Source organism: Nerophis lumbriciformis, linkage group LG10 (genome assembly GCF_033978685.3).
Source record: "Nerophis lumbriciformis linkage group LG10, RoL_Nlum_v2.1, whole genome shotgun sequence".
In the NCBI taxonomy this organism is placed as follows: domain Eukaryota; kingdom Metazoa; phylum Chordata; class Actinopteri; order Syngnathiformes; family Syngnathidae; genus Nerophis; species Nerophis lumbriciformis.
Window position 1 is genome coordinate 31,707,976 of NC_084557.2, and position 121,896 is coordinate 31,829,871.

The 121,896-nt window shown below is 39.2% G+C and overlaps 1 protein-coding gene across 5 annotated transcripts; it reads right to left on the reverse strand.

Moving 5' to 3' along the window:
* Positions 1–40,500: 40,500 nt before the first annotated feature.
* Positions 40,501–121,166, reverse strand: wt1a (WT1 transcription factor a). Of its 5 annotated transcripts, none has more exons than XM_072913937.1 (9): positions 120,346–121,166; positions 115,908–116,030; positions 98,646–98,748; positions 91,676–91,759; positions 66,097–66,196; positions 60,116–60,260; positions 46,410–46,499; positions 46,071–46,154; positions 40,501–45,882 (listed from the first exon to the last, which is right to left on the reverse strand). In XM_072913937.1, the coding sequence occupies exons 1-9, from the start codon at positions 120,800–120,802 to the stop codon at positions 45,761–45,763; spliced, it is 1,308 nt and encodes a 435-aa protein (XP_072770038.1). In that variant the 5' UTR covers positions 120,803–121,166; the 3' UTR covers positions 40,501–45,760. The 5 variants fall into 5 exon arrangements, with proteins under 5 accessions (XP_072770038.1, XP_061825810.2, XP_061825807.2 ...); XM_061969826.2 differs by having other exon boundaries at positions 46,062–46,154; positions 120,346–121,164; XM_061969823.2 differs by lacking the exon at positions 91,676–91,759 and having other exon boundaries at positions 46,062–46,154; positions 120,346–120,807; positions 120,888–121,161.
* Between the last annotated feature and the right edge of the window lie 730 nt (positions 121,167–121,896).

Genomic DNA, 121,896 nt, shown 5'->3' on the forward strand with positions numbered 1-121,896 from the left:
GTCGTCACAAGAAGCTAATACTCAAGTATCAGCTCAGTCAACACCTTCCGGTACCACCTGCTCATCCATGCTGCACTGTACTTTTGTGGAACGTCTCCAGTAGATTGGAACGCTAGCGCAGGAAGTGGACCTGAAGCTTGAACCGATAGCGCCCCCGTTGGTGAAGAGGCAGCCAGCGACCTCAGTAGAAGGCGCTGTGTTACCCCAGATGCACCTCTACCAGCACTAACCCACCCACAAGAAGTGGATTCCGGGTGCTGTCAGTAGATGGTGGGAGGAGCATTTGACCCTAGACCTTAGCGTAAGCTGAGGACAAGGGTAGGCGGGCTTTGGGACGCCGGGCCGCTGAAAACAGGATGTGCCAGCGCTTGAGTCTCGACAAACAGGGTGGGTGAGGTGGGCGGAGCTTGAGCCGTAGGGGGCAGATCTTAAGCCTTAGGGGGCAGGGCTTGAGCCTTGGAGTGTGGAGTTGTTCTTTAACATCAGAAATGTCCAAATTGTCCGCAACTAGAGATAAATGCTTTAAAATGTAATATCGGAAATTATCGGTATGGTTTTTTTATTATCGGTATGGTTTTTTTTAAATTGTTTTTTTTGTTTTTTTTTTATTAAATCAACATAAAAAACACAATATACACTTACAATTAGTGCACCAACCCAAAAAACCTTCCTCCCCCATTCACTCATTCACACAAAAGGGTTGTTTCTTTCTGTTATTAATATTCTGGTTCCTACATTATATATCAATATATATCAATACAGTCTGCAGGGATACAGTCCGTAAGCACACATGATTGTACGTGCTGCTGGTCCACTAATAGTACTAGCCTTTAACAGTTCATTTTACTCATTTTCATTCATTACTAGTTTCTATGTAACTGTTTTTATATTGTTTTACTTTCTTTTTTATACAAGAAAATGTTTTTTAATTTATTTATCTTATTTTATTTTATTATTAAAAAAAAAAAGAAGGACCTTTTCTTCACCATACCTGGTTGTCCAAATTAGGCATAATAATGTGTTATTTCCACGACTGTATATATCGGTATCGGTTGGTATCGGTATCGGTAATTAAAGAGTTGGACAATATCGGAATATTGGATATCGGCAAAAAGCCATTATAGGACATCCCTATCCGCAACCTTTGATTAAGGCCAAATCCCAATAGAACCGCACCCACTACTTTTGTAGCCCTATCCCTACATTTTGCGCGTTCCCGTGAAAGAATTGGTGTCCCAATGACTCTTTGCATGTGGCGGTAATGGGCATAATGTGTAGTAGGGGCTATGAATCTAGCCCTTCAAATTGAGGCATTTCAGATGCTGACTCGCTCAGGTAGGGCCAGAGAAAAAAAGCACAATTTCTGCATAAGTTATAAAATATAAAGTTATATAATATATTACATGTTAGTTTGGAACGTTAGTTTGTAATGTTAGCTAGCTAGCCACGCTAGCTAACGTTAGGCTAAAATACTAAATAATAATGCTAAAATACTACAATTTCAAAGACTTAGACTTCATTTTTATTGTCATTCAAATCTGAATTTTACAGCACAGATAAGAACGAAATTTCGTTGCATTAGCTCATAGTAGTGCAGGATAAAAAAGCAATAAGGTGCAGATATAAATAAATAGATTACTGTACAGATAAATATATTGCACTTTTGCATATGCATCCACGTTTATGGATGTATGTTATATTGTCTTTATATTCCGGCAAGTTAATCCATTTTGGGGGGGAATTAAGGGGATTATTATGATGCGTTCAAGAGTCTTACGGCCTGAGGGAAGAAGCTGTTACAGAACCTGGAGGTTCTGCTTCGGAGGCTGCGGAACCTCTTTCTAGAGTCCAGCAGTGAAAACAGTCCTTGGTGGGGGTGGGAGGAGTCTCTGCAGATTTTCTGAGCCCTGGTCAGGCAGCGGCTTTTTGCGATCTCCTGGATAGGACGAAGAGGAGTCTTGATGATCTTTTCCGCCAATAAGCTTGCGAATGTGAAAACATGAATGTTACATACCTTAAAAAAATTCACAAGAGACAACAATCGTAGATAGTAGCTTCTTCTCCGTGTAATTCCGTTGTATATTCATCAACCGAACATGATGAATGTTAAAGTTAAAGTTAAAGTACCAAGGATAGTCACACACACACTAGGTGTGGTGAAATTAACCTCTGCTTTTGACCCATCCCCTTGTTCACCCCCTGGGAGGTGAGGGGAGAAGTGAGCACCAGCGGTGGCCGCGCCCGGGAATCCTTTTGGTGATATATAAAAAAAAAAAAAAGATCTCAGCTGTAAACTCCATGTATGTTGTGTAATGGTTCGACTATAGGGTTTTACAATGCACAGCTACTAATAAAGTACCGTGGTATTAATGAATTAAGAAAGTTACTACTGCCTTTGGAAAACACACGTGCCACATGTGCTGCCGTGCGGCGGTGACGTTGCTGAGCCGAGGCGCGGCACATTCCTGTGTCAAAACGCACGACCTGAGCACATACAATCATAATAATCGTTCAAAGGAATAATGACAAAATAACAGCAATTCTACCGATTAAAAAAAAGGGTGTGTGAAAGGCAATATGAAGGTATTTGGGCCTCAGAACTATCAATAGAGATGACGCTTTAAACACGGAGGTGCCGCTCTGCAAGCTCTGCTTTCAAACACGCCTCGCCAAATGTGTCAATACAGCTTGAAATTTAGGTAAACTTTTAAATAACAAACAGTTCTGTTAAAATGAAGCCAATAATTACATTTTTTGTGGTCCCCTTTATTTTGAATGGTATCAAAAAGTATTGAAATACATAACAATATACATGTTGGTACCAAAATGTATACCCCAAAAGGGACTAGCGGTAGAAAATGGATGGATGGATGGATGTTGGTGTCGGTACAACTACGTGGGACATATGCAACTATGTAGTCGCTTACGTGCCCAAACGTAAACTATGCAGTGAGTGACATAGCAAGTGGTGTCCCAATTCCTAGGGAAAATTACAAAGCTCTACCCATTTTTACTTGACTTAGAGGTGGTAGTGGTAATGAGTGGTGGGGTGGATTGGGATTGGGCCTTAATATCATTAAGTGAGGGGCGATTGGCAGAATATGCTGGGAACAAATACCTAGCCCACGCCTTAGCATGTGCGCCCTTGCACCAGATTCTCATACCATCGGTGGTACCCCTTTTCACCCATAAGAGAGTTTTATATATGATTTTGAAGAACATACTGTACTGTTTACATGTTGAAGTACCCTTTATTTATACTCATAAGAGAGTTACATACACTATATTGCCAAAAGTATTTGGCCACCTGCCTTAACTCACATATGAACTTGAAGTGCCATCCCATTCCTAACCCATAGGGTTCAATATGATGTCGGTCCACCTTTTGCAGCTATTACAGCTTCAGCTCTTCTGGGAAGGCTGTCCACAAGGTTGCGGAGTGTGTTTATTAGAATTTTCGACCATTCTTCCAAAAGCGCATTGGTGAGGTCACACACTGATGTTGGTGGAGAAGGCCTGGCTCTCAGTCTCCGTTCTAATTCATCCCAAAGGTGTTCTATCGGGTTCAGGTCAGGACTCTGTGCAGGCCAGTCAAGTTCATCCACACCAGACTCTGTCATCCATGTCTTTATGGACCTTGCTTTGTGCACTGGTGCACAGTCATGTTGGAAGAGGAAAGGGGCCCGCTCCAAACTGTTCCCACAAGGTTGGGAGCATGGACTTGTCCTATGTTTGTAGAAACAGTCTCTATGCCTAAGTGCTTGATTTTATACACCTGTGGCCGGGCCAAGTGATTAGGACACCTGATTCTGATCATTTGGATGGGTGGCCAAATACTTTTGGCAATATAGTGTATATGATAATAAAGTACATACAGTACTGATTATGTGTTAAAGTACCCTTTATAAAGCTGCAATCAACCCCAGACCACATCTTAATGAGTCAAAATAATATTTTGATATTGACACATGTCATCTGTATATCTCCTAAAGGTATTCTTGTAATGTATGCACAGATGAGATGTGTCAATATCTAAATATTACTTCGAATCCCTTTTTGGCAACCAGAAATATATTGATTTATAGAATACATCCAAACACTGTAATATATATTATATGCTTGAACAAATAACAGTTAATATTGAATGTAGCTTCTAAAGGAGAAACAGGTTTTAGCACATCAACATTGGGTCTCCAACAGAAATGGCCAACTCCTTAATTTTTTTTCGGCTGCGATAAAGACTTAAATAATTTCAAACACATACACTATATTGCTAAAAGTATTTGGCCACTGATCCAAATGATCAGAATCAGGTGTCCTAATCGAAGGTGTGCAAAATCAAGCACTTAGGCATGGAGACTGTTTCTACAAACATTTGTGAAAGAATGAGCCGCTCTCAGGAGCTCAGTGATTTCCAGCGTGGAACTGTCATAGGATGCCACCTGTGCAACAAATCCAGTCGTGAAATTTCCTCGCTCCTAAATATTCCAAAATCAACTGTCGGCTTTTTATAAGAAAATGGAAGAGTTTGGGAACAACAGCATCTCAGCCACCAAGTGGTAGGCCACGTAAACTGACACAGAGGGGTCAGCAGATGCTGAAGCGCATAGTGCAAAGACTTTCTGCACAGTCAGTTGCTACAGAGCTCCAAACTTCATGTGACCTTCCAATTAGCCCACATACAGTACGCAGAGAGCTTCATGGAATGGGTTTCCATGGCCGAGCAGCTGCATCTAAGCCATACATCACCAAGTCCAATGTAAAGCGTGGGATACAGTGGTGTAAAACACGTCGCCACTGGACTCTAGAGCAGTGGAGACCCGTTCTCTGGAGTGATGAATCATGCTTTTTCATCTGGAAATCTGATGGACGAGTCTGGCTTTGGAGGTTGCCAGGAGAACGCTACATTTCGGACTGCATTGTGCCGAGTGTGAAATTTGGTGGAGGAGGAATTACGGTGTGAGGTTGTTTTTCAGGAGTTGGGCTTGGCCCCTTAGTTCCAGTGAAAGGAACTTTGAATTCTCCAGGATACCAAAACATTTTCGACAATTCCATGTTCCCAACCTTGTGGGAACAGTTTGCAGCAGTTTCTTCCAACATGACTGTGCACCAGTGCACAAAGCAAGGTCCATACAAACATGGATGACAGAATCTGGTGTGGATGAACTTGACTGGCCTGCACAGAGTCCTGACCTGAACCCGGTAGAACACCTTTGGGATGAATTAGAACGGAGACTGAGAGCCAGACCTTCTCGACCAACATCAGTGTGTGACCTCACCAATGCACTTTTGGAAGAATGGTCGAAAATTCCTATAAACACACTCCGCAACCTTGTGGACAGCCTTCCCAGAAGAGTTGAAGCTGTAATAGCTGCAAAAGGTGGACCGACATCATATTGAACCCTATGGGTTAGGAATGGGATGGCACTTCAAGTTCATATGTGAGTCAAGGCAGGTGGCCAAATACTTTTGGCAATATAGTGTATCTTATACCAGATGGTGGGCATTGTTTTTGATTGTTGATGACGGATGATGAGCAGCCAGGTTCCCGATGTCCGTGGTCCATTCACTGAAAGTAATTTTCCATCCTTCCATCCATTTTCTACCGCTTGTCCCTTTTGGGGCGGCGGGGGGTGCTGGAGCCTATCTCAGCTGCATTCGAATTACAATATATTTTTTTACACAAGCATGTTTAAAGTCTGCTAACACAAGAACAAGGCACATTGATCTGTTTTGAACGTTATTTCAGTCCCACCATCTCTTGTTATTCCACCGTGATTCTAGTTCCAATCAGTGCAGGTAATATATTTGTTGTGCAAATACTCTTAAAGGCACACTGTGTAACATTTAAAATGGTTCTGTTGCCATTGTGTAAACATGGGACACATTTAATCGGATTAAAAGCTTAGCCAGAATAAAAATGTTTCATATAAACACAACATCCGGAATACTCTGACACACGTTCGGATCAAAACTTAATTCCAAAAAACAGGTGGGAACACTAATCACTAATTGGGGACGGGTGTGGGGAACAGTGCTCGGAAGTGATTATGTCACGGCAGGGTGACACATACACAAGGGAGTGAGAAACCAATGTCAGAGTGCAAGAATCTAACCTAACAACATAGAGAGACATGATGCAACAGGCTATGACTCCATGTTCTAAAAAACTCAACCATATTGTTGTTTCCGTGCAATTAAGGTGTGTTCACCTGACTTGAAAGTGTTCTTAAAGGGGTCCTTATCTTTATAACATTTCAAATGTATGTAGATGTTTCAAATGTTGTACTCTCGTTCTACACGATACGTAGGGTTGGGTACCTTTCACATTCAAACCAATACGGTACCGATTATGATGGTATTTGACATTCAATAGTACCGATTGTCAGACCTTTTGTGTGTGTGTGTGTTCATGTGGTGATAAATGTTCATTTGTTTATTGATACAATTAAATTTTCTTTTTTACATATAACACTGAGCTGATAATAACAGCTCTGTTGCCATAATGTCAGGAAGTAGTCTCTGGCATTAAGTTGAATGTGACAGTCTTGTCCTTTCTTTATCTCTACAAATTGTTTATACTGTAAGGTAGGGATGTTAAAGGCCTACTACTACCGACCACGCAGTCTGATAGTTTATATATCAATGATGAAATCTTAACATTGCAACACATGCCAATCCCACAGCCCAAAGTACTGTTCACCTCCCCAAAGTTCATACAGCACATATTTTTCCCCAAAGTCCCCAAAGTTACGTATGTGACATGCACATAGCGGCACGCACGTACGGGCAAGCGATCAAATGTTTGGAAGCCGCAGCTGCATGCGTACTCACGGTACCGCGTCTGCGCATCCAACTCAAAGTCCTCCTGGTAAGAGTCTCTGTTGTCCCAGTTCTCCACAGGCCAATGGTAAAGCTTGACTGTCATCTTCCGGGAATGTAAACAATGAAACACCAGCTGTGTTATCCGGCACACCAGTCAAGGGGTGCATTCTACGGCGGGGGTGCGTTATCCGGCACAACACCTGCCGCAATACACCGCTTCCCACCTACAGCTTTCTTCTTTGCTGTCTCCATTTTTCTTTGAACAAATTGCAAAAGATTCACCAACACAGATGTCCAGAATACACCATGCTGTCCCAAAATGTCCTCTACAATCCGTGACGCCACGCGCAGGCGTCATCATACCGAGACGTTTTCAGCAGGATATTTCGCGCGAAATTTAAAATCGCACTTTAGTAAGCTAAAGTGCGATTTTAAATTTCGCGCGAAATATCCTGCTGAAAACGTCTCGGTATGATGACGCCTGCGCGTGGCGTCACGGATTGTAGAGGACATTTTGGGACAGCATGGTGTATTCTGGACATCTGTGTTGGTGAATCTTTTGCAATTTGTTCAAAGAAAAATGGAGACAGCAAAGAAGAAAGCTGTAGGTGGGAAGCGGTGTATTGCGGCAGGTGTTGTGCCGGATAACGCACCCCCGCCGTAGAATGCACCCCTTGACTGGTGTGCCGGATAACACAGCTGGTGTTTCATTGTTTACATTCCCGGAAGATGACAGTCAAGCTTTACCATTGGCCTGTGGAGAACTGGGACAACAGAGACTCTTACCAGGAGGACTTTGAGTTGGATGCGCAGACGCGGTACCGTGAGTACGCATGCAGCTGCGGCTTCCAAACATTTGATCGCTTGCCCGTACGTGCGTGCCGCTATGTGCATGTCACATACGTAACTTTGGGGACTTTGGGGAAAAATATGTGCTGTATGAACTTTGGGGAGGTGAACAGTACTTTGGGCTGTGGGATTGAGTGTGTTGTCCCACACTAAACGGGGTTTATTGTACAAACCCCGTTTGAGTTGTATTGGCGGGTTATATGGACGAGAGAGGGAAGGTGTTTGTTATGCGGGATTAATTTGTGGCATATTAAATATAAGCCTGGTTGTGTTGCGGCTAATAGAGTATATATATGTCTTGTGTTTATTTACTGTTTTAGTCATTCCCAGCTGAATATCAGGTCCCACCCGCCTCTCACAGCATCTTCCCTATCTGAATCGCTCTCACTGCTCTCCAATCCTTCACTCTCACTTTCCTCATCCACGAATCTTTCATCCTCGCTCAAATTAATGGGGAAATCGTCGCTTTCTCGGTCCGAATCGCTCTCGCTGCTGGTGGCCATGATTGTAAACAATGTGCGGATGTGAGGAGCTCCACAACCTGTGACGTCACGCTACTCGTCTGCTACTTCCGGTACAGGCAAGGCTTTTTTATCAGCGACCAAAAGTTGCAAACTTTATCGTCGATGTTCTCTACTAAATCCTTTCAGCAAAAATATGGCAATATCGCGAAATGATCAAGTATGACACATAGAATGGACCTGTTATCCCCGTTTAACTAAGAAAATCGCATTTCAGCAGGCCTTTAAACTCGTTTTCCTTGAGGGCCACATCACAGTTATGACTGCCATCAGAGGGCCGCTTGTAACAGCGAATAATGTATGAATTTGCCTCTGGATTTCATTATTAATTATAGAAATTGTTTGAAGTAGATTTTACAGTAAAAACTTTACATTTACAAAATTTGACAGTAAAATATAGCGTTTTTTAGGGTAAATGGAAAAACAGTACCAATGTTTTTTGGGGGAGGTTTTACGGAAAAAGCTGGCAGCTAAGTTGCCAGAATTTTTGTGTTAAATTTATATTGGTTTTTACAACATTATATTGTTGATGGAAAAATAGTACAAGTTCTTTTTTTATATTCTGGCAACTGAGCTGTGTCCTTGAGCAAGACACTTCACCTTTGCTCCTGATGGGTCGTAATTAGGACCTTGCATGGCAGCTCCCACATCAGTGTGTGAATGTGGAAATAGTGTCAAAGCGCTTTGAGTACCTTGAAGGTAGAAAAGCACTATACAAGTACACTATATTGCCAGTATTCCCATCCAAATGATCAGAATCAGGTGTCCTAATCCCTTGGCCCGGCCACAGGTGTATAAAATCGAGCACTTAGGCATGGAGACTGTTTCTACAAACATTTAAGTTAAGTTAATGTTAATGTTAAAGTACCAATGATTGTCACACACACACTAGGTGTGGTGAAATTTGTCCTCTGCATTTGACCCATCACCTTGATCACCCCCTGTGAGGTGAGGGGAGCAGTGGGCAGTAGCGGTGCTGCGCCCGGGAATCATTTCTGGTGATTTAACCCCCAATTCCAACCCTTGATGCTGAGTGCCAAGCAGGGAGGTAATGGGTCCCATTTGTATAGTCTTTGGTGTGACTCGGCCAGGGTTTGGCCAGGGTTTGAACTCACAACCAACCGATCTCGGGGTGGACACTCTAACCACTAGGCCACCGAGTAGGTGGCCTAGTTTGTGAAAGAATGGGCCGTGCTCATGGGCTCAGTGATTTCCAACGTGGAACTGTCATAGGATGCCACCTGTGAAACAAATCCAGTCGGGAAATTTCCTCTCTCCTAAATATTCCAAAGTCAACTGTCGGCTTTATTGTACAAACCCCGTTTCCATATGAGTTGGGAAATTGTGTTAGATGTAAATATAAACGGAATGCAAATCATTTTCAACTCATATTCAATTGAATGCACTACAAAGACAAGATATTTGATGTTCAAACTCATAAACTTTATTTATTTTTTTGCAAATAATAATTAACTTAGAATTTCATGGCAGCAACACGTGCCAAAGTAGTTGGGAAAGGGCATGTTCACCACTGTGTTACATGGCCTTTCCTTTTAACAACACTCAGTAACCGTTTGGGAACTGAGGAGACACATTTTTTAAGCTTCTCAGGTGGAATTCTTTCCCATTCTTGCTTGATGTACAGCTTAAGTTGTTCAACAGTCCGGGGGTCTCCGTTGTGGTATTTTAGGCTTCATAATGCGCCACACATTTTCAATGGGAGACAGGTCTGGACTACAGGCAGGCCAGTCTAGTACCCGCACTCTTTTACTATGAAGCCACGTTGATGTAACACGTGGCTTGGCATTGTCTTGCTGAAATAAGCAGGGGCGTCCATGGTAACGTTGCTTGGATAGCAACATAAGTTGCTCTAAAACCTGTATGTACCTTTCAGCATAATGGCGCCTTCACAGATGTGTAAGTTACCCATGTCTTGGGCACTAATACACCCCCATACCATCACAGATGCTGGCTTTTCAACTTTGCGCCTATAACAATCCGGATGGTTCTTTTCCTCTTTGGTCCGGAGGACACGACGTCCACAGTTTCCAAAAACTATTTGAAATGTGGACTCGTCAGACCACAGAACACTTTTCCACTTTGTATCAGTCCATCTCAGATGAGCTCAGGCCCAGCGAAGCCGACGGCGTTTCTGGGTGTTGTTGATAAACGGTTTTCACCTTGCATAGGAGAGTTTTAACTTGCACTTACAGATGTAGTGACCAACTGTAGTTACTGACAGTGGGTTTCTGAAGTGTTTCTGAGCCCATGTGGTGACATCCTTTACACACTGATGTCGCTTGTTGATGCAGTACAGCCTGAGGGATCGAAGGTCACGGGCTTAGCTGCTTATGTGCAGTGATTTCGCCAGATTCTCTGAACACTTTGATGATATTACGGACCGTAGATGGTGAAATCCCTAAATTCTTTGCAATAGCTGGTTGAGAAAGGTTTTTCTTAAACTGTTCAACAATTTGCTCACGCATTTGTTGACAAAGTGGTGACCCTCGCCCCATCCTTGTTTGTGAATGACTGAGCATTTCATGGAATCTACTTGTATACCCAATCATGGCACCCACCTGTTCCCAATTTGCCTGTTCACCTGTGGGATGTTCCAAATAAGTGTTTGATGAGCATTCCTCAACTTTATCAGTATTTATTGCCACCTTTCCCAACTTCTTTGTCACGTGTTGCTGGCATCAAATTCTGAAGTTAATGATTATTTGCAAAAAAAACAAAACGTTTATCAGTTTGAACATCAAATATCTTGTCTTTGTAGCATATTCAATTGAATGTGGGTTGAAAATGATTTGCAAATCATTGTATTCCGTTTATATTTACATCTAACACAATTTCCCAACTCATATGGAAACGAGGTTTGTAATTGTTCACTTTCACAAACAAGAAAACACTGTATGACTCATCTAACAACATCTTGTTTTGTGTGGCTAAAGATGTATTTATTGTGAAGGCTACACATTGTATTTATGACATTTAGTATAAAATGGATGGATGATTTGTCATGATTATGTAATATGTTATTTATTTATTTATGTTCAATATTTTAAATTAGTAGCAACAAAAAAAAGGATGGTAAAACATGGATGTCCACAAGATGGCAGTAGAGACTTAAATGGCTGACCTGCCTTCACATGGAACAAAATGTGAGGTATTAGACTGAAACATTTTGAGGACATTGGAATGCTTAAAAAAAACAAAAACCCTTAAAGGTCAAAAAGACCACATCATGGTTCCTTTAAACTAACACTGACACTCAAACTCCTTCAAGTGAATTCAGTGGATAGTATTTAACAAAGCAAATTAAATGAAACACAATTTGATTGGCAACACTAAATTGGCCCTAGTGTGTGAATGTGAGTGTGAATGTTGTCTGTCTATCTGTGTTGGCCCTGTGATGAGGTGGCGACTTGTCCAGGGTGTACCCCGCCTTCCGCCCGATTGTAGCTGAGATAGGATCCAGCGCCCCCCGCGACCCCGAAGGGATTAAGCGGTAGGAAATGGATGGATGGATGGATGGACAATTCATCATGTAAGTGAATCCACAAAAAAGGTAACTGAAGACAACATGTTGGAAATAAAATGACAGACTGATTCAGCATAGCTACATTTCACTTTAAATGGATATTATTACTATTTTTTTTTAATAGAGCTTTTCCTATTTGTGTGCCACAGTAATTACTGCTGTTGAAACACTACTTGAACATTGTAAAAATTTTAGGCTTCCCATTGCAATTCTAAGGCTAAAAGACAGATATCAATATTTTATTAGCTTTCTTTGATATGCATTAATTATGAAAATACATTAAGACAGGGGTCGACAACCTTCAGCATACAAAGAGCCATTTGAGCCCATTTCCCCCCCAAATAAAACCCAAATAGAGCCGCAAACTCTGTTCGATTCCTAAAATGACGATAACACCACTTATAGTTTCGTTACACGTATGCTGTAGAATTTATGAAATCAAACACTTGACAACGATTCACATTTTATTTCTGGGTATAAGCAAATCACCAAATTATTTTGAACATTAGAAAAAAAAATACACTGGTCCTTCCCTTATTAATGAATTTGAAAAAAATCAAGTCGCGCCAATATTCTGAAGGCATACAACTACGGCATATTTCATTTGACTATAAAGGGAAAAGAACAACCTCGTCATCAATGAAAGCAAATTAATATGTCCATGAAGCATTAAATGTTTTATATTCATCAGAAATGTTTCTCTTTTTTGATCCGTCCATTGACCGCTAAAAACAATACAATTGCTTGGCAGCAAGAGATGATGCACAGGTGCTGTGACATACGCAAATCCCTTAGTGGTGATGGACAACTGGGCAGCGCCAGAGGAGCTGCAGCCCGCCACCGTAGCCCCCACTACCTCCCCTCTGTTGCAAGTCTCGAGATGTATGTTGTAATATGTATATGTGCTTTGCGATGGAGGTTTTTTCCCACTCCAGACTGGGCCCTCTTAGGAGCCCAGTCTAGATTGTATTTTTTTACTCATCCTCCCCATACTTGCCAACCCTCCCGTATTTTCCGGGAGACTCCCGAAATTCAGCGCCTCGCCCGAAAACCTCCCGGGACAAATATTCTCCCGAAAATCTCCCGATTTTCAGCCGGAGCTGGAGACCACGCCCTCTCCAGCTCCATGCGGACCTGAGTGAGGACAGCCTTTTTTCACGACGGGAGGACAACAGGGTGACAAGAACTAAATCGTCCAGACTAGAGATAAATTGTATTATTATGTTTATCTTACCTAAAAATAAATATATTTATTAATTAAAAAAAACAAAAAACTAAAAAACTAAATACATTTTTACTATATTTTGCTAAAAACATCAAAATTAATTGTATTTTTTTATTTTTTCTGACTCCTTATTACATCCAGCCATAGAATTATACCGGTACATTAAAATAAACATATTTGAAATAATACATTTTAAATTATCATAATAATACATTTAAAATGACCGTATTTCATTATTTAAAAAATTGCTTGTTTATCAACAACTTTAGCATTTTATTCATTACATTTTGAAGCTCTCAGAAGCCAATTTATGTTATATTCATGTTATATTTATGCAAGTTTGAAGTATCAATTATCAATTATCTAAACACAGTTTTGTTTGCATATTTTCAGGATGTAGATATATACATATATATATACATATATATATATATATATATATACATATATATATATATATATATATATATATATATATATATATGAAATACTTGACTTGGTGAATTCTAGCTGTCAATATACTCCTCCCCTCTTAACCACGCCCCCAACCACGCCCCCCCCCACCACCTCCCGAAATCGGAGGTCTCAAGGTTGGCAAGTATGATCCTCCCCCCACGTTGACCTTTTTCCCATCTTTTACGTGGCGCCTTGTGGCGACCCATCAGCGTTCCTGTTCTGTCACCCTGTACACTGTTTGTTTGTCTAATCTTGAACCAGTTTGTGCTGAAAACAACGTTTCATTATACTTGTGCAATGACTATAAAGACATAACTACCTACCAACTACCTACCTTCGATCGACAATACATCAAAATGTTTTATCATCATATGATAAGATAACAGAACTCTCCAAAATAACAACAGTTAGATTAAAAATAACTAAATAAATGTAATTAATGAAGTAACCATTATTTGTTGACATTTTGTTTCAAAGCCAAAGGGAGCCACGGCGGTGGCATGAAAGAGGCGCATGTGGCTCCAGAGCCGCGGGTTGCAGACCCCTGCACTAAGACAATTGAATTGTAGTGTTTGACGCCCTGATATAGAATTGGAAACACGCCTTTGAAAGTTAACTAGCTTCTTCACATTTCTTTATATGTTTTTTCTGACCCACTGCCACTTTGGGGAAGCCATATCCTAGGGTAGTCACATGACCGTCACATGACCGTCACCTTAGGCCATAAAACTCTTGAACGCATCATAATAATGCCCTCAATTCCCCCCAAAAACGGATGAACTCGCTGGATTATAAAGACAATATATAACATACATCCATAAACGTGGATGCATATGCAAAAGTGAAATATATTTATCTGTACAGTAATCTATTTATTTATATCTGCACCTTATTGCTCTTTTATCCTGCACTACTATGAGCTAATGCAACAACATGTTGTTCTTATCTGTACTGTAAAGCTCAAATTTGAATGTCTAAGTAGGAACTTCATGAGCCAAAGTTGTGTAAGGTTCATTTTAGAACATTTTAATGTGTTGTTTAGTTTAGTTCAGTGGTTCTTAACCTTGTTGGACGCACCGAACCCCACCAGTTTCATATGCGCATTCACCGAACCCTTCTTTAGTGAAAAATAAAATGTTATTTTTTTTCAAATTCAAGACAAAGTTATATGTTTTTGGTAACACTTTAGTATGGGGAACATATTCTAAGTAACAAAGACTTAATTTAGAGTTATTTGGTTAGGGTTAGGGTTAAGGTTAGGGTCAGGGTTAGAGGGTTAGGGTTATATTAAGGCCATGCCGAATTAATAAGTACTTAATAATGACTCGTTAAGAGCCAATATGTTACTAATTTGCATGTTAATAAGCAACTAATTAATGGTGAATATGTTCCCCATACTAAAGTGTTACCATATTTTATTACTGGTGCACACAATGAACCGTGCATGAACATCACCTTGTTCAAACAACAAAACCAACACAATGCATAAACTCACAACAAATTACACACCTGCAAATCAGTGTGACTTTTGCTGTTGCCGTATCCGTAATACGCCGATAGGGAGAAGTTTTTATTTACACGATGAGTCGGGTGTGTCTTGACCTCTGCCGAACCCCTGAGGCCGACTCACCAAACCCCTAGGGTTCGATCGAACCCAGGTTAAGAACCACTGGTTTAGTTTATTAAGGATTTCCATTAGTCTACACCGGGGGTGTCAATTTCGATTTCAAGTTAATTTTGATACTTAGCAAACTCATCCCGCGGGCCGGATAAAACCTGTTCGCGGGCCTGATATATATATATATATATATATATATATATATATATATATATATATATATATATATATATACAAACACTGTTCCATTGGGCCTGTTTTGCTGCCAATGGAACTGGTGCTTTACAGAGAGTAAATGGGACAATGAAAAAGGAGGATTACCTCCAAATTCTTCAGGACAACCTAAAATCATCAGCCCGGAGGTTGGGTCTTGGGCGCAGTTGGGTGTTCCAACAGGACAATGACCCCAAACACACGTCAAAAGTGGTAAAGACATGGCTAAATCAGGATAAAATTAAGGTTTTAGACTGTCCTTCCCAAAGTCCTGACTTAAACGTGTGGACAATGCTGAAGAAACAAGTCCATGTCAGAAAACCAACAAATTTAGCTGAAGTGCACCAATTTTGTCAAGAGGAGTGGTCAAAAATTCAACCAGAAGCTTGCCAGAAGCTTGTGGATGGCTACCAAAAGTGCCTTATTGCAGTGAAACTTGCCAAGGGACATGTAAGCAAATATTAACATTGCTGTATGTATACTTTTGACCCAGCAGATTTGCTCACATTTTCAGTAGACCCATAATAAATTCATAAAGGAACCAAACTTCATGAATTTTTTTTCGTGACCAACAAGTATGTGCTCCAATCACTCTATCACAAAAAAACAAGAGTTGTGGAAATGATTGGAAACTCAAGACAGCCATGACATTATGTTCTTTACAAGTGTATATAAACTTTTGACCACAACTGTATAAATATTCCTACCAATCACTTTTAATTTAGACAAGCTCTCAATGATTGAGTTACTTTACACTGTGTTCCTGTTAATGATATACATTGTCTCAAATAACTAAAGTATCAAAAGTATCAATTGTTTGATTTGAGATATTAGAGCATGGCGATTTGGTATCGGCGGTATCGATGGTTCAGTATCGATCCGCTTATGACTAGTAAAAATGCACAATTCTATTATTTAAGGATTTCAACCATTTCAGTTGGAGACACCGGAAGGGAACGCGGTGGAAGTCACAGTTACACTGAGCAGCTACCTTACTTCAAAGGGCCTGAGCAGGAGGCGGCTGGGCCGAGATGAAACAGCGAAGCGCAAGTAAACAAGCAGAAAGCAGAGCGAGATGGGAGATATAGGCCTGCTCCGACAGCTGAGATTTAGCACAAGGGCCTTGGGGAGTTTCAGGGGAATTCCACTGAGGGAACTGGACATGTCTGATTTACACTAACACTTTGGCTAAACTTGCGATAGAAGTTCACAAAAGAAACATGGCCGAATGTGTCTTTATCCATCTCATCCTCCATCGCTCTCTGTCGCCTTCTCTCTCTCTCGCTCTTTCTCTTCTTTCGTCTTTATGCGCCATAAAGCGAAGGCGCGCGAGTTAAAAAGAATGTCACCTTACGTCGCTATTGTGAAGCAGGGGGTCGTAAATCTAACACTAGGAAATGAAAATAAAAACATGGAGTGGGAGCTTTGCGGACGAGCAAGGACAAAGAGGGGAGAAGAGAGGAAGGAACACGAGGGGAGTGGAAAGAGTTGAGAGGCGCTGAAAGAAAACATGTTCATTTTTTATCAGCCTTTTTCACCCAATGGGGAGCCAAGGAATGCCGCGAAGAATCTGGCCACAGATAAAAAGAGAAAAGTGGTTGGTACTGTAATGTACTGTGTGTGTGTGTGTGTGTGTGTGTGTGTGTGTGTGTGTGTGTGTGTGTGTGTGTGTGTTGTATTTCTACCCTTCTTGAGACATCAACAAGGAAAAGTACCTTCCATATGAGGATCGGTGAAAAAGTTAGGACATGAATCATGGTCCCAATACTGAAAACCATTGCATCTAATCGAGAATGTCTCATTTGCACCCCTGGTGGTGAATTTGATCAAAATCAGGGTGGTCCTAAAAAGGAGAGATTTTGTCAAATTGACTGTGTGTCGCTTTTAAAAGTGCTCGCCCTCTGGCCAACATGTGAAATAACAAGTGTGTGTAAGAAATTGAAAGTGCTCCCCCTCTGGTCAACATGTGAAATAAAAAGTGTGTGCAAGAAATTGAAAGTGCTCCCCCTCCGGCCAACGTATGTAATAACAAGTGTGTGTAAGAAATTGAAAGTGCTCCCCCTCTGGTCAACATGTGAAATAACAAGTGTGTGTCAGAAATTTAAAGTGCTCCCCCTCTGGCCAACGTATGTAATAACAAGTGTGTGTAAGAAATTTAAAGTGCTCCCCCTCTGGCCAACATATGTAATAACAAGTGTGTGTAAGAAATTTAAATGCCAAATTGATTGGCTGGTGCTGGCTGTCTGGGGTTATTGCGGCTGCTGTTTCTGCTGCCGTTTGTTTGTGGTGTGGGCGCCCGTGGCTGCTGGGTCTGGTGCAAGGGTGTGGCTGATGTTGTGACTGGTGGCAGCGCGCGCGTGATGGCTGTCGGGGCTGACGAACTGTGTATATGTATGTATATGTGTGTGTATGTATGTATGTATATATATGTGTATGTGTACATATGTGTATGTATATGTATATATGTGTATGTGTGGGTATGTATACATGTATGTGTGTATGTGTATGTATATATGTATGTATGTATGTATATTTCTGGGGGTACGCTCTGGGCCTGCCTGTCAGACGGGGGTCGACGCCTCAGGCTACTGCATCCGAACTGCGTGTCTGGAGCTCCTGGGTCCCGCTGTCCATCCCTTCCGGGTGCCCGTCTTGGTTGGGGCCTGTTGGGCCTAGTCCCTGCGTCTATTGTGGTAGCTTGGTGCTGCAAGGTATTCCGAGGTGCTGCGAGTCGGCCAGTTGCTGGGGTAGTGACCTTGTTTGTCAGCATGTCTGTGATCTTCTTTCAATTCTTTTTTTTTTAATTTTTTTTAATTTTTTTTAATTTTTTTATTTTTAATATATTTTATTAATATTATTTTTTTAATTTTTCCCCTCCCTCAGAGAGGGGGCTCGGCAGGGCGGTTGCTGGTTGTTCCATCTCCATCGTTGGGGTCCCTGCGGGTGGGGTGGGTGGTTCCCGTGGCCCTGTGCCTGGGTGGCCCTGCGGCGGCCGATTTGGGTGGGGGCTGGCCTCGCCGCGCTCTCTGGGGGTAGGGGGTGGGCTCGTGGGGGCCCGGTTGCCGGTGGGGCGGGGGTGGTCTTCCCGTCCGGTTGCGGGGAGTCTCTGGGTCCCTCGGGCGGGGCGTCTCGCCTTTCTGCCCGTGTGGGGTGTGGTCTCTCGCTGGCTTGGGGTCTGGCTGTCCCCTGCTTTTCTCGTGCCCTGTCCTCTGCCGGGTGCGTCTGTCTGCGGCCTGCTGCTGGCCCTTGTGGGCGGTACGGTGGGTCGGGCTCTGGGGTTCCTGTCGCTGGCCGGCTTGGCTGCGTGGGGGCGGTGGTCCCTGGTTCCCTGGGCACCACGCCTCCTGTTTGTGGGTTGGGCTCTCGGGGGTGATGGGGCCGTGCTCTGGCTCCCACGCACTCTGGGAGTCGAATGTATTGTACATGCAAATTCACATATGCTCACATACGTACATAGGTACCTACGCTCCCACATACATACACAAATACAGTACATATTTACCTACCTAATGTTCGTACATCCACACGCACATTCAATATACAAACATACACATACACATACTGTACATATACATTCACTGTACAAACACATATACACATTCTGTACATATACATTCATTGTACAAACACATATACACATTCTGTACATATACAAGTACATATGCATACTTACACTCATGCACATAATCACGTTTCATCAAACATATATTAACGTTGTTGCCCTAGGGTAAACTGGGTGTAACACATGGCACACTGACAAAGCTTAACCTATTGTGACTATAACAATCTACAAGGTTAATGTAGGTTGCTTCTCTTTCTCCCCCTCCACTTTTCTGCATCCTTTCGTATCTCAAGTTATCATTACGTATATGTATTGTTGCATTTAAACAACTGTATTGTTGATAATAAAGGTAAATTATTGGTATTGTTCATTATCAATAGCGCTATTTCTATTGGTATTTGTATTGATCCATTTGTAGTGTAATAATGCTCATTGTCATTTCTGTATTATTTTTTATTTTTCGCTAACTGCTTATTTGCTATTACTTTTACCATCATATTTGTACATGTCATATTTGCTGATGTTGCTCTATTGTTGTTGTTGTTGTTGTTTGCTGTTGTTGTTTTTGTCTCTCTGTCTAATCCCCCTCTTGTCCCCACAATTTCCCCCTCTGTCTTCTTTTTTTTTTCTCTTTCTATCCCCTCCTGCTCCGGCCCGGCTGCACTAAATGATAATATAAATACATTTAATAAAGTCAAATACAATTAATAAATATAATGTACAAGTTACACCTTTTGAATGCAATTACTGAAATAAATCAAGTTTTTCAAAATATTCTAATTAACTGGCTTTTACCTGTATATTGATATATAATGTAGGAACCAGAATATTGATAACAGAAAGAAACAACCCTTTTGTGTGAATGAGTGTAAATGAGGGAGGGAGGTTTTTTGGGTTGGTGCACTAATTGTAAGTGTATCTTGTGTTTTTTATGTTGATTTAATAAAAAAACAAACAAAAACAAAAAAAACGATACCGATAATAAAAAAAATCGATACCGATAATTTCCGATATTACATTTTAATGCATTTATCGGCAGGCCGATATTATAGGACATCTCTAGATGATTGTTATCATAATATTGCCAAAATGTGTAAGTTTTCTTATAAAATTGTGACTTTTGTCGAGTAAAATTACGACTCTTTTCATAAAATTGCCAAATGTTTAAGCTTTTCTTGTAAAATTGCGACTGTTATTGAGTAAAATTCCAACTTCAATCATAACATTGCACACATGTTCAGTTTTTCTTGTAACATTCTGACTTGCGTTGAGTAAAACTACAACTTTTTTTTTAATACTGCCAAAATTCAAAGTTTTTCTTGTGAAATTCCAACTCATTTTTTCACAACACACTTTTTTATATTGCCATAATATGTATGTATTATTAATGTTGTAAATACAAATCTTTATATATCTAGAAAGGGTGGTTCAAAAGAGGTAGGCATTTTTCGGTGGTCTCAAGAAGGTAACGCATACAAGAGTGTGTGTGTGTGTGTGTGTGTGTGTGTGTGTGTGTGTGTGAGTGTGTGTGTGTGTGTGTGTGTGTGTGATAATGACAGTGTTTTAAACAGATTTTAAGATGGGCAAGTCATAGACATTAACATACTTCATGAGATACATCAGCACAATTTAATGAGAAAAAAAGTTATCTGAACTCATTTTTGTAAGCTCCAGCACCCCCCGCAACCCCAAAAGGGACAAGCGGTAGGAAATGGATGGATGGATTTTTGTAAGAATGACATATACGATGCGCGGGTTTAATGTACTACATTTATTCAACCATATTTATTTTTATTGTGATTGTAGCTCTGCATCTTACTGAGAGCCAAGGCCGCCCCTTCTGTAAACGCAGGTTACGGGCTGTGCGTTGGGCCCCGAAATCCATGGGGGCCCCCTGTTTTACGTGAAGAAGCGCATGTAAAATATCAATTAATGAATGACAGGGCAGTTCTCATGAAATGTTTACCAAACGTACTCCTAGAACAGGCCTGGGCAATTATTTTGACTTGGGGGGGCCAAATTTAGAGAAAAAAATGTGTCTGGGGGCCGGTATATCTATTTTTAGGAATACTAGTACAAAACCTCACAATAATGTCTGATTGAATGCTAAAAACATTCAAACTGAATGGAATTTTTTATTTCTTTACTGAATGAGACACCCAGAATGTACATGAAAATAAAGAATGTGGGATTTACAATATTAACTATGAACGATAAAACACTGAATATTGACAACATATGAACGTCACACCCTCTCCTGGTCGACATATTTTACAATCAAGCGAAACGCAACAAAAAAGCAACAAACACAGCGAAATATGAACGCAAAGGGTAAAAAAACCCCACCTGCAATCTGATATATGTGATATATCACCAGAGGTGGGTAGTAACGCGTTACATTTACTCCGTTACATCTACTTGAGTAACTTTTGGGATAAATTGTACTTCTAAGAGTAGTTTTAATGCAACTTACTTTTACTTTTACTTGAGTATATTTATAGAGAAGAAACGCTACTTTTACTCCGCTACTTTTATCTACATTCAGCTCGCTACTCGCTACTAATTTTTATCGATCTGTTAATGCACGCTTTGTTTGTTTTGGTCTGTCAGACAGACCTTCAAAGTGCCTGCGTTACTGGTGACGTTTCACTCCGTTCCACCAATAAAATGCAGTCACTAGTGACGTTTGACTCCGTTCCACCAATCAGATGCAGTCACTGGTGACGTTGGACCAATCAAACAGAGCCAGGAGGTCACATGACCTGACTTAAACAAGTTGAAAAACTTATTGGGGTGTTACCATTTAGTGGTCAATTGTACGGAATATGTACTGTACTGTGCAATCTACTAATACAAGTTTCAATCAATCAATCAAAAGTGTCAAGGAAAAAAGACACTTTTTTATTTCAAACGTACATCCCGTCACAAGCTTAAAGACTGACTGCACAGTTCCTGTCTTCACAATAAAAGTGCCGCTCCATCGCGCCTGCGCTTTCAAAATAAGAGTCTCCGAAAGCCAGCGCAAACAAGCTAGCAAGCTACGGAATTTGCCGCCAATGTATTTCTTATAAAGTGTGTGAAAACGAATATGGAAGCTGGACAAATAAGATACCAAAAACCAAACACTTTCATGTGGTATTAGACAGAAAGGAGGAACTTTTTTTTCTCCTCCATTTGAAAACGTGGACGTTAAGCACTGCTGTCTGATTACAATCAATGCAAGTCATCATAATCAGGTAATACACCAACTTATATTCTTGTCAACATGAAAGAAAGGAATCTATATGTGTTAAACATGCATGTATATTCATTAAAACACCTTTAACATGTAAACAAAAACGGCAAAATAAATAAATATAAATGATATACTGTATATATCAATGTATGTGTATATATGTATATATATATATATATATATATATATATATATATATATATATATATATATATATATATATATATATATATATATATATATATGATATGTGTGTGTATGTTACTCATCAGTTACTCAGTACTTGAGTAGTTTTTTCACAACATACTTGTTACTTTTACTCAAGTAAATATTTGGGTGACTACTCCTTACTTTTACTTGAGTAATAAATCTCTAAAGTAACAGTACTCTTACTTGAGTACAATTTCTGGCTACTCTACCCACCTCTGTATATCACTAAGCTTTAGAACTTTTGTTGTAAAAATCTTCTTCCGCGTCTGTCCTTGACACCCGCATTTCAGGCTGGCCGCTCTGGAAACACTCTGTGGAAAAGCTCCCCACCCACACTACTTGGTGCCTCGTCTGAGCTGCTGTGACGTAGATTACCATAGTAACTACCGTATTTTTCGGAGTATAAGTCGCACCGGAGTATAAGTCGCACCTGCCGAAAATGCATAATAAAGAAGGAAAAAAACATATATAAGTTGCACTGGAGCCCGGCCAAACTATGAAAAAAACTGCGACTTATAATCCGAAAAATACGGTAATTAGATTATCATAGTAACTAGTATATCATGCAAAAGTGCAGCTACAGTTTTCATCTTAAAGATCTAAAAACATTTTTCGGGAATGTCCGGCGGGCCAGATTGAAAAGCTTATCGGGCCTTAATTTGCCCAGGTCTTTCCTAGACCCTTCCTGCTCCATCACTGATAAAAATATAATTGAAAATGTCACCATGTGGCATGAACCGCTGCCTGATGTCTCAATGATGCTAAAATTGCTGTTTTACACTGAAAAATTATTTATCTCCCATTAATTTGTTTTAGTACAAAATATGAAAAATACCTGAGGGTTCCTGGTTCAATCCCCACCTTCTACCAACCTCGTCACGTCCGTCGTGTCCTTCAGCAAGACACTTCACCCTTGCTCCTGATGAGTCGTGGTTAGGGTCTTTCATGGCAGCTCCCGCCAATCAGTGTGTGAATGTGTGTGTGAATGGGTGAATGTGGAAATAGTGTCAAATCACTTTGAGCACCTTGAAGGTAGAAAAGCGCTATACAAGTATAACCCATTTACCATTTGCATTCAAGTTTGATTAAAAAAGTATAAAAATGGTTTTAAAAATTTGAAAAATATTTGTAATAAGGGGCCAAACTCTGCTTGGGATCCCAATTTACAGTAGTCTAGAGCGACCCTTATTGGAGTACACTGCAAGCAAAAAGAAAATATTGTTTAAATTTACAGCTGTCAAGAGTTTTGCATGGAAAGAATCACAAAAAATATTGCATTATTCATGCAGTTTAATCATGTGATGTGTTTTGAGCGCACATGCTGCTTTACTGGCCCTGTGATGAGGTGGCGACTTGTCCAGGGTGTACCCCGCCTTCCGCCCGATTGTAGCTGAGATAGGCTCCAGCGCCCCCCGCGACCCAAAGGGAATAAGCGGTAGAAAATGGATGGATGGATGCTGCTTTACTTTAACCGCGGATGGCTACCTGAAAGGGGTGAGGGTTGGTATACGGTCAGTGATCAGGTCAATGCATATGCAAAGATGAGTGAGGAGATGCCGACTGTTGGAATAATTGTTTGTAAGTTATCACAAAAGAAATGTTGTATTATGAATGCTGTATTTCAAATGTTGTACCGTATTTTCCGCACTATAAGGCGCACCGGATTATTAGCCGCACCTTCTATGAATTACATATTTCATAATTTTGTCCACCAATAAGCCGCCCCGGACTATAAGCCGCGCCTACGCTGCGCTAAAGTGAATGTCAAAAAAACGCTGCGCTAAAGTGAATGTCAAAAAAACAGTCAGATAGTTCAGTCAAACTTTAATAATATATTGAAAACCAGCGTTCTAACAACTCTGTCCCAAAATGTACAAATGTGCAATCACAAACATAGTAAAATTCAAAATGGTGTAGAGCAATAGCAACATACCGGTAATGTTGCTCGAACGTTAATGTCACAACACACAACACACAAAATAAACATAGCGCTCACTTTCTGAAGTTATTCTTCATTCGTACCGGTAAATCCTTCGAATTCTTCGTCTTCGGTGTCCGAATTGAAAAGTTGCGCTAGTGTGGCTTCCAAAATGGCGGGCTCCGTCTCTTCGAAATCATCGGATTCAGTGTCGCTGTTGTTGTGCAGCAGTTCTGTGAATCCTGCCTTCCGGAAAGCTCGGACCACAGTTGTGACAGAAATATCTGCCCAGGCATTTACAATCCACTGGCAGATGTTGGCGTATGTTGTCCGGCGTTGTCTGCCCGTCTTAGTGAAGGTGTGTTCACCTTCGGTCATCCATTTTTCCCACGCAGTTCGCAGTCGTGATTTGAATGCCCTGTTGACACCAATATCCAGCGGTTGGAGTTCTTTGGTTAATCCACCCGGAATGACGGCGAGTGTTGTATTTGTGTGCTTCACTTGTTTTTTGACACCATCTGTGATGTGGGCGCGCATAGAGTCATATATCAACATTGACGGAGCAGCGTGAAAAAAGCCACCCGGCCGCTTCGCGTAAACTTCCCTTAACCACTCGCTCATCTTTTCTTCATCCATCCATCCCTTCGAGTTAGCTTTTATGATGACGCCGGCTGGAAAGGTCTCTTTTGGCAAGGTCTTCCTTTTGAATATCACCATGGGAGGAAGTTTCTGGCCATTAGCATGGCAAGCTAGAACCACCGTGAAGGACGACTTTTCATTCCCAGTGGTGCGAATATTCACCGTACGTGCTCCCGTTGTATCAACAGTGCGGTTCACAGGAATATCAAAAGTCAGTGGAACCTCGTCCATGTTGATAATGTTCTCTGGCCGGATCTTTTTTTCCGCTATCTTCTTTTTACAATATGCACGGAAAGTAGCCAGCTTTTCTTTAAAGTCGTTAGGCAGTTGCTGTGAAACAGTGGTCCGTGTGCGGATGGAGAGATTGCGTCTTTTCATAAACCGAAAACACCAAGAAGCACCACCTTTAAAATCATCCAGGTGAAGTTCGCTTGCTAGCGTTGTTGCCTTCATTCGAATAGTGATGGTGCTGACACTTCTGCTTGCTGCTCTCTGCTCAACAACCCACTGTTCGAGTTCGTCCTCCAACTGTTGCCATCGTGCTTTGTTCCCTCGGAAGCTCTGTTTTGTCTTCTTTACCTGGCGCAGGTCATCTTCTTGCTTCCTCCACCTACGCACCATTGATTCATTGATGTTATATTCTCTTGCTGCTGCTCTATTTCCGTGTTCTTCGGCATGACTTATTGCCTTAAGTTTAAATTCTGCGTTATAAGCGTGTCGCTTAGTAGGAGCCATTTTGTAGTCTGGTCTTTACAGATGTAGACAAACAAAGGAAATGAAACGAAATATCCGCGCGCTTCTTTTTCTTCCGGGGGCGGGCGGTAGGTAGCGCTTCCTGTTCTATGGGGGCGGGTGCTTACCTTGGCGGTTGCTTGCGTAGAAGAAGAAGCACTTCCTGTTCTACCGGGAAAAAAGATGGCGGCTGTTTACCGAAGTTGCGAGATCGAAACTTTATGAAAATTAATCGTAATAAAGCGCACCGGGTTATAAGGCGCACTGTCATCTTTTGAGAAAAATTGTGGTTTTTAGGTGCGCCTTATAGTGCGGAAAATACGGTATTATGAATGCTGTATTTCGAGGCCTAACAAAAGGATGAAGGCTCGAGAAACGCCACTGTGATTTCAGCACGGACAGATGGCAGGATGTGCTCAACTCCTGGAGGAACGCTCTTTGAAGTGTTAAACGAACTCTCTTTGAAGTAATTCACAAACTCTCTTCCAACTATTTGGTCAACGCTATTTACGACACACTGCCCTCTTGAAGTCACTGTGGACAGGAGATGGGAGGGGTTGTCCATTGTCCTCCAACTCTCTTCCAACTATTTGGTCAACGCTATTTACGACACGCGGCCCTCTTGAAGTCACTGTGGACAGGAGACGGGAGGGGTTGTCCATTGTCCTCCAACACCTGCCCCAGCTGGATCCAGGAAGAGCCAAGCCCGAGAAGTCCTCTTCTTGGACTTCAAAGCGACTGAAAACAATGACTGTTTTACATACCTCCCCATTCCTATTGTGACATATGTTGGTGCGTGAACATGGAAGATCTGAATTAAAAGAGGAGACGAGAACCTTCTTGGTCAGAGCGTGCTAAGACACTGTAAGAGGTTACAGGTTGAAGCCGTCTCTCCTCAATTGAGTCCAAATTGAATTCTGTCTCTGTTTGATTCCTTGCCTTTTGTCTTGTGTAACAGATGTCCTGTATTTGAACCTGACATCTAATTGGTCCTTCGAGCCGGATTCCAACACGTCTGACGATTCCAGCATGAGTGAGTGAAACCAGAGGACCATGGCAACCAAATCCTGATTGAGGAACTGCTTTTTCTTCATTTCGGGCTGGAATTGAAAGACTGACGGAAATCCAAGGACAAGAGGAAGGAACGCAGAGAGCAGTGAGTACGTTTTAAATTGACGAAGAAAGAAACGACTGAGAGAAAGCGTGTGACTGAGGGTTACGACGCATAGACAAACCCTGTAAATCCTAGGCTCTAACAGGTAAAAAGGCCAAATTAGAGGGACGTCGGAGTCCAACGTCCGTGAGTATTAAAATTTTAAATAAAAACTGAATTAAGATAAAAACTGAAGAGGCCAAAAGACTGCAGGTAAACGGAACCGCGAAAACTGGAATCCGTAATATCCATAAACAAACATACTAGGGGGTGTCGGAGCCCACAATAATTTGAAATATCCGTGAACCATTATCCTGGGGACGTCGGAGTCCAACAGACCTAAAATGGTCTATTCAGAATAAAAAACTGAATTTTGTCCGTGAAAAAACAATAACCTGGAGGGCGACGGAGTCCGCATGTAATATACATTGAAATTTCCGTAGATCAATATACTGAAAGGTGTGAATGTGAGAGTGTGTGGGAGTAATCGCCATTAGGCTATCACTCCATATTAAAGTTGTGAGAAGTAAATAGTGGGTTATTGTGGATGCTCTAGGCAAGACACCTCCACTGGGGAACCATCTCCAGTAGAAGCGACGTGTACCACAATAATAAATTAAACCACTATCTTACAACAAAGACAAAAGTAATCCTTATAAGTTTCGGCTCTGTAGGAGGCGACGGATTACTCCAAATTCTCAAAATGGAAAGAGGGACACAAAGAAACGCAGATCTAATATGGTCTATTACAATCTATTTAAACCAAAATAGAAGACAACAACCACAACGTCAGCGGTTACACCCGACTGCATGTTGGAGTTGAAGCAGAGAAGGACATTTTGCAAGAAACTGTCCTGGGAAAAAAAAATAAAAAAATCTAAGTAACTCAGCATGACTGTTAAAAGACGACACCAATTAGTCATGTTGTCAGCGTATGCCATTGGTGGTAAGATCGCTGCAAATGTGTTTGTTTGTTTGTTAGTGTGTGTTTAAGTGTGTATCTTTCCAGGTACAAATTGTGTAAAAACCCTGGAGGTTCAAATAAAAATAAAAATAGGTTAAAAGAAAAAGCAAATAGGAGAATAATCTCAAAGTGCTAACGTGAGAGAAAAGTAAAAAGAAATGAAGAAATGGGGAAAAATCAATAATAAGAATTAATGCAAAATGAAATAAACTAATGCGAGAGAGAGATAATGGGGGTATTGAAATAAGAGATGAAGAAAAGGTAGACTGAAGATATACATGTATGTTTGGATATATAAAGAGCGCTTTTATATATACAAATATATATATGTATAATTAAATAATGGAACAAATAAAAACCTAGATTAATAACTATAATAAGAGTTGAGAGGTATAGTATGATAAAATGATAAAGTGGGTTACATGTTTATTAGCTGAGGGAAGAAAAAAAAAAAAGGAGAGAAGCTCAAGTGTTGCTGACCTTTGCCCTAAGAAATGCACTCACGCCCTCACACACCACCTTGTGTGTGTGTGTGTGTGTGTGTGTGTGCGTGGCGCAGTGGGGGAGGTGTGAAAGTGAATTTATTACATGTAAATTTAAAGTAGGTTTAACTTTGAAGTGTAGTATAACATTCTTAAGTTAGATTATGGGAAGAATGTAAATTCAGAGTTTAAAAGTATAGATTAAGTAGCATATAGACAGTTAAGTGAGTTTAAAACATTACTTAAAAAATGCATAAAGTAATATGTATAACAAGCATTGTCCTGAGGTTCCATGCAGATCTAAACAAAGGCAAAATAATGCACCTTGGATGATAAACAGTTTGAAAAATGCATGTAAAAAGAAAAATAGACTTTGTAAGGCGTTTATCAAATCAAGAACAGAGAATGCTGAAAAACGCTGTAAGAACTACAAAAACAAGTTGACCAATATATTGAGACAAGCAATGAAAGGAATACAAAGAAATTATGAGGATGATGTTGAACAAAAAAGACATCTATGTATGTCCAGACAATAAACCAATCTTACAAAGAAAAATCGGTATAAGTGAGCAGCAATATTGAGCCAAGGTTGAACTCATGGCTCAACAGGAGGGATATGAATGCCCTTATACAGAAGTACTATACTTCCTATAGTTTAATTCTTATAAAAAAAATTGTATAAAACATCTATGCAATTAACTAAATAAGAGTGAAGGAAAACATTATTGTCTGGTCATAGTAGATGCATTTTCAAAGTAGTTAGAAATATTTCCTAAAGGAAAAGCAGATGTGCTGACAGTAGCAAAAGCATTATGCAAATATTTAGTAAAAATGTACATTAACATTACAAGTACAACAGGACTAACACCATTTGAAAGATAGTGGAAAGACCAACCTGGGTACACTTAGTACATTGTAAAAAGGTCATTTCTGTTGAATCATCCAATAAGGAAAGGGAAGCAAAGTCTGGTAATAGTGTGGACGCACACGATGACTAGAGTTGAGCCAAACCACTGACCTTGGTAGAGGAGTGAATCAGCAGAAATGACACCCCAATGGCTCAGACGATCCATAAACATATGGGTTAACGATATTGGTACTGGTCGGCCCTGCCCCCCTAATATGGTTCACTTGGGAATCTGAGTAAAATGTAGAACTCAGGAAACAAAATGATACTGCACCCATAGTAAACCCAAACCACTGGCAGAATCAAGAAGTAAAATACACTCACAGGGGAGGTCGTATTAGAAGACGGGCAATGGGAGGATTCGGAGTAACCCCATTAGTGGAAAAAATGCCAGAAAACCCATGCCAGAAAAACAGTAATGGGAAAAAGTATTTGGGATTGTATTTAAAAAGGTCATATAATGGAAAAAAAGTATTTGGAATTGTATTTGTGTTATCAAAGGGACATGTTAACTAGCACACTACAAATTCCACTGTGACAAAGTTGTAAGCATACCATTTGATGGTGTGTCAAAGTTTGATAATAATTGGTTCCTGTTTTGGTAATTAATTTGTTCCTTATGGCGGAGCAAGTGGGAAAGGCTACAAAAACTGATTGTGTTGTATGTATAAGCCCAGACAATTACTCAAGATGAGTCAAAAAAAGTTGAATTGAAGTAATGAGCAAAACAAAATTGACCCTGTAGCTAAAGAGACAAAACAGAAACCAATATTTGATAAATATGTGAAAAAAGCTAATTATACCTGCATTAACATGCAAGACTCTGTACAACAGTTAGGAAACGTATCATCAGATAACTGCATACACATAGTAAAAGTATCAATATTTGTACAAGAATTGTTAACATGCCTGAACAGTTTGATATCTGAACATTGGAAAATAATTAGACATGATGTAAACTGACAAAGTGTTGGAGATCCAACTTATATCGATGCAATAGGTGTCCCAAGAGGTGTACCTGACGACTATAAATTGGTAAATCAAGTTGCAGCTGAATTTGAATCATCCGTCTACTAGTGGTGTACGATTAACAAGAATGTTGACAGAATAAACTATGTCCACTACAACGTACAGAGATTGGGAAATTGGACACAGGCCGGACTTGAAGCAGTCGCTGATCAACTCGCCGCCACCTCCCTTATGGCCTTTCAAAACCGTATGGTGCTGGACATGTTGTTAGCGGAAAGAGGGGGTGTGTGCGCAATATTTGGTGAACAGTGTTGCACGTTCATACCAAACAACACTGATGCAGAAGGTAGCCTGACCAAAGCACTGGAAGGCCTTCGCACCCTCAACGGTAAAATGAAAGAGCACTCAGGCATAGATACATCTATGTGGGATGGGTGGATGGACGGTTTCGGCAAATACAAGTCTTTGGTATCATCAATTCTAGTATCTATGGCCGTGTTTGTAGCAATACTGACGTTGTGTGGATGTTGTTGTATTCCCTGTCTGCGTTCTCTGCTTAACCGTCTGATTACCACAGCGATTAGCCCAGCAGATGATAAAGCTGTTCAGATGCACCTCCTGGCGGACGATAAGGAAGATGAATCTGATGATGGGGATACCTACCTGGATGGTGTTCCTGATCTGTTTCCAGACCCGAGTAACAATGAGAAAAATTGATGTTGAACTCTGAGTGTAAACATAACTTTGTCGTAAGGAAATTAACCATTAACTGAAAATAGCAAGAAGAAGTTATTAGGGATAAGGAGATTATGGGAGGTTTTTGCGATAAACAGGGGGGAAATGTTGGAATAATTGTTTGTAAGTTATCACAAAAGAAATGTTGTATTATGAATGCTGTATTTCAAATGTTGTATTATGAATGCTGTATTTCGAGGCCTAACAAAAGGATGAAGGCTCGAGAAACGCCACTGTGATTTCAGCACGGACAGATGGCAGGATGTGCTCAACTCCTGGAGGAACGCTCTTTGAAGTGTTAAACGAACTCTCTTTGAAGTAATTCACAAACTCTCTTCCAACTATTTGGTCAACGCTATTTACGACACACTGCCCTCTTGAAGTCACTGTGGACAGGAGACGGGAGGGGTTGTCCATTGTCCTCCAACTCTCTTCCAACTATTTGGTCAACGCTATTTACGACACGCGGCCCTCTTGAAGTCACTGTGGACAGGAGACGGGAGGGGTTGTCCATTGTCCTCCAACACCTGCCCCAGCTGGATCCAGGAAGAGCCAAGCCCGAGAAGTCCTCTTCTTGGACTTCAAAGCGACTGAAAACAATGACTGTTTTACATACCTCCCCATTCCTATTGTGACATATGTTGGTGCGTGAACATGGAAGATCTGAATTAAAAGAGGAGACGAGAACCTTCTTGGTCAGAGCGTGCTAAGACACTGTAAGAGGTTACAGGTTGAAGCCGTCTCTCCTCAATTGAGTCCAAATTGAATTCTGTCTCTGTTTGATTCCTTGCCTTTTGTCTTGTGTAACAGATGTCCTGTATTTGAACCTGACACCGACTGCTGTGCTGTCTGGCAAATTTCACTTCAAAATATACCCTGACTGGACTATCAAGTTTTGAACAAATAAATCAAGTAGCGTATTTTCCGGGCCATAGGGCGCACTGCCGATGAATGGTCTATTTTTGAAATTTGTTCATATATTAGGCGCACTGGATTGTAGGGCACATTTAAAGGAGTCATATAAATATTTTTTTTTCCTAAATGTAAAACACTTCCTTGTGGTCTACATAACATGTAATGGTGGTTCTTTGGTCAAAATGTTGCATAGTTAATGTTTTACAGATCCTCTTCAAGCTGCTTCAGGATGTGCCGTTTTGTGGGCGGTCTTATTTACTGGCTCACCTTCGGCAGCATCTTTTCCCCGTCATCTTTGTTGTAGCGGTGTAGCGTGCAAGGACTGGAGTGGAAGAAGTCGTCAAAAGGTGGCGCTAACTGTTTTAATGACATTCAGACTTTACTTAAATCAATAACGAAGCAGCATCTCCTCATCCGGAAACAACCACACCGGAAATGTGTCCCGTGAAAAACCGTCCAACCGGAATTTCAATAACTAAAGTTCCTTGGGTGAATAATGTAAACTCACTACACCGGTATGTTTTAGCGCTTTCATGGCGTGTTTACTGACAGATATAAGTAAGAACTTTACACTACTTTATGTTAGAAATGGCAATAGCGGAGGATGAATGTCACATAACAAGAAGATAAAGAAAAAGAAAAGGCTTATCAGACTACAAAGGCGGATGCGCGCAATTTTTCCAGATTTATGCAGATCCCAAATACAGATTAGCAGTAGAGATTGATTGATTTTTTACACCTGTGGCCAGGCCAAGTGATTAAAACTATAGAGGTCCGATAATATCGGCCTGCCGATATTATCGGCCAATAAATGCGTTAAAATGTAATATCGGAAATTATCGGGAACAGTTTTTTTTATTATCGGTATTGTTTTTTTTATTTGTTTTGTCTTTTTTATTGAATCAACATAATAAACACAAGATATACTTAGTGCACCAACCCAAAAAACCTCCCTCCCCCATTTACACTCATTCACACAAAAGGGTTGTTTCTATCTGTTATTAATATTCTGGTTCCTACATTATATGTCAATATATATCAATACAGTCTGCAGGGATACAGTCCTTAAGCACACATGATTGTGCGTGCTGCTGGTCCACTAATAGTACTAACCTTTAACAGTTAATTTTATTCATTTTCATTAATTACTAGTTTCTATGTGACTGTTTTTATTTTGTTTTACATTCTTTTTTATTCAAGAAAATGTTTTTAATTTATTTATCTTATTTTATTATTATTTTTAAAAAGTACCTTATCTTCACCATACCTGGTTGTCCAAATTAGGCATAATAATGTGTTAATTCCATAACTGCATGTATCGGTTGATATCGGTATCGGTTGATATCGGTATCGGTAATTAAAGAGTTGGACAATATCGGAATATCGGATATCGGCAAAAAGCCATTATCGGACATCCCTAATTAGCAGGTACCAGAAGGTAAGAAAAGTTGCTTTTGCATAATATAATAATATGTCTTACCTTATACACACACCATAATAATACTCATATGTTTAATGAGCTGACAATCCATTAAGCGGTGCGGCTTCATAGCTTACCAAAGTCGTACTAAAACATTTTGATAGATTTTTGAGCGCCGTGTGTAATGTTCTATATTTTCAATGGAACATTTAAAATGTTAGTGTTGTTTACTTGAGACATATTGCCATCATAGTGGCAATATACACTTAGCTCTTATGTTTGACTGCCATCTACTGGTCACAATTATCATTACAACATGTACCAAATAAAATAGTTTTGAGGTGGGTAAGCTCAACCAAATGTGTTCCTTACATTAGGCGCACTGTCGAATTTTGAGAGAAAAAAAAGGATTTTAATTGTGCTTTATAGGCCGGAAAAAGCGGTAAATCATAAGAATTTTTTTCCCAAGTGCCATTCGGACAATAAAATTGCATTTTGTGTCTAAATATCGGAATCTTTTTTTAAGTTAATTGAAATGCATGCAAGTAATTTACTGCGATTCCTCGAGATTAATCAAATGTGATTCAACAATACATTCCAAATACCGTATTTCCGGGCGGTAATTAATTTAAAACCTCTTTTCACTCCGGCGCTTACCAAAGGCATGCGGTAAATTTAGGCCTGCGCTTATAAATTTGAGTGTGATGCAAGGATACCATCATGAAAAGCACATTTAATAAAAAAAACGTTATTATGGTCTTACCTTTATTTATAAATGAAGTCCATGCGCAGCTCCTTCTGAACAAAAGCATCGATAACTTGTTTATAGAAGTCTTCCTTATCTTTCTTCCGTTTTAAAAGTCTCTATGTCTCGATGGAGATCTTCCTTTAATTATTACCTCCTGCTTCGATTGAAAGTCCAGTTTAGAAAACTGTTTTATTTTAGATATGTAATCCTCCATTTAATGACTCATATTTGACACAGGCCGCTACGGTATATTAATAAAACATAGCTGCTTACTGTTCTTTTTAGCATATTCAATAACTTGGACCTTAAATCCTACTGAATAGCTCTTTATCTTCTTCCCTTTATGCGATTTTAAATTATTGAAATCAGCCTCCTCCATTTTGAAAATGATGACAGGTGAAGTGTCACTTGTGACGTGGCGAGTTTGACCCGGCGGAAATTCTAGGCATATGCTAATTATTTTGCGAAACTAGTTTGACCCGGCGGTAATTCTAGACATGCGCTAATAAAAATAATATTTTGCGAAACGGGTTTGACCCGGTGGTAAGTCTGACCCGGCGGTAATGCTAAGCATGCGCTAATTATTTTGTAAAACGAGTTTGACCCGGCGGTAATTATAGGCAGGCGCATACTATATACCCGGCGGCAATTCAAGAAAATACGGTATATCAAAACACAACCACATGAATACAAATATCGGGATTGTCAAAATTAATGGGTTAAACCGAATTAGTTTTCATAGTGCAGTTGATCTGGCTGCAGAAGTAAACAAGTCAGTACGGAAGACGCTAAACACCACGCTGGCCCTCTCTATCGGACGTATGAGAACAAAGAAACATGATGGAACAGTCGAACGACATAAAGTATTCTGCATTTAATTTTCTTGTCACCGAAGCTTCTATCTGAAAATAGCACATTAGTACCAGTTGCAGCTCCACATTAATGCTGTTGGTTAGAAAACAAATGTTTTTTTGGTACAACATAAGCATGTTAAAGTTGTTAAGTGAATACCGTATTTTTCAGAGTATAAGTCGCACCGGAGTATAAATCGCACCGGCCGAAAATGCACAATAAAGAAGGAATAAAACATACCGTATTTTTTGGACTATAAGTCGCAGTTTTTTTACATAGTTTGGCCGGGCTCCAGTGCGACTTATATATGTTTTTTCCCTTCTTTATTATGCATTTTCGGCAGGTGCGACTTATACTCCGGTGCGACTTATACTCCGAAAAATACGGTATAAGTCTCACTGGAGTATAAGTTGGATTTTTGGGGGAAATTTATTTGATAAAACCCAACACCAAGAATAGACATTTGAAAGGCAATTTAAAATAAATAAAGAATAGTGAACAACAGGCTGAATAAGTGTACGTTATATGACGCATAAATAACCAACTGAGAACGTGCCTGGTATGTTAACGTAACATATTATGGTAAGAGTCATTCAAATAACTATAACATATAGAACATGCTATACGTTTACCAAACAATCTGTCACTCCTAATCGCTAAATCCCATGAAATCTAATACGTCTAGTCTCTTACGTGAATGAGCTAAATCATATTATTTGATATTTTACGCTAATGTGTTAATAATTTCACACATAAGTCGCTCCTGAGTATAAGTCACACCCCTGGCCAAACTATGAAAAAAACTGCGACTTATAGTCCGAAAAATACGGTATACATTCCCTTTTTTCTTAACTTTGTAATGCAAAATGACACTTGATTACCGTATTTTTCGGAGTATAAGTCGCACTGGAGTATAAGTCGCACCTGCCAAAAATGCATAATAAAAAAGGAAACAAACATACAGTATATAAGTCGCACTGTAGCCCGGCCAAACTATTAAAAAAACTGCGACATATAGTCTGAAAAATACGGTACTTTAAAAACAAATGATATTTCATTGTGATTAATTGAAATAAATCCCCAGCAACTCGGTAATTAATCTGATTAGCAAACATGAGTCTGCGTAAATATTACTACAGTGTCAATGAGAAGTAAAAGTTATTGAGCCATCTTTTAGGAGGCGTACTTTTTGTCGCGTGGGTGTTCCTAATGTTGTGGTACGGGATTGTGTATTCCACTGGAAAGGACAATCTTCATAGGGCAGGGATGGCCACACTTTTTACACAAAAAAACCTCAAATGAAAGATCTTTGACACATTTTGTACATTAGCCATGAAAGGCAATGTCCTCTGCAGTGGACATTTGTGGGTTTTTTCCTTCGAAATCTGCAATAAATTGTCCAAAAAACTAAAGTCCACTGCAGAAACTAATCCAATGTAGGTCAATATATGCTGAAATATTTAAAGAAAAACATATACATTTTTGCATAATAGACAACAAAGCAACATTAATGTGTGAAAGATCTAATAACATCCGATTAATAATCAATTCATTGCATTTTCAACATTTGTTTCAATACAAAGCTGAAAGTGGGTAAATGTAGAAGCAGGAGTCTGTAAGTGCATGTGACTTTATGACCATGATTTTATTTACTGCTTATAAGGAATGACTTATAAAAACAACCAATAATAACAATAATAAATAAGAGACCCCAGAGACGAGTGTATAAGAAAACAAACAAATGAGAAAAAATATTTCCATCGCTTCGTACAAAATAATGTTTCACTGGCGTTTTGCTATTTACAGCTAAATTGTTATTACATGTCATGAAATAAAAACAGCATTTAAAGATAGTCAGAAACATCAGAGTCAAGTCACATGTTCTCCCCTCACGGACAACGCTGTGTTCCCATGGCGAAGCAGGAATATTTACATCTCCGCCATGTCGTGGTCACAGAGCCAGTGTGACCTCGCAGACATTTTTGAGAACATGCAGGGGGCGTAAAACAGAGCCAAGATGTCAATGAACATTTACAGCACGTGCACAACACACACACAGAGTGCTGAATAACAACTGATATTACAGGGAACGTCACAAAAACCGACACCTAAAGGCATTTTTTCTTCTTTCTACAGCAAATTATAGATCTCAGTTTAAAAAGTCAACTTTTACAGTATTGTAAAAAATGTTTAAAAAAAAAAAACACAGATAAAAGGAAAGTGTGTATCATTGTTTCTCTCTATAGAACTCATTCCAGTGAGGCAATATCTTTCTGCGTAAAATGAAAATAAATAAGTGGTTTAACAGGAGATATTTACAACAATTTTGATGGAACTGAATATCTGATCAAGGCCTACAACCTCCCTCTAAACCGGGGGTCAGCAACCCGCGGCTCTTGAGCCGCATGTGGCTATTTAGTGACGCCCTAGTGGCTCTCTGGAGCATTTTCTAAAAAGGATTGAAAATGGGAAAAGACAGGGGGGGAAATACAAACTACCGCAACAGTTTGTTTTCATGTAAAATCTTCCACTCCTTCTTTGTCTCATTTTGTCCACCAAACATTTTATGCTGTGCATGAATGCACAAAGGTGCGCTTTGTTGATGTTATTGTTATTGGACAATTTCCCTTGTGGATCAATAAAGTTTGTGTAAGTTATTGATTTGTGTGGAGTGCTAATCAGGCATATTTGGTCAGTGCATGACCGCTAGCTAATCAATGCTAACATGCTATTTAGGCTAGCTATATGTACATATTGCATCATTATGCCTCATTTGTAGGTATATTTGAGCTCATTTAATATCCTTTACTTTTATCCTCTTTGTATATAGTTTAGTTTTTGCATGTCTCATGACACATTATCTGTATGTAATATTGGCTGCATTTCAGTTGTTTGTGCGCCATGTTGTTCCAGACCACAGCAAACTTTACCTAGCTTGCCAAAGATTCGTATAAATCCGTTAAAAGAAGACAGCATGCCTTTTCCTTTAACTTGGACACACCTTTGGCCATTGAAAGCCAGTAATTTCCAGGAGTTATCTCATCTTCTGAGTAGCCTCGGATTTACTAATGGTTTCTAATGTTGTAAAAATGCGTAGAATAAATATTAACTTTCAACATTTCTGTCAACGAAGATTTGCGTCAGCCTGCGACACATATATATAATATAGACACTTACATCATGTGTTGCATTCATTATAACACTTATATACGGCTTTTCATTTTTCGCGGCTCCAGACAGATCTGTTTTTTGTATTTTTTGGTCCAATTTGGCTCTTTCAACGTTTTGGGTTGCCGACCCCTGCTCTAAACATAACAGTTGTGCTTGATGGCCTGAGAAAAGACTCACATTCATCTTCTCTTCTGGTAACCACGGTATCAAATATATTTGACCCTATTGACGCCCAAAGATACATATTATACACTTTCTTAAAGGAGTCATATTATGATTTAAATCACTTCCTTGTGGTCTACATCAGTGGTCCCCAACCTTTTTGTAACTGCGGACCGGTCAATGCTTTTTTGGCATAAAAAATACAATCATGTTGCTTACGGACTGTATCCCTGCAGACTTTATTGATCTATATTGATATATAATGTAGGAACCAGAATATTAATAACAGAAAGAAACAACCCTTTTGTGTGAATGAGTGGAAATGAGTGGAAATGGGGAGTGAGGTTTTTTGGGTTGGTGCACTAATTGTAAGTGTATCTTGTGTTTTTTATGTTGATTTAATAAAAAATAAAAAATACGTTTTTTATTTTTTATTTTTTTTTATTTCTTGTGCGGCCCGGTACCAATCGATCCACGGCGGTGGTTGGGGACCACTGGTCTACATAACATGTCATGGTAGTTGCATTGGTCCACATTTTGCATACATTTTGCTCTACAGACCATCTTAAAGGGGAACTGCACTTTTTGGGGGGAATTTTGCCATTATCAAAGACAAGAACACACATTTTGTTTCAGGATTCTAAGATGCAGCTAAAAATTGCATCAATAGTCACCTATGTTGCCTTCAAAGCTTTCTAAAAAAAAACTTCAAAACCCTCCATCAACATGTTGTATACACACTTTAAGTATACATACACATTTATAACAATATGTGATATGTACAATATTTACGGTATTTTGGTCATTTTAAGCAATTTCCTGGGCGCAATGATTTCAGTGCTCTTAGCAACTTCCAACTTTCGTCAACAAATGTGTGTTCCTAACGTGTGTGTGTGTTCTAATCATGGCAGATTTGGTGATAGACAACAAAAATGACTATTTTTGGACAAATGAGGATTCACAAGCTTATCTTTTTGAACCTGAATATACGGAGGATGAACTGATGCTTATGAAAGGGGGGGGGCCGAGAGAGTCACGATTGGCATGATTTGGTGAGCTCGCCAAGCTATGCCAACAGAAATAGAGTGCTTCTGCTGCATGGAGTGGTGCACAATGGTATTATCGATGAAAAGCCTTTTTTGTATCTGGACACTGCTCAAAGTAACTGCATCACGAGGAAATTAACTGTTTCCCTGCAGTGATAGAAACGTTAGCCCGACTACCCAAAACCAAAATCAACCGTCCATCTTGTTAGTTACTATAATACTGATCATGATACACGCAACGACAAGCACTGTAAAGCTTGCTGTGTACAAACAAAACATGAAATGTGGGCTAATACTTCAATACGATTGTTCATGTTGTTCAGTCAGTACAGATTGTTGTCTTATTGCAGTGTTGTGCATTACAAAGTCAAAAGCCATTCAGCTGCTGACTCAGACGCTAACTTAAGGCTCGGGTGTTCTTAGTTGGTTTACAATTCTGTAACCCCTGAACGAGTCAAGACACAAGACAGGTGAATTTGCAATGCTATTCAGCCGTTCGTTACGTGGGGGAATAGAGCGCTACTTATGTAATTGAATACAAACAAAACTGTTAAATAACTCTTGGAACAACTTGCTGGTGTTAATGTTAATGTTCATGGGTTTATGATGTCTAAAGTTCTCATGTTCGTGGACATACCGTGCCTGAAAGATGAATGATGTGGAATAGCTCTATTCAACTGGCGGCCCGAGGGCCACATTCGGCCCGCCAAAGCTTTTCATTTGGCCCGCCGAACATCACCCAAATAGGCTTGATGAAACGATTTTAAAACTAGGCTTGCTCATGTTTGCATTACTTCCGCCACCTCGCAGGGGGCAACATGTGACACAATGACGCGGCAGTAAGGTGAGTAGAATAAGATTACTCATTCAACCCTGAAAGAAATTCCGAAAAAAATTGCAAAAATCGGATTTTTAACAATGACTGGACGACAAAGTATGAATGTTCATTGTTTCCTGTAGGGCCTTTTAAGCGATGGACACATTGTTTCAGACGAGCCACAACAATTAGAGATGTCCCATAATGGCTTTTTTGCCGGTATCCGATATTTGTCCAACTTTTAATGACCGATTCCGATATCAACCGATACTGATGTATACAGTCGTGGAATTAACACATTATTATGCCTAATTTTGTTGTGATGCCCCGCTGAATGTATTAAACAATGTAACAAAGTTTTCCAAAATAAATCAACTCAAGTTATGGAAAAAAATGCCAACATGGCACTGCCATATTTATTATTGAAGTCACAAAGTGCATTATTTTTTTTAACATGCCTCAAAACAGCAGTTTGGAATTTGGGACATGCTCTCCCTGAGAGACCATGAGGAGGTTGAGGTGGGGGGAGGGGATGTATATTGAAGCGTCCCGGAAGAGTTAGTGCTGCAAGGGGTTCTTGGTATTTGTTCTGTTGTGTTTATGTTGTGTTACGGTGCGGATGTTCTCCCGATATGTGTTTGTCATTCTTGTTTGGTGTGGGTTCAAAGTGTGGCGCATATTTGTAACAGTGATAAAGTTGTTTATACGGCCACCCTCAGTGTGACCTGTATGGCTGTTGAGCAAGTATGCTTGCATTCACTTGTGTGTGTGAAAAGCCGTAGATATTATGTGATTGGGCCGGCACGCAAAGGCAGTGCCTTTAAGGTTTATTGGCGCTCTGTACTTCTCCCTACGTCCGTGTACACAGCGGCGTTTTAAAAAGTCATACATTTTACTTTTTGAAACCGATACTGATAATTTCCGATATTACATTTTAAAGCATTTATCGGCCGATAATATCGGCAGTTCGATATTATAGGACATCTCTCGCAACAATGGTAGAAATTCCAGCATGTAAGCTTCATCACCAAACTTGGTCAAATCTTTGTAAGTAGATATAATTTGTGCATAAAGACATTTAGTTTGTTTTGTATGGAAATTGCTAACTTCATGATGTATTTTGTGTTCGCGGTCATGTTGTTTTTTTGTTTGGGAGTAATTCTGCCAATCAAAGCTTGAGTAATACATGTAGTGCAAAATTTGACCGGTAGAGGGCGATAACGCTACATTTTAGGCTTAATTGTGATAAGTCACATACATTGTGTGCAATGTTTGATGTATGAATGATGTTTAATTCCTGTATGGGTAAAAATTTGTAGTTTATTGTGTGAATGTATTAACACTAAACTTTCTATTTTTTTTATGTGAAATATACAATGGACATTATTTATGTGAAATACACAGCAGATGTTATACTTTTGTTAATTGTATGTTTATATGCAAATGGATGGATGGATGGATGGATGTTCAGTCTTACAAACCTAAATGAAGCAAGACATGTCAAGAAATAAAACTGAGGAAGGAACATATTTCAAAAGAAGGAACATCAATCCTCGACAAAACTTCTGGAGCTTCTGTTTATTCATACTTTTAACTATCAGTTTAGCTGCACATGCTGGAAACGAGTAGCGAGCGCAGAATAATGAAATTATCGACAGTGCATGTGTTTACTTTGCAATTAGGTAAACACGGTTTCAAAAGAATATAACCTGTCTGTCAAAACATCTACATTTCGATGTCCGGCCCCTAAGCCTTTGGGCTCTTGAAATGGCGGCCCACTTCATTATGTAGTCGAATAGCCCTGATGTAGAATGACAAGGGTTGTGTGTGAGATAAAAAGACGTGTTTGCACGAGAAAGGATATGTGTTGGGTTTGAACTTGTTGTTCGCACAAGATTGGCAATAAAAGTTCAAAAGAGTGTCGTGCTTTGTGACTTTTTCTCGACGCAACAACACAACGATACATTCAATAATTATGGTAAGAGCGCACCGAGATATTAAGTACACAATGTCAAATAAATAAATAAAGTATTTTCTGTGTTTTTTGGATGCATTTTTAGAGTGATTTAGAGGCAGAAAGAATTGCTCCTATTTGAAGCATTGCTAGCCACCTAGAACAAATTATTACAAATTAGAATGCAAAAAAAAAAAAAAAACACATAATTCTGTCTCTCATAAGGATTGTGAATGATAGACAAAATTGCAAAAAAGTGCAGTTTTCTTTCAAGCCACTTCTTTCAGTGTATCTTAAAAAAACAACATGTTGATGTGGGCGCTCTTATTTATATGAACATGACCTCAAAGCCCAGCCCCCTCCAGCTGGCTGCAACTGCATCAGCCATGTTTGTAGTTTCAGCAGTCCGCTTCTGTACCGACACAAGGTAGAAGTATGCGCTACTTTTTATTACAAATGGGAACATCGGCCAATTTTAGCATGAACGGGCCAGAGGTGAGAGGAAAGCGAAAAATAAACTTAATAACTGAGGAAATGAAATCATCTAAAAGTTTAGTTTTATTAGCTCTCTGTTTTAACACCTTTCAGTCAATAAAGCTATTAGTATACATGCTATGTTTTATTATAATGTCTGTCTCTCTATTTCAAACAACTATGTACATTCATGCAAAACCACAGCATTATTGCATAGCCTAGCTGTTTATCTCATCTACATGTAGTCTGGTTAAGGCAGATAATGCTACATAACTAACGTATCATTACATTTGTAAATTGAGTAATCTGGTAATAGTTATGTAGTGAAGTGCAGACACAAAATGTAATGAAAAATACTAACAACTTGTTAATTTCGATGGTCAGGAAGATGCTACATTCTAACGTATTATTACAGATATATATCAGGGGTGTCAAACCCATTTTAGATGGGGGGCCACATGGAGAAAAATATACTCCCAAGTGGGCCGGACTGGTAAAATCACGGCACGATAATTTAAAAATAAAGACAACTTCAGATTGTTTTGTTTGTTTAAAAATAGAAGGAGCACATTATGAAATTAGACAAATCATAATGTTGTTGTTTTGTTTTTTTTACACTTATGTGTTGCGGTTAGTAGTATACATATTTTATTTGTCATTAAATTTTCTGAATAAATCATGTGATAATCTTCATTAGTCAACTCTATGGTGTTAATTTTCAATCTATCAAGATAAAAAAAATTATATCAAAATCAAATTACAGGATGTTATTTATGATCATTTTCCTCGCCTGATATACTAACATCATGTGGTTTATTTTGTACATATGTAGCATCATCTACAAAGATACAAATAATTGCTATTGCGACATCCAGTGGACACATTTAGAACAGCTGTTTCTTTCATTAGAAAATTTCATTTTAATTTTTATTCTTAGCAAACTCACCCTGCGGGCCGGATAAAGCCTGATCCGGCCCTCGGGCCTTATGTTTGACACCCCTGTCATATATCCTACTGTTATTGGACTTATTGCTTCATTGTATCAACTGTTGCCATAAATTGTAGAAACTGTGTCCTCGATTAAATGTTTTAAGTGGATCCTTCTGTAAGTACATTTCCCATGTGACCGAGGGAAGATTCCGAACCAGGTTACGTGTTTCCATGTCCGGCTGCAATTCTCGCTGGGCCCCTGCGTCTAATACTCAGAGCCGGTCCATTATCACGAAACCCAAAAGTTAAGGAGGCACTTACGTCTTCATATTAAACTGGAGGTTGGTGTAGTGACCTTTGCTGGTAAATGGAGTCAATAACAGAGCAATTTAGTTTATGGATCTCACCGTAAACATATTTTGTTTGCAGTATAAACATGCTGAAAAAATAAGAATGGTGGATTCCCACAAGCGTTAATCGGAAAATATTTACCATTTATGGAAATATTTGCCGGCAAAATTGTTTTATGAATATCTGCTGAGTGCGTGGTTTTAATCAACATTTTTGGCACTTATTGGGACTCCAAATACACAAAAACAGGTACCAACAGGCAAAAAAGTGGGTTTTGCATAATATGACTCCTTTAAAACAAATGTCATTTAAATGGGCACTTTTATGATAGACACTTGTTGGTACTAATGTGAGTACAACTTTGGAGCATGGGAGGGAACATTGGGACTACAGCTAAATGATCTCTTGGAGGACAACTTTTTTTTGCAGTCCACATTAAATCATGTTTATAAGTCTTTGGGAGTGTGTGTGTGTGTGTGTGTGTGTGTGTGTGTGTGTGTGTGTGTGTGTGTGTGTGTGTGTGAAATCTGATGAATTGCTTAGGGCAGGGGTGTCCAAAGTTTTTCCACTGTATGTAAAAGTGGAAGAATGCGGGGGTCCACTATAATACATTCTGTGCATTAAAGAGGCTAAAACCAATCCAATGTGCAGTGTAGGTCAATTTATGCTTAGCTATCAGAGCAAACATCTATAGCTTAACTTTGTGTTATGGGTGAGAAAGCAAATTGGTGTAATGTCTAATAATATATCTCATTAATAATATATATATATTTTTATAGAATATTGTATGCCGAGATTACGTTTGTGATACAATTTCAGTTTTTAATATTACTCGTAAGGGGTTATAGGGCTGACTGGAGCCTAGTGAGTATTGTAATACAGTCATCCTCACCACATCGCGCTCGAAGTATGCAGCTTCGTCCTACGTATGCTCGTCAACATGTATGGATTGTCAAAAATAAAAAATATTACACATATCGTCAATTCAGCAATATCATTTTATAATTTTATAGGTGCTGGATGACTTAAGGGGCTCATTAAAACAAATTAAATGGATGTGTTTTAGTCTCTGCCGGTGTTTTTCTTTAATGGCATTTGTTTTTTCATTTAGTAAATATAATATTTCCTTTTTTGAAAAAAATGTCTTGCAATATGCATTTTCTCGCATTTGGATCATTTCGGACGCATTAATTTGCTGCGGTGTTGTGATGTAATGGAACAACTGGAAATATGTGATGCATTACATTGTATCGAATGCATGTTCGAAATAAACTATAACTGAACTGAACAGTGGTACAGTTTTTCAATTTGCAGTAAATTTGTGTAAAAAAACACCTTAAAAAAGTATGGTAAAATTCTGGTGACTTAGCTACCAGTTTTTTGTATCGTAAAATCTATAGATCTTTTTTTTCCTTTTTTTTTTTTTTACAGGCTACCTATTTTGTTTTTGTATTATTTAAGAACCCCTGCTCTGCGGTAAAGTTGTGACTTTTTGACACTCTGTGGAAAACGCCCACATAATTTAATGAAAAACGTAACGCTTCAAAATTTAGCATCGTCCATATGTCTAATGTGTCTGGGCAAAATTTGAAATCGATCAGATGAAAAATATAGGAGTAGCTGGTTACAGAACAACACCTGGAAATGGCGAATATCTGCAGAAAATGACCTTTTGGAATGTTTCGAGGTTAAAATTGTACATAAAAGATGTAGAGTTGCATGTTAACTGAATTTGGCACACAGCTGTGTGACAATCTTTACTACCTTATATTTATGTATGGCGGTATGAGGCTAAATTACTCACTCGTGGTGCTGTTGCATGGTAACAAAAAATGCTGCTTGGCCCGCAAACCATTGGCACATTTACACTTTGGCCCTTGGAGGGAAAACGTTTGGGCACCCCTGGCAAAGAACGTTTATGCCAGGGAGCCAATACAAAACTTTGGACACCCCTTGCCTTAGAGTAGGACGTGTTTCAAAATAACTAAATATTTAATAAAATAAACCTACAAAAATGCAGTACTCCTAAGGCCGAAACAATGCAATTACATGTCATCTGTGTAATGGTTGAACAATATCATGGCAAATGTTGGAATCCGCTGCCCAGACTGAATAAATAAACACAACTGTAATACGTTCCCTGCGTTTGTCAAAGTGAGCGACTCAGACGGCCAGTTGCAGCTTGGTGAGGTTCCTCTGGTGCATGTTGTGGTGTCGCACCAACTCATCACTCCGGGCAAACTTCTTCTGACAATTTGGCCAGCGACAGTTAAAAGGTTTCTCACCTGAGAGGTGAATGCAAAGAAGGGGGAGGGTCGAAAAAACGTCTTTTAATACTTTGCTGTTCATTCATGTTCTAGGTATGTATTGTGTTTATCAATTATATAAAATCTATATTATGTGTTTTTTTTTTTAAAGTAATCATGCAGATGATGTAGAAAAGAAAAATTAAAAGTTTACGCACTTGTTTTACCTGTATGAGTCCGGGTGTGTGTCTTAAGGTGGTCAGACCGAGAGAACTTTCTCTGACACGTCTCACATTCGAAGGGTTTAACACCTAAACACATGTACAGTTTGCATGCATACAGACAGAAGGTTCAAACACACACATAAGAACAATCGTTCCCATCACACGCACACACACATTCACAGAGAGGGAGATAGAAAAATAAAGTAGAGCAGAGTCTTGCAGGACAGCCAATCCAAAGCTTTTCCAACTTTGTGACGTACAAAACAATGGCAGTCATGCAACAAGCAGCTCAGAGCCACTGAAGAGAGCAAAGACAAATCAGGAAAATGTCAGGAATCAAACCTGTGTGTCTCCTCTGATGTCTTTTGAGCTGGTCAGAGCGAGAGAAGCTCTGACCGCAGTCTGCGACCTCACAGTGGTGAGGTTTTTCACCTGGACAGACACAAAGAGAGGGCTGCATAAGACGAAGATCTCACAGACCTTTTAATCAATTTTACTCTTTTCCTTTGTTGAAAGGTTGGTTATTGTGCCACGCATCACACAAAACATCAGCTATAGTTGTGGGAGTTGGTGTGTTTTGATCACCCTCTACCCTTTTGTGTGTTTTTTTTATGAGGCCACCACTAGGGTAGAGTAGTGATGGCAGATGGTAAAAGTGTAAAGATAACCCTAGAACTGGAAACATAACTACAGTGGTATCTCCGTTTTTGTTAGGAAGCCTTTCCAAAAGGTCAGACAAAAACAAGTTAGTTTATAGAAATCATGTAAGTCCAATTAATTTGTTTGAGCATACTTGCCAACCTTGAGACCTCCGATTTCGGGAGGTGGGGGGGGGGGGCATGGTTAAGAGGGGAGGAGTATATTTACAGCTAGAATTCACCAAGTTAACTATTTCATATATATATATAAGAAATACTTGACTTTCAGTGAATTCTAGCTATATATATATATATATATATATATATATATATATATATATATATATATATATATATATATATATATATATATATATATATATATATATATATATATAAATATATATATATATATAAATAAGAGAAATACTTGAATTTCAGTGTTCATTTACTTACACATATACACACACATAACACTCATCTACTCATTGTTGAGTTAAGGGTTGAATCGTCCATCCTTGTTCTATTCTCTGTCACTATTTTTCTAACCATGCTGAACACCCTCTCTGATGATGCATTCTGCTTCGTCTCCTTGTTGTGTGCGCAGTTGTGCACTGCACTCTCTAAAAGCCGTAGATGTTAATGTCACATATGCATGTACAGTAGATGGCAGTATTGTCCTGTTTAAGAGTGTCACAACATTGCTGTTTACGGCAGACAAACTGCTTTACGGTAGACGAAAACATGACTGCTGTAGTTGTGTGTTGTTGCCGCGCTGGGAGGACGTTAATGAAACTGCCTAACAATAAACCCACATAAGAAACCAAGAACTCGCCCTCCATCATTCTACAGTTATAACGTGATTGGGCAGGCACGCTGTTTATATTGTGGGAAAGCGGACGTGAAAACAGGCTGTGGACACGTCACTCAGGTCCGCCTAAATTTCGGGAGATTTTCGGGAGAAAATTTGTCCCGGGAGGTTTTCGGGAGAGGCGCTGAATTTCGGGAGTCTCCCGGAAAATCCGGGAGGGTTGGCAAGTTTGCGTTTGAGGCACGCAAAAAATTAGGACAAAACACATTTCATAGAAAAAATACATATTTCAACATGCAGAAAACAAACTGAAATACATTAAAAGAGAAGCCCCGATATACGATCTTAATTGGTTCTTGAACAGGGTTAAAAAATGTTTTTTTTTTATATTGAAGCAAATTTCTCCATAAGAAACAATGTACATATGAAAAATGCGTTCCAGCCTCTAAAGGCTTAGTTGGCCACATGTGTGGACAGCACCTTTTAGCTCTTATTTCCAAAATTGTGTACACTACTGAATTGGGGTCTTATGGCCCTTATGTGGACACTTATACTTAGGGATGATGTTTGATAAGAAATTATCGAGTTCGAGCCTATTATCAAATCCTCTTATCGAACCGATTCCTTATCGATTCTCTTATCGAGTCCAGATAGGTTGTTGTATATGGAAAAAAAAACACAATATTTGGTTTAACAAAAGCTCACTTTTATTATATAAGAAAAAAATAAAATCTGATAAATAAATAAATATTGACTGTTACCCCCCTAAAAAAATAAAATAAAATAAATAAATATTGACTGTTGTTACCCAAAGTATATTACGTGGGATTTTTCAGAAAAACAAATATATACAGTAACACAAAAACAACTTGTCTCTGTGATCACTATAGGTGTATAAATAATAATATAGTGTTAAATAAAATCAGTCCCTTGGGCACAAAACTGAAAATAATACAGCTCTCCAAAAAGTGCACTTCTGCTGCTATTTGACATAACTGTTTGTTATGATGCTTTGACATTTTTGCACTTTATTTCTTTATTGAAAGAAAATTCTATGAAGAGAAAAGTTGTTTGCAAATGTGGTTACAATGCTAAAAAATGAAAAGTTAAAGCTAAAAAAAGAAATACACTTTATTGAGTTAACATTATTTCTTTATAGGGGGAAAGATGTGATGTTATGAGCTAGGGAATATAACAACTACACTACCCAGCATGCAACGGGAGTGACGAGCATGCGCGTTAGCCCCGAAAAGTGTTGTTGCATGTCGCCACCCGGCAGCTAAGAATGAGGTTATGAGCACGCTGTGAAAGTAAACGTCAAGAACTCAGCCAACACGCCTCGTCTGCATTATTTATAATTAGACAGACAACACATATACAGTGTGATTTTGTTTTGTTTACAAGGAAAGAAAAACAAAAGTTAAAAAATGTGCTGCGGTTGCTTTAAGAACGTTGCAACAGTTGCCGTAAAGGAGGTGCGTTGCTAGCCTGGTTGCTATGTTTCCGGTTGGTCGTAAAAGTGTTCGTCATGTGTTTGTACCCTGCTCAAATCTCTCAGTAAAGTTATTCATTGGATTATACCTTTTGTTTTGAACTTTATTACACCTTGTAGCGCTTTTTCCGGTCCATTGTTTTTCCTGCTTTCGCTATCTGCGCCTAATGACTGAGCTACGTGACGTCATTTCTTGTGATGTCTCACGGGGCATTTCTGGTCGGGACGGGATTCGTTCCCAGGGATTCGAATAAAGAACCAACTCTTTTTCTTTACTATAGTGGTTTTGATAACGAGTACCGGTTCTTAAAAAGGGATTCGAGTCCAAGGACTCGGTTCTTTTCTTATCGAACAACCAGGAAAATCGGTTTCGAGTATCATCCCTACTTATACTGCTATCTGGTGGTGTCAGAAGAGTATAACATACAATGGAATTTGGAAAAAAAAAGTGTAAAAATAAGAATTAGCATGTCACTAAACATGGAGTACACGTTTGTTACTTATGGACTAAGTACATCATATAAAAAGATGATTCTTAGTTTTTATTCTAATTAGGGTCCAATAAGCCCAAATGGCAAAGAGAAATACAAAAAGCATGTAAACAAACAGCTTGGGCCTTAAGTTAACATAAATCCATATTTTAGTAAACATTTGTACACGTTGTACACAAACTAACTGAACTGTCCTCATTTAACAACATGCACACACACGGTCACTAGCTCTGTGGTGCACTCACAGTTGGAAATCACAAAATTCCTTAACTTTAAAGGGGAACATTATCACCAGACCTATGTAAGCGTCAATATATACCTCGATGTTGCAGTAAAAAAGACCATATATTTTTTTAACCGATTTCCGAACTCTAAATGGGTGAATTTTGGCGAATTAAACGCCTTTCTATTATTCGCTCTCGGAGCGAGGACGTCACAATGTGACGTCACATCGGGAAGCAATCCGCCATTTTCTCAAACACATTACAAACACCGAGTCAAATCAGCTCTGTTATTTTCCGTTTTTTTCGACTGTTTTCCGTACCTTGGAGACATCATGCCTCGTCGGTGTGTTGTCGGAGGGTGTAACAACACGAACAGGGACGGATTCAAGTTGCACCAGTGGCCCAAAGATGCGAAAGTGGCAAGAAATTGGACGTTTGTTCCGCACACTTTACCGACGAAAGCTATGCTACGACAGAGATGGCAAGAATGTGTGGATATCCTGCGACACTCAAAGCAGATGCATTTCCAACGATAAAGTCAAAGAAATCTGCCGCCGACCTCCATTGAATCTGCCGGAGTGTGTGAGCAATTCAGGGACAAAGGACCTCGGTAGCACGGCAAGCAATGGCGGCAGTTTGTTCCCGCAGACGAGCGAGCTAAACCCCCTGGATGTTTTGGCTCACACCGTCCCTTATGCCACCAAAGATGATCAAGAGAAGAATATCGACCCTAGCTTCCCTGGCCTGCTGACATCAACTCCAAAACTGGACAGATCAGCTTTCAGGAAAAGAGCGCGGATGAGGGTATGTCTACAGAATATATTAATTGATGAAAATTGGGCTGTCTGCACTCTCAAAGTGCATGTTGTTGCCAAATGTATTTCATATGCTGTAAACCTAGTTCATAGTTGTTAGTTTCCTTTAATGCCAAACAAACACATACCAATCGTTGGCGCTTTCTCTCGTGTCGCTGGCTGTCGTGTCGTTTTCGTCGGTTTCGCTTGCATACGGTTCAAACCGATATGGCTCAATAGCTTCAGTTTCTTCTTCAATTTCGTTTTCGCTACCTGCCTCCACACTACAACCATCCGTTTCAATACATGCGTAATCTGTTGAATCGCTTAAGCCGCTGAAATCCGAGTCTGAATCCGGGCTAATGTCGCTATAGCTTGCTGTTCTATGCGCCATGTTTGTTTGAGTTGGCATCACTGTGTGACGTCACAGGAAAATGGACGGGTGTTTATAACGATGGTTAAAATCAGACACTTTGAAGCTTTTTTTAGGGATATTGCGTGATGGGTAAAAAATTTTTTAAAACTTCGAAAAATAAAATAAGCCACTGGGAACTGATTTTTAATGGTTTTACCCTTCTGAAATTAATGTTCCCCTTTAACAGCCACAATGATTATGACTAAAAAATGACATCCATGTTTCCTTGTTGGTTAATCTTATTGACATGCAGCTGAAGTGACACATCGCTTGTTAGGCTTTTTGTTTAAATCATACTGAGCTAGCAAAACTAGAAACATTTTAAAAAAAGTGGTAAAAAAAAAACACACACACACAACTAACAAACTAGCACAGTAGCTGATGACAGCAGTGGAGACCATTCAGCCCGGCCAAAATGGATGTGCTGCCGGCCACAAATTATGGGGGGATGACATGTTCCTACACGAACATATGGCTCGTACACCAATGCATATTTTTATAGGGTCTTTGGTTCATAAATAAAAACGTTTGTGCAAATAGGGGTTTGTTAATCGAGGTTCCACTGTAAATGACAAATAAAATGTATAATTGCTACATTTAACATCAGTTAACTATTGCTTGTATTCCGTCACATGATTTATTCCCGGAAGTGAAAACCAGTGGTGGTCAACCAAGAATAAAAGAGTACAAAAGACTCTTAAATCCTCCCGCAAAAAGCAGATAAGAGCAACAAATCAAACTATGCAATGGAATAGATCCCTATACTTTATCAAAAAAAGATTTGTCGATTGATATCAAGGATTATACGCAGTTTGCGTTCGCAGACATCTCGAAATAGTGTGCTTCAGATATCATTCTGCATGACAAAACAGATGAAAACTTGGACAAGCATGGAGGTCTACGACTACTTTGTGTGTGGCTGGGTCAAGGAAATTGGTATCAAGACTCTCCCGGATAAATATGCCGTTAGGATTTGGTGTGCGTTGCTTGAAAGTATATTCATTGGCATCAAGGACGTGCACAGGAAACCGACTAACAAGTAGAATGATCCAGCCCTGTGTGCAGGGCAGGTTGGCTTATAAATAAGCCTAATTGGCAACAGGTAACAGGTGTGTGGAGTGCCAATCAGAGACAGGTGAGGGAGGCAGCGCTCAGGACAGAGATGAAGTGACAGGAAACAGAAACCAAAAATAAGAGTGTTGGCCAAAAAACACAGAACACAGGAAAACACAAACATGACTAAGCTGTCGTGTTGTCCCGATACCAATATTTTGATATTTTTCGGTACTTTTCTAAATAAAGGGGACCACAAAAAATTGCCATATTGTCTTTATTTTAACAAAAAATCTTAGGATACATTAAACATATGTTTCTTATTGCAAGTTTGTCCTTAAATAAAATAGTGAACATACACTGCAAAAACTGAAATCTAAGTAAGATTAAATATCTCAAATAAGGGTGATATTTGCTTATTTTCTGTCTGATAAGATCATTCTTCTCACTAAGCAGATTTGATGTTAGAGTGTTTTACTTGTTCTAAGTGTTTTGGTCCTAAATGATCTCAGTAAGATATTACAGCTTGTTGCTGAGATTTTATGACTTATATTGAGTAAAACATGCTTGAAACTAGAATATTAAGTGTTGCAAAGCTGTGTCATCAACACTCACAAGTATAAAACTACTTTTTTAAAGTAATAATTTCTTATTTCAAGCATGAAAAAAAAAACATGACTTTGACACAATTTTGTCTCATAATTAAAACAGATGCTGTCGCTGTCCTGGGGGCCTCACCCCACCAGGACAAGGAACTGTGTAACCTTGACGAGGTGCGACAGCTTAAACCTACCTGGTGCCTGCCTGGGCTCAGTGCATGGTGAACCTGTAACCTTCGGGGGGCTCACGGCACGAGGATGGCACTAATGAGCAGCTTCCGCCGAACCCCCTGCCATACGTAGGGGGTTCACAGCCCGTCAGCATGCTGTAAGGTGGCAGCCCCACCAGCTGACTAGCCATCGCAGGGCCAACTACCCAGCATGGTGAAAACTAAACAGTTACGAATCCAACCAGAGCAACTAGATTTAACCGGACGGACTACCCTGGCAACAGACCCCTGCATGCCCCCGAACTACGACATTTGGATCTCCGTTACAAAACCCGCATTGCCTGCTGGAATGTCCAAACACTCTTACGCCCCGGCTATGCAACACTTCTCTCCCGTGAACTCTCCAACTACAACATTACCCTCGCTGGCCTTTGCGAGTCACGCTGGCGTGGAACTGGAGAGACCACCGCCGGCGACCACCTCTTTCTCTGGAGTGGCCCAAATGATGGTAGAGGCCTCTACGGCGTAGCCCTAGCCATCCCGCTATACCGGAGGAAGTCAATCATCAGCTGGAAACCAGTCAGTGATAGACTGCTCTCTGCCCGTCTATTACACCAACATGGGAAGATGACAGTTATTGTCGCCTATAGCCCAACTGATGTCACCCCAGACCAGGCAAAGGACACCTTCCACGACCAGCTACATGACGCCATCCTGGCAGCCCCCCCTCATGACATTGTCATCGTCCTCACAGATGCCAATGCTACAATCTCCACCCAGGACCTCACCCTCGCGGCAGTAACAGGTCCCGTCTTTATCGACAGCACCACCAATGATAACGGCCAACGATTGCTTAATCTGTGCAGAGCCACCAACCTCTGCATCGCCGACACTTGGTTTCCCCGGAAGCGGATCCATCATTGGACCTGGTACAGCCCGGATGGAAAAACAAAGAAAGCCATCGACCACATCCTCATATCCCGCCGCTGGAAAACATCCATCACCAACTGCCGTGTCTTCAGAGGTGCACAGCTTGGTAACACCGACCACCGCCTGCTGATAGCCGACATGCGGCTGAAGCTCAAGGCAGGGGCATCAACTAATGCCTCCCCCAGGCTAGACTCCTCACGACTGCAAGACCCGGCCATCATGGAGACGTACAGGTGTTCCATCGCAAACCGATTCAATGCGCTCTCCAGTGGGATTGATAAAGAATGGCCCCATTTTAAAAACGAGGTCATTGAGGCTTCCAAAGAATCAATCGGGCGGACGAGACCTGCCACCAAGAAGCCCTGGATATCACAAGACACACTAGATATCGTGAATAACAGACAAGCAGCCCGTCTGCGGGGAGACCTGGACCTGTATCGACGCCTCAACAGCCAATGCAATCTGTCTATTCGACGTGACAGGGAGAACTTCTGGAGCAACCAGGCGACAGCCATGGAGACGGCTTCCCAAAACAACAACCTGCGGCAGCTTTTCAACCTGCTCCGCAAAGGGAAAGCGGGCCCCCGCCAGCGCTGCTTCCTAGTCAAGGATCAGGCTGGCAACATCCTCTCCACTGAAGCGGATTGCATCAGCCGCTGGAAGGAGCATTTCAGCGAGCTCCTCAACCATCCCCCTGCCCCGGAAGACCCCACCCCTACCACCCACACCACCACAATCCCGGACTGCTCCACCGCCCCTGTCTCTCCAGCTGAAGTCAGAGCAGCCCTAACGAAACTCAAGAATGGAAAAGCCCCTGGCTTATGTACCATCACAGCAGAGATGCTGAAGGCCGGAGGAGACAACATCATCCTCTGGCTCACACAGATCATCAACCATGTGTGGGTCTCTGAGTCGCTGCCTGATGACTGGAGGCGGGGCATTATACTACCATTTTGGAAGCATAAGGGAGACCAGCTGACCTGCAGCAACCATAGAGGGATCACACTCCTCTCCATCCCCGGTAAACTCTTTACCCGCATATTACTCACCCGAGCTCTACCTGCAACCAGAAGCAGACGCCGCCAAGAACAGGCCGGCTTCATGCCCAATCGTTCCACCACGGATCACATCTCTGCCATCCGGCTCTTAATAGAAAAGGCCCGGGAGTTCAGAAAGGACCGGCACCTCTACATTGCCTTCATTGACCTTAAGGCTGCCTTCAACACTGTGGACCACGGGTCCCTCTGGAACATCCTGAAGTCCCTCGGAGTCCCAACTAAAATCACCACACTCTTTCAGCAGTTGTATCAGGGTGCAGAAAGCTGTGTGCGTGTGAACTGTAAAGACTCTGAGTGGTTCCCCATCAACAGCGGGGTCAGGCAAGGCTGTGTTGCCGCACCAGAACTATTTAACTGTGTCATCGACCACCTGATGTCCAGAGTCTGTGTGCGAGTCCCCGGGGTGTCACTTGGAAACTACACCCTAAAGGACCTCGAATACGCCGATGACACCACCCTGTTCAGTGAGACCGCTGACCAGCTCAGGGAGGCCCTCGGTGTGTTTGATGAGGAGACCAAACAGCTCGGCCTGAAAATCAGCTGGTCCAAAACCGAACTCATGCATATCGGCGATGGACCAGACCCACCACCCTTCTTATTTGAGGATACCCCTGTCCACTTTGTCCCTACCATCAGATACCTCGGCTCGACAGTCACCAACACCGGCGACCTCAAACGAGAGGTGGACCACCGTCGCGCCCTTGCAGCCTCCGTCATGCAGTCCCTGTGGAGACCGTTGTGGCGACACCGGCACATATCTCGGGACACCAAGTTGAGGGTCTACAATTCCTCTGTCATCTCTGTCCTTCTGTACAGCTCGGAAACATGGCCGCTGAATAACATCCTAGCGGCCAGGCTAGATGGCTTTGATTCCAGAGCCCTCAGGAGGATAGAAGGCATCACGTGGAGCCAGCATGTCACCAACAAGACCCTAAGAGAGCTAACCCAACAGCTCCCAGCCTCTCGCCTCGCAGCAATGCGGCGAGTGCGCTGGTATGGCCATGTCATCCGCCTGCCGGGGGAACACCCCACGCGCAAAATCCTGGACTTCAACCCGCAGCGAGCTGGCTGGAGACGCCCTAGAGGCGCCCCCAGGACTCGCTGGCTGGATGTATTAGCCCAGGACCTTAAGGCCTGCAGTGTGACTATGGCACAAGCTCAACACCTTGCCCACAACAGACCCAGATGGAGAGACCTGGTTGCTATGGTCTGCTCTACGCGCCCTGAAGTGCAAGAGGACTAAGTAAGTAAGTAAGTAATTAAAACAGATGACAGCCAAATGGACTTTGCTGTTTTATATTCAATGAAACAATAGAAAATACGTACTCATATAGTAGTACAGTCGGCACAGTACAAAAACTGACAGTTAATATTTAAACATTTAGCATGTGACATTTCTAACAATTTTGAACAGAAATAGTTCATGCACATTCAGATAAATTCTTCAAAATTACAGTTAAATCATTTTTGGCTGGGGACCGGGCTGTATATATGCGCACTAATTGACTGAAAGAGCACCCACTTGGCGCGATGATGTCATGTTATCGATGGAAAAATGCATTTTTACACAATATGATTAGCCTGAGTGGCTAGGAGACCCCGAGAGTAACAAGCGCTTGCCTTGTTGCCTTTCCATTAAGAACAATAAACTAGTTTTTAGTATAAGTTTGCTGGTTTCAAGAAATGTAATGCCGAGCGCATATCATTATGTCAAGATAATGGCACTAGCATTTACTTCATTTAAGAATATTTTTCAACATATTAAACAAAAAGGTCTCTTTTTGTTTTTTTTTCTACCAGGAAAAGTGCACTTGTTATTAGTGAGAATATACTTATTTTAAGGTATTTTTGGGTTCATTGAAGTTAGCTAATTTTTTACTTGTTTTGGAAAGTCTTGACAAGCCATATCTTCTTGTTCTATTGGCAGATCATTTTGCTTAGTTCAAATAAAATACCCCTAATTTTTTATTGTTTTTCTTGATTTTGAACACTGACTTTTTGCAGTGTACAAGACAACTTGTCTTTTATTAGTAAGTAAACAAACAAAGGCTCCTAATTTAGCTGCTGACATATGCAGTAACATATTGTGTCATTTTCCATTCTTTTATTTTGTCAACATTATTAAGGACAAGTGGTAGACAATGAATTATTAATCTACTTGTTCATTTACTGTTAATATCAGCTTACTTTCTCTTTTAACATGTTCTATCTACACTTCTGTTAAAATGTAATAATCACTTATTCTTCTGTTGTTTGGATGCTTTACATTAGTTTTGGATGATACCACAAATTTGGGTATCAATCCGATACCAAGTCGTTACAGGATCATACATTTGTCATATTCAAAGTCCTCATGTGTCCAGGGACATATTTCCTGAGTTTATAAACATAATATAAAAATTTAAAAAACTAAATAAGATTTTGTGATGCCAAAACATATCGACGTAATCATAGGCGGTATAGTACTGAATATGATTCATTAGTATCGCGGTACTATACTAGTACCGGTATACCGTACAACCCTACTAAGCTGTCAGTAGCAAGCCTGACCTATGCATCGTTTTTGCTCGGTTAAGGTTGCATTTCATGATTAAACTTTGCGTCTAAGATGCCATGTTTGTTGCAGTTGCACGCGCCGTTTAAGACTGGCGTGTTTTCCCCGTCTTTATCAAAATATAACTATAGATGTCAACATTGTGTATGCACTGCAAAAAGTCAGTGTTCAAAAACAAGGGAAAAAAATACAAAAATGAGGGGTATTTTATTTGAACTAAGCAAAATTATCTGCCAATAGAACAAGAAAATTTGGCTTGTCAAGACTTTCCAAAACAAGTAAAATTAGCTAACCTCAATGAACCCAAAAATACCTTAAAATAAGTATATTCTCACTAATAACAAGTGCACTTTACTTGGTAGAAAAAACAAATATGAGACCTTTTTGCTCAATATGTTGAAAAATATTCTTAAATTAAGTATATGCTAGTGCTATTATCTTGACATAATGATATGCGCTCGGCATTACATTTCTTGAAACCAGCAAACCTACACTAAAAACGAGTTTATTGTTCTTAATGGAAAGGCAACAAGGCAACCGCTTGTTACTCTCGGGGTCTCCTAGCCGCTCAGGCAAATCATATTGTCTAAAAATGCATTTTTCCATCGATAACATGACATCATCGCGCCAAGTGCGTGCTCTTTCAGTCAATTAGTGCGCATATATACAGCCCGTCCCCCAGCCAAAAATGTTTTAACTGTAATTTTGAAGAATTCATCTGAATGTGCATGAACTATTTCTGTTCAAAATCGTTAGAAATGTCATATGTTAAATGTTTAAATATTAACTGTCAGTTTACTGTACTGTGCCAACTGTATTACTGTATGAGTACGTATTTTCTATTGTTTCATTGAATATAAAACAGCAAAGTCCATTTGGCTGTCATCTGTTTTAATTATGAGACACAATTGTGTCAAAGTCATGTTTTGTTATTTCATGCTTGAAATAAGAAATTATTACTTTGAAAAAGCAGTTTTATACTTGTGAGTGTTGATGACACAGCTTTGCAACACTTGATATTCTAGTTTCAAGCATGTTTTACTCAATATAGGTCATAAAATCTCAGCTACAAGCTGTAATATCTTACTGAGATAATTTAGGACCAATACAATTAAAACAAGTAAAACACTCTAGCATATAATCTGCTTAGTGAGAAGAATTAACTCATCAGACAGAAAATAAGCAAATATCACCCTTATTTGAGATACTTAATCTTACTTAGATTTCAGTTTTTGCAGTGTGTGCTGAAAGTTTCATTCATGTTTGTTGCCTTTGGTAAAAGCTTGACTATTTTAGGTTTTGCTCACATTGGCTTTATTTTATTTAGACACGTCGAGTTGGTGGTTTTCTAAACACTCGTAGCAAACATGTGTTTAAGAAATACAAATAATATTAAGATAATACTTAAGAGGGAAAAAATAATTGTTAATGGTATATCAAACACACCTTTAACGAAGTAAACTCATGCAATCTTCAACTGGACTGGAGTGTGTGTGCTTTTCTCGTCGTCGTTTCATAAAATCCTGCACTCTTCCGCCTTTTTGATAACTTCTCGGGGAACTCTGATGAAACGTTCATCCTTTTCGCGATTTGAACGGTTCGTACATCCAAAAACAACACAAGCGAATGGCATTTTTTTGCTTCGAGAAAGGTTAAATGGCGCCTAGTACTCATTGAGAACAGAGCTAACTTGACCACCACGCATAGCCGGAAGTGACATCAGTAACAGCCCAGCAATTATTAAAGACTCTTGTTGGCAGAGACGGCGACGACAGTAGCAAAGAGGGACGTAGCAGCAACGAGAATAATGCAGTGAATCCTGCTAAATTTTTAGACTTAATATCAAGACACTCGCCTCTCGGGCACACACAATAAGACTTTCTTCACAGCAAAAGGTAATTTGAACTTATATATTTCAATATAATGTTCACTGAACAGTGATAGTTTGTATTTACATGCTAAAAAATTGAAAAATTCAAACTTTGAAAAACTTAGAGGTTGGTTCCATGGTAAGTTCTCAATGGTTCTAAATGAGGAAATGTGTTTTTTTTAGGGATGTCCGATAATGGCCTTTTGCCGATATCCGATACTCCAATATTGTCCAACTCTTTAATTACCGATACCGATATCAACCGATATATGCAGTCGTGGAATTAACACATTATTATGCCTAATTTGGACAACCAGGTATGGTGAAGATAAGGTCCTTTTTAAAAAAAATAAAAAAAAAAAATAAGATAGATAAATTAAAAACATTTTCTTGAATAAAAAAGAAAGTAAAACAATATAAAAACAGTTACATAGAAACTAGTAATTAATGAAAATGAGTAAAATTAACTGTTAAAGGTTAGTACTATTAGTGGACCAGCAGTCAATCATGTGTGCTTACGGACTGTATCCCTTGCAGACTGTATTGATATATATTGATATATAATGTAGGAACCAGAATTTTAATAACAGAAAGAAACAACCCTTTTGTGTGAATGAGTGTAAATGGGGGAGGGAGGTTTTTTGGGTTGGTGCACTAATTGTAAGTGTATCTTGTGTTTTTTATGTTGATTTAATTTAAAAAAAACAAAAAAAAAAACGAAAAAAAAACAAAACGATACCGATATAAAAAAAACGATACCGATAATTTCCGATATTACATTTTAACGCATTTATCGGCCGATAATATCGGCAGGCCGATATTATCGGACATCTCTAGTTTTTTTCCCATGCATTTCACTCGATGATCTAGTTTGTTTTATCATGTATGTGTGGGAGGGAACACTGATAGCAAAAGGGGGAGAGAAAACGTTCATCTTAAGTGTTTTCACCTGAATGTTTACGGCCGTGCAATTGCAGTTGCGACAGCTTGAAGTAGCGCTTGTTGCATCCCGGGTGAGGACACATGAACGGACGCTTCTCGCTGCTCTCCGACCGCACTATGGTTGGATTGATGCTGGGCACCCGCCTTACGTCCTGCACACACATGAACAGAAGAAAACGAAATGACCCATACCTGCAAAATGTAATATAGTCAATTATGGTTTCATATGATTTTGGTTTATAGATGAGCTCATGTAATTGAATCAGTCTAGTTCTCATAGGCTGATTATAATAAAACACTCATATTCTTTATTTTCATTCTATGATAATTAGTAGTAAAGTGACCCCAGTTTGACTGCAGCCCAAAGGGAGCAGTTAGTCACGCCCTTTAGACAGCCATCCCCCCACCCAAAGTGCCCCGTAATAACCCCACTGCTCACTGCAGACGCCCTGTGGGGGAAAGTCACAGGAAATAACACACATAACAAAATAATAGTTATTTTTCCTCATCTGCAGGATTTCGAAGAAAAACGTATCTTAGTCACTATATACCTATATCACATCACGTGACACTGTTCATTTTTGAAAATATAAACTTGTACCCTATAAAGTCATCATATGGAGAGTGACTTTCAAACATGCACAATGATATCTTTTACCAAAACAAATTATTTATTAGATTATTTAACACTGGGGTGTCAAACGTACGGCCAACGGGCCAGATCAGGCCTGCAAACAGGTTTTATCCGGCCCGCGGGATGAGTTTGCTAAGTTTAATAATGAGCCAAAAATTATTCTAAATGTGTCCACTAGATGTCACAATAGCAATTCTTTTTATCTTTGTAGATGGTGCTACATATGTACAAAAAAAATAAACCACATGATGTTAGTGCACCAGTCGAGGAAAATGAGCAAACTACATAAATAACATCCTGTAATATGATTTTGATATCATTTTTTTTATCTTGATTGATTAAAAATGAACACAGATAAGTTGACTGATGAACATTATCACATAATTTATTCAGAAAGTGTAAATAACGATAAATACAGATAGAATACTATTAACCGCAACATGTGAGTGTAAAAAAACCCTAGCAACATTATGATTTGTACATTTTCAGAATGTGCTTGTTCTATTTTTAAACAAAGAAAACAATCTGATGTTGCCTTTATTTTTAAGTTATCGTGCCGTGATTTTAGTAGATTTTTCTCCATGTGTCCCCCGATCTGAAATGAGTTTGACACCCCTGATTTAACAGAAATAACTGTCACCAGTGTTTTTATACTGTACAAAATGTATATTGAGTCAGATAAAGAATGACGGACCATTGTCCCCTGCACTTTTTCAAAAGGCATTATAAGAAAGTAATTTTACGCTATATTAAATGTTGAAGGATCAAACACTAAGACCAAGTGGGAAACTAACGCTGAAGCTTGGTTCCCCTTAGGTCGCCCCCAAGCTCATCGATTGGCTCGTTTCTTGCTTACGTATGATTGGTCGTTCTGCCTGGGTAACACTAGCTAGAAACATTTTAATATCAAAGGTTTTATTTAGATAAATATTTGAATCTGTGTGTGTGTGTGCGCGCTAAATAGGTGTGGTAATTAATTGTGTGTGTCCCCCCACCAACTTTACAGCTATGTTAATTTAGTAAGATCTCATACAAAAAATCCATCCATTTTTCTACAGCTTGTCCCTCTCAGGGTCGCGGGGGGTGGCTGGAGCCTATCCCAGCTGCATTCGGGCGAGGGTCGGGTACACCCTGGACAAGTCACCACCTCATCGCAGGGCCAACACAGATAGACAGACAACATTCACACACACATTCACACACTAGGGCCAATTTAGTGTTGCCAATCAACCTATCCCCAGGTGCATGTCTTTGGAGGTGGGAGGAAGCCGGAGTACCCGGAGGGAACCCACGCAGTCACGGGGAGAACATGCAAACTCCACACAGAAAGACCCTGAGCCCGCGGGGATCAAACCCAGGACCTTTTTATTGTGAGGCACCAGCACTAACCCCTGTGTCACCGTGCTGCCCTATGCAAAAAATATTGCACGATACTTAATGTATGGCATATTTCATTTTAAATACTGACATATATTGATTTTTCTTTAATTTTTTAAAATCTTCACCATTGATATATATTACATTACTACCATGTCGAATTCCATCCATCCATCCATCCATTTTCTACCGTTTGTCCCTTTCGGGGTTGCGGGGGGTGCTGGAGCCTATCTCAGCTGCATTCGAGCGGAAGGCGGGGTACACCCTGGACAAGTCGCCACCTCATCGCATGTCAAATTCCTTGTGTGTTAAACATACTTGACCAGTAAAGCTGATTCGGATTCTGTTTAGGGATGTGAGTCCAACAATAAGTCATGATTAGGTGGGAATTCAGAATCGATTCTTGAGTCAAACCAATAGTTGGTTTATATATTATTTGATCTGAAAATTATAATTAAACTAGGGCTGTCAAATTGAATGCATTAACTTATGTGATTAATTATAATTAATCATGCATTAATCATATATACGCAGATTAATCACACAATTTATTTTGAGCGGAAATGCTCCTTTAACTTAACCGTGGTCATGGTCAGTGATCAGGTCAATGCATACGTCAGTGCAAAGATGAGTGAGGAGCAGAGCCGTTGCTAGGAATTCAGGTTCCCCGGAAAGAATATCGGTGTGGGCCCCTCTACCCTATTTGTTGCCACCTACAATTTTGTTGTTTTTTAGTGTTCTTGACGGTGTCCGGTGTAATACACCCAATATTATTCTTTTTCGCGATTAAAGATTTAACAAGTCAGAGTAATATTATGTAAAATGTGTATTAGTTGTCTTATTCTCATTTCACTGATTTAAAACATGTTATTGCACTTCTGATTGCGAATACATTTTCAATGAATAAATAAATAAATGGGTTATACTTGTATAGCGCTTTTCTACCTTCAAGGTACTCAAAGCGCTTTGACAGTATTTCCACATTCACCCATTCACACACACATGGCGGGAGCTGCCATGCAAGGCGTTAACCAGCAGCCATCAGGAGCAAGGGGTGAAGTGTCTTGCCCAAGGACACAACGGACGTGACTAGGATGGTAGAAGGTGGGGATTGAACCCCAGTAACCAGCAACCCTCCGATTGCTGGCACGGCCACTCTACCAACTTCGCCATTTTTCTGGACTGTCTTGCCAGTTGTGTGGAATACAGAGTTATTGTTAATCAGTTGGGAAATGCTGCATGAAGAGGTTTATTATTCTCCTTATAATTTAAATTACATGTGTCATTCTCTTTCATATTTCGCCCAGGAGTCCGAATTCAATAATACCTTATTAAATAAATCTCAGTTTCTTTTTTTTCTACCATCGATGCACTTGAAAATGTTCTGTTCTTTTAATTTGAGAAGCAAACAGTCTCCTCTTAATTACAATTATTGCTGTTTTTATTGAATGGTATCCGTTTCCAGCTTGTATCCCGCACATTGAGGCTGGTGCAAGCGTGACACGAAGGGTCCTATCGGCCGCACACCCCACCCTCGAGAGTTCTGGTTCTGTGTTAGTCCAACTTTTCAAAAACCGAACATGATCGGATTTAGGTGTTTCAATGGGCTGTAGGAGGCTCATTTAGAGCCGAACTATTCGAGAAATTGGACTAATTTAGTGCATGGACACGTACTGACTGTAAAACTGTCCCGATTTCTAAATAGTCATTTTTACTTTGTTGTTGTCAGCTATCATGGTGTCTTTTATTTTATATTGTTGTGAAAACAAACAACAGGTATTTGAATATTTAATTTGTTTGTCTTTGCGCTATTCAAATGTCCCACGGATAACACATTTTACAAGAACACATTGAACACATCATAACATAACTGACCTTTGTCAGATGTTCATCACACGCAATGAATGAGGTGTATCCAAACTTTTGGCCTGTACTGTGTGTGTGTATGTATATATATATATATATATATATATATATATATATATATATATATATATATATATATATATATATATATATATAATTTGTTATTTTGTCATGGAGACTACTGGGGGGCTAAGTGTGGGCCCTAGCTGTCTGTGGGCACTTAAAATTGTCATCACCTTTCCCCCCATACGACGGCCCTGGTGAGGAGAAACCGGACTGGTGTGCTCACTTGTAAATTTCACTTAAAAAAAAAATGCTGACTTGACTTAAAATAAAATCGTTAAGATAGATAAATAACGTACAAACAAGTAAAACGTTTAAAAAATGACCCTTTATGACATTCTCACGATAAAATTACATTTGCGTTTAAGGTAATTTAAATTATGCAAGCAAGTGATTAATTGAGATTAGTCTAAATTCAGAAGAGTGAATTAATCAGATTTAAAAGATTAATCGTTTGACAAAACTGAATAAAAACATTTCAAAACCGGTTACAGGTTACAAAAGCTCTTGGCTGCTGACGTATGACTTATAGTGCGGAAAGTGCCTAAAAAGGGGTCTTTTAAAAATAGATTTTTAAAATTGAAAAAATATATTCTTGAAAATTATGAATCAATTTTGAATCTGACAAAATGAGATTCGCAACTCACTCATATGTAATTTTTAAAAATCTTTTAAAAATCAAGCTGATTTTTTTTTAAATCCAGTGTTCCAAAGAAAAATGTTTATAACAGCATAGATACTATGATATTTCCTCAAAAATTTGGGAAAATTGTGGAGGTAAGGAAAGTGGTCTGCAGTTTGTCTTTACTCTCATCCATTGTCACTAAATTAGCTGTTTTCATTTTGTCTGTAAAAGTAACAGAAGAAATTACAAATTAATGATGAACGTTTATTTCTCTGAGATATTTTTTTTACAACTTTTTATCATTTTCATATCAATTCCATTAGTCAGTTGATGTTTGGATTTGACTATATTTACAAACTATGTGTAATTATTTATTATTCTGTGTATTCAGTGAGTAACATCAAACTGGCAGCAACACGTGCGGGCACTTATAAATATGACTTAGGGACAAGCGGTAGGAAATGGATGGATGGATGGATGGACTTTCTTTATCACCACCAGAGGGTTCTAAAATTGTGGTATAGGTTCAGAGCTCACCTACATAGTCTTCTCTAGAGTAAAACGGCTGATTGTAAGGTGAGAGGACTTTATAACAAAATGATTGTTACTAGGGATGTCTGATAATGGCTTTTTGCCGATATCCGATATTCCGATATTCTCCAACTCTTTAATTACCGATACCGATATCAACCGATACCGATATCAACCGATATATGCAGTCGTGGAATTAACACAATATTATGCCTAATTTGGACAACCAGGTATGGTGAAGATAAGATACTTTTTTTTTAAATTTATGAAATAAAATAAATCAATTAAAAATATTTTCTTGAATAAAAAAGAAAGTAATACAATATAAAAACAGTTACATAGAAACTAGTAATTAATGAAAATTAGTAAAATTAACTGTTAAAGGTTAGTACTATTAGTGGACCAGCAGCACACACAATCATGTGTGCTTACGGACTGTATCCCTTGCAGACTGTATTGATATATATTGATATATAATGTAGGAACCAGAATATTAATAACAGAAAGAAACAACCCTTTTGTGTGAATGAGTGTGAATGAGTGTAAATGGGGCAGGGAGGTTTTTTGGGTTGGTGCACTAATTGTAAGTGTATCTTGTGTTTTTTATGTTGATTTAATTAAAAAAAATTAAAACAAAACAAAACAAAAAAACGATACCGATAAAAAAAAAAAACGATACCGATCATTTCCGATATTACATTTTAACGCATTTATCGGCAGATAATATCGGCAGGCCGATATTATCGGACATCTCTAATTGTTACCCATACAAAAGTGTGAAGGGAAAGCTATAGTTTAGATTGCAAGAAATTCCATTTGAAGTTGGTGGTCTCACTCTCCCATATGTATTAATTAAGAGCACACAAGTAAGTTAAAGAAGTGTGAGTGGTACCTGCAGTCCTCTGAAGACGCCGTGGGTGTGTATGCGGTACTGTGTGCTGCAGCTGTACACCATGGGTGTGCTGGGGTCGCTGTCATAGCCTCCTGCATGGCTGCAACACACAAAAGTTGGAATAAGTCATTCCTGGAGGTTTGTACAGAAATCTGATCTAATGCATAGTGTAACACCTGCAGATACATCTGAAAGGAAATATATCAATAATTCAAACAATTTCAACACAGTACTTTAGACTTGGGGGAAAATATAGACAGATATGTGGAATTTGAAATTGTTTAAAAAAAAAAAAAAACAGTTTCCTTATGAATCCAATTGAGCAAACCAAAATTATACAAAGGTTTTCAATATGATTAAGTGCAGATCTACACTATTGCAAACTATAGCTTCAATAATAAACAGTCTTAAATAAATGTTTCTCAAAATTGTCAATCAGAACCGAACATTAGTGTATTTTTACTGGAATAATTATAGATACAGCGACCAGTGGAAGCATCTATTGCAGGGGTGCCCGAACTTTTTGCCTCCAAGGGCCAATAGGTTGAGGGCCAAACACAGCAATTTTAGCCATATAAATGGTAAATGGGTTATACTTGTATAGCACTATTCTACCTTCAAGGTACTCAAAGCGCTTAGACCAGTGGTTCTTAACCTGGGTTCGATCGAACCCTAGGGGTTCGGTGAGTTGGCCTCAGGGGTTCGACGGAGCCTCCGCCGCGGAGGTCAAGACACACACGACTCATCATGTAAATAAAAACTTCTCACTATCGGCTTATTATGTATACGGCAACCGGAGAAGTCACACTGATTTGCAGGTGTGTAATTTGTTGTGAGTTTATGCACTGTGTTAGTTTTGTTCTTTGAACAAGGTGATGTTCATGCACGGTTCATTTTGTGCACCAGTAAAAAAACAAATAACTTTGTCTTGAATTTAAAAAATTGTTTTTATTTATTTTTCACTAAAGAAGGGTTCGGTGAATGCACATATGAAACTGGTAGGGTTCGGTACCTCCATTAAGGTTAAGAACCACTGGCTTAGACACTATTTCCACATTCACCCATTCACACAAACACACATTGACAAACTAACGCTAATCACGACCCATCAGAAGCAAGGGTGAAGTGTCTTGCTCAAGGACACAACGGACGGGACTAGGTTTGTAGAAGCTGGGGATCGAACCAGGAACCCTCAGGTTGCTGGCACGGCCGAGTGAGGAGTTTATCCCCCATACCGCCATAGGCAACTGGTTGGTCTTGTGCACGTGCCATCATTGACTGTGTCAGCTTGAAAGAGGTTAGGATGAATTTATTTTACATTTTGTAAGCCACAGTTTGGTTCATTTGGTCACTCAAAGTGTATTTGGGCCCCACTTTTGGGCACACTTGCCCAATTGACTATACAGTTGGGGGGGGGGGGGGAACTATTGATTTCCTGCTGATTTTGTAACTTTATAGTCCAGGTGTATTTATTTTTGGTGGGTATACTGTATTTGACCATAGAGAGATGAAATATAAACACAAATATTAAAACATTAAAAAAAACAAAGAAAACAATTTAGATTGAATGATAAACATATTAGATCCCCTGCCAACCAGCTTAAGAACCCTGGGACTAACAAAACAAAACATTGGTTATTATTTCCATCCTTTGTAACTGAGCTACTGTGTGGAACATTTTCCCTTGTGGATCAATAAAGTTTGTCTAAGTCTAAGTCTAACACTCATTGCTCTACCGGATTGTGATCCTGCAGTGCCATTTACAAATTCACAAATTCAAAAACAAAATTGGTAAATAAAAAAAATAAAAAAATTATAAGAGATAGGCTCCAGCACCCCCCAGGACCCGAAAGGGACAAGCGGTAGAAAATGGATGGATGGATAATTTGCTCATTGCCTTATGGCCTTTGCATGATAAGAGCATGCACCAAATTTTTAAAGGGGAACTGCACCTTTTTTTTAAAATGTTGCCTATCGTTCACAATTATTGTGAGAGACAAGAAGACATGTCATTTTTTGGGGGGGGTTTTAAAGATGATAAAAAAACGCTTTCAGGATGTGGCTAAATGGAATCCACTGTTGTAGCCTTCAAAACCCTCTAAAACAATTTCAAAACGTTTTTATATACACGCTGCAAGTCTATACATAATGTAGTAACAAACATGTTCATAATAATATGTAATTTGTACGATTTTTACTGTATTTTGATCATTTTAATTCGTAGCAGGACTTTCTTCTCTGGCACATTTATTTCTGTTTCCATAGTGGCGCACATTCGACTTTCGGCATCTACTGCGTGTTCCTACTTCCGCAAACAAAACACACAAGCGTGTTGTGATCTTGGTATCTTGAGACTTGGTAACAGAAAATGAAGATGACTATTTTTGGACAAATGAGGATTCACAACCTTATCTTTTTGAAGCTGAGTATACAGAGGATTAAACTGCTGCTTATAAAAGCAAGCACAACAAAGAGGCTGAAACGTTGGCGCAGATGGAAGCCCAGAGAGTGAGGTCGGTGCGATTTGGTCGCACTGCAAATCTGGAACTTTTGAGCGAAGTTATGCCAAATAATGGAGTGCCCAAATCAATTGGAAACGTCCCTGACCGACTTGACCAAACAGACATCTGTCTATCGAGTACGTCACTATACTATTGTTCGTAAGACATGCAGCACATCACTGTACACTACTGTACATTCACTGTCTGGCTAGCTGTGTACAAACAAAACATGAAATGTGGGATAATACTTTAGTTGTACTGCAATATAAATATTCATGTTTTTCAGTCAGTACAGATTGGTGTTCTATCGCATTGTGTTATGCATTACAAACTCAAACGCATTTCGTGCTGCCATAGAAGCTAGCTTATCTCTTGCCGTAGTTACCGTAGCACGCCAATGTGTCAGTACGCTAGAAAAAGAGTTCCTCAGTGTTCGCTTTTACAATAACAATGTCGCTACAGCTTGGTAATAAACTTTGATTGATTGATTGATTATTATCCAGGTTACGGAACGTAAATGAAGTATTGTTGGCAGTTTGTGAATGCATTTTTAAAGTGATTTAGAGGCAGAATTAGACTTAGACTTCCTTTTTATTGTCTTTCAAATTTGAACTTTACAGTACAGATAAGAACGAAATTTCGTTGCATTAGCTCATGGTAGTACAGGATAAAAAAGCAATAAGGTGCAGATATAAATAAATAGATTACTGTAGAGATAAATATATTGCACTTTTGCATATGCATCCACGTTTATTTGGAGGCAGAATTAGCTGCATTGCTAGCCACTTAGACCAAACTGATTTTTTTATTTTAGAAAGCGAAAAAACAAAACAAATCTTTTGTCTTTTTGTCTCTCATAAGCAGGGGTCCCCAAACTACGGCCCGCGGGTCGGATCCGGCCCCCCAGCATCCAAAATCCGGCCCACAGGAAGTCCCAAGTTAAAAAAAAAATGTATTTTTATTTTTTTAAATCTTTCCTTTCTAATCCATTTTCTACCGCTTGTTACTCTTGGTGTCTCCTAGCCGCTCAGGCAAAATATTTTTGTCTAAAAATTAATTTTCCCATCGATAACGTGACAATGTTAAATGTTGATGAACTTCAATGTTAACTGATGTTAAATGACAAAACGGATTATAAAGACAATGTATATATGTATATGTACATATATATATATATATATATATATATATATATATATATATATATATATATATATATATATATATATATATATATATATATATATATATATATATATATACATATACAGCCTGGCCCCCGGCCAAATTTTTTTAACCCAATGCGGCCCCCAAGTCAAAAAGTTTGGGGACCCCTGCTCATAAGGATTGTGAACAATAAGCAAAATTCCAAATAACGTGCAGTTCCCTTTTAAATACAGAATAAGCTTTCCTCATGAAGAACTTTGTAATATTGCTAAAATGAAAACAATTACGGGCTCCTTCACGGGGCTTATAGTTACATAGTCATAGTTGAGACATTTATCAAGCTGACTCATGCCTTTTCTCCCTTAATGTTAAACATAATAAGTATCCTATTTGTCAAGATATTTACGCAAAGTTTGGATTTTTGACATAAATGTCTTCCCTATGTCTTCATGTTCATCCATCTCTGTCGCGTTGTTGATTTGATTGACTCAAACTCGTAGCGCTCCTTTCATGAGCACTACGAGCGGACCAGGTGAGGATTTTTTTTTCCCGTGGAGAGCAAAACCTGGGTAAAAACGGGACTGGAAAGACGCCAGGAAAGAAGGGCAAAAAAAAATGATTTGCTAGTAAAAACAGGATGATTGACATGTGTGGTCACCCTACACAAGAGTTCACATGAACAGGTCCGTCTGAAGTTTAACAATAAACACCTGAAGAAGCTCTCTACGTACTGTACGTGGGCTAATTGGAAGGTCACATGAAGTTTGGAGCTCTGTAGCAACTGACAGTCTTTGCACTATGAGCTTCAGCATCCGCTGACCCCTCTCTGTCAGTTGACGTGGCCTACCACTTGGTGGCTGAGTTGCTGTTGTTCCCAAACTCTTCCATTTTCTTATAATAAAGCCGACAGTTGACTTTGGAATATTTAGGAGCGAGAGAATTTCACGACTGGAATTGTTGCACAGGTGGCATCCTATGACAGTTTCACGCTGGAAATCACTGAGCTCCTGAGAGCAGCTCATTCTTTTCACAAATGTTTGTAGTAACAGTCTCCATACATAAGTCCTTGATTTTTTACACCTGTGGCCAGGCCAAGTGATTAAAACTATATATTATCGGCCGATAAATGCGTTAAAATGTAATATCGGGAAATTATCGGTATCGTTTTTTTTATTATCGGTATCGTTTTTTTTTTGTTTAGTTTTTTTATTAAATCGACATAAAAAACACAAGATACACTTACAATTAGTGCAACAACCCAAAAAAACTCCGTCCCCCATTTACACTCAATTACACTCATTCACACAAAAAGGTTGTTTCTTTCTGTTATTAATATTCTGGTTCCTACATTATATATCAATATATATCAATACAGTCTGCAAGGGATACAGTCCGTAAGCACACATGATTGTGCGTGCTGCTGGTCCACTAATAGTACTAACTTTTAACAGTTAATTTTACTAATTTTCATTAATTACTAGTTTCTATGTAACTGTTTTTATATGGTTTTGCTTTCTTTTTTATTCAAGAAAATGTTTTTAATTGATTTATCTTATTTCATTAATTTTTTAAAAAAAGTACCTTATCTTCACCATACCTGGTTGTCCAAATTAGGCATAATAATGTGTTAATTCCACGACTGCATATATCGGTTGATATCGGTATCGGTTGATATCAGTATCGGTAATTAAAGAGTTGGACAGTATTGGAATATCGGATATCGGCAAAAAGCCATTATCGGACATCCCTAATTAAAACACCTGATTCTGATCATTTGGATGGGTGGTCAAATATTTTTGGCTTAATAGTGTATTTGGAGGTAGAGACTTGTCGCACACAAAGCCCAAAACCTCCATCAGTTTCTCTGCTAAGGGTACCGGAAGACTTCACCACACTGAGAGACCAATGAATGCGGCCAAATGAGAACCTCCTGCCCTCCGTCATAACACTGACGATAGATTATGAGGGGCCGTTAGGGACATTATTCAGAATGACCTCTTACATACACTACTGAAATGCTCTCACACAAACAACTGAAATCGTTTTCTTTTATACACACTACTGAGACACTCTTATAAACACTACTGAAATGCTCTTACATACACTACTGAAATGCTCTCACATAAACAACTGAAATGTTTTTCTTTTATACACACTACTGAAACACTCTTATAAACACTACTGAAATGCTCTTACATACACTACTGAAACACTCTTATAAATACTACTGAAATGCTCTTACATACACTACTGAAACACTCTTATGAACACTACTGAAACACTCTTATAAACACTACTGAAATGCTCTTACATACACTACTGAAATGCTCTTATAAACACTACTGAAACACTCTTATAAACACTACTGAAACACTCTTACATACACTACTGAAACACTCTTATAAACACTACTGAAATGCTCTTACATACACTACTGAAACACTCTTATAAACACTACTGAAACACTCTTATAAACACTACTGAAACACTCTTATAAACACTACTGAAACGCTCTTATAAACACTACTGAAACACTCTTACATACACTACTGAAACACTCTTATAAACACTACTGAAACACTCTTATAAACACTACTGAAACACTCTTATAAACACTACTGAAACATTCTTACATACACTACTGAAACACTCTTATAAACACTACTGAAACACTCTTACATACACTACTGAAACACTCTTATAAACACTACTGAAACACTCTTACATACACTACTGAAACACTCTTATAAACACTACTGAAACACTCTTATAAACACTACTGAAACACTCTTATAAACACTACTGAAACATTCTTACATACACGACTGAAACACTCTTATAAACACTACTGAAATGTTTTTGTCTCACGCACACACACACACACACACACACCTGGAATTATTTTTCACTAGTACGTATAAACGGATTTCACCTGTGTGTGTGTGTGCTTTTTACACGTGCGTGTGAGAGACAACAATTTCAGTAGTATGTGTGCAAAGATTTCAGTTATGTGTATGAGCGCATCTTACCAGTGTGTGTAAGAGCATTTTACCAGTGTGTGTAAGAGCATCTTACCAGTATGTATGGGAGCATCTTAGCAGTGTGTGTAAGAGCATCTTACTAGTGTGTGTGAGCGATGTTGCATTCCGGTTCCGGTCACCAATAATCCCCGCCCTTTTTCAGAAGTTTTTATTTATTTTTATTTTTTATTTTTTTTAAAGCCAAGTTGTGGACAAAATGTCTGCCGACAAGTAGCTTAACCGAGGTGGGAGCTCCACTTCATAATTTGAGGGCTTCAGCGGAGAATATAAGAACACTTTCAATGCAACAAGGGTCGCCCCTGCAGGACGCGGCACCTGAGCGGCCACACAGGTGCCTTTCTCCTCCCGACAGCCAAGCAGCCTGGAGCAAATGTTACCTTGCGAGTTTACACTGCAGCATCATCAAGTGCAACGTTTCAGTTCATGGACATCGAAGCAAGAGGAGGAAAAGGTAATTAGACATTATTTATTTCTAAATGATTGTTGAATCCCACGAAATGTAAGGCGACATGGCATTGTAGTGCGCTACAATGGTAACATGTCGAAATGTGAGTCACGTCGTGGTACGTCAGTAGCTGATCAAATACTAATGATAATGGATTACATTTATTTAGCGCTTTTCTCTCGACTAGATAAGGGGTCCCCAAACTACGGCCCGCGGCCGCCAAAGTCCAACATCCGGCCCGCTGGAAAAAAATATTTTGTATTATTATTTTCAATCTGTCTTTTCTAATCCATATTTTGGTGTCCCCTAAAATAAGGAACCTGTTATACAGACCTGTATGAAGTTGCCCACTTTATTATTGCAAATATAAAAATAACACTTCAGTGCCCCTCCCGAAAATCTCCCGGGGCAACCATACTACCGAATTTCTCCCGATTTTTACCCGGACAACAATATTAAGGGTGTGCCGTCATGGCACTGCTTTTAGCGTCCTCTACAACCTGTCGACGCGTCCGCTTTTTCACCATACAAACAGCGTACCGGCCCAGACACATGTTGTACTGTATTTTTCGGATTATAAATCGCAGTTTTTTTCATAGTTTGGCCGGGGGTGCGACTTATACTAAGGAGCGATTTATGTGTGAAATTATTAACACATTAGCATAAAATATCAAATAATATTATTTATCTCATTCACGTAAGAGACTAGACGTATAAAATTTCATGGGATTTAGCGATTAGGAGTGACAGATTGTTTGGTAAACGTATAGCATGTTCTATATGTTATAGTTATTTGAATGACTCTTACCATAATATGTTATGTTAACATACCAGTTGGTTATTTATGCCTCATATAACGTACACTTATTCAGCCTGTTGTTCACTATTCTTTATTTATTTTAAATTGCCTTTCAAATGTCTATTCTTGCTGTTGTCTTTTATCAAATAAATGTCCCCAAAAAATGCGACTTATACTCCAGTGCGACTTATATATGTTTTTTTCCTTCTTTATTATGCATTTTCGGCCGGTAAATGGTAAATGGGTTATACTTGTATCGCGCTTTTCTACCTTCAAGGTACTCAAAGCGCTTTGACACTATTTCCACATTACGGCGTGGCGCAGTGGAAGAATGGCCGTGCGCGACCCGAGGGTCCCTGGTTCAATCCCCACCTAGTACCAACCTCGTCATGTCCGTTGTGTCCTGAGCAAGACACTTCACCCTTGCTCCTGATGGGTGCTGGTTAGCGCCTTGCATGGCAGCTCCCTCCATCAGTGTGTGAATGTGTGTGTGAATGGGTAAATGTGGAAGTAGTGTCAAAGCGCTTTGAGTACCTTGAAGGTAGAAAAGCGCTATACAAGTACAACCCATTTATCATTTATCATTTAACCCATTCACACACACATTCACACACTGATAGTGGGAGCTGCCATGCAAGGCCCTAACCACGACCAGGAGCAAGGGTGAAGTGTCTTGCTCAAGGACACAACGGACGTGACAAGGTTGGTAGAAGGTGGGGATTGAACCAGGAAACCTCGGGTTGCTGGCACGGCCACTCTCCCAACTCGCCACGCCGATGCGACTTATACTCCGAAAAATACGGTAGTCCTGGGTTCAGTCCCGGGCTCGGGATCTTTTCTGTGTGGAGTTTGCATGTTCTCCCCGTGACTGCTTGGGTTCCCTCCGGGTACTCCGGCTTCCTCCAAAGACATGCACTTGGGGATAGGTTGATTGGCAACACTAAATTGGCCATAGTGTGTGAATGTGAGTGTGAATGTTGTCTGTCTATCTGTGTTGGCCCTTGTGCCTTCCGCCCGAATGCAGCTGAGATACGCTCCAGCACCTCCCGCGACCCCAAAAAAGGGACAAGCGATAGAAAATGGATGGATGCATGGATGTTTACTGCGATGAGGTGGAGACTTGTCCAGGGTGTACACCGCCTTCCGCCCGATTGTAGCTGAGATAGGCTCCAGCGCCCCCGCGACCCCGAAGGGAATAAGCGGTAGAAAATGGATGGATGGATGGGCATGGATGTTTACATTTTTTTGACGGCACATTTTATATTCTTGCCAAACTGTCTTTTAACATATACTTGTTTGGACAACTAAAATGTAAACAAATAAGCTGAACATATGCCTTGTATGACACCTGGCTTAAGTTTATTGCACAAACCCCTTACCATTGCAAATATTAAAACAACACTGCCATTGGTTTGTGCTGTAAAAAAAAAGTGTTTGTGCTGTTAAGTTTGTTGTTATTCCAAAATAGATTTTCTGACTGGTGATGTCATCCAGCCCCCCCACCTCCTCAAAATCTTCCCAAACTTGTCCCAATTGTTTGTGCTGAATATTTTTTGGGTCCAAAATTATAGTTTAAGTTAATGTGTTAATATTTACACCTAGCCCCAAACCTAAATACAATAATCACAAACAAAAACATTGTGTACCACAAACGTTTGGGGAGATTTTGACAAAGTGTGTGTGATAATGGGGGCTGGATGACATTACTAGTCAGAACATGTATTTTAAAATAACTTAAAAACCTCAACGGTAGAAACATAAATGTTCACAGCACAAACGTATTGCAGTGTTATTTTGATATTTGCAATAATAAAGTGGGCAACTTCATACAGGTCTGTATAACAGGTTCCTTATTTATTTATTTTTTACAAAACGTTTAAACAAAATGTTAATTTGCAGAATACACTGCACAAGTGAAGAAAACATTTTAACAAACCTTATAATTCCTATGTTCACTGAATAAAGTGCAGCATTGAAGTGAAAATGTCTATTCCATAGTTGCCATCATTTTCAAGTGGGTTCACTTGTTGAAAAATGTTCATTGTTGTCTCATTAATGTTTACATCTATGTCTGGAATTACACACCGACAAGTATTGAAAGTATATGAATAATAAGACATAAGGAACCTTTCTGAGCCAAAAAAGGTTGTTTTCAACACACTGTTGAAAATAATAATCACAATGTTTCTATGTGAAATTTATTGAATATTCCAATTAATATATTTGTGTGCAGAGAAGTTCCATGAATCCAGAGGTTGTTTATTCCGTCTTTGTTGAAATGGTCATGCCTCTGAAATAAGAATGTAACAATCAGATCACATGAAAACAGCTAAGACGATATAAGTCATACAGGGAAATGCATTTTTAGACAATATGATTAGCCTGAGCGGCTAGGGGACACCAAAATATGGATTAGAAAAGACAGATTGAAAATAATAATACAACATATTTTTTTCCAGCGGGCCGGATGTTGGACTCTGGCGAGCCGTAACCGGCCCGCGGGCCGTAGTTTGGGGACCCCTTATCAAGTCGATAGAAAAGCGCTAAATAAATGTAATCCATTATCATTAGTATTTGATCAGCTACTGACGTACCACGACGTGACTCACATTTCGACATGTTACCATTGTAGCGCACTACAATGCCATGTCGCCTTACATTTCGTGGGATTCTACAATCATTTAGAAATAAATAATGTCTAATTACCTTTTCCTCCTCTTGCTTCGATGTCCATTAACTGAAACGTTGCATATGTGCAGTGTAAACTCGCAAGGTAACATTTGCTCCAGGCTGCTTGGCTGTCGGGAGGAGAAAGGCACCTGTGTGGCCGCTCAGGTGCCGCGTCCTGCAGGGGCGACCCACAGCGGCAGCCCAACCCTTGTTGCATTGAAAGTGTTCTTATATTCTCAGCTGAAGCCCTCAAATTATGAAGTGGAGCTCCCGCCTCGGTTAAGCTACTTGTCGGCAGACATTTTGTCCACAACTTGGCTTTAAAAAAAATAAATAAAAAAAAACTTCTGAAAAGGGGCGGGGATTATTGGTGACCGGAACCGGAATGCAACATCGCTCACACACACTAGTAAGATGCTCTTACACACACTGCTAAGATGCTCCCATACATACTGGTAAGATGCTCTTACACACACTGGTAAAATGCTCTTACACACACTGGTAAGATGCGCTCATACACATAACTGAAATCTTTGCACACATACTACTGAAATTGTTGTCTCTCACACGGACGTGTAAAAAGGACACACACACACAGGTGAAATCCGTTTATACATACTAGTGAAAAATAATTCCAGGTGTGTGTGCGTGTGTGTGTGTGCGTGAGACAAAAACATTTCAGTTGTGTTTATAAGAGTGTTTCAGTAGTGTATGTAAGAATGTTTCAGTAGTGTTTATAAGAGTGTTTCAGTAGTGTATGTAAGAATGTTTCAGTAGTGTTTATAAGAGTGTTTCAGTAGTGTTTATAAGAGTGTTTCTGTAGTATATGTAAGAGCATTTCAGTAGTGTTTATAAGAGTGTTTCAGTAGTGTATGTAAGAGCATTTCAGTAGTGTTTATAAGAGTGTTTCAGTAGTGTATGTAAGAGCATTTCAGTAGTGTTTATAAGAGTGTTTCAGTAGTGTATGTAAGAGTGTTTCAGTAGTGTTTATAAGAGTGTTTCAGTAGTATTTATAAGAGCATTTCAGTAGTGTATGTAAGAGCATTTCAGTAGTGTTTATAAGAGTGTTTCAGTAGTGTGTATAAAAGAAAAACATTTCAGTTGTTTATGTGAGAGCATTTCAGTAGTGTATGTAAGAGCATTTCAGTAGTGTTTATAAGAGTGTTTCAGTAGTGTGTATAAAAGAAAAAGATTTCAGTTGTTTGTGTGAGAGCATTTCAGTAGTGTATGTAAGAGGTAATTCTGAATAATGTCCCTAACGGCCCCTCATAATAGATCATGGTTATGTCTTCCAGAATAAAAATGACCTAGTAGGTCACCAAATGATATTTATTTTTGGATTGGCTTCTTGTACTGTACTGTACAAACACCCCGTGTAGACCGTCTGGGGTATTACTTCCTTGAAAAACATGCCTCTTATGATACATTGTTGCAGTGGAATCCATCACAACGCAGTCTGATGTTTTGTGCACTCACACATCCACAACAAGAACATAATGTAGCTTTTGTGTGTGTGTTTGTGTGACCTAAACACAACTGTGCTCAACTCCCCAACATTTCCTCTTCCTCCTTTGCCTCGTCCAGTTCCTCTTTATCGCCTTCTCTTCCACCCACTCCCATCTCTTCCTCCTTATCCTCACTCCCTCGCACCTGTCTTTAGTCCCGCTGATTGAGCCCCGTGCATATTTGACTGCAGCCTCATTCGCTCTAATCAAACTTTCAGTGCCTATCGGATACAAAACACACACATCAAAACACCAAAAAATCCAAACAAATGACGTCGCAGCATCTTTCTCATACATGCACACAACTTTCTCACACGCATTCATCTGCCAACTATGATGGATGCCTGCTGGTTCTAAGGCATTTGGGAGCTATGCAGGTCAGGATGACACACAGCAGTCCGGTGTGGGCGGACCTTTGAACAGTTACACTTCTTTGTAGTCGCATTTAATTTGATCGTCAACAGCAGAGACTTGCCTTTGAAGAACGGCATATTGAAAGTTGCAGATCGAGTTAATGTGTGTGTGCCTGTGTCACGGTTGACTTACAGCAGGGGTGTCAAACTCATTTTAGATCGAGGGCCACACGGAGAAAAATCTACTCCCAAGTGGGCCTGGCTGGTAGAATCACGGCACGATAACTTAAAAATACAGACAACTTCAGATTATTTTCTTGTTTAAAAATAGAACGAGCACATTCTGAAATTGTACAAATCATAATGTTGTTGTTTTTTACACTTACATGTTGCAATTAATGGTATTCTATCTTTATTTGTTGTTATTTATATATTCTTATCAAATTATGTTCATCAGTCAACTCATTGGTGTTAATTTTCAATCTATCAAGATAAAAAAATTATATCAAAATCAAATCAAAGTATGCTATTTATGTAGTTTGACAATTTTTCTCGACTGATGTACTAACATCATGTGGTTTTATTTGTACATACAGGTGTGTATGTAGCATCATCTACAAAGATACAAATAATTGCTATTGCGACATCCAGTGGACACATTTAGAACAGCGGTTTCTTTCATTAAAAAATTTCAGGTTCATCTTTATACGTCGCAAACTCATCCCCCGGGCCGGGTAAATCCTGTTCGCGGGCCTCGGGTCGTACGTTTGACACCCCTGACTTAAAGGTACAGCATGCCAAAGAGAGCCCTCTAACATGTTCAGTGTTACACAGTTAATAGTCATTCTCACCAAGTGCGCAACAAACATTATCAATTGGGACAGCACAACACTTTCTAAATGTGCACTTAGGTAGTATCGTATTTTCCGGACCATATGGCGCACCGGATTATAAGGTGCATTATAAGGTCTATTTTCATACAAAAGGCGCACCGGATTATAGGGCGCATTAAAGGGGTCATGTTATTATAATTTTTTTCTAAATGGAAAACACTTCCTTGTGGTCTACATAACATGTAATGGTGGTTCTTCGGTCAAAATGTTGCATAGATTATGTTTTACAGCTCATCTGTGGTCAGTCTTATTTACGTGGCTCACCTTCGGCAGCGTCTTTTCTCCGTCATCTTTGTTGTAGCGGTGTAGCGTGCAAGGACGGGAGTGGAAGAAGTGTCAAAAGATGGAGCTAACTGTTTTAATGACATTCAGACTTTACTTCAATCAATAACTGAGCAGCATCTCCTCATCCATGGCTTACGAGTGCAACAACAACGCCAGAAATGTGTCCCGTGAAAGCAGTCTGATCGGAACCCTCTAATAACTACATTTCCTTGGGTGAATAATGTTAACTCACTACACCGGTATGTTTTAGCGCTTTCATGGCGAGTTTACTGACAGATATAAGTAAGAACTTTACACTACTTTATATTAGAAATGGCAACAGCGGAGGATGAATGTCACATAACAAGAAGATAAAGAAAAAGAAGAAGCTTATCGACTACAAAACTACAAAGGCGGATGCACACAAATTTTCCAGATTTATGCAGATCCCAAATGCAGCTCAGCAGGTACCGGAAGATAAGTAAAGTTGCTTTTGCATAATATTGCGATACAAAATGCTAGATAATGTATTACCTTATACACACACCACAATAATACTCGTATGTTGAAGCACAGTACAATCCATCATATGGTGTGGCTTCATAGTTTACCAAAGTCATACTAAAACATTTTAAAGGATTTTTGAGCGCCATGTATAATGTTCTATATTTTCAAGGAACATATAACATTTTGGTGTTGTTTACTTGAGTCATATTGCTGTCTACACATATCTCTTATGTGTGACTGCCATCTACTGGTCACACTTATGATTTCACCATGTACCAAATAAAATAGCTTCGAAGTCGGTAACCACAACCAAAATTATGCCGTACATTAGGCGCACCGGGTTATAAGGCGCGCTATTGAGTTTTGAGAAAATGAAAGGATTTTAATTGCGCCTTGTAGTCCGGAAAATACGGTAAGTAAGGCCTGATCTAGTGCTTAATAGCATGTGTAATCGATTAAATTGTGTGTACTATTAGTGAGCTTGTTGCAGGTGACCTACTAAAGCCTGGAATAAACTTTTGCCTCACATTGCCGTCTTGCTTCTCTACCTGCGGACCCTCCCGCAGACCTTGACCTGCACATCGGAAAAAATCGAAATTCGCTCCAGCGGCGATGCGGACCACGAAACTGTGATTGGTCCGCTTGTTGCCACATCATTTACGGGGGTTTCTGCCCAGCGAAAGCAAAATAAAAACTACAATCTCCAATATAAAAACAAAGGCGAAAATCAAGGAGTGTTTACTCGAGGAAATTCACAAATATGACCATTTATACAATACTTCTTCGCCTAACTGCAGTACAAAGATTGTCTCGACTCTTTCAGAGGTTGCGCAGCCCACATTCCCCGAACGTCTACTCTTACAGTTTTGAAGCTTTGCACACCGGTATTTAAGCTGCACCTACCAAATTTTAGAAGAAATAAATATTTTTACATATATTAGCCACACCAGACTATAAGCCACGGATATATACCGGAACGAAATATTTAAAAAAAAATGTATTTACATACCTTAATTGTTCCTAAATGGTCAAACAGCAATAATAACAAAACAGAAGTAATCGTCATGGACCCAGTAGCTGCTTGCTCTCCAATCAACTAAACAGACTTAATAAGTCCACGGTGACGCGTTGGTGAATTTACGAAACTGACACAATACCAATCGAATGTCATTGTAAGTTAATAATACTAATACAAGCACATATAAACGTGTTAGCCTATTCGCCAATGCTAATGACGCTGGCTTGATTATATTACGATTGCATGTACAAATATGCATGACAACACTCCTACAGACATCACACATGGGAGAGTTTAGTAAGTATGAATAGTTTTAGTTGTATTGTAAAACTTATAAACCTTGCTCGGAATGATGAATAAAGAATTAATTGGAGCAGAAATGCTACAGACAAATATATTTCCGGCACAAGACAGGTATTACATTGTCAACCTGCAGCACCTGTAGTGGGCAAACTAGTCCCAAAGATGGTGCCAGAACAAAAACAGTAACACACCTTTTCAGTGTCTCTGTCGGCGTAATATGACAACTATTTGTTGAATACAAAACACTAACGGCCGCACCATTTCATAAGCTGCAGGTTTCAAAGCATTGGAAATAGTAGTGGTTTAAAGTCCGAAAAATACGGTCGATTAAAAGTGACCGTTGTTTCAAAGGGATTGGTTGTAGCGCTAACATTAAAGTGGGTGTCGCTTCAGACGACATTGTTTAATACAATTTTACAACCACCACTACACACAGGAACCACCCTCTCTCAGGAAGATAGTCTGCAGTAGTTGTGGTTGCTCATACAGGAAAACACTGCCCTTTAGGGTTTTGAAAGAGAATTACAATCCCGCGCCAGCCCCAGATGGACACAAGCTACATGCGAGAGTATATTCCAGCCTTAAGACTGCGTGTACTAATAACAAGTGCAAAAGTGGTCACAGACTGCCCTATTTTAATGATCCTTTTTTATGTACTACAGGCTGTCACCATGGAGACATTAATTTCCTGCCCATTCAGCATCATGCTCCATCATGCTGTTTTTGCTATGGTATGTGTAGCTCACAACTATAGTCTTTATCATCTTTTCTGGGCTACATAGAAAACTCGATTTAGACAACAGAACTTATTTATAGCATGCCTAAGGTGTACTCTGGGAGACAGAAAAACATTGGCAGTATCTACGATGGGGTACCGCAATGATCCTGATGTACAAACTGTATGTATGTGTGGGTTTTTGGCTGAGACCAGGGATCTTGTGCTCAAAAAGGTTGGGGACCACTGGACTGTACACAGTAACATACACTAAGTATCGGATAAGAGACACATTATTTGCTTTAGAAGGGTAACATTATTTACTGGTATGGCAGGATATGGCATTGTATAGTTTGTGTGTTTCAGACATGTTTAACAAGTTGCATTGATAAAAATCACGTGGTTGCACAATTCCACATGCCTGCATCGAGCTAACAAAACAACTAAGAAGATTTCCAAAAAAACTAAACTACTCAAAATTAGATTGATTCAAAAATAATGAATGAACTAATTTAATTACCAATCCCAATTCCCATCCTCCATAAAGTATATTCTGATTAAATCAAATTATTATTAACGGTGATTGTTAGTCTTTGTACTAGCATTTCCACATGAACTTGCCAAAAGTCAAGGATCTGGAGAACATTTCAATAAAGCATTAGCATAACCTCTCATTGTTGTAGAAAAAAAAAGCTCATTATGTCAGAGATCATTAAAGTTTTCAAAGTAAAAAAAAAAATCTTGTGATCTTATGAGTCAACGATGACAATATTCAAGCTCGGATATCGAACAAAAAGTAAGCACACCCTTTTCATTTCATCAACCCTTTTTATGACAGCATACTGTATCTTCTCAAGGGACTTGTATTTGCTTCATAGTAGTCATTTTACGTCTTGTATAACAGAAGAGATTTACTAGAGACATTTGTGTCTTGCCTACAACGGTAATGGTCTGGGACTGCATAAGTGCTGCGGGCACTGGGGCACTGTGGTTCACTCAGGGAAATCGAAGCATCATCCACTCCCGAATGGCAGTGGATGAAAGTGATAAAGTGGCCAAGTAATATGAATTTTCATGTAAATGTCGTAGTTGCTACATAGATCACATGTTAAGGTTACACCTTGACATAGGTGACAGAAAGGCCTGTACATAGATCGTCTCACTCCTCGTACATACCGTATTTTTCCGACTATAAGTCGCAGTTTTTTTTATAGTTTGGCCGGGGGTGGGACTTATACTCAGGAGCGACTTATGTGTGAAATTATTAACACATTACCGTAAAATATCAAATAATATTATTTAGCTCATTCACGTAAGAGACTAGACGTATAAGATTTCATGGGATTTAGTGATTAGGAGTGACAGATTGTTTGGTAAACGTATAGCATGTTCTATATGTTATAGTTATTTGAATGACTCTTACCATAATATGTTACGTTAACATACCAGGCACGTTCTCAGTTGGTTATTTATGCGTCATATAAAGTACACTTATTCAGCCTGTTGTTCACTATTCTTTATTTATTTTAAATTGCCTTTCAAATGTCTATTCTTGGTGTTGGGTTTTATCAAATACATTTCCCCAAAAATTGTGACTTATACTCCAATACGACTTATATATCTTTTTTTCCTTCTTTATTATGCATTTTCGGCCGGTACGACTTATACTCCGGAGCGACTTATACTCCGAAAAATACGGTAAGTTCCATTAATAGTTGGTCATGACCTATTCTGTTGCCTGTGTAGTATGTAAGTATCAATATTTTCATCACTTTGTGCTGTCTGCTGAATGACCACCAGCTCATAAAGTTGTCCATTTATTGTGCGCATATTGGAATACTATCACTAAAAATGTCTCCTTCAGACCTGTGCCTATTTGGTTGTGTGGGGCATCCTCAAAGTGTTGGAGCGCGAGGTGTCTAACATCCACCTTCATATCCATATATATCCTCATGGAGGAGTGGAAAAGGATTCAAGTAACATGTGCAGCTCTGGTAAATTCCATACCCACGAGGGTTAATTCAAGATTCAAGATTCAAGATGATTTATTGTCAATTCTTACCATGCACAAGACACATAAGAACTAAAAAGTATATTTTCGGCACAGTCCCACTAAGAGCAGACATACGTTACAGGGAGACAAGACGAGACCGCCGAAGACGCAGCCATTTTTACGGTGCTCCTTAAAAAGAAGGTGACGAAATGGTGATATTGGGAAAGGGGGGGAAGAGTAAAAAAATATCAGTCAAAGGCTGGATCCACAAGAGGGGGTCCAGACTGAGTCCAAGGGAAAAAAACCTCATTTGCAATGCAAACATAAACACGTTACATTTAGTCACAACAAACTCGCAACAGAGGGAGGGGGAGTTGGAGCAAACAAGCGGTGGTAAAGGCGTTGGTTGGGGAAGGGGCGGGTGCGTGCATGGATGCCCAATTAACTTGGGTGTGATGTTGAAATGTTTTTGTGGACTTAATGCAGTGCTAGATAACAATGGTGCCCATTAGGGATGGGCACCAAAACCTGATTCCATAATGGTACGGCTGCAAACGTAAGCGGAAGTAACCGTTTCGAAAAAAGCAGACACTATCGGTACCTCATTTTGGTGCTAGATGAATGCAGACGCAGAAACCTGCCGCAAGAGTTCAGCGATGATATCGTACAAGTAACGTCTTGTAAGTAATGTAGCGTCTCAACAGAAGCACACAAAGTCTGACGCTCTTTGTAAACTTATTATTACTCAAGAACAGTTTTTTCCCTAACTCTCATAGGCACTGATTTTATAGTTTAGCACCTCTCTGTGTGCATTTTTCACTTTCCACCCACAATCGGAATGCTTCTGTATATACACTGTATGTATATAGTATAATATTTATTCCTGTAAACAACACATTCTGAACATTCGTTCTCAGGACTGGACTGTGCACCTCACCTCCTTTTGCACTATTTTTCTATCTTTTCTTCCTATGTTTTGCATATTTGTAGACTGTCGCACTGACAGTGGAGTTGCTTTTAATCTCATTGTACCTGCGTCTAATGACAATAAAAGGCATGCTATTCTACAAACCCTGTTTCCATAGGAGTTGGGAAATTGTGTTAGATGTAAATATAAATGGAATACAATGATTTGCAAATCATTTTCAACCCATATTCAGTTGAATATGCTACAAAGACAACATATTTGATGTTCAAACTGATAAAAAAAAATGTTTGTGCAAATAATCATTAACTTTAGAATTTGATGCCAGCAACACGTGACAAAGAAGTTGGGAAAGGTGGCAATAAATACTGATAAAGTTGAGGAATGCTCATCAAACACTTATTTGGAACATCCCACAGGTATGCAGGCGAATTGGGAACAGGTGGGTGCCATGATTGGGTATAAAAACAGCTTCCCAAAAAATGCTCAGTCTTTCACAAGAAAGGATGGGGCGAGGTACACCCCTTTGTCCACAACTGCGTGAGCAAATAGTCAAACAGTTTAAGAACAACGTTTCTCAAAGTGCAATTGCAAGAAATTTAGGGATTTCAACATCTACGGTCCATAATATCATCAAAAGGTTCAGAGAATCTGGAGAAATCACTCCACGTAAGCGGCATGGCCAGAAACCAACATTGAATGACCGTGACCTTCGATCCCCCAGACGGCACTGTATCAAAAACCGACATCAATCTCTAAAAGGATATCACCACATGGGCTCAGGAACACTTCGGAAAACCACTGTCACTAAATACAGTTTGTCGCTACATCTGTAAGTGCAAGATAAAGCTCTACTATGCAAAGCGAAAGCCATCTATCAACAACATCCAGAAACGCCGACGGCTTCTCTGGGCTTGAGATCATCTAAGATGGACTGATGCAAAGTGGAAAAGTGTTGTGTGGTCTGACGAGTCCACATTTCAAATTGCTTTTGGAAATATTCGACATTGTGTCATCCGGACCAAAGGGGAAGCGAACCATCCAGACTGTTATCGACGCAAAGTTCAAAAGCCAGCATCTGTGATGGTATGGGGGTGCATTAATGCCCAAGACATGGGTAACTTACACATCTGTGAAGGCACCATTAATGCTGAAAGGTACATACAGGTTTTGGAACAACATATGCTACCATCTAAGCACCGTCTTTTTCATGGACGCCCCTGCTTATTTCAGCAAGACAATGCCAAGCCACATTCAGCACGTGTTACAACAGCGTGGCTTTGGAAAAAAAAGAGTGCGGGTACGTTCCTGGCTCGCCTGCAGTCCAGACCTGTCTCCCATCGAAAATGTGTAGCGCACTATGAAGTGTAAAATACGACAGCGGAGACCCCGGACTGTTGAACGACTGAAGCTCTACATAAAACAAGAATGGGAAAGAATTCCACTTTCAAAGCTTCAACACGTAGCTTCCTCAGTTCCCAATCGTTTATTGAGTGTTGTTAAAAGAAAAGGTGATGTAACACAGTGGTGAACATGTCCTTTCCCAACTACTTTGGCACGTGTTGCAGCCATGAAATTCTAAGTTAATTATTATTTGCAAAAAAAAAAAAAAGTTTATGAGTTTGAACATCAAATATGTTGTCTTTGTAGCATATTCAATTGAATATGGTTTGAAAATGATTTGCAAATCATTGTATTCCGTTTATATTTATATCTAACACAATTTCCCAACTCATATGGAAACGGGGTTTGTATTACTGCCCTTAACATGCTAACAGCAGCGCTCATAACACCGCCATCACGGCAGCACTAGGCTAGTTAGTAGTCACATCAACAACCCAGCACGTCTTTATTATGTACCAATGACCATTACAGCACGTTCTTTATGTCATGTATTGCTGCAATAATTATGATGATTTATTGTGAATTGTATTAATTATTTATGAATGTATAACTTTGTTATCAATTATTTTATATCAATTAAGTATTTAAATTGCTAGTCTGTTCAAAATGAATATCACAAAATTCCATAAGAATAAAAAGGGTTTTGTGTTTTGTTTCGTTTTTACAAACTGTGCATATTTTCCATTTTGTACATACTAGTGTTGTCCCAATACCAATATTTTGGTACTGGTACCGGTACCAACATTATTTCGATATTTTTCGGAACTTTTGGACACTTTTCTAAATAAAGAGGTCCACAAAAAATGGCATTATTGGCTTTATTTTAACAACAAATCTTAGGGTACATCAAACATATGTTTCTTATTGCAAGTTTGTCCTTAAATAAAATACTGAACCTACAAGACAACTTGTCTTTTAGTAGTAAGCAAGCAAACAAAGGCTCCTAATTAGTCTGCTGACATATGCAGTAACATATTGTGTCATTTTCCATTCTATTATTTTGTCAAAATTATTAAGGACAAGTGGTAGAAAATGAAATATTAATCTACTTGATCATTTACTGTTAATATCTGCTTACTTTCTCTTTTAACATGTTCTATCTACACTTCTGTTCAAATGTAATAATAATTTATTCTTCTGCTCTACATTAGTTTTGGATGATACCACAAATTTGGGTATCAATCCGATACCAAGTCGTTACAGGATCATACATTGGTCATATTCAAAGTCCTCATGTGTTCAGGGACATATTTCCTGAGTTTATAAACATAATATAAATTTTAAAAAAACGAAAGAAGATGTTGTGATGCCAAAAAATACCGACGTAATCACAGTAGTATCGACGAGATACGCTCCTGTACTTGGTATCATTACAGTGGATGTTAGGTGTCGATCCACCAATGGCGTTTGTTTACATTTTGACGCTGGTGAGCTACGGTGTGTAGTGAAGCATGTTTAAACCAGCAATGACACGACGTGACGACGACAGAGGGGCGGGGGGTTTTGGGACCGGTACTTTTCAGAGGCGGTATAGTACCGAATATGATTCATTAGTATTGCGGTACTATACTAATACCGGTATACCGTACAACCTTAATACATACTGGTTCAGGCACTGGTTCAAGTACCGATGTGGTATCAGTGCAGTAAAACCTTGACTTACGAACCCCCTATTGTAAAAACTTTTCAAATTACAAACCAGGGACCAAATAAAAACATGCTTTGGTGTACGAACCTTGTCTCTATGTACAAACGTTCCATCCACCCATTTTGTGCCTACAGCACAACAATTGTGGGTGAGATTATCACTCTCCATGCTTATTCAATCTGCTGTGCACTTTGTGTGCTTTTTTAGGTGTTGTTTTTAACCTTTTGAAATCAATCAATCAATCAATCAATGTTTACTTATATAGCCCTAAATCACGAGTGTCTCAAAGGGCTGCACAAGCCACAACGACATCCTCGGCTCAAAAGCATTGTTTGTAGTTTTCCTAGGTCAATATGAGTCCAGAGAAAGCAGTGGACATGCCATGTCTAGTTTGCAACATTCAGGAAGTATCCACAGCATTGTTGACAGTGCCTTCTTTCTACCCTCTCCCTTCTGCTGCAAGCAAAGAAGATTAACCAACAAAAGTAAAGTTGATTGTACTTCATTTTTCTAATCATTGTAGTGACTGAGCTGTTAAAGTTCAGGAAATTAGTGATTTCAATTGTGACTGCACCACAGGGCTAGTGACTGTGTGTGTGTGTTGTCAAAAGAGGACAGTTCAGCTAGGGGTTGTTGACTTTGTTATTAACTATAAAGATGATAAATCACCTTCTTGTTATGTTTGCTTGATATACAGTACTGTGTAGCGCTTTATATTGTGTTCAAAGTGTACAAACCTTTACTAAAACATGGACCTTTGTCAATGCTGGAACCTATTATTTTAATTTACATTGTTTCTTATGGATACATTTGCTTCGATATACACACTTTTTTATGTACAAACCCTGTTCAATAACCAATTAACTTTTTCAATTAATGATCCACTGTATCGTTTTAAATGTAAACAATACCTTCAAAAGCCTGCTCAGTGGCCTTTTGGTTAGAGTGTCCGCCCTGAGCAATATTGGTAGGTGGTGAGTTCAAACCCCGGCCGAGTCATACCAAAGACTATAAAAATGGGACCCATTACCTCCCTGCTCGGCACTCAGCATCAAAGGTTGGAATTGGGGGTTAAATCACCAAAAATGATTCCCGAGCGCAGCCACCGCTGCTGCTCACTGCTCCCCTCACGGCGGTATAGCTCGGTTGGTAGAGCGGCCGTGCCAGCAACTTGAGGGTTGCAGGTTCGATCCCCGCTTCCGCCATCCTAGTCACTGCCGTTGTGTCCTTGGGCAAGACACTTTACCCACCTGCTCCCAGTGCCACCCACACTGGTTTAAATGTAACTTAGATATTGGGTTTCACAATGTAAAGCGCTTTGAGTCACTTGAGAAAAAGCGCTATATAAATGTAATTCACTTCACTTCACTTCACTTCACCTCCCAAGGGGTGGAACAAGGGGATGGGTCAAATTCAAAGGTTCATTTCACCACACCTAGTGTGTGTGTGACTATCAGTGGTACAAACCCTGTTTCCATATGAGTTGGGAAATTGTGTTAGATGTAAATATAAACGGAATACAATGATTTGCAAATCATTTTCAACCCATATTCAGTTGAATATGCTACAAAGACAACATATTTGATGTTCAAACTGATAAACAGTTTTTTTTTTGCAAATAATCATTAACTTTAGAATTTGATGCCAGCAACACGTGACAAAGAAGTTGGGAAAGGTGGCAATAAATACTGATAAAGTTGAGGAATGCTCATCAAACACTTATTTGGAACATCCCACAGGTGAACAGGCAAATTGGGAACAGGTGAGTGCCATGATTGGGTATAAAAGTAGATTCCATGAAATGCTCAGTCATTCACAAACAAGGATGGGGCGAGGGTCACTACTTTGTCAACAAATGCGTGAGCAAATTGTTGAACAGTTTAAGAAAAACCTTTCTCAACCAGCTATTGCAAGGAATTTAGAGATTTCACCATCTACGGTCCGTAATATCATCAAAGGGTTCAGAGAATCTGGAGAAATCACTGCACATAAGCACCTAAGCCCGTGACCTTCGATCCCTCAGGCTGTACTGCATCAACAAGCGATATCAGTGTGTAAAAGATATCACCACATGGGCTCAGGAACACTTCAGAAACCCACTGTCAGTAACTACAGTTGGTCGCTACATCTGTAAGTGCAAGTTAAAACTCTCCTATGCAAGGCGAAAACCGTTTATCAACAGCACCCAGAAACGCCGTCGGCTTCGCTTGGCCTGAGCTCATCTAAGATGGACTGATACAAAGTGGAAAAGTGTTCTGTGGTCTGACGAGTCCACATTTCAAATTGTTTTTGGAAACTGTGGACGTCGTGTCCTTCGGACCAAAGAGGAAAAGAACCATCCGGATTGTTATAGGCGCAAAGTTGAAAAGCCAGCATCTGTGATGGTATGGGGGTGTATTAGTGCCCAAGACATGGGTAACTTACACATCTGTGAAGGCGACATTAATGCTGAAAGGTACATACAGGTTTTGGAGCAACATATGTTGCCATCCAAGCAACGTTACCATGGACGCCCCTGCTTATTTCAACAAGACAATGCCAAGCCACGTGTTGCATCAACGTGGCTTCATAGTAAAAGAGTGCGGGTACTAGACTGGCCTGCCTGTAGTCCAGACCTGTCTCCCATTGAAAATGTGTGGCGCATTATGAAGCCTAAAATACCACAACGGAGACCCCCGGACTGTTGAACAACTTAAGCTGTACATCAAGCAAGAATGGGAAAGAATTCCACCTGAGAAGCTTAAAAAATGTGTCTCCTCAGTTCCCAAACGTTTACTGAGTGTTGTTAAAAGGAAAGGCCATGTAACACAGTGGTGAACATGCCCTTTCCCAACTACTTTGGCACGTGTTGCAGCCATGAAATTCTAAGTTAATTATTATTTCCAAAAAGAAATAAAGTTTATGAGTTTGAACATCAAATATCTTGTCTTTGTAGAGCATTCAATTGAATATGGGTTGAAAATGATTTGCAAATCATTGTATTCCGTTTATATTTACATCTAACACAATTTACCAACTCATTTGGAAACAGGGTTTGTACTTTAACTTTAACTTTACCCATCCTTATTGCTCAGACTAAATAGTCCCACTTTAAACACAATTTGGACATGTTCACTGCGCGGCTATTTAGACACTTATTTTAAAAGCATATCTATACTGTTTTCCATGTTGTACACTGACTATTCCAAGTTACACTACATCCAAGATTAGACCATCAAGATTTAACACAAATATGGTGTAAAAAATATATATTTTTCATCAAAAACAGTCTGAATTGTGTAGCTTTCCACCATCAAGTCATTTCCCCACATACCTCTTACAGTGCATTGAGAAAATTGTCCAGCATCGTGTTTCTGCTCTTTCTTTATTCCGATATTGCAGTAGACAATATCTACTTCACTGTGTGAGAGCTATGGATACATTCCTACCTCTTCCTGGTTGATGCCAGTGTATTGACACGGTTCCAAGCCACACACTCCAACTGAGAGGTCATTTGATATACATTTTCACCACTGTGAAGGACAGAGAACATGAAGGAGAGAACCTGTGAGCTGGACAATGGAAACCATTGTTTGACCCTTTGCCAGTGTTCTATTGCTCCATACACAGTGCAGCCAGCTGAAGTCATACAGCAACATTAATGGAGCTCAGCCAAAAGGCATTAGTTTGACCTGCCATGCTCACACTTCTGTACGTACACTCTTGGTGGATTTACAGCCCACCTGCAGGCTACAAACCCTTTGACTAGACAGGGTACAAGCGGTGCCTGGTACGCCGCTCATTACGCAGCCACTATTTTACTGCACACACAGACAGCAGGGACTGAACACAGGATTTAGCATCATGATTGAAGACAAAAAAATTCCATTTTAATCACAAACGGGTCTTTTAGAGCCGGCCACATTAACTTGACTAAAGTATCTTAACATTACTTAGTAATTTGACTTCAGCATGTTTTGTCTTCATCTGACAACCTGCAGAGTAAATACAGGCCTGCTAGTACCAGGCTGCAAGATTAGAAAACTCAACTCCGACAATATGTAAGCGTGCGTGTTTTTACTCACAAGATATCAGTTATGTTTATGACAAAGAAGACCTCCAAGTTCATGTCCACCCCCATCCCTTTTTCACTGATGCACACACACACACACACACACACACACACACACACACACACACACACACACACACACACACACACACACACACACACACACAGACATGCATCGTTGCAGAGAGTCTTTTGCTGCTACACTGAAGCAAAACATTATCACGGGCATTTGCGGAATGTTTCATTTGGAAACGTAACAACATGCAAACGCAGAGTAAAGCTGTAAAACTGATGTATATACTAATTCACAGATGTTATTTTATTATAAAAAGGTCAGTAAATGATTGTATATATTTGTAAATGATTGTATATATTTGTAAACGCTCTGAAGTGGGAAAGGGGTAGGATTAAATAAGCTTTGCTTCTTCCTACTCCTTTTCGTACATGATGTAAAATGAAATGATATGAAACTGTGATGTATTATGCTGTAAATGTGTTCATGTTCGAAATAAACTAAAGAAAAAAAGAAAGAAAGAAAGAAAGTGGTATTTTACGCGTCATATTGCGCTACACATTTTCAATGGGAGACAGGTCTGGACTTCAGGTGTTACGGAGGACACAACGTGCACAGTTTCCAAAAACAATTTGAAATGTAGACTCGTCAGACCAGAGAACACTTTTCCACTTTGCATCAGTCCATCTTAGATGAGCTCGGGCCGGCGGCGTTTCTGGGTGTCGTTGATAAATGGCTTTTGCTTTGCATAGTAGAGTTTTAACTTGCACTTACAGATGTAGCAACCAACTGTAGTTACTGACAGTGGTTTTCTGAAGTGTTCCTGAGCCCATGTGGTGATATCCTTTACCCACTGGTGTCAGTTTTTGATGCAGTACCGCCTGAGGGATTGAAGGTCCGTAATATCCTTGCTTAGGTGCAGTGATTTCTCCAGATTCTCTGAACCTTTTGATGATATTACGGACCGTAGATGGTGAAATCCCTAAATTCCTTGCAATAGCTGGTTGAGAAATGTTGTTCATAAACTGTTCGACAATTTGCTCACGCACTTGTTGACAAAGTGGTGACCCTCGCCCCATCCTTGTTTGTGAATGACTGAGCATTTCATGGAAGCTGCTTTTATACCCAATCATGGCACCCACCTGTTCCCAATTAGCCTGTTCACCTGTGGGGTTTTCTAAATAAGTCTTTGATGAGCATTTCTCAACTTTCTCAGTCTTTTTTGCCACTTATGCCAGCTTTGAAACATGTTGCAGGCATCAAATTCCAAAAGAGGTAATATTTGCAAAAATAACAAAGTTTTCCAGTTCGAACGTTAAGTATCTTGTCTTTGCAGTCTATTCAATTGAATATAGGTTAAAAAGGATTTGTAAATCATTGTATTCTGTTTTTATTTACGATTTACACAACGTGCCAACTTCACTGGTTTTGGGTTTTGTATGTAAGGCTATGCACTGCATATGTTCACTGTCATAACTTTGTTATCTATATGTTATGTAATAATTGCATTGCTATCATTATGTCCTGTTATATCGTATTGCTATTAATTGTTGGCATGTTATATATTGCCCAGTGACCACAGTTGAAAATAAGCTCTATGGCTAACACCAGACACAGTTACAAAAATGTTTATTAATGTGCGCTGTCCTTGAATTAAATACATACATTGGAATTTATTTTTTATAATAATCTTATATGGGTTTTTTTTAACTGTACAAACAAACTGGGATAGGTTCCAGACCACCTGTGAGCCAAATGAGAACAAGCAGTATAACAAATGTATGACTGGTTATAGATGGATGATCATTTTAACAGGAAATGCTGAGTTCAGAGGTTTTTGGTTTTATTTAATCAATTTAAGGACATCTCTAACAGCTAGCCTATGATACCAATAGTGCTTTAGAGAACATATTTTACAAATAAATGTATATATTTATCTAAATTACTAATTACATTTTGCGCGCACACAAAAGTGATCTTGAAAAACAAAAATATTTTAAAAAAAAGATTATATCCTGGATAGTATATATTCCTGTAGAATTTGGCCGGACCAGGAAGAGAGCATGATAATATTTTTGCAGCTCGTTTAAAAACAAGCTTTTAAAAAAACGCAAACTGAAGCTTCTGTAGGCTTCCCAGTTAAGCTAGCATATACATAAGAACCTGGATTTACGAAGCCCTCAATGTATAAACCTTTCGATTTGAACCACAGACCAAATAAAAATATGCTTTGTTGTACGAACCTTGTCTCTGTGTACTAACGTTTAATGCAGCGCAGCCATTTTGTGCCCAGCAGCACATCCATTGTGAGTGAACTGATCAATCTCCGGTGCTTATTCAGTCAGTAGAGTACCATACTGTGCAACGTTGTGTGCTCTTTAAAGTGTTTTTTAGCATTTTTACATTTTTCTTTTAGATTTACTAGCTCAACATTAATCCAAAAAAAAGCAATGTACGTGTGGTTTGAAACATTCAGGAAGAATCCACAGCGTTGTCGATGCTATCTCCCACACCTCCTCTCTTCCTTTGAACACCAAGGAGATTAACCAACAAGGTAAAATTGATTTTATTTTTTATTGCTAATCATTGCAGCGACCTGGCTGTTAAAGTTAAAGAGTTTTGCGATTTCAAACTGTGAATGCACCACAGAGCTAGTGACAGTGTGTGTGTGTCGGCAGGGCGGCTGAAAAAGAGGACAGTTGAGGTAGTTTTTTTATGTTTTGTAAATAGAACATTGAACCATCACCCTCTTGTTGTGTTTGTTTGACATACAGTACTGTATAATAGTATACATTTTTCTTTTAGTTTTGCTAGCTCAACATTAATCCAAAGAAAGCAATGTACGTGTGGTTTGAAACATTCAGGAAGAATCCACAGCGTTGTCGACGCTACCTCCCACACCTCCTTTCTTCCTTTGAACACAAAGGAGATTAACCAACAAGGTAAAATTTATTTTATTTTGTATTGCTAATCATTGCAGCGACCTGGCTGTTAAAGTTAAAGAGTTTTGCGATTTCAAACTGTGAATGCACCACAGGGCTAGTGACAGTGTGTGTGTGTCGGCAGGGCGGCTGAAAAGAGGACAGTTGAGGTAGTTTTTTTTATGTTTTGGAAATAGAACATTGAACCATCACCCTCTTGTTGTGTTTGTTTGACATACAGTACTGTATAATAGTATACATTTTTCTTTTAGTTTTGCTAGCTCAACATTAATCCAAAGAAAGCAATGTACGTGTGGTTTGAAACATTCAGGAAGAATCCACAGCGTTGTCGACGCTACCTCCCACACCTCCTCTCTTCCTTTGAACACCAAGGAGATTAACCAACAAGGTAAAATTGATTTTATTTTGTATTGCTAATCATTGCAGCGACCTGGCTGTTAAAGTTAAAGAGTTTTGCGATTTCAAACTGTGAATGCACCACAGGGCTAGTGACAGTGTGTGTGTGTCGGCAGGGCGGCTGGAAAAGAGGACAGTTGAGGTAGTTTTTTTTATGTTTTGGAAATAGAACATTGAACCATCACCCTCTTGTTGTGTTTGTTTGACATACAGTACTGTATAATAGTATACATTTTTATTTTAGTTTTGAAGCTCAACATTAATCCAAAGAAAGCAATGTACGTGTGGTTTGAAACATTCAGGAAGAATCCACAGCGTTGTCGACACTATCTCCCACACCTCCTCTCTTCCTTTGTACACCAAGGAGATTAACCAACAAGGTAAAATAGATCTATGTTTTTAAATTAGAATCATTGCAGCGACCTGGCTGTTAAAGTAAAGGAGTTTTGCGATTTCAAACTCGGAGTGCACCACAGGGCTAGTGACAGTGTGTATGTGTCGGCAGGGCGGCTGAAAAAGAGGACAGTTCAGGTAGTTGTTTTTGATATACAGTACTGTATAACAGTATACATTGATATTGCATACTATTATATGATTCTATTTTATAATAGTATATATTGTGTTCAAAGTGTACAAACATTCACTAAAATATGGACTTTTGTGGAGGCTGGAATCCATTATTCATTTTTACATTGTTTCTTATGGACAAATTTGCTTCTATATACAAACTTCTCTATTTACAAGTCCTGTTCAAGAACCGATTCAGTTCTTGAATCAAGGTTCCAGTGTAGACTCGTATCCCAAGGTACGACAGTATGTTATATTTTCTGGTATAGTCAGACTTAGCAGGTCAACAAATGTTCCGCTTCCTGTCACAGCCTGCCAAAAAAAAGTGCACTGGCGCCAGAACCTCTATGGGCGTCTCAAAAACCTTCAACTTAGAAATGCTTTTCGAAACGCTGCTTTGGTCTAAGCGTGCATACACCAGCACCAGACAAGGAAGCAGAACAACACGGGGAGGAAGCAGTTATGGCAAAGAGACCTATTCTGAAGGTAAACATCCTGTCCAAAATGCATCCTGCCACCCTTGGCTGAATGATGGATCTCTTTGCATGAAACAATCAACAATAGTTCCACAAGTTCTGATTGCTGCTCTTTCTCATGAACATAGATTTTGCATTGCGCTTCACTATTTAGTACCCACTGTGTGCACATCAGTGACGTGCAGTCAGGGGAGGCAGGTGAGGCGGGGCCTCACGTGCCATCATGGAAAGAAAAAAAATTTAAAAAGAAGGAAAAAAAAATTTAATTGTTATATGTATCCAGTGATTATACTATGAAGTTATTTTCCATTTAACTTCACGAGTTTTAGATTATTTTGATTCAAAATCGCTGAATTTTCACATTTCCGTTCAAATACTGAGAAGAGACTTGCAATGAGTCAGCAGCCAGTTGAGGCACGTCACTCAGTTGAGCCTCACCATGGATTGGGCAATGACTCGGCTAACTGCTGGCCTGCTGTGCAGTGAGACGGTATTGCTATATGAATTATATTATACATTTCCATAGTTTAGTTAGCTGAGGTATATAATGTACAGTGTATTTTGTCAACAACTGTATGTGTGTAACGTATTTCTTGTGCTGAGCAATCATAAAACGGCTGCAAAAGACACACTGTGTGAGGCTCGCAGTAATCCCGCCTCCTGGTGGTAGAGGGCGCTAGTGATCCCAGAGATCATTCATGCGACTACTCGGCTGCAGAAGAAGTGACAACAAGCAGCAACAGTTAGCAGCGATCATTTATTTTTTTCTCTTGCCTGGACATGGAGGATTACATTTCTAAAATAAAACAGTTTTCTAAACTGGACTTTCAATCGAAGCAGGAGGTAATAATTAAAGGAAGATCTCCATCGAGACAGAGAGACTTTTAAAACTGAAGAAAGATAAGGATGTCATGTCTGTGTGATCATGCTTTTTGTTTTAGTCATGTTCGGTTTTGTTTTTGGACTTTTTGTGCACTTTTGTTTTGTCACCATAGCAACCATTAGTTTTCACCTGTCACGTCACGCACCTGTTTCACGTTTTGAGTCACGCACCTGTTTTCGTTAATCATGTCTATAGTATTTAAGTTAATTGTTTTCAGTTTGTCGTTCTGACGACTTCCCACAATTATGCTCTACACACTCTTCATCCTCTTAGATCCTGCTTCATGTACCATGCCAAAGTAAGTTTTTGTTCCATGTTTATAGTCTTTTTGGTTTCATAGTTTGTTCTCCGCCATTGTGCTCGCCTTTTGTTTACTTCCTTTTTTTTTGTAGTTATAGTGTTTAAATAAAAATGTACTTACATTCCCGTCTCGCCCGAGCCAACTTTCCGTTGCATCCCGGAAAAGCAAACACCCAGGACCAAGTCATGACAAAGGAAGACTTCTATAAACAAGTTATCGATGCTTTTGTTCAAAAGGAGCTGCGCATGGACTTCATTGATAAGTAAAGGTAAGACCATAATAAGGTTTTTTTTTATTAAATGTGCTTTTTTGTGTGCTACAGTTTGTATGTGTAAAGTTAAAGTTAAGTTAAAGTACCAATGATTGTCACACACACACTAGGTGTGGTGAAATTTGTCCTCTGCATTTGACCCATCCCCTTGTTCACCCCCTGGGAGGTGAGGGGAGCATTGGGCAGCAGCGGCAGCAGCGGCAGCAGCGGCAGCAGCGGCGGCAGTGGCGCCGCGCCCGGGAATCATTTTTGGTGATTTAACCCCCAATTCCAACCCTTGATACTGAGTGCCAAGCATGGAAGAATGCTGGTATGAGCTTTTAAACATAACCCGTTAACTGCTGCCAATAAAATGGTGAATAAGATACTCTTTAGGGTTCATATGTTTGTAAATCTGACTGTGATGAAGTCAGTGCCTCACCAGCCATGAACCTCACCGCACGTCACTGGTGCACATACACAGGGGTTGTGGTCTGAGTGTGTGTTGGAGTGTGTTACCTGTTGTACGGGTTCCTCAGCAGCAGAGCCTGGCTGCCTGCACAGCTGTCTGAAGGTGTGTGACATCCGTACATGGAAGGGGCCATCGAATACTGCTGCTCTGCTGCAAGGGTACACACACATTTACATACACATTTGCATGGACACACAAGATACAGGATAAGCATTTATTTCTACCTGTACTGTCTAAATAACTGTTTGAAAATATGGTATAATCACACACTGCTTGTCTTATACTTGGGCCTTGGCATGTTGTAAAAATACAACTAATTGATAATAAGATAAATAATTATTAGAATTTACACTATTTACTATTTTTCTTAGTTAACTACAACACAAAAGGTAACATGTTCAGTTCAGTTTATTTCCAACATGCATACAATACAATGTAATGCATCACATATTTCCAGTTGTTTCATTACAGCACTTCCGAAAAGGAGTAGGAAGAAGCTGAGCTTATTTAATCCTACACCTTTTCATATCATAGCAATTTTATCCAATGTCCTTCTTCTCTGTAACAGAACAGTGAATAAATAAATAATAAATAATTAATATACTGTAGCGGTTGCTTTAAGGCAGTGGTTCTTAACCTTGTTGGAGGTACCTCACCGAACCCTTCTTTAGTGAAAAATAAAATGTTTTTTTTCAAATTCAAGACAAAGTTATATGTTTTTGGTAACACTTTAATATGGGGAACATATTCTAAGTAACAAAGACTTAATTTAGAGTTTTTTGATTAGTGTTAGGGTTAGAGGGTTAGGGCCATGGTTAGAGGGTTAGGGTCAGGGTTAGAGGGTTAGGGTTATAATAAGGCCATGCCAAATAAGGCATTAATAAGTACTTAATAATGACTAGTTAAGAGCCAATATGTTACTAACTTGCATGTTAATAAGCAACTAATTAATGGTGAATATGTTCTCCATACTAAAGTGTTACCATGTTTTATTACTGGTGCACAAAATGAACCGTGCATGAACATCACCTTGTTCAAAGAACAAAACCAACACAGTGCATAAACTCACAACAAATTACACACCTGCAAACCAGTCAGCTGTTGCCGTATCCGTAATACACCAATAGGGAGAAGTTTTTATTTACACGATGAGTCGGGTGCGTTTTGACCTCCGCCGAACCGCTGAGCCCGACTCACCGAACCCCTAGGGTTTGATCGAACCCAGGTTAAGAACCACTGCTTTAAGGACTTAAGTCACCACACCTGTTTACTTGACTTTGTCGTCATTATTCACTGTCATTGTTCGATTGTGCACATAACAATGTTGTTCTTGTTTAGCATTCATATATGCAGTTAAGAGTGAGTAATTCGGAGCGGCCCCTTCAAGTGACCGTCAGGAGATTTACCCAAAGGTGGGGGTTTGTTGTGACCGCCATTTCGAGTCGCTTGATGTTAGGTGTCATTCATTCTCGTCTTTGATCGTATAAACGGCGCACACGTTTTTGTGTGTCAAAAGATACTTCAAGTTGTCTTGCTTTCGCGTTACAAGCGCAACAATACCATAGTAAGTAAACAAATATTAAATACATAAATAATCTTTAACTCAAAAGAAAAAAAAGGGTTCAAGATGTTTATCATAATTCTTGTTCTGTGTACTTTGTGAACACTTGTAGTTTGAACAGTCTCTTAAACTGAATCATATTGGTGCTTTGTTAGATTTCTTTGGTTAATCCATTCCATAATTTAATTCCACATATGCTAAAGGTTTTAAGTGTTGTACGAGCATATGTGGATGTTTTGTTCAGATAGCTTATAGAGTACCTTGGTTTACGAGTGTTCCAGCTCATAAGGTAGGCTGACCATATTCTGAAATCCCAAAAAGAGGACACATATATGCGTGGCAAGGCGGGTAGCACGCCAAGGCCGGGACTAGGTGAAAATTTGCCAATGATACTCGAACTTTCTTTATAGATAATATATTTATTTAAATAAAGCATTTTTTCCTCCTCTGTTGACAGTAGTGTTGGCGCTAGGAATTTTCAAAATGGGGTCCCAGGGACCCCATCAAGTCATAAAAATGGGGTCCCACAGTAAATTTTTGGGGTCCCACTTTTTTGTAAGCGTTTTGAAAACAAATGACAAATGTATGCATTATCCTGTTATATCTCACATTCTATATTGTGTTTTGGAAAAAAGGTTGTCATAAACATTACTTAATTCATTAAAAAAAATAATACAAAAGAAAACAAATGTGTATGCATATGTAAATGTATTCAGTTATAAACATTCATTCACTTTCTTCTTTCCTTCATGGATCTAAACTTTACCGCTGCTGGTAGTTTTTTCTATGTTATAGGTGTATTTATTTCAGTATAAAAGTGTAAAAAGTGTTTTGCTTGGGTCATGAAATGATGATAATGGTGTGCCAGGGCATACATACATTTTATATTTAACACTTAAATCTCTGGAGTCTACATCAACTTCAGATCCATCCCTCATTTCAAAATGTTTTAGTTTTTTATGTTGTTTTGTTTGTTTGTTTGTTTTCCACCCTTTTTTGTCAAACAAAACTATGTTTTCAATGGCAAACACACAAAATATACAACATCTTCCACCAAAAATAGTTTTCAAAGTGGAATATTTGATGTGAAGTAATCGGAACTTTTGATAGGTCAATAATTCATGATAACATTGATTTTGATTCAATATTATGTTTTGAGCAATGACAGTTTGAATGAAAAAAAACAGCTTTGTTTTTTGTTTCAACATTGCAACTTTTTCTAAATTACATTTCACCTGTAAGCTTTTTTATTTCACTTTTGTTATGTTTTTGTTTATTTTAATAGTATTTTTAGAATGTGCCGTGGGCCTTTAAAACAGCTGTGGGCCGCAAATGGTAAAAAACAAATCAAAATCTGCGTCCTTTCTGATTTCAATGCGTTAAAAAGACACAAAAAGTGTGTTAACGCCAACACTGGTTGACATGACAGTATAACAAAATAAGTCACACTTATTTTCTGTAACATTCACAATTTTGTACAAAAAAAAAAGTGCAGAGATAGAAATATTCAAAATAACCTCTTGTATATAATCTAAACATAAATAATGCCTCAAAACAAGTTAGTTAAATTTAAACAAAAACAGCAGACGAGCTCTCGCCCTGCACAGCCGTTTTGTGCTTTGTAGTGTCGATATGGGCTTGTAGATCTTTGGCCCCTTTATTTGCCACAGATATATACGTTCCTGCTTTGCACACACTGCATTCTGCTTTCCATGTGTCACGGCCAGGACGAAAACTCATGGTGTTTAGTGGTGCAAGGACAAATTGTGAAGCAAAATTAAAATTAAATCAAGTGGAAATTGATAGAGTATATGAAACTAAATTCTTGGGAATAATAATTGATCATAAATTATGTTGGAAACCGCATATTAAATATAAAAAGAGAAAAATATCCAAATCCATTGCCATTCTTTATAAAGTAAAACACATGCTGAATAAGAAATGTCTGCATATGTTATATCATTTTTTTATTTTTCCCAATATTTAAACTCCAAAAAAGGGTCATTAGAATAATACACAAAGTGTGCTACTATGAACATACCAATCCATTATTTATAAGTTGTAATGTGTTAAAATGTTCAGATATTGTGTTTTTAAAAACAATGGAAATGATGTTTCGAGTAAAGAACAACAGCCTTCCAGCTTGTATTCTTAGGTTATTTCAATTAAGAGGAGAAAACTATAATTTACGGGGGATATTGATTTTTGAAATAGGTAAAGCAAGAACTAATATTAAATACAAATGTATTTCAGTTTTAGGAGTTAAATGGTGGAACAAGCTCAGTGATGAGCTGAAGACATGTACTTCTTTGTTAAGGTTTAAGAAAACATTGGAAGGTGAAATAATTGAAAATTATAAAATATAGTAACAATTACTTTCATCTCTTACTTTAACGTTCATCTCTTACTTTAACGTTGATGTTCCAGGTAATCTTATTTTCAGTGAAGGTTTAGGATAGGCAAATATAAGCTTTGGCTTCAGCCTATTCCTTTTACGGTCATGCTTTTTCTTTTCTTTTCCTTTTGTGTGTAAATGTGTATGATTGTTAAATATGTATAGTCTGTACTCTTAAACTGGTCACACAAAATGGTTAATGGTTGATGGTTGATTATATGACCGAAATAAACTTATTTCATTCATTCATTCAAAACACGAATACTTTTCCCGCAAATCATCCGTGAAGTTGCATTTACGTTTCGGCATTTCTTGTTTTCATGTCCGTCTCTCCACTCACTAGCTATCTCGCTCTCTGTCTCTGCCCCTCCCACAAGAATGTTTCTGCGTGCGCACACCTTCACAGTTTGTTTTGTTTAACCCCTTCTTAACCCTGGACGTACATTGAAAATACACGCAACCCTAACTCAAAATGCCGGACATTTGAGGCATTTAAGAAACCCCGCCCGGACACACCGGACAGTCCCGCAAAAGAGGACATGTCCGGGTAAAAGAGGGCGTATGGTCAGCCTACATAAGCTGTCTTTCAGTTAATTGTTATGTTTTAGGTTGTGAGCAAAAAATCATCCGGTGTCTCACTCCCTAGCATTGGCTAATTTAGCTAGCTATTAAACGGAAAGTAAGAAAAACACAACTTTTTTTCCCCCAACCATTGGAAGGAAGAAAGTGAGTATGAAGGGGAATGCTGGGAAAAATAAGTGGATAATCTTCACTGAATTAAAGCAGTGCCTCTCAATTGTTTATTTTCTGTTACACCCCTCCCACCACCCAAAGACGAAGAAAATGTCATGACTATAAACAGTATCATTTGTCTATAAAATTGTTAGAAGTACACCTCAGTATACTGTAACATTGCATCCTTATTAACATTGAAGAAAACAGTAACAGTAAACAGTAACACCATAGTCACAGTGAAGCCAGCATGTGGTCATTTTTTAGTAGGGCAAAAAAGCATGTTTGAGGCTATTTGAGAAGGACCGAATATGTGAATGTTGTCTGTCTATCTGTGTTGGCCCTGCGATGAGGTGGCGACTTGTCCAGGGTGTACCCCGCCTTCCGCCCGATTGTAGCTGAGATAGGCTCCAGCGCCCCCCGTGACCCAGAATGGAATAAGCGGTACAAAATGGATGGATGGATGAATTAAAGGACCAAATCATGGAAAACATGACCCAATCTCAAACTCAATGTGTGTATCTCAAATCAACGTCTCCCACTGAAATTAAGCAAAGTCAATTTAATTGATGCTTGGGACCCCAAAACGGCACAATTTTAACATGCCTTTTAAAAAGAAAAACTAGAATAGAAGAGAATAGAACGCTTTTTTATCGTCAAACATGAGAGAATGACGAAAATACAATATATGCTGAAATACAATATAAACAATAAAAAACGTGCTAAAAATAAATACCAGTAGAAAACGCAGTGCAACAGTGACAAACAGTGTAAGTAAGTAAGTAAGTACATTATATTTATAAAGCGCTTTTCACAGACAAAATCACAAAGCGCCGTACAAAACATAGGTGAAGTAAAAGGGGCAACATCATAAAAAGGATACGAAGTGGATTAAATGTGATAGTTAAAAGCTTTACTAAAAAGAGAAGTTTTCAAATGTTTCTTAAAAGTGTCAACACAGTCAAGATCACAGAGGGACTGGTGCAAATTGTTCCAGAGTCTGGTAGCTATGGCCTGGAATCTCCACGGGTTTTAAAACTTTTGGTACAGATTCAATTGCCAAATGGTCCACAGGTAAAACTGTGTTTAACTATGTTTGACCTGCTCTTGTGTGACTGCAATCTCTACCCTGGTGGCAGCAGGTTGAACAAAAGGTGAGCAGGGTGAGAGCTGTCTGCCGCGACGTTCTTTGCTCTGTTGAGGCAGTAAGGGCAAGCGATATCCTCTAGGACAGTGCCGTTGTCTAGTGCCTGTGCTGTGTAGAACTTGGCAGGGTAATCTTGTAATACTCCATAACAGTAGGTGGCGGCAGGTAGTTCATTGCATTGTAGAAGTCTTGCAACTTAACTCCAAGAAAACGGAAATGCTGATTATCGGTCCTGCGAGACACCGACATTTATTTAATAATACCACCTTAACATTTGACAACCAAACAATTACACAAGGCGACTCGGTAAAGAATCTGGGTATTATCTTCGACCCAACTCTCTCCTTTGAGTCATACATTAAGAGTGTTACTAAAACGGCCTTCTTTCATCTCCGTAATATCGCTAAAATTTGTTCTATTATATCCACTAGCGACGCTGAGATCATTATTCATGCGTTCGTTACGTCTCGTCTCGATTACTGTAACGTATTATTTTCGGGTCTCCCTATGTCTAGCATTAAAAGATTACAGTTGGTACAAAATGCGGCTGCTAGACTTTTGACAAGAACAAGAAAGTTTGATCATATTACGCCTATACTGTATATACCTTTATATACATATATACCTATATATATACCTATACTGGCTCACCTGCACTGGCTTCCTGTGCACTTAAGATGTGACTTTAAGGTTTTACTACTTACGTATAAAATACTACACGGTCTAGCTCCATCCTATCTTGCTGATTGTATTGTACCATATGTCCCGGCAAGAAATCTGCGTTCAAAGAACTCTGGCTTATTAGTGATTCCCAGAGCCCAAAAAAAGTCTGCGGGCTATAGAGCGTTTTCTATTCGGGCTCCAGTACTATGGAATGCCCTCCCGGTAACAGTTAGAGATGCTACCTCAGTAGAAGCATTTAAGTCCCATCTCAAAACTCATTTGTATACTCTAGCCTTTAAATAGCCCCCCTTTTTTAGACCAGTTGATCTGCCGTTTCTTTTCCTTTCTCCTCTGCTCCCCTCTTCCTTGTGGAGGGGGGGGGGGGGGGGGGGGCAGGTCCGGTGGCCATGGATGAAGTGCTGGCTGTCCAGAGTCGGGACCCGGGGTGGACCGCTCGCCTGTGCATCGGTTGGGAACATCTCTGCGCTGCTGACCCGTCTCCGCTCGGGATGGTTTTCTGCTGACCCCACTATGGACTGGACTCTAACTATTATGTTGGATCCACTACGGACTGGACTCTCACATGTCAGACCCACTCGACATTCATTGCATTCGGTCTCCCCTAGGGAGGGGGGGGGGGGTTACCCACATATGCGGTCCTCTCCAAGGTTTCTCATAGTCATTCACATCGACGTCCCACTGGGGTGAGTTTTTCCTTGCCCTTATGTGGGCTCTGTACCGAGGATGTCGTTGTGGCTTGTGCAGCCCTTTGAGACACTTGTGATTTAGGGCTATATAAATAAACATTGATTGAAGTCGGAACGCGTCGAGGATGGTTTGTCGTGATCCCAATATGCAGAGCACAGCGGGAGACAGCGTGCAGGTAAAAAGGTATGTAACGCTTAAACCAAAAATTGACAAAAGGCAAGTCCTGCTAGGAAAAGGCACTGAAGCATAGGGATGGCTATGTAAAACAAAAGTAAAACTGAACTGGCTACAAAGTAAACAAAAACAGAATGCTGGACGACAGCAAAAACTTACAGCGTGTGGAGCAAAGACGGCGTCCACAAAGCACATCCGTACACGACATGACAATCAACAATGTCCCCACATAGAAGGATAGCGTACGCGCAACTTCAATAGTCTTGATTGCTGAAAACACACCGGATGCGGCCAATAGCGCTCAAAGGAAGGTGTGCAGCTGCTACTGGAGAACACCAACAAAACAAGACAGGAACTAAAGCACGACACACAGGAAACAACAACAAACTGAAAATAAGGCACGACAACCTGGTGGAGTTTCATTTTTTAACATTTTCTGCTGGTGGTGTGCATTCGTATTTTTTTTCATGAAAAAAATGTGCCTTGGCTCAAAAAAGGTTGAAAAACACTGGTCTAGGAAGGGGAGAGGGCAGCCGATAATCTTCTCCGTTGTCCTGCTCACCCTCTGCAGGCCCTCACAGTCACGCAGCACCGGCTCTATGGTGGCCCCATAAAAAGATACTCGCAGTTTCTCCTCCAGCTGGTTCCTCCACAGCACATGATGGAAGTGGAGTCTCTGCCGTGCCTTTATGACCAGTGATGTTGAAAGTCCATGTGAGGTCCTCCAAGATGTATGTTCCCAGGAACTTTAAGGAGGCTTTACGCATGTTCCATTTTACTACAAGTGGATCATGTTTCCCTCTCTGTCTCCTAAAATCGACCACCATCTCCTTTGTATAGACTAGGAGTCGGCAACCCAAAATGTTGGACCAAAAATACAAAAACCAAATCTGTCTCGAGCCGCAAAAAAATTAAAGCCTTCTATAAGTGATATAATGAAGTCAACACATGATATAAGTGTCTTTATTAGCTATATTAGCCTACTATCAAAATGATAGTTTAAGTTAAGTTAAGGAAATTAAATGAGCTCAATAATACCTACAAACGAGGCATAATGATGCAATATGTACATGCAGCTAGCCTAAATAGCGTGTTAGCATCGATTAGCTTGCCAAATATGCCTGATTAGCACTCTAAACAAGTCAATAACATCAACAAAGTTCACCTTTGTGCATTAGTGCACAGCATAAAAAGTTTGGTGGACAAAATGAGACAAAGAATGAGTGGCAAAAAATATGTCTTTCTGTGGCATTGTTATACATGTAAACAAACTACGGTCAGTTCAAGGACGGCCAAAATTAGAAGGACAAAACGGCGCTCACTAAATACTCTCATCAAATAGTCATGTTTAATATAAACAGTGGGATTTCTAACAAGTAGGGATGTTTGTCCTCCTACAGAAACCATATTAAAACAAAAATATATTTTTCCCCTATCTTTTTTTATTTTCATACATTTTTGAAAAAGCTCCAGGGAGCCACTAGGGCGGCGCTAAAGAGCCGCAAGTGGCTCGAGAGCCGCAGGTTGCAGACCCCTGGTATAGACCAAGGGAAGTCAGATTCTCCGACAGCATGTCAGGGATGATGGCATTGAACGCCGAGCTGTGGTCCACAAACAGCATGCTGACATGTCGGCATGTGGGAGTTACGGATGTTCCACAGTTGAGAGGAGAGCAGTGGCGTCAGCATCCTCTTTGATTACTAACTCTTAGATAAGAAATATTGTTTATTAAAAATAGAATTAGAATAGAATGTACGAGTAACAACTACAGTAGTTTTATGAAGTTATGCAATAATAATGTACAGCATTTAACTTATAGTGCGTAATTCTACCGTATCTCCTTCAAGCTTCTTTTCCCTTGTGTAACGATAGGAATGTTTTTTGTTGTTTATGTTGCACACGGACATCTTAAATAAAAAGACTCCATACCGGTACCAAAATGTGTTTCGATACTTTTCGGTACTTTTGTAAATAAAGGGGACCACAAAAAATGGCATTATTGGCTTTATTTTAACAAAAAATCTTAGAGTACATTAAACATATGTTTCTTATAGCAAGTTTGTCCTTAAATAAAATAGTGAACATACTAGACAACTTGTCTTTTAGTAGTAAGTAAGCAAACAAAGACTCTTAATTAGTCTGCTGACATATGCAGTAACATATTGTGTTATTTTCCATTCTATTATTTTGTCAACATTATTAAGGACAAGTGGTAGAACATGAATTATTAATCTACTTGTTCATTTACTGTTATTATCTGCTTACTTTATCTTTTAACATGTTCCATCTACACTTCCGTTAAAATGTAATAATCACTTATTCTTCTGTTGTTTGATACTTTATATTAGTTTTGGATGATACCACAAATTTGGGTATCAATCCGATACCAAGTAGTTACAGGATCATACATTGGTCATATTCAAAGTCCTCATGTGTCCAAAGACTTATTTCCTGAGTTTATAAACATAATTTACAATTTTATAAAACGAAAGAAGATATCGATGTAATCATAGTAGTATCGATTATACGCTCCTGTACTTGGTATCATTACAGTGAATGTCAGGTGTAGATCCACCAATGGCGTTTGTTTACATTGTGACGTCAGTGAGCTACGGTGTGAAGTGAAGCATGTTTAGATATTCTTCGTCCTGCAGGGATGATACTTGTAAGAAACTGACTTTATTTGTCGCCATGGAGGCGAGGATTAGTGATTTAGAAGTAGCTAAAACACTGCAGACCGGGGATTGACGCTAGCTCGCCATGTCTTAAAGCATCTCTTCCTGAGGGCGATTCAGTGTTATAACTTAATTTTTATCTTTGTTGTTAAGCCAAAATGCGTCCGTTCTCCCTTTTCTCTCTACACACTGCGTCTGCTTGTAAGTACGCCGTGATTGTGCGCTGCTGAACATGCTCCTCTGGTCATAAACCAGCAATGACGCGACGTGACGACAACAGGGGAGCAGGGGGCGGGGGGTGTTGAACGGTACTTTTTAGAGGCGGTATAGTATCGAATATGATTCATAAGTATCGCGGTACTATACTAATACCGGTATATCCTACAACCCTATGCTCGACCATCCAGTTTATAGTTTCAGGAGAAAAGAACAAACATAAACATATCAGGCACATCATCGGCAGCTTCTCCATATTTTCATATATAAATGTTTTTGTCGTTTGGCGTCCTTATGGGGCACGTAGGCTGGCTTCCTCGCCAGGTTGGCTACATGTCCGATTATGTTTTTAATTGTTTGTATGTCTAATTGTGAGGGTATCGTCTGCTTCTTCTTCTCTTTGATCCCGCGGTTGGTGGGCAGGATTGTGTGGCTTTCTGGCTTCGGGTTATTGCTGGCGAGTAGGATCGGATGTTTAGCGGCGGCTCTGACAGGATTTATTCTGACAATCGCTACAACCAACAAGCAGTACAGATGCTCGTAACTCAAATGAATGTTTGCAACTTAAAAAACTCCTCAAAACATTTCTAAGTTGGGGTACTCGTAAGTTGAAGTACCACTTGTACAAACCCCGTTTCCAAAAAAGTTGGGAAATTGTGTTAGATGTAAATATAAACGGAATACAATGATTTGCAAATCCTTTTCAACCCATATTCAATTGAATGCTCTACAAAGACAAGATATTTGATGTTCAAACTCATAAACTTTTTTTTTGTGTGTTGCTGGCATCAAATTCTAAAGTTAATGATTATTTGCAAAAAAAATTTTATCAGTTTGAACATCAAATATGTTGTCTTTGTAGCATATTCAACTGAATATGGGTTGAAAATGATTTGCAAATCATTGTATTCCATTTATATTTACATCTAACACAATTTCCCAACTCATATGGAAACGGGGCTTGTACATTTGAATGGTTTTAACATCTTTAACGTACAAAAAACATGATCATAGCCCTCCCACAGCCTTGAATTTTTTCTGGAAGGAGTTTGGACAATCCTGTCATTTGCAGTGAAACCTCTTGAGTTGAACACATTTATAATTCAGAACTCGGCCTGAATGTAGCAGAATAGTACGCCTCTAAATTCACACACATTTCATATCACAAACAGTATGACTTATGAAAGCCCAATACAGCAAGCATCAGAGGTTTAACTCTGCAGGAGTGCTTTGCTTCTTCTTTGGCTTTTGGTAGGTTATTTGCTACACTCATTCCAAAAGTGGGAGAAATGTGAGAAATAAAGAAGAAGAAAAAGTGGACTCACATGCAAAGCAGTCAAAATCCATTTCAAAAGGGTACTGCACTTTTTTGGGGAATTTTGCCGATAATTCACATTCCTTATTAGTGACAAAAACACACTTGTAAACACACGTAAATAAACATCTGCTTTCAACGGAGCTAATGGCGTCATTGCGTGTAGTGCCTTTATTCTAACCATTAACCCCAATTAATAACCATCTAAAAAGCGCCAACAATACTCCATTTACATTTTGTGAGCTGGAAATTAATCAAATATTAGCGATATTGTTGTCATTGTTGCCTATATTTAGCGATGCATTGATCAGAAAGCGCCAACGTCCTATTGACTTCATCAGCTGTTGAGCTGCTTTCTCGCCTCTGAGCTCGTGAAAGTTTATTCTAAAGTAAAAATCACACTTCACACCCTGATAGTAAAATGATGTGGACATAAACTGGGAAGTTGGTACACTCACTGTAAAAAAAAAAAAAAAGTTGAGAAAACGCAAATTTTCAAGGCAACATGATGCAACAAGATTTTTGCGTTTTCTCAACTTTTGACTACTATTGTTGACTGAACTAAGATTTACAAGTTGAGATAAGAGTTATGTCAACTCGGATCTTCTTGTTCACCAGATTATTATATTTTTGTGGGACCAACAATAAAATTAATGCTTCAATTCCATGTATTTTTACCCACAAAAATATAATAATTGGTGAACAAGAAGATCCGAGTTGACAAAACTCTTATCTCAACTTGTAAATCTTAGTTAAGTCAACAATAGTAGTCAAAAGTTGAGAAAACGCAAAAATCTTGTTGCATCATTTTGCCTTGAAAATGTGCATTTCCTCAACTTTTTTTTTTCTACAGTGCTTTGGCAGCCAATTCAGACCCGGGGATGGCGAGAAAGACACCCTAAAGATGCTGGTTTGTACCCACCTTTTTTTTAACCCTTCGCGAGGAATAGGAGTCATTCTTCATCTAAACAGAAATATATCAACATCCTGACAGTCGGCATCCTAATATCAGCAGACATTGTGCAGTGTGTGATGTTTTATTATGTTTGTTGGCTATCATAAAGTTGGCAGTGAGTAGTAATCTGTGATGTTGTCAAAGGAAAACGCGAATAATGCTTAAAATTAGCAAAATACGTAAATATTACATGTTATTACGAATGTACCTGTTACTACCGTATTTTTCGGAGTATAAGTCGCACCGGAGTATAAGTCGCACCTGCCGAAAATGCATAATAAAGAAGGAAAAAAAACATATAAAAGTTGCACTAGAGTGTAAGTCGCATTTTTGGGGGAAATTTATTTGATAAAACCCAACACCAAGAATAGACATTTGAAAGGCAATTTAAAATAAATAAAGAATAGTGAACAACAGGCTGAATAAGTGTACGTTATATGAGGCATAAATAACCAACTGAGAACGTGCCTGGTATGTTAACGTAACATATTATGGTAAGAGTCATTCAAATAACTATAACATATAGAACATGCTATACGTTTACCAAACAATCTGTCACTCCTAATCGCTAAATCCCATGAAATCTTATACGTCTAGTCTCTTAAGTGAATATTATTTGATATTTTACGGTAATGTGTTAATAATTTCACACATAAGTCGCTCCTGAGTATAAGTCGCACCCCCGGACAAACTATGAAAAAAACTGCGACTTATAGTCCGAAAAATACGGTACATTATATATATACTTACAACATGTATATAAAACGCAGATGGAGGTTTTTGGATAAGTTTAAGCCCTTTGTACAGAATAGAGCAAGTCCTATTGACTTTAATTGCAAGGAAACTTTAGCTTTCATATTTATAATTCATAATTCATATAATTTATAATTCATTAAAAAAAAGAAAAACATATGTGTGCTTGTCTTACATGAGGATTGTGAATGATGGCGCAAAATTCCGATCAAAAAAGTGCAGTTCCCCTTCAGGCATAAACGTGTCACTTATATCAAAGTCAGGTTTATTGTGTAATACTGGTTACCTTCTTCTTACACTTCAAAGTTAAGATATACAGTAAAACTTTGTTGTATTCATGGTAAATGTATTTGTATACTTGTAGGACTCTCCAGTTACTCTAGGCCAGACCTAGGCAAAATACGGCCCCGTGGGCCACATGCGACCCATTAAGATTTTCAATCCGGCCCACCGGACGTTCGACATGATTTTTTTAGACCTTTAACATCAAAACTGTAGCCGCCATCATGATTTGCAGTGATGCTTTTAAATGTACGTAAGTCTTGAACTATAGAATGTATTTCAAGGGTTGAAATCTGCGCTTTTGAGTGTTATACGAGTTATTACGGTAATCTACGTCACAGCTGCTCAGAGGAGGAACAAAGCAGAGTGGGCGGGGCTTGTTTTCAGAGCAGCCAGCCCCAAACGCATGTGTCAGGAACAGATGCGGAAGCAAATTTTTACAAAAAATTTCTGCATAAAAGTGATAATATATCATATTCCATCCATCCATCCATTTTCTACCGCTTATTCCCTTCGGGGTCGCGGGGGGCGCTGGAGCCTATCTCAGCTATCATATTGTAGGTGTTTATTACCCTTTGCATTCATATTTTGCTGTTTGTTACATTTTTGTTGTGTTTTGCTTGATTGTAAAAGATACACAACTATCGAGGAGCTGGTCTGAGAAGTAAAAGAGGAGCGACGTTAACATGTTGTTAATATTCAGTGTTTTATTGTTCATAGTTAATATTGATCATACTTTCTTTATTTTCATGTACATTTTGGGTGTCCCTTTCAGTAAAAAAATTGTAAAATTCCATTCCGTTTTTTTTCAAGTGGTCTGTCATAACTTTTGTAGAATTCTATCGGACATTGTGACTTTTGGTATTAGTGTTCCTGAAAAAAAGGGACCCAAACTCACAAACTGTACAGCTTTTACAGCTAAATGTGTATATATAATTTAGACACAATTGGCCCCCGAGACACATTTTTCTCTCAATGTGGCCCCCGAGTCAAAATATTTGCCCAGCTCTGCTCGAGGCTGTTACTGTGTGTCTTTTTTTTTCTAGGGCTGTCAAGCTTAACAAGTTAACTCATGTGATTAATCCCAAAAACATTGCCACCTGCTCAGTGGCCTTGTGGTTAGAGTGTCCGCCCTGAGATTGGTAGGTCGTGAGTTCAAACCCCGGCCGAGTCATACCAAAGACTATAAAAATGGGACCCATTACCCATTACTCAGCACCAAGGGTTGGAATTGGGGGTTAAATCACCAAAAATGATTCCCGAGTGCGGCCACCGCTGCTGCTCACTGCTCCCCTCACCTCCCAGGGGGTGGAACAAGGGGATGGGTCAAATGCAGAGGGTAATTTCACCACATCGAGTGTGTGTGTGACTATCAGTAATACTTTAACTTTAACCTAATTATTCATGCATAAATGCTGATTAATCACACAATTTTATTTTCATCTTGCCTGCAAATGATTACCTGAAAGGCGGCGTGGGATGCTTTGTCAAAGGTGAGTGAGGAGGCAAATTTCGCTTCAAATTCTAAAAAATGTTTATGTTTAGTCCGTCTTGGATACATCCATCCATCCATTTTCTACCGCTTGTCCAATTTGGGGTTGCAGGGGTGCTGGAGCCTATCCCAGCTGCATTCGGGCGGAAGGCGGGGTACACCCTGGACAAGTCGCCACCTCATCGCAGGGCCAACACAGATAGACAGACAACATTCACATTCACATTCACACTCGGGCCAATTTAGTGTTGCCAATCAACCTATCTCCAGGTGCATGTTTTTGGAGGTGGGAGGAAGCCGGAGTACCTTGAGGGAATCCACGTAGTCACGGGGAGAACATGCTAACTCCACACAGAGAGATCCCGAGCGCAGGATCGAACCCAGGACCTTTGTATTGTGAGGCAGACGCACTAACCCTTCTCTCACCGTGCTGCCGTCTTAGATACAAGCAAGTTAATATGCAAAAAATTGCAGCGATTAATTTTCGTAATCCCAGAACAAAAAGGCTAAAATATTATCTAAAAGCAAAGCATCATTTGGAGGCAGCCGCTTGCAAAAACAAAGCAGTGGAAGATAAACAACGCCGGTAAAGTTCACCTGTGGCAATGTTGTCAACAACAGTAACAAAGAAGTTGAGCAACTGTGATGAATTCAAATTCAAAAGTGTGATTATTCTGATTAACCCTTGTGTGGTGTTCGGGTCTGTGGGACCCGTTTTCATTTTTTATTAAAAGAAAAATTATACAATTAATTAATTTTTCAAACTGAGACTCACCGACTTTGGCTCATTTTCTGTGAAGAACATATATCAGAATACATATTTAATGACCACACACCATACACCCCCCTACACATTTCTATTACATATAAAATGTCCGGGTCCACTGGACCCGGGACTAATAGAAGTGTGGAAATTGATGTTCTGTGTACCACACACACACACACACACACACACACACACACACACACACACACAGCAGGCCTAGACAGGAGGAGGACACAGTGTAGGTACACAGAACGTCAAAGGGTCAAATGTGCGAGAAAATGAGAGCAGACAGTGTTGACAAACAATGTTGCAACCTTGTGTGGGAACCGCAGGTGCAGAAACACAAAAGAAGAATCCCTGTGGGATGCAGAAACCGGCAGGTAAATTTTCCGTGCAACGTTCATATTGTTGTTACTCAGCCAGCGTTTGTGGGTCTGATGGACCCGTTGCATTTTGTGGCTTTTAATGCCTCACAATCAGGGGCACCGAAAAGGGGGGGTAAAGGAGACGGATTCTAGGGGCCCATGATGGAGGGGGGCCCAGAGAGGCCCCTAATGATGATGAAATTATAATACAGAAAAAATAATGACACTGTGTTGGGGGCCCTGTAAAGATTATTTTCATGGGGCCCAAAATCCCTAGCGGCGCCCCTGCTCACAATCAAACACTTTTATGTTAAAATACTGAACAGATGTTTATTGGGATAAGGTAAACATCTGTTCAGTATTTTAACATAAAAGTGTTTGATTGTGAGGCATTAAAAGACACAAAATGCAACGGGTCCATCAGACCCACAAACGCTGGCTGAGTAACAACAATATGAACATTACACAAGGGTTAAAAACGTTTATTTTTTGACAGCACCTGTTTTTTCATGTCCTATTGACATGGCAATATGTTTTCATGCATGTTATAGTTGCATGTATTGTATTTACATGCTGTTTATAGTGGAGCTGTAAATTCATGTCACTATCACGTTATGAAGAATAGCTAACACTGTGTGGATGCCAACAAACTAGATTATGTAATGTTACACCACTTTAACATTTGTATCTTTATATGGCCTACTTATTTTTCATATGTAAGACCCTTTTATTTGTCCAGCGTCTGCCAAGAATGAATCGCTCCCTCGACACTTTTCTGAGATCCAATTTTCATTTAAAAAAATGCTTATTTTTGCTGCATTGAAGTTCCAAAATGTTCATAAAACATACTTTTCAGTATTTACTAATAACGAGCAGAGGGAGCGTACAAGGGGACAAAGTGGGCGGATGAAAACGTGGATGAGAGAAGCAGCAAAGGGAGTGTGTGGGTCAGGATGTGGCTGATTTACTCCTGTGGCAGGCCAGGTCACCGTGGAGACATCAGAAGACGTCCCCACGGTGAGGCCTGTGGATGCGCTTGCATGTTCATAAATATGCAGTCGGCTTTTTTTTTTTTTAAAGCGTTGATTCTTTTACAACTTTCAAACATACCGATGGCGTTCTGGTGACTTAAAGAGTCTTCGTGTTTGAAGGAGTGGTTGGAGAACTGCGAGCTGTGGTGAGTTGGAGTGTGACCGTAATTACTGGCTCCATCGAACGCCACCGCATTGTAACCTGCAACACACACGGGATTTTTGTTAAATGGATATTGTCATATTTATCATTCTGTGACGATTCAATCATCACAAAGTTAGCAAGTCCAACGAAAACAGAAGTTAGTTTAACCTCAACTCGAGTAAACCACAATATTAAATTTTTCCATCAAGGACCACATACTGAAAATCAAAGGACACAGGTGACATTTTGATATCTTCCATCCATCCATCCATTTTCTACCGCTTGTCCCTCTCGAGGTCGCGGAGGGTGCTGGAGCCTATCCCAGCTGCACTCAGGCAGAAGGCGGGGTACACCCTGGACAAATGTCCACCTCATCACAGGGCCAACGCAGACAGACAACATTCAAACACCCCCTGTTTCTTCTTTTTTGACAAATATTTTAACTTTCTTTTTATATTTTTTCTTTAGTCTTATTATGATTTTAATCCTATAATAATTGGACTTTTTTTCTTGTAATATTTAAATTTTTCCCCCAACTAATTTCTCTAAATCTTTATTCGTTGTTGTGCGTTTAATATTACAGCTTAAAAATAAAGTATTTTTTCTTTTTTAATATTCAAAAGTTATGCTTTTAAAATCAAATAATAGTTCCTCATAAAAGTCTTTAAATTCTAACTTTTCCTTGTGAAAAATGGTTTCCCTTTTAATATGATGTAATAAAAAAAATTCCCCAACCTAATTTCATTAAAAAAATATTTGTTTGTTAAATATTACAACTTCAAAAATAATTTAGTTTCCCCTCAATGTTATGCTTCTAAAATCAAATAATAGTTCCTCATAATATTTTGCTATTATTGTGTTGGAATTATAACCTTTTCTTGTGAAATTAAGATGTTTTAATATGATGATTTCATTCTTGACATATTAAAACTTCACAACTTAATTTTATAAAAATAAAAAAATAAATTTGTTTTGTTTGTTTAATATTACAACTTTAAAAAATAATGTATGTACCCAAAGTTAGGCTTTTAAAATAAAATAATAGTTCCTCATAATAGTCTTTAAATTCTAACTTTTCCTTGTGAAAAAATGGTGATGTAATAAAAACAATTCCCCAACCTAATTTCATTAAAAATATATTTGTTTAATACTACAACTTCAGAAATAATGTATTTTCCCCTCAATATTATGCTTCTAAAATCAAATAATAGTTCCTCATAATATTTTGTTTTTATTGTCTTAGAATTATAACTTTTTCTTGTGAAATTCAAATGTTTTCCTTTTAATATGGTGATTTCATTCTTGTCATACTAAAACTTCTTCGCAACTTAATTTTATAAAACATTTAAAATGTTTCTGTTTTGTTTGTTTAATATTACAACTTTGAAAATAGTGTATGTGCCCAATGTTATGCTTCTAAAATCATATTCAACTCGTTCTTCATGTTGACTGTATTGTCTTTTTCTTGGGAATTTATTTTGTTAGCTTTTAATATTATTTCATTCTTGTAATACTAAAAGTTTCTCCCAACCTATTTTATAATTCAAATAAAAAATAATCTTTGTTTTATTTGTTTTTCATCATATTACCACTTTCTATAACAAAAAAAAACAAATTTACTTGTATAAATAGTTTTTCCTCATTTCCCTACTGTATTAACAAGAGATTAAAATTAAAAAAAATCTTGTAAAACTATTGCTCTTTATTTTTATTTTTGCTGGGGTTTTTTTGTAATTGTATTGTGTTTTCGGTATGTGCCGAGGAGGGACACTAAAAAAAACAGCCTCAGGTTGCAATTGGTGCTTGTGCCGCATTTTGGAGACCCCTGCTATAAGTCAAACTCCCACATAAACACACATATACACAAATGGCAGTCAATAATTAAAATGCTTTCACTGAGAACAGAAACTTATTTAGCATTTCTGTGTGTGTGTGTGTGTGTGTGTGTGTGTGTGTGTGTGTGTGTGCGTGTGTGTGTGTGTGTGTGTGTGTGTGTGTGTGTGTGTGTGTGTGTGTGTGTGTGTGTGTGTGTGTGTGTGTGTGTGTGTGTGATTAGGTGCTCTTCCTGCTGAACAAATGAAATATAATACTTCCATTTGATATATAAAAATAAAAATAAATCACGTCATGCATTCCAATTTGAAATAATGCCACCTTGCATTCACAATCAATGTACAGAAGTGCAGCTTCAAAAAGAATGATGACAGACTAGTCGTCATATTCTTATGAGCGCCGCCTCACAAGGTTGCTGCTGGGAGGTTGGCAGTGATGCGGTGGTCCCTGAGTGACCCTTCTTTGCTATCAGCTCTACTGTGTGACCCCAGTCCTGCTGTTGCTTTGTTTGTATGTGCTCGTCCAACCACAGCAGGGAGCAGATAAAACAGGTTAGGGGTCAGCTCATTACTTTGATTATAATGTTATTCCTAAATTATCTGCTTAATAAGCATGTTATTACTAATGAATCTGCTGGGCATACACACACCCATTATTTGCCCCGCGTTGAAGGATCCCGGGAATAAACAAAATTATATCGTTGACGTCACATTTAAGTGAGTCATTATAGTTTGGTTGCTAGGGATTTGATAAAATGAGATTAATTGAATTTAAAAAGAAGCTACAAATCGTAACGTTGACATATTTCAAAATGAAGTGTCTCGAATAAAATGTGATGAATTATGTGTGCTTGTAGAAGAGCAAATTAAGACCGCATATGTGGTGGATTGATTTGATTGAAAAAGAATGTGTTAACACATGCATATTGTATTTTTTTAATTGATGTAAAGATTTATACAGTATATTATTTTCAGTTTCCAATGATGTTTTTTTTTTTTTTTTTCCCAATGATGTTTTTTGATTAGATGCCTCATATTTTACATCAGCGTTGGTTGTAGGTAAATGTACAGGGTGTTTATAAAAAAATAATAATGTCCCGTATCACAATTAACGTGCTTTTTAGTAATAATTACGTTTCTTGAACATATGCATTTTTGTCTGTGTCCACCATGTACACTTATCATTTTATTTTGTATTATATCATATATGTATTGTGTGCTTTTTTAATCTTTGTCTCTTTTTTTCTTTGAAATTGTAATTGTATGGCCTTTTTTTTTTTTTTTTTACATCACGGCCAGGGGACTACAGATGAAAACTAGCCTTCTGGCTAATTCTGGCTCTTTTAACCATGCGTAGTCATGTGTTTTATGAAATTGCATTGTCTCCTTTGAAATAAACTAATCTTAATCTTAAAATATTGTTAGTTATTGCATCTCTTTTGAAGCTTCCTAAATATATTCGAAATTCCTCAGTGACTCATTTGAAGTAGAAGTGAGAGGCCGTATAAACAATACCAGTGCTTCAAGTTCTACTCAGTTATGAATTTGTTTATGGGGAGATATTGGGGTGCAGGGCACCACGCTGTTAAATATTATAAATGTCACACCTGCAATCTTTTAGTGATAAGATCAGACAAGACCATTTGTATATAGGAATACTATTTACAATAGGAATAGGAAAATATGCTTTACAAAATGCATTGAATTGATGTGTAGTATTTACATAAATAAAGGGAATGACAACATTGACATACACAATTATGCTGACGAGCGTAATATGACCACGTTATGATTAGCTGCACAATCTAATCAATGCAAAACAAGAAATGTATCAAATGCGTTGCATTTGCAAAGAGAGGCACTATTTATTTAACAAAATGTATAATTGTGGGTATACAGTTTGCAGAATTTGGCAAAAGTATGAAAAACTACAACCACAATTACACAATATTCATGTTGTTATTACTGAGTCTATTCAAATGTGTTGGAATTTTATTTTTTTCCCCGACATAACTTTTATATCGTGCATGGGCCTAATATGCATCGCTCAATTTATTCTGCCTTGTCACAATTCAGTAAAGGATTATAACCTCTACCTAAGATGTGTTATGATACTGCTTTTATATGAATATGCAAAATGACACATTTTAAGTTATGAAGTCAGACCAGTAACAATGAAAGAAAAATAATATTAGTGCTTTTATTTTATTGCACCAACTGATAAAGTGATACGTGGGTGTTTCCAAAGTGTGTATTTTTTGCAGTAATATGATTGAATATAAACATTGATGTCGGTGAAGTGGGAGACTAAGGTGACTGAGGCCTGATATAAGTTACACAAACATGATGCGACATGTAAACACAATGTGTGTGAAATGAAGCGTCAGCATATCTACACACGGATACTGTGACACACACACACACACACACACACACACACACACACACACACACACACACACACACACACACACACACACACACACACACACACACATAAACACACACACACACACACACACACACACACACATATTTACCTGTCTGGTTGCGTACTGCAGGTTGTGTGTCCATGCAGTTGGTCAAGTACGACGGGTTGCTGAACATCCTGCTGGGGGTCTGATGGTGATGCGGGGCCCCGACGGGAGGCGGCTGGCTGGAGGCCGGCGGCGCGGAAGGAGGCGCCCCGAAAGCGGCCCCGTACCGACAAGCCCCCGTGCCCGTGAACTGCCCTGAAAAGTGGACGGTGAAGGCGCTGAGGCCGCAGTGAGGATCCGACTCGTGGAGGTGGGGGTCACCTGTGCTCCCCCAGCTGGGCTCCTGCTTGATGAAGGAGTGCGGCCCCAGGGACGTGTGAGGAGCTCCCAGAGACGAGTAAGGGGAGGCGGCCGTGTGGAAGTCCAGGACGGGAGCCCACTGCGGGGCCGGGCAGCTCGGACTGGGCCCCGTTGGGACCGGAGGTAGCAGAGAGTTCAGGTCGCGTAGATCTGAACCCATTTTGGCTCAGGAGGAAAAAGGATAAAAGATGGACGTTGTTATCTTGCGACGCTCTCAGCCTCTCAATCAAGACGCCCCGACTGACCTTTTGCCCTGGGCTCAAAGATCCAGCGTCCTGCTATGAGAGTCAAGTCTCTCCAAAGTCGATGCCCCTCAGTTGTCTGACACCAGCGTAAAAACTCCGTGGAAGCTCCTCCAGCTCATGGTGACCACTTGAGTCGGGCAGAATTTCAAAAAGGAACCTTCAGTTTGGTCCATTCAAGGAGCAGAAAGCTTCTCTTCTTCACTCACTGCTTTTTCTGTGAATGGACGAAGAGGAGGAGTAACCCTCTTTACCCTCCATGCTGTGTGTAGGAGGCGGAGTCAGGAGGTGACCCTATATTTATGGATGATTAGAATTTATTTTATACATCAATTTAGACACAAAACTATAAGCGTGACTTCATTTCAGTCATCTTAAAAAAACATGTATGCATTAAAGGCAGATGAATGTAACGATTAAACATATTATATTTGTATACACGCTACAGGGCTGCAGTTTTGATTATTTTAGTAATCGAGTATTGAGTAGTTTGTCCGGTTAATCGAGTATTTGGATAAAACGCACTTTATATCCTCAAAACGTGTTTATAGTTTAAATATTCTCCTGCTTGCCATCCCCTTTATTTTTTTTGTCTAATAAATGCACACAATTGCACTTCTAACACGTTAATAAAAATAAAAGTATCTATGTGGCGACAACAATCACAACCCCGCGCTCATGTTCGCTGTATTGCAGTGGCCCTGCTGAAACTATGTCCTCATATTTAAAGTTTCGGGCACTCCATGAGTCAATGCAGTCCAGATTTTATTTTTTTATTATTGAACAATTAATCGAAGCACCACAATATAAATCAAAACTTTTTTTCTAATTGAAGTAATCAATCATTACATCTCTAATGCTGGACATGTGTGTCTGTGTCTACGTGTTTATTTTTAGAATGGTATTGTTTTACATGCTTGATCATCTGGATTCAAATTCAAAAGTGTCAATTTATTGATCAATTCAGTCATGTTAATAAAATAAATAAAATATCCTATAGTAGACAAAATAT

Excerpts from the sequence above, each read along its gene's own strand:
- wt1a (XM_061969826.2), bottom strand. The coding sequence starts at position 120,802 with ATGGGTTCAGATCTACGCGACCTGAACTCTCTGCTACCTCCGGTCCCA. Across the intron at positions 91,760-98,645 it reads CTGAGGAACCCGTACAACAG|TGGTGAAAATGTATATCAAA; the intron begins GTAACACACTCC and ends TGTCCTTCACAG. Across the intron at positions 66,197-91,675 it reads CTGGCATCAACCAGGAAGAG|CCATGCAGGAGGCTATGACA; the intron begins GTAGGAATGTAT and ends TGTGTGTTGCAG.